This window comes from Talpa europaea, assembly GCF_964194135.1.
Source record: "Talpa europaea genome assembly, chromosome: 2".
Taxonomy (NCBI): Eukaryota; Metazoa; Chordata; class Mammalia; order Eulipotyphla; family Talpidae; genus Talpa; species Talpa europaea.
The window spans coordinates 11,948,016-12,053,484 of NC_140068.1; the positions used below are offsets into that span (position 1 = coordinate 11,948,016).

At 40.2% G+C, this 105,469-nt stretch overlaps 3 protein-coding genes across 3 annotated transcripts; 2 read left to right on the forward strand and 1 right to left on the reverse strand.

The window, feature by feature from the left end:
* Window positions 1-275: 275 nt before the first annotated feature.
* Window positions 276-28,650, forward strand: LATS1 (large tumor suppressor kinase 1; the record flags this gene model as incomplete). The annotated part of the gene is made up of 7 exons (XM_084227889.1): window positions 276-657; window positions 6,090-6,237; window positions 15,471-16,978; window positions 19,236-19,818; window positions 23,268-23,450; window positions 24,207-24,313; window positions 28,141-28,650. Exons 1-7 carry the CDS (start codon window positions 307-309, stop codon window positions 28,648-28,650), a joined length of 3,390 nt encoding a protein of 1,129 aa, XP_084084015.1. The 5' UTR covers window positions 276-306.
* A 21,363-nt stretch (window positions 28,651-50,013) lies between these two features.
* KATNA1 (katanin catalytic subunit A1) lies at window positions 50,014-77,566 on the forward strand (the record flags this gene model as incomplete). The annotated part of the gene is made up of 10 exons (XM_084228844.1): window positions 50,014-50,175; window positions 51,500-51,657; window positions 57,470-57,650; window positions 61,290-61,411; window positions 62,523-62,628; window positions 64,624-64,782; window positions 72,511-72,637; window positions 75,168-75,302; window positions 75,583-75,709; window positions 77,368-77,566. 10 exons carry the CDS (start codon window positions 50,014-50,016, stop codon window positions 77,564-77,566), a joined length of 1,476 nt encoding a protein of 491 aa, XP_084084970.1.
* Window positions 77,567-81,531: 3,965 nt separating this feature from the next.
* On the reverse strand, window positions 81,532-97,751 carry GINM1 (glycosylated integral membrane protein 1; the record flags this gene model as incomplete). Its single annotated transcript, XM_084227883.1, has 8 exons — window positions 81,532-81,643; window positions 85,346-85,509; window positions 86,900-87,030; window positions 87,565-87,721; window positions 88,244-88,386; window positions 92,486-92,582; window positions 92,748-92,807; window positions 97,626-97,751. 8 exons carry the CDS (start codon window positions 97,749-97,751, stop codon window positions 81,532-81,534), a joined length of 990 nt encoding a protein of 329 aa, XP_084084009.1.
* Between the last annotated feature and the right edge of the window lie 7,718 nt (window positions 97,752-105,469).

Here is a 105,469-nt window from a genome sequence, read left to right on the forward strand (position 1 = left end):
GGCACAAAGAGGCTAAGAAACTTGTCCTAATTGTAATCAATAATGGAGCTAGAACTGTAACCTAGATCTTGAACTCCTAAATCAGTGTGGGTGATCTCTTCACCCCACCAGTACATGGTAATGCTTTATCAGCCCAAATCACTTTATAGCTTTTTTTTTTCTTTTATAGGGTTAATTATATTGATTGTTAACATTCCTGGGAACTTCTGTGAAGGATTTTTTCAGTTTTGCTCAAGAAAAAGCCCTGGATCTATCAAGTAACATAAAGAATTCCTTAGTGTGGGTTATATACATATAGATGTTTTCATGAAGAGGAGTGAAAAGCCAGAAGGATATAGACACATGAGGCCTAAGACCTTTCCTGCCAGTAACTACACTGGCAACAGCCGGCAAATGTTGCAGGAAATTCGGGAATCCCTTAGGAATTTATCTAAACCATCCGATGCAGCTAAGGCTGAGCATAATATGAGTAAGATGTCAACTGAAGATCCTCGGCAAGTGAGAAATCCACCCAAATTTGGGACACATCATAAAGCTTTACTAGAAATTCGAAACTCTCTGCTGCCATTTGCAAATGAAACAAGTTCTTCCTCCCGGAATTCTTCAGAAATTAATCCACAGATGTTTCAAGACTTGCAAGCTGCTGGATTTGATGAGGTAAGAACTTTTAAACACAAGGAAAAGCTTTCTTTAATATGCATATGGTGACATACAGTGATCTCATTTCTAAATATTCCCTTTGAGAGAATTTAACTATGTATATAAATTTGTATATTGTTTGAGCAGAGAATGTTATTTACAATTCCATTATTAAAACAAAATAATTATTATCTCTTTAGTTTTCTCTGTGGTTTCTGGGATTTAAAAGGTCACATCATGAAGTAAAAGTGCAATTGAAGAAAGCCACAGGTGAGGGCAGGGTAAGGACATCTGTTCATGTGCATTAGGAGCTCTGGGGAGCTGAGTAACTTACAGAAATGACAGCTCCAAAGATACGTAGTTTACATTTATACTTCAGCGAAAGAAATATAATCAGGGATTTCAGTAAACAAGCATGTTTATATCACTCTTAAACCCAAATCTTAAATTCACAAAACTAAAAATTTACATGCTTTGATCAGTCTCCAAGAATTTCAGTTTAATTCTTTTTTTAAAGATTTATTTATTTATGAACACAAGAGGTGGGGTACAGGCCAGAGATGCAAGAGGGTGAGAGACAGAGTGGGGAACAGAACAGACAGACTGACTGAAGCACAATGCTGAGGGGAGCAGCGGGCGAGTCAGGAGAGGTCTGCTGCGCCATGTGGGTTGCTCTCTGCCTGGCCAGAGATCAAACTTGTGCTGCAGAGGCTGCGGATAGCTTCATAGTGTGGTGGTTAACCCTTTGTGCCACCAGGAAGGCCCGAATTTCAGTTTAATTTTAATGAAATTTCAGTTCATATTAATTTTGCCAAGTCTTTAATATTTATCCTCAATTTATTTTTGAAAGGTTTTCCCAGCACATATAATCATTTTGTTTAAGTTATTAATAAAATTTATTTTCCATGATGGCATACTTTATTAGCTAAGAAATCATATCTATTCCTTGTTAGAAAATTTAAAGTATAAAGGAAAAATTGAAAATTACTTTTAGCTCTGCTACCATTAAAATTTCTTCGTTATTGGGCCTCCCCGGTGGCGCAGTGGTTGAGCGCTGGGTTGCGAAGCTGCCCACAGCCTCTGCAGCGCCGGTTCGATTCCCGGCTGCTCCCCGGCCACCGGAGGAGGGTCCCACATGGCGCGCAGACCTCTCCTGCTGCCCGCTGCTCCCCTCAGCAGTGTACTTTGGTCCTTCTGCCTGCTCTGCTCCCCGCTCTGGCCCTGGTGAATTCTCTCACCCTCCCGCGCTTCTGACTGTACCCAATGCTTGTATAAAATAAAATAAATAAATAAATCTTTAAAAAAAATTTTCTTCATTATTATTAATATTCAGTAGCCACATTTTTAGACAGCTCTACTTTTTTTTTTTTTTTTTTTGCATAAGCAAACTAGAGGCTTTGCTTCTCATATTAAATAGAAGTCTTAGCGCTGCATTCAGGGCTTGCTGTAGTGGCTTCACAATGCCACAAAGGACCCAGTTACTTTCCCTCTGCTATCCTTAGCTTATGGTTTCCATCATTATGGTTGGAACTCTGGAGCATTGAGCTGTCATATTACAGGATCAGGGTCATCAAACTGAGGAAGTTCCAGCTACATTGAGAGCCTGGGCATAGGTGTTCTTGCTAATGAGTCCAATTGATTCCTAGCCAGCAGTTGCCATCAATCACCAGAGATAATTCCTGTCCCCAGCCACTGAGTTGCCTCAGCCACTGAGTTGCTCCAAGACTTCCCAGCTGAGACTCAGTATCTCCTTGGCAGGTAGGAAGCTTTTAGGACAATCTGCCTGGTCAGAAACACCGGTAGGTGCCATGCTGGCAACACCCCCATTACCAGCACTAGGAAGCGGCCATCTCAGAACCATCCCCTTAACCCAATTAATATATTTAATTTTTAAAATGGGAACCTAAGTATGCATTATAGGAAAAGAATTGAAAAGGGCAAGACATGATGAAATTAGGAAGAAAAAAAGATTCTTTCTGGTCCATTTACTCATCCATTTGATTAATATTATTTCCTTTCATTTTTACACTTAATATGTTTTAAAAACATTGAATTTCCACCAGAAAATCAATATCGAAAGAGAAGGGGAGAGGACCTGGGATGTTTTCCTGATTAATAGTTGGAGGATTAAGAAAATGACTTGAATGAAGATTTTCCAGAGCACTTTCTTCTTGATCCCTTAGCCAAAAGGCAAAGTATAAAAAGATGGTAGAATCATTGATCTTGTTCTTTCTTTTAATATATTGTTAGGGAAAGCGAGTCTATAAAATCATATGACTATTAAGGCCTTTCAGTGGCAATGTGCTGCTGTATCAGATATCACAATATCTGATAAGTAAATAAGTATTTATAGAGCTCTTACTATGTGTGAACCCATGACTCAGGATAGTGAGTCGTATCAGATGTGGGCCATGTCTAATGTAAATGGTTTAAAGAAAGCTAAGGCATTGGTCAATGTCCTTTATTTTGCTGGCAATAACAATTATTGTTTTGATTACAAAGATATTTTAGTATATTTAAGATGGCATCTAAAGCCATGTGGGCAATCACTTAATCATGCAAGGTGTCTCCTATGTATAAAGGAGGCTTACATGTTATATTAAACTTCTTTTTTTATGGTTTATTTATGCATACAAGAACTGGGGTACAGGCCAGAGGTGTTGGGGGGGAGTTGAGAGGATTCAACAGAGACAGAGAGGGGAGCAGAACAGGCGGATTGACTGAAATACACTGCTGAGGGGAGCAGCAGGCGAGACAGGAGAGGTCTGCTGCACCATGTGGGTCACCTTCTTGGCTGGGGATCAGCTGCGGATCGCTTTATAGTGCTGACACTTAGCCCTTGTGCCACCAGGGAGGCCCCTATATTAAACTTGTATAAAACTTTTTAAAAGAGAAAAAGATGTTAGTATTGTTGTAATCATGTTTGAAAATTGTCAGCTTCTGATAATGACCCTCCCTGAAGCAAGATTGCTTTACCAAAAGCTTTTAAACATTTATTGACCTAAATTATAAAGGTAAGATATTGTTTATACCCACAGTGATATAAAGAATAGGACTTCTGCATCCTTGAATCATTCGTTTCAGTAGCTTTCCATTATATTGCAGAATTTGTTCAAGATCCTAATTTGGTAATTCAAAATCTTTACTCAGTTTTTACTTCATAGTGTTTTAGCATTTCATAAGCCCTAATCTATTTCTTTAGCTATGCCAAGTTCACGACAGTTGCAGTTTTTTTTAAAAGATTTATTTATTCATACGAGAACTGGGGTACAGGCCGGGGGTGGGGGGTGAGAGGATTCACCAGAGACAGAGTGGGGAGCAGAACAGGCAGATTGAGTGAAATACATTGCTGAGGGGAGCAGCGGGTGAGTCAGGAGAGGTCTGCTGCGCCATGTGGGTTGCTCCCTGGCTGGGGATCGAACTTGTGCTGCAGAGGCTGTGGATAGCTTCATAGGTTGCATCTTAACCCCTTGTGCCACCATGGAGGCCCGACAGTTGCAGTTTTTTGAGAACATATTTTTGGTGCTCTGTAAAATTAGAATCTCAAATATTTCAAGGTTAATTTTCTTATAGGAATAAATGTTAAGTAGGATTGATGTATTTGGAGGAACATAAACTTATAATCATTGGAGTGTGTTTTTGCTACTAAGGCATACTATTGTGGACATAATGTTTCTTATAAGACTTACATTCCAAAGTTACTGATTTGATAGTGTTCTTTTTCACGCTGGCACTGACAACCCCACTTATGGAACAATTGATTAATATTGTTACAAATGTAAAAAATATGCTAAAATATAGCAGTATTCAAAGATAAATGCCAGCATTATAATCACCATTGAAAAAAAATCACAGATTGAAATTCCAGTACATTTAAGAAGATTATGGTCTGCAATACAGAAAAAGAAGAGCCTCCTGGTGAATTTTATTTTGTATTTTTATTTTGTGTGTTAAGTAAGACTATTAAATTCTTTGCATCTCACTATAAATTTGCTGGATCTGATCGGCATTAAATGTGTCCATGCTGTGCCTTTGTGTTAGTTAGGAATTGAGTTTGCTTGCTTTTAACAAAAAATCCAAATAATGCTTTAAACAAAATAGTGACTCAGATTATATAACTAGCATTGATCTAGCCTCTTAGAGATGTTAGAACTGCGGGCTTTCAAAATAAGACTCTTGAATTATCCTTCTTAGTGGCAGCTAGCCACTATAGCATATCTGTTGTCTAGGAAACAGGATGCAAGAAGGATCAGTACCTAAATCAGGATAACAACATTCCTCCAGAATTCCCTGCTTTATCTCACAAGTCAGAATTTTCTTGTGGTCAGTGTAGGTGTAGGAAAACTTGCAACACAATAAGTAACTTTTTCCTAAGAAAAGGAGAATGGATCTTGAATAGGCAACAGGTCTCTGCCACACTCCTTTCCAGTTATTTCACTTAGGTGGATCATAGTCTTTTTAAGTCATTTCTCATTTTAAAATACTGCTGGAAATACTAAATCCTCGAGGACAACTAAGTAGCACAATCCTCCTGAAAAGTGTATGTCAGGATACTTTGTGCATCCTAATATTTATTTATATTTACATGTAACATAAAGGACAAGTAGCAAAGCAGTTAACCCTCATTTGGGCTCCAGGAACTGTTTTCAAGTGATTTTTACTTATTTTCTTTTTTATCCTCACGTCCACTGTGCAAGTGTATTACAGGTGAAGAAATTGAACTCTGAAATTTTAAATAACTTGCCAAACTTTACACAATTCTAAAGCAGGGCACATAAATCTAGTGTATTTTTGCTTCTAAGCATGTCAAGCAAAAACATGGTAATGAACTCTTAGAACTCAAGCTCAGTTCTTTTTGATTCTGAACAGTCTGCTTTTTCTGTCATACCTTCAAACTTCCCACTGTCTTTATTACCTAATCATATATAGTTTAAGTGATCTTTTTTCCTACCTAAATTTTCTTTGTAAGTAAAGTTTCCATTTCTGAAAGTGAAAATTCTAGGAAGATAAGAATTAGAGCAATTTAGCTCTTTTGCTGATATACACAGTGGCAAGGTTGCTTAATAAAGTGCTCTAATGATACAAACAGTAGTTTCTACTATTTCGATTGGTATCCTTTTAACAATCCAATGGTATGTTGTTTACATAAGAATGAAATTAAGAAAATCAGGATCATGTTGCTATGATTTTGCCCAGAAGTTAATCCTAGAAGGAAACAGTAATATGTTACATAAAGGTGAAAATTAGAGACATTTGAAGGATTTTCAGCAGTTGTTTTGTTTTCTTCAGTAATTTGATTGTGTGGATTTCTAGAGTAGTTATAAACAGAACATTACTATTATGGGTTGGGGTCCTGTCCTATATAATTATGAACTTCTTTAACAGAAGTTAGTGTTTTTTCCTCTTATTATACAATTTAAATTTTGTTTCTTTTTTAAAACTTCATTTAGGACATGGTTGCACAAGCTCTTCAAAAAACTAACAACAGAAGTATAGAAGCTGCAATTGAGTTCATTAGTAAAATGAGTTACCAGGATCCTCGTCGGGAACAGATGGCAGCAGCGGCTGCCAGACCTATTAATGCCAGCTTGAAACCAGGTGATTAATCATACATTTTTTTCCAGTCCCTGCTGTTATCTTTTTAAAACATTTAGATCTGTCAGATCTTCAGTCCTTGAAACTGTTTAAAGTATCCCAGTAAGTAAAAGTCTCAGATTAGGATTATAATGTTATGGTGTTATTCCAAAATGAATTTGAGGATGGAGTCCTAATTTCCATAGGTAATTCTGATAAGGAGCAGCCTAGGTTGACAAACTCTTTGACTGGTAAAACTGCAACTTAAATTTTTTAAAAAGATTTATTTTACTTATACATACAAGAACTGGGGCCAGAAGTGCGGGGTGAGAGGATTCACCATAGACAGTGGAGAGCAGAATAGGCAAATTGACTGAAATACACTGCTGAGGGGAGCAGTGGGCAAGACAAGAGAGGTTTGCTGTGCCCTGTGGGTTAGCTCCCTGGCTGAGGGTCAAACTCATGTTGCAGTGGCTGGTGATAGCTTGATAGCACTGAAACTTTAAACCTTGTACCACCAGGGAGGCCCCCTAAAATATTTCTTTTTTTTTAACTTTATTCTTATTTAACTTTTTAATTTTTTTTTTAACTTTATTCTTTTTTTCATTTTTGCATAGAAGAACTGGGGTACAGGCTAGCAGTGAAAGGGGTGAGAGGATTCACCAGGGACAGAGTGGGGAGAACAGTCAGATTTACCGAAATACGCTGCTAAGGGGAAGGGGGGGGGGCGAGACAGGAGAGGTCTGCTGCTGTCACGGTGATAGCCTGAGATTTAACCCCTAGGCCACCAGGGAGACCCTGAAATACTTACTTTTTTTAAATAACAATGTCATTCAGACTTTTTTTTTTCCCTTAATTTTATAAAAGTGGAACATGTTTTTCATAGGATATTTGAAAGTAAATAAGCAAAAAGAAACATTAATTAGTGTGTTTTGTTTTACACTTTCCTTGCAGAAAATCTGAGTGGGTTTATTATTTATGTGCATTTTGATTTTTATTTTAGGAAAAAATGGGGTCATGTTTTGCTACTTTATTCCTCAAAGTTTTGCTATTTTATTCACTTCATGTACTGTGCATAACTTTCCTTATTTAATGTTCCACAAAAAAAAAAAATGACTAAATTAAAATAGACTTTATTACATACTTTATTTAGCCAGTCTCCCATTTTTTGACATTTGCCTTGTTTCCTTTCCTTGTTTTTTCACTTTACTATTATAGACAGCACTGAAGTTAATGTTTTTGGTACATTGCTGATAATTTCATAAATTTTAAAGGACTTTTTTTAATTTAAGATTTTTATTTTTTTTTTAGATATTGCTGTTCAGAAAGGTGACTCTTATGTTCTCCCTATGAGTTTAAAATGAGAATGCCTATTTTTTTTTTTAAAGATTTATTTATTTATACAAGCACTGGATATAGTCAGAAGCACCGGAGGGTGAGAGAATTCACCAGAGCCAGAGCAGGGAGCAGAGCAGGCAGAAGGACCGAAGTACACTGCTGAGGGGAGCAACGGGCGGCAAGAGAGGTCTGCGCGCCATGTGGGACCCTTCTCAGGTGGCCGGGGAGCAGCCGGGGAGCAGCCGGGGATCGAACCGGTGCTGCAGAGGCTGCGGGCAGCTTCGCAACCTAGCGCTCAACCACTGCGCCACCAGGGAGGCCCTAGAATGCCTATTTTTTAAAAAGATTTATTTTATTTATTTATGCATGCAAGAGCTGGGGTGTAGGTCAGAGGTGAGGCAGGTGAGAGGATTCACCAGAGACATAGTGGGGAGCAGAACAGTCAGATCTACTGAAATAAACTGCTTAGGGGAGCAGCGGGTGAGACAGGAGAGGTCTGCTGCCTCATGTGGGTCACCCTCTCTGGCCAGGGATCGAATTGTGCTGCAGTGCTTATAGAGCTCAGACTTAACCCCTTATGCCACCAGGGAGGCCGGAGAATGCCTGTTTTTACATATCCTGGGTATTATCATTTTGTTTATTTAATGACTATGAAAATACTATCTCATTTATATTCACATTTCTTTGATCATTGGCAAACTTGAACATTTATTTATTGGCTATTTTTAATTGACACTTTAATTCTATGTTAAATTTGTGTTTGTCTTTTTCTTACTGCTTTATAAAAGATCTTTTTTACTCATTCTCCCTTTTATTCAACAATTTTTTATTGTTCAATCACTGTTTTAGGCCCTTTGCTCAGCATTAGGTATAGAATGCCTTTTACACATCTGACATTCTAGTAAGAGAGATCAAATAGTCATATACAGGGCCTCCCCTGTGGCATAGCGGTTGAGCGCTGGGTTGCGAAGCTGCCCGCAGCCTCTGCTACACCTGTTCGATCCCCGGCTGCTCCCCGGCCACCGGAGGAGGGTCCTGCATGACGCGCAGACCTCTCCTGCCGCCCGCTGCTCCCTTCAGCAGTGTACTTCGGTCCTTCTGCCTGCTCTGCTCCCTGCTCTGGCTCTGGTGAATTCTCTCACCCTCCCGCGCTTCTGACTCTACCCAGTGCTTGTATAAACAAAACAAACAAACAAACAAATAAATAAAACATGCCTCTATACAATAAAAAAAAAATTAAAAAAAAAAGTCATATACATATAAAATTACAACTGTGTAAGTGTGAAGGAAGAGGGGAGAGTGCAACTGATAATAGAGCTGGTATCTGAAGAAAGACAAGGGTTAATTTCCTGTTGGTAGGTTTTGACGCTACATTTAAAGGAATGAATGTTGTTGGAAAACTGAAAATAGAATGTGAGATCTGACTGGAGAAGTACATAGGGACTTTACTGTACAGGACTGTTTATTGATTTTATCCTAAGAGCAGCAGAAAGTTATGGAAGCATTTCAAGCAGGATAGTGACATGATTAGATTTGTATTTTAAAAAAATCAAATAGAACAAGTCTTGCAGAGTATCTGGATAAGCTTGCTACAAGATGCAGTATTTCTTGAGAAATGAAGATAATTTGGAGTAGGTGGATAGCAGTGGAAAAGTTTTCTGTAAAAGTTTTTAGTTTTTTTCCTCTCACCGCCCATATTTATCTCATATTGGGCCAATACCAGTTTGTAGCCAGTATCAAATAATGCTCTGAGGTAGCAGTCTGTGTGGGATTGCAGGAGAGTCTTATTATTTTTTAATTAGGAAATACTTAGGCATATTTAAAAGATGACTGCAAGGTTCCAGTTAAGAAGATGAAATTAGGGAAAGTCGAATGAGTTTCCTGAGAAGCCAGGAGAAGAAAAGATCCGAAGTATAGGATAAGAGTTGGTTATCTTTATGGAGGAAGAGAAGCAACCATATTGTTCTAACCAAAGCAGGTGGACTTAGGTGTATAGGGAAGGTGAGAGAGTTCCTTTCGGTTTCCTCTGTTTTCTGGGAGGTAGAAAAATCAAGTTGTCTTCAGAGAGTGCTGGTTAAGAAATGGTGCTGATGATTTGAGGGGACTGAGGACTGGCAGGAGTCATAGTAGACACCAAAGGAAAAAGGATTTCTTGACAGTACTGAAGCCATTTGAAGGTGCTGATTATGAATTTATGGTGGAATCAATGTGCTCTTTGTATCAGCTTTTTCTAGCAGGCATGAAAAAAGTAGATAGCTGGACTCACCCTTGAGTAGAGTCTTACTAAGCAAATACAAAATAAGATAGAGATTAAAAAAAAAGTTCAAAATATTGCTGAAAGGGTAATAGCAAGTTCTTAATCAGAGCTTATTCTTTCTCTGCCTTTATTGGCTTCTCATTGCTTCCAAATTACTCTTAAACTTTATCTAGTACCACTCTTTCCCTCATTTACTGTTCTAAAGCCATACTGGGTTTCCTGTTCTTGAAAAATACTAAGCTCCCACCTCAGGACCTTTGCCCAGTCTTGGAACATAAGTCATCTCCTCAGCGGAGCTGTCCTCTTACTCTATGTCATCCAACACCATTTGATTACTTCATATAGTATTTATCATACTCTGATGTTATTTTGTTTGTTTATTCACTTGTGTGATGTCAGTCTCTTTCCTCCAAGAATGTAGGCTGCCTGGGGCCAGGGTTATTTTGTTCACCATTGTCCTTGGATTGTGTAGGGCAGTGTATGGCTTATTGATACTCAGTAGATAGTTAATGAATGAATAGAAATGAGGAGAGAGAAAAGCAACACAGGGTGAAGAAAGAATGATGGACCATGGGTTAAATTGACTAAAATGTGCCATAAAGAGAGAAGAGGACTGGGGCCTCCTTGGTGGCACAAGGGGTTAAGTCGCAGCACTGTGAAGCTGTCCACAGCCACTGCAGCACGAGTTCAATCCCCGGCCAGGGAGCTGCCCACATGGTGCAGCAGACCTTTCCTGACTTGCCTGCTACGCCCCTCAGCAGTGTATTTCAGTCAGTATGCCTGTTCTGTTCCTCACTCTGTCTCTGGTGAATCCTCTCAACCCCCGCCCCCACACCTCTGGCCTGTACCCCAGTTCTTGTATGCATAAATAATTTTTTTTTAAAAAAAGGGAGAACTGACAGAGATGGGTATTAAGACTGGAGGTCTTGATGATGTCTTGGAGAACATTTGCAGTAGGAGTAGTTAAACAGGAGAAGTTGTGGTCCAAGGGTATAAAAGTTAGTGATTTTGAAAAGGGAGGAGATAATAAGTGAAATCAAAATAATAATTGTGATATTGGGGCTGATATTTGAGGTAGAGTACAAGGGAATTACTCAAGAAACTGAGAGGTTAGGGTGATACAGGATTCTTCCACATGTATATTGAACTTACAGAATGTTGGCAGGGTTTAGGGTAAATCAAGTGCTACCCTAGTAGCATTAGGGGTTTATTTGGTGAGAGCAGTGAATATGGGCTCCCAGATAACATGAGCTTTGAAAGACCTGACTTTTTAAAAAGTACAAAGGAGAAATAATGATCTGGAAGCATAAATGAAAGTAGAGACATAGAATCCCACCTTAATACAAATAAACTTAGCCTAGTTTAATTTTAAAGAAAACCCAAATTGGGCTGAAAGGAAAGTAATAAATAGTAGAAGATAACCAGCTTTTAGGAGGTGGTGGGAAAGCTTAGAACAGAGATTAGTGATACAAGAGCATTTGCTGGTCATAGAGCAAAGCATATCTAGAGGGCACTAGTAGAAGGGTTTGGAAAGTAGGAGAACACAGCTTTATAGGCGTTGTAGAACAGAAGAGATGGCTGTATACTCCAGGGTTACGGAGACTTTGATTTTAACTGGTAAAGGCTGACTGACCGACTTGCTAAATATAACCTTAGCTGACTCTGAGGAAGGTAAGACTAAGTCCAGTGGCCAGAGGACTTGTCTGGCTTGCCCAGAGAGATGAGTTTCCTTCAAGTCATAGACCTGAGATGGTTCCCAAACCTGATGAAATGAAGCGTTAAACTACATGCTGAATATTCACCACTTTGCTTATATCTGTTGTTTAATATATTTTCTCCCAGGATGATGATGACTTTTGAAGTTTTTGGATATTTCTTTTTTTTTAAAACAGTATGTTTTATGTATTAAGGTATCAGTATTTTACTGTATATTCTCTACCTTTGTTATACTTGGAATACTCTTGTGCTTCCCAGGAGATTCAGTAAGCTACCTGTATGATAGGTTTAATAATACAATGTTATTGAATGGTCACTTATTTTCCCCTAGTGTTTGTACAGTTTCATTTTTAACACTTAAATGTTTAAGCCTGTTGGAGTGTATATTTGATATATATTGTATTTTATACAAATGTACTTTATATTCATTTTTTTAATATCCAAAAGGACAGATTTATTATTTAAAAAGGGAAATGAGGGCATCCCTGGTGGTGCAGGGGTTAAAGTTTCAGCACTGTCCAGCTATGGCCAGCCGCTGTGGCATGAATTCGATCCCTGGCCAGGGAGCTAACCCACATGGCACAACAGACCTCTCCTCTCTCGCCCGCTGCTCCCCTCAGGAGTGTATTTCAGTAGATCTACCTGTTCTGCTCCCCACCTGTTCTGAACCACCTGTTCTCTCTCTGGTGAATCCTCTCACCCCCCACACCTCTGGCCTATACGCCATTCTTGTATGCATAAAAAAATAAAAATAAATCTTTTTTAAAAAAAAGGAAATGAAGGCCTCCCTGGAGGTGCAAGGAGTTAAGTCTTAGCACTATCAAGCTATTGGCAACCACTGCAGCATGAATTCGAGCCCCGGCCAGGGAGCAACCCACATGGCACAGCAGACCTCTCCTGACTCACCTGCTGCTCCCCTCAGCAGTATATTTCAGTCAATCTGCCTGTTCTGTTCCCCACTCTGTCTCTGGTGGATCCTCTCACCGCCCGCACCTCTGGCTTGTACCCCCATTCTTGTATGCCTAAATAAATAAATCTTTAAAAAAGAGAGAGAGAGACTCTGTATAAAATATATACATTGTATAGTGTTCAGCTCATTACTCCCTGCTGTCTTTTTCCTGTTTTAGAAGTGATACTGATGTATGTGTGGGGAGAGGGCAGCCATATCAAAATGTACAACTGTCTATCAAAATTACAAATGGTCACACTCTTGGGTTCAATGATGTCACTTTTAGTAATTTATATACTTAAGGAAATACTATCTACAAAAATTTTTTATCTCTTTTTTTTTTTTTTTAAAGCAAAAAAACCTTAAGAATCAGAGATGGGACTGTTAAATAAATTAGAGTATAACCATACAATGAAATACCATGACAATATTGTCCTTTTTTAAAATCTATTTATTTATTTATTTATATTTTATAATGTTTGCTTTCTTTTCTCAGGTGTAGTCCCCATAGAATTTCCACCACCAATTCACCTGTGCACCATCTCCATGGTCCCTTGTGCTCTTTCCGCCCTCATTTTGATCCCTCTCCCTCCCCTTCCCTGCAGAATGCCTCTAATTTATAGTTGTCTCTTTAGTTTGTTTTTCTCTTGATCCCCTATATATCTCTTATAAGGGAAACCATCCAGTATTTTTCTTTTTCCTTCTGACTTAATTCACTGAGCAATAAGCTCCATCCTTTAAGCTCTATCCATGTTGTTGCAAATGGCATTAGTTTATGTTTTTTGATTGCTGAATAGTATTCCATTGTATATAGATACCACATCTTCTTGATCCAGTCATCTATTTGTGGGCATATGGGTTGATTCCAAGTCTTACCTATTATAAATACTACTGTAATAAACATAGGGGTGCATGTATTCTTTGGTATTAACGTTTGTGTCCTTTGGGTGGATCCCTAGGAGTGGAATTGCTGGGTATGCAGCTCCATTTTCAGTAGATTGAGGAACCTCCACACAGCTTTCCATAGTGGTTGGACTAATATGCATTCCCACCAGCAATGTAGGAGAATTCCTTTTTCACCACAACCTTGCCAACATTTGTAGTTGCTTGTTTTTTTAATATGTGCCCTTCTTACTGGTGTAGTGTGGTATCTCGTTGTGGTTTTAATTCGCATTTCCCTGATTATGAGGATGTTGAACATTTTTTCATATGCCTGTTGGCTATTTTCACTTCCTATTTGGAGAAATCATGACAACATTTTTTTTTAATATTTTGTTTTATATAATTCTTGCATCATTTTTCATTTTTGCACAATGTTTGCATTTTCATTTTGGTTATATTCCCCATACAATTGCACCCCCCCTTATTTTAACCCTAGTCCTTCCTTTCTCCACCCCTACCTCTACCTGCCCCCCACTCCCGGTAGTGTGTTTCTGGTTTATAATTGCTTGTTGATTTTGATTTTTACTTTGTATTAATTAGTCTTTTTCCTGGTCCCTGATTTAGGTTTTCTAAATTCCTGCTATGAGTGAGACCATCCGGTATTTTTCTTTTTCTTTCTGGCTTATTTCGCTGAGCATGATCCCTTCCAGCTCCATCCATGTTGCTGCAAATTGCATGAGTTTATCTTTTTTGATTGCTGAGTAATATTCCATTGTGTATATGTATCACATCTGCTTGATCCAGTCATCTATTTTTGGGCATTTGGGTTGTTTCCATAGCTTGGCTATTGTAAATAGTGCTGCTATAAACATAGGGGTGCAGGTGTCCTTTGGAATTACTGTTTCTGTGTCCTTTGGGTAAATACCTAGGAGTGGAATTGCTGGATCATATGGAAGCTCTATCTTTAGTAGGTCAAGAAATCTCCACACAGCTCTCCATAGTGGTTGGACCAGTTTGCACTCCCACCAGCAATGCAGGAGAGTTCCTTTTTTTCCACATTCTCGCCAACATTTATTATTGCTAGTTTTTTTAATATGTGCCATTCTCACTGGTGTAAGATGGTATCTCATTGTAATTTTGATTTGCATTTCCCTGATTGCAAGTGATGTCGAACATTTTTTCATATGCCTGTTGGCCATTTGCATTTCCTCTTTTGAGAAGTTTCATTTTAACTCTTCTGCCCATTTTTTGACTGGATTATTTTCTTTGTTTTTGTTGCGTCTTATCAGCTCTTTGTAGATTTTTGTGATCAGTCCTTTATCATTAGTGTTGTGTGCAAAAATGTTCTCCTAGTCGGTGGGGTTTCTCTTTGTTTTGGTGATTGTCTCTTTTGCTGTGCAGAAGCTCTTTAATGTAGTTCCAGCTGTTTATCTTTGCCTTCACTATCACTACTTTGGGTGATGTGCATGACAACATTTTTTTAAGTGAAGAAACAATATACAGAATATTTGATTTTTTTTTTTTTAATGAAAAGAGTCAGGCACAATACTATATCTAAGCGGTATACTATTTTCTTTTTTTTTTTTTTAAGATTTTATTTTATTTATTTATACAAGCACTGGGTACAGTCAGAAGCGTGGGAGGGTGAGAGAATTCACCAGAGCCAGAGCAGGGAACAGAACAGGCAGACCTATGAAATACACTGTTGAGGGGAGCAGCGGACGGCAGGAGAGGTCTGTCGCGCCAAGTGGGACCCTCGCCAGTGGCTGGGATTGAACCGGCGCTGCAGAGGCTGCGGGCAGCTTCACAGCTCAGCGCTCAAACGCTGCGCCACCAGGGGAGGCCTGGTATACTATTTATGTGTTCTTAAAATATCCTACTCATGAAATTAATTACCAGGTGAGGAAACTGCCTAGCTAAGGACCAAGGTAGATAACCTTTTGTACCTCTTGAATTTTGAGTAATGAGAATGTATTACCTAGTCAAAAATAAAAATTTAAAAGTTAAAGCAAAACCACTTACAAAAATTTGATTTTTCTAATTCTTGAAAGAGAAGAATTATTATTTAATGAATGTTGGAATTAACATTTTTTCCCCTTTGTTTTATAATCATAGGGAGTGTGCAACAATCGGTTAACCGCAAACAAAGCTGGAAAGGTTCTAAAGAGTCCTTAGTTCCTCAGAGACACGGCCCACCACTAGGGGAAAGTGTGGCTTATCGTTCTGAAAGTCCCAACTCACAGACAGATGTAGGAAGACCTTTATCAGGATCTGGTATAACAGCATTTGCTCAAGCCCACCCTAGCAATGGACAGAGAGTCAACCCCCCGCCACCTCCTCAAGTAAGGAGTGTCACTCCTCCACCACCTCCAAGAGGCCAGACTCCTCCTCCAAGAGGTACAACGCCACCTCCTCCCTCATGGGAACCAAACTCTCAAACAAAGCGCTATTCTGGGAACGTGGAATATGTCATCTCCCGAATCTCTCCTGTTCCCCCTGGAGCCTGGCAGGAGGGCTATCCTCCACCTCCTCTGAATACTTCCCCAATGAATCCTCCTAATCAGGGACAGAGAGCTATTAGTTCTGTTCCTGTTGGCAGACAACCAATCATCATGCAGAGTTCTAACAAATTTAACTTCCCACCAGGGAGACCTGGAATTCAGAATGGTAGCGGTCAGACTGATTTTATGATACATCAGAATGTTCCTCCTGGTGCTGTGAATCGGCAGCCACCTCCTCCATATCCTCTGACCCCAACTAATGGACAAAGTCCTTCTTTACAAACAGGAGGATCTGGTGCTCCTTCATCATATACAAATGGAAATATTCCTCAATCTATGATGGTGCCAAACAGAAACAGTCATAACATGGAACTTTATAACATTAATGTACCTGGACTTCAAACAACTTGGCCTCAGTCATCTTCTGCTCCAGCCCAGTCATCCCCGAGCAGTGGACATGAAATTCCTACATGGCAGCCTAACATACCAGTGAGGTCAAATTCTTTTAATAACCCATTAGGAAACAGAACAAGTCATTCTACTAATTCTCAGCCTTCAGCTACAACAGTCACTGCTATTACACCAGCTCCTATTCAACAGCCTGTGAAAAGCATACGTGTATTAAAACCAGAGCTACAGACTGCTTTAGCTCCTACCCACCCTTCTTGGATGCCACAGCCAATTCAAACTGTTCAACCTAGTCCTTTTTCTGAGGGTGCCACTTCTAATTTGACTGTTATGCCACCTGTTGCTGAAGCTCCAAACTATCAAGGTCCACCGCCACCTTATCCAAAACATCTGCTACACCAGAATCCATCTGTTCCTCCATATGAGTCAATAAATAAATCGAGCAAAGAGGATCAGCCAAGCTTGCCCAAGGAAGATGAGGGTGAAAAAAGTTACGAAAACGTTGATAATGGGGATAAAGAAAAGAAACAGATTACAACTTCACCTATCACCGTTAGGAAAAACAAAAAAGATGAAGAGCGAAGAGAGTCTCGTATTCAAAGTTACTCTCCTCAGGCATTTAAATTCTTTATGGAGCAACATGTAGAAAATGTACTGAAGTCTCATCAGCAACGTCTGCATCGTAAAAAGCAATTAGAGAATGAAATGATGCGGGTAAAACCTTTTAAAATGTCCATGTTTATACTTGATCATCTGTTTACTTGGTATTTATTTTAAAATATTAAGCTCTGGTATTTTTCTTTTTATATCTAAATACATTTTCAGTTATTTAAAAGTCAATAAACATGAAAGCACTTTTGATTATAATAATTTTTTATATTTTCAGGATTTAGTCAGATAGTCCTCTAACACAGTAATAAATAAAGTATGATTTACAGTGTATAGTTTAGGTGTACATAATACCTGTATGTTGAAATTAGAGCAAGGGTTATTTTCTAGGTTTTATACATTGTCCTGTAGTATCTTAAAATAAGCTAGAAATATCTGGGTCTCATCACTTGAAACACTTATGAAACACTTAGAATATTTTAGGGTGTGGAGTTTATTCATTACTTTGTCTTACTAGAAAGTGTCAGAGACATCTCCCTTTGGTTATATCCCTTTCTAATTTAATTTTTATAATGTACTGGAAAAATTTGCTAAAATTATAAAATCAAGCTACTAAAAAGGAGATCACAATAAGTAAATAGTGTAGTTTATTCTGTGTTATGAGTCCATATATATCTTTTCATTAGATTTTATGATGGTGCTATTATCATTATGATTTTTATCATGTTTAATGAAGGTCAGAGGTTTGACTCATATCTGTCACTCATAAACCAAGAGGCTTAAATTTGTGATAAATTTGTTGAAAAAACCATTCTTTTAAAAGGACTTTTTTCCTTAATCTGATTTCTAAATTATTATTCCTGCTATTAATTGAATTTTTTTAGATGAGAAATACATATGATACTCTATATGACTTATCCATATTTTAGCCCTTAGGATTTCTTACTAAGGTCTGTCTGTATGTATTTTCTTAGTTTATTTTTCCTTTTTCCTCTTTACTTTCACTAATAGCTGATTTAAACTTTTATGGTGTTGGAAGCTTTGCTGACTTCTGTAGTCTCCATTACTGTGTAGGCAAGTAAGATTTTAAGAGAAACGGTTCTATACTCAGTCTGGCATGCCACCCTCTTTATATAAAGATTTTGCATGCAGATGCGCATCCTAACAGAAGCATGAGGTTGCTTTATTTTAATTAGTCTTGCATTTCTATTACTAGAATCTGCTTTTCAAATAAAATTCTTTTTCTGTTAAAATTCTTAAATTATTAGCCAAAATAATTTATTAGCCAAAAATAAACATTTCCTTCCTTTTAAATCTAAGTATTCCATGTTGGTCTTGGTTTTTTCTGTGTTTTGGTATCTTCATAAGTTGTACTTACTAGTCTTTGTAATGTTGCAAAATACCTAAAGGATACCTTGTAATCCGGGGCTGCCCCAGTGACTTAGGGGTTAAGTCACAGCACTACCACAGCTATGACTTGAAGCCGTTCTATTCCCAGTCAGGGAGGTAACACACATAGTGCAGCAGACCTCTCCTTTCTTGCCAGCTGCTCCCCTCAGCAGTGTATTTCAGTAAATCTGCCTGTTCTGCTCCTTACTCTGTCTCTGATGAATCCTCTCATCTCCTTCCTCCAAACGCCCCCTACCCCACAACACACACACATACCTGTGGCCTATATCCCAGTTCTTCTACAGAGAAACAAAAAACTACCTTGTAATCAAACAAGTTGTCCTTTCATGTAAGGTAGGAGAAATCTTTGTGTTTTGCAGTGGTGACTGTGAGTCCTACTTTTACTCTAATGCCCCAAGAAAGAGGAAATGAAAGACTATTAATGAGTGCTCAGGTTAGAGTAGATAATGTCTTGTTCTTAATACTTCAGATTTTTTAGTAAATGAATCTAGAATGGAAGAAATTCTTTCATGAAACTAAAAATGGGCGGAAGAATTTTTGAGGCCTAGGCATTCCACAGAGAGAAGCATATAATGAAGGCAATATAACCATGCAATTTGGGATGAATATGCATGCAGAGATAGATGAGGATGCATGTTAATAGATGTTTGGTTATTGCACATTGGGAATTTTTTGGGATTGCATTAGAGAAGAGTAGGAAATTGACCATTGGTCTCTTCTTGCTCTTCACTGCAGAATCTGCAGATATACTCACCCTATATCCTGTTAACTCTTTTTAAGTGCACTTCTGATATTTAATTTTCTCTAAAATACATTCTAGATTTCTAACATGCTTTATTAAAAATTACTATGCATTTAACCATTAAATATGTGCCTGAATTTTTTCCAAGCTATTTCTTAATATTCAATATAGAAGATAATTCTTCATATAATATTTAGTTTATTTGTCTAGGTTGGATTATCTCAAGATGCCCAGGATCAAATGAGAAAAATGCTTTGCCAAAAAGAGTCTAATTACATCCGTCTTAAGAGGGCTAAAATGGACAAGTCTATGTTTGTGAAGATAAAGACACTAGGAATAGGAGCATTTGGTGAAGTCTGTTTGGCAAGAAAAGTAGATACTAAGGCTTTATATGCAACAAAAACTCTTCGAAAGAAAGATGTTCTGCTTCGAAATCAAGTTGCTCATGTGAAAGCTGAAAGAGATATCCTGGCTGAAGCTGACAACGAATGGGTAGTTCGTCTGTATTATTCATTCCAAGATAAAGACAATTTATACTTTGTAATGGACTATATTCCTGGAGGTGATATGATGAGCCTATTAATTAGAATGGGAATCTTTCCAGAAAATTTGGCACGATTCTACATAGCAGAACTTACCTGTGCAGTCGAAAGTGTCCATAAAATGGGTTTTATTCATAGAGATATTAAACCTGATAACATTTTGATTGATCGTGATGGTCATATTAAACTGACTGACTTTGGCCTCTGCACTGGCTTCAGATGGACACATGATTCTAAGTACTATCAGAGTGGTGAGTAAAATCATAAATTTTACGCTACATACTAATGTGATTCCTTAATGCAATAAAATATAAAATTCAGTTATCACTGGATGGAAGCCAGAAGACCTGGTTCAGGTCTCAAGTACAGGATGAATGTGAGTGAATCCTTTAGACACTTAAAACAATTAGAGTTAGAGTTAATTATTTATTGTTAGAGTCAATTATTTCTCAAAAGCATTAGTATTTTTCTGTTAATTGTTTTTGTTAAATTGAAATGTGTCAGGCAACATTTTAAAAATGATTTTTTTTAAGGATTTATTTATTTATACAAGAACTGGGGTACAGTCAGAGGTGAGGGAGGGTGAGAGAATTCACCAGAGACAGAGTGGGATGCAGAACAGGCAGACGGACTAAAGACACTGCTGAGGGGAGCAGCGGGTGAGGCAGGAGAGATCTGCCACGCCATGTGGGTTTCTCCCTGGCCGGCCGGGAATCGAACCCGCACTGCGGAGGCTGCGGACAGCTTCACAGTGCAGCGCTCAATCTGCTGTGCCACCGGGGAGGCCCCCCAAAATGATTTTTTTTAAGATTTATTTATGCATTCAAGAGCTGGGGTGCAGGCCAGAGGTGTGGGGGGGTGATGAGAGGATTCACCAGAGACAGTGGGGAACAGAACAGGCAGATTGACCAAAGTACACTGCTGAGGGGAGCAGTAGGCAAGTCAGGAGAGATTTGCTGCGCCTTGTGGGTTGCTCTCTGGCTGGCCGGGAATTGAACTTGTGCTGCAGTGGCTGCAGATAGTTTCATAGGTTGCGTCTTAACCCTTGCACCACCAGGGAGGCCCTAAAAATGGTTTTTAAATGAAGCCCCATACCTACCATTCAGTTTAAAAACTAGATTATTAGTATTGCTGAAACTCTTCATTATCACTTCCCCTTCTCCTCCGCACAGGAAACCTTTATTTCACAACTTCATAATCAGTTCTTTACTTTTCTCTATACTTTTACCACAGATGTATATATACTATTTCATTTTGTCTATGCTTAAACCTTTATTTAAATTTAATCATTGTATATGTATCCTATGTTGACCCATTTTATGTGTTTGAGATTCATCAGTGTCATTTCAGATAACATTTGTTTTCACTGCTATTTAGAGTTCCATTGTATGACTGTCCCACACCTTACTTAGCCTTACAATCTTTATATACCTGATTCTGTTTAACCCTTACAATGTCTTTATGAGGAGGGTGAAGAAACTCAGGCTTAGTTGTCCAGGGTCAGACAGAAAATAAGTGTAAGGGCTAGGCTTTGAGCCCAGGTTCATCTGATTACAGGGCTCATGTTACTTCTGCTACACCACACTGTCTAACCAAGATCCCTTCAAGCCCTAATGGAAGTGTAAGTCATTACAGTCTGACTTTTGTGGAATACTTACTATGACCTGGTGCTTTACATATATTCTAAGTTAATGTTTACAACATTCCTCAGAGGTATTGTTAGTTTTCTGTGAACACATGAAGATTGACGTTAAATGGATAGAACTGCGACCTGAATCTACTTTAATGATCAGTGTGAGGTAATTTAATGTTCCCCAGATTCAACTGAATTACTTGGGGTTTTTAAAAATAAGATTCTTAGGCTCTACTCTAGTCTTCTGATTGGAAATATTCACTGGAGGGTAAAAATTGCATTTTAATCAAACATGCCAGGGGTTTATTATAGTTAGGTTAATTACATACTTATTTCATTGGGTAATTTCTTCCAGTCATGGTTTTATTTTATTTTATTATTTATTTATTTTTTTAATTTTTTTTTAATAGAGGCATGCTTTATTTATTTGTTTGCTGGTTTGTTTGTTTGTTTTGTTTATACATGCACTGGGTACAGTCAGAAGTGCGGGAGGGAGGGTGAGAGAATTCACCAGAGCCAGAGCGGGGAGCAGAGCAGGCAGAAGGACCGAAGTACACTGCTGAGGGGAGCAGCGGGCGGCAGGAGAGGTCTGCGCGCCATGTGGGACCCTCCTCCGGTGGCCGGGGAGCAGCCGGGGATCGAACCGGCGCCGCAGAGGCCGCGCGCAGCTTCGCAACCCAGTGCTCAACCGCTGCGCCACCGGGGAGGCCCTTTATTTTATTTTTTTAAAGATTTATTTATTTGTTTATACAAGCACAGGGTTCAGTCCGAAGCACAGGAGGGTTAGAGAATTCACCAGAGTGGGGAACAGAACAGGCAGACTGACGAAATACACTGCTGAGGGGAGCAGCAGGCGCGGCAGGAGAGGTCTGTCGCGCCATGTGGGACCCTCGCCAGCGGCCGGGAATTGAACCGGTGCTACAGAGGCTGCGGGCAGATTCGCAGCCCAGCGCTCAACCGCTGTGCCACCAAGGGAGGCCCCAGTCATAGTTTTACGTACCATCTCTGTATCAGTGACTTCCAAATCTCTACCTTCAGAAATGGCCTGTTTCACACGAATTTCTAAAAGGCTTTTCAAACTTGACATTTCAATAAATAATTCTTATTTCTCCCTTCTATGTTTGCAAATTTCTATAGCTGCTTCCCCTTCTGTCTTCCCCATTTTAGTAATAAATTGTACCACTGTACCCATCAGGTTATCCTTCTTTTACCCCCCATACTCTCCACTCTAATTCTTCAGTAACTCCTGCTTATTCCACCTCAAAATATATCATTTCTCTACATCTCCACTCTACTATGATAGTCCAAATTAACTGTAATAACCTCTTAATTGGTCTCTCACTCTTGTCTTCCTTAGAATATATTCTCTACACAGCAGACTTCCTTATTAAACATAAATCAGATCTTACCATCGTCTTGCTTTGTGCTTTCCAACAGCTTTCTGCTCTACTTGTAATCAAAGGCAGGCCATTCCATCCGCTTACAAAATCCATGTGTACTAACATTCATTTCCCAACATTCTCCCTCTCACTAATCATGCTGGTCTCCTCTGCTGTTGTTTCTATGTAGGATGTCTTGTCCCAATTTTCAAATAATTGTTTTTTACAGATGTCATCTCAGTCTACCCAAGTCACCCTAGTGCATCACCCATGTTGATTGTGTGAGACTCATCGTTTTGTTTCTTGTTTATTTTGTTGTGTGTTTTCCCTTGCTGAAAAGCTGAATGAGAGAATATCTTTTTTATCATTATCATTTGTTGAATAAAAGAAATAATGGAGTTAAATTTGTTTCAGAGTTTGTCCAGAGTAGCAGTATGGAGCAGCCTGAATAACAGATTCTCTGTGCTACCTATTCATGACTTCTACTGAATTTTAAGATAATTTTTCTTAATGTAAAGCTTTTTCTGTTGGTATCTCAGAGTACAGGCTATAATTAATAGTAAATGCCTTCAGAGATTTGGCATTCTTTATATTTTAATTTGTTAACAAAACCATTAATAACAGATAAACAGACTTTAGGTTGACTCTTGATCTTATTGCTTTTTATTTCTTTTTTTTTACTCTGTAGGTGACCATGCACGGCAAGATAGCATGGATTTCAGTAATGAATGGGGTGACCCCTCTAACTGTCGATGTGGAGATAGACTGAAGCCACTAGAGCGGAGAGCTGCACGCCAGCACCAGCGATGTCTAGCACATTCTTTGGTTGGGACTCCCAATTATATTGCCCCTGAAGTACTATTACGAACAGGTAAAAGTTTTGTTTCATAAATAACGTCAGTGAACCTTTAGATCAACTGGAATTTATATTAGTACATGCCTATCTTTAGGTTTATTATTTATTTATTTTTTAGAGCGACTTATTTATGCATACAAGAGCTGGGGTACAGGCCAGAAGTACAGGGGGTGAGAGGATTCACCAGAGACAGAGTGGGGAACAGAACAGGCAGATTGACCGAAGTACACTGCTGAGGGGAGCAGCAGACGAGTCAGGAGAGGTCTACTGCGCCATGTGGGTTGCTCCCTGGTCAGCTGGGGATCGAATTCATGCTGCAGAGGCTGTGGATAGCTTCATAGGTTGCGTCTTAACCCCTTGCGCCACCAGGGAGGCCCTATTTTTTATTTTTATTTCTTTTTGCATAGAAGAACTGGGCTGTAGGCCAGAGGTGCAGGTGGGGATGTGGGGTAAGAAGATTCACCAGACAGAGTGGGGTAGCAGAACAAGCGGATTTACTGAAATACACTTTTATGGGGAGCAGAGGCCGAGACAGGAGAGATCTGCTGAGGGATGTGTGGGTGAGCTCCCTGTCCAGGGGTCGAACTCAGGCCTTAGAGGTGATTGTGCTGAGACTAGGTCACCAGGGAGACCCTGTTTCAGGTTTATAATAAAAGCATTAATTTTGTAGTATATAGTATAAATTGGTGATACATTGATTTTGAGTACAGTAATTCTTGAGTGTTCTTTTAAAAGTGCTTACAAATAACTACCTTTGGTATCTTATTTTAGGCTACACACAATTATGTGATTGGTGGAGTGTTGGTGTAATTCTTTTTGAAATGTTGGTGGGACAACCTCCTTTCTTGGCACAAACACCGTTGGAAACGCAAATGAAGGTAAGGTATAAAATTTATACCAAAAGAATTATCACAGGTTCCTATACTGGACCTTTATCAGCCCTTAGAATATCTTAATCTGGGAGTAAGAAATGAATTTGTAAGGATAGAGGAGCCCACTTAAATTTAAATTTCACAAATGAACTGCAACTCATTTGCACATATATACTATACTCATATTTCATTCTCATATAAGTCTTATACATTTTGCAGATTTATTCTAGTTGATTGTCTTTCACTGCCCTTGGGCTTTGTTTCCTTCCATGCACATTCAAATCTTTAACAAAAATGTCTGTTTTTCCACTTGAAATTACTTCTGGCACTTAGTGAGAAGCTACCCATAATTTTAACACACACTGTCCCATTTAAAAGAGAACTTCATGAGAAAAGGACCAGATGTGTGTACTTACCCATTTGCCCTGCCACATAGATGGGTTTCTTCAAAAGAAAGGTTTTGTCTGGAGATAACCCTAAACTTGGGTAATATCCTCAAATTTTCATTCTCCTAAATCATTAAAGGGCTGAGAAGTTGCTCTTCAGTCTTCAGGGCCTTGATTGACTTTAACTAAAAATAATCTACATGTTAAAGTGATATGTCTTGGGAAGACCTATCCTTCAAAACCATACTGTTTTTTTAAGTATTAAAAAATACTCTGAGTAGAGAAAAACTTAGAATTGACATTTTACTCACTTCAAGATCAATGTGAAACCCCACTACCATGTAGGTCCCTTAATTCTCTACCTTTATGTTATAGTTATATGTTATATACATATATATTTATAACCTTATTTAATAGCATTACAGTTTTTGTTTTTGACCATTTATGTGAAAGGACTCAAGGTTGGAGTAGTCATATTGACCTAGATCTTTAGAATTTTTCTTTCTTTTCTTGGATCCTTGGTGTTTCAAAATGTCTTCTGTATCTTCAAGTTTACTAATTCTGTCCTCTGACATCTCCATTCTGCACTTTCTGTTTTCATTGTAGTAAAGAGGACCCACCAGAGACAGAGTGGGGAACAGACAGATTTGACTGAAATACACTGCTGAGGGGAGCAGCGGGCGAGACAGGAGAGGTCTGCTGCACCATGTGGGTAGCTCCCTGGCCAGCCGGGGATCGAACTCGTGCTGCAGAGGCTGCAGATAGTTTCACAGTGCTGTGCTTAACCCCTTACGCCATCAGGGAGGCCCCCTTTTGTTAAATCTTTTTTTTTTTTAATGATTTTTTTTTTTAAAGATTTTTATTCATGCATACAAGAACCGGGGTACAGGCCAGATGTGCAGAAGGGTGAAAGGATTCACCAGAGACAGAGCGAGGAACAGAACAGGCAGACTGACTGAAATACACTGCTGAGGGGAGCAGTGGGAGGGACAGGAGAGGTCTGCCGCACCATGTGTGTATCTCCCCGGCGGGCTGGGATCAAACTTGCGCTGCAGAAGCTGCGGACAACTTCACAGTGCTGCACTCAACTGTCTGCATCACCAGGGAGGCCCCATTTTGTTAAATCTTATGGAGAATATTGATATTGTTCTGGTGGGGATTAAACCTGATTGGCTTCTGATCACAAATTCTAACCATCCTTTTGTGATTTATGAGTTCAATATGAGTTTCATTTTCAGAATCTTTGCATAAACAAATCTCTCCCTGGGCTGTGGTCTCTTCCTTAGTTCAGTTGTCAAAGTTTTTTATATGTTCTTTAGGGTTAGATCTACATAGGTCACCTTGGGGGTAAGCCTTGCAGTTCATTAATTATCTCATGAATTAAGTTTTCCAAGCTGCTCATTCTCTGCTGGTCTTTTCCAGTTCCTTTCACTCCCCTTTTCAGTTCTTTAATCAGTATAGGAGACTTTATTTACCTCTTCCACATTCAACAAGGTGGTAAGAGGACACATTGAGCAACAGTGATTTGATCCTCCCTCTCGGGGACTGCATGCTATGTGATTTAATATCCAATTGGAGAAGAAGGTTCCCTATCTTAGAATTTGAAGTGTCTCTTATACCTCTGTAGCTGCCATGAAATACCTGTCCCACTCCTTGAGCCTGAACTAGAGGGTTTTTTTCTGGAGTCCCCTCAGGCTATGCTGTATACCTCCTCACTTTGGGCTATTTAGAGTCTAGGCCAGGGAAGAATTGGTAGAATCACCTAGGTTTGGTAGTGTTCAAATCTTACCTTCTTCTATAATCTGCCTATTACTGTTTACTTTTGAGGGCCCTCAAGTCACTGCTCCATGCACTCTATCCAGGTTGTCTGGCTCCCCTCAGCAGAAAAGACAGGGCATACCCACTACATTTTAGATTGGACCCTCTCTTTCTGCCTGCTTTGAGGGTTTTTTCTGTTTCACTTTGGTCTTCTGCCATTTGATCATATAAATCTGTGTAGTTTTCTTAGTTTCTCGATAGAGGTTCACAAAGCTTCTTGGGATTTAGGTTGGTGACTTTCATCAATTTTGGAAAATTCCCTGTCATTTCATCTTCAAAGATTGCTTCTGCTTCCCTCCTTCTGGAACTCCAGTTAGTATACATTTGGTAGAGAAATTTGGTGTTATCCTATATAACCCTTTTTTGTTTATTTTTTCTTTTTGTGCTTCAGTTTGTATTAGTTTCTCTTGTTCCATCTTTGAATTAATTGACTCTTTCTATTTTACTATGCCTAATGTGTTTTGTTTTTTGTTTTTGTATTTTTACCTTAAACAGAAAAAGTCCTAAATGTCACTTAACAATGAAAAGTTAAAAACTGGGGCCTTCCTGGTGGTGCAGGGGTCAGAGTCTCAGTGCTATCAAGCTATCGCCAGCTGCTGTGGCAGCTTGAGTTCAATCCCTGGCCAGTGAGCTAACCCACATGGCTTTGCAGACCTCTCCTGTCTTGCCTGCTGTTCCCCTAAGCAGTATATTTCAGTAGATCTGCCTGTTCTGCTTCCCACTCTGCCTCTGGTGAATCCGCTCACCCCCTGCATCTCTGGCCTATACCCCAGTTCTTGTATGCATAAATAAATAAAGATAAATCTTTTTTTAAAAAAGTGAAAAACTCCTTTAACTGATTGTGTATTTTCATTCTCCTATTTGAAATTGGTAGTAGAATGAGGAATAAGTAACTTAAATTGTGATATTTTTCCCCAAAATTTTGAAAGAAATGTTTTATTATTAGTTGTTGTAACTCCTTTTTCTAATCTAGGAAAAGACTTTAAGATGAACAAGTACTAGAAGAAGGGATTTATTTTTCTTCTGTACAGTAGCTGAAAAGCTCCTATACAAATAAAGAAGAGTAGGGTTCATTTATTCATTTATCGAACAAATATTTATTGACTATTACCTTTCCTCCTTTTTCTCTCCCTTGCTTGTTCCAGTTCATTCAAAACCAGAATAAATATTTATTGAATATCTATTAATTATGTCAGGCAATTTGCCAAACACTGGGAAATAACAAAGACAAATAAAGCATGATCTATAGCCTTAGGGAATTTTATATTATAGCAGGAGGACATAGATATAAAGAGGTACCACAACATATTTAGAGCCATTGTGACAGAAGTAAATATAACGGGAGGGACAGTGGAAATAGCCATTTCTAACATAGAGAGAAGGACTTAACAGGGGAGCTGAATTTTACAGTGAATCCTGTAAGATGAGTAAAAGATGCTTGGAGAGGAAGGGATGGGAGTAAAGGTTATTTCCCATCAGTGATTCATTATTAAAAGTATGGAAGGTGAAAACAGCGTGCACTTTACTTTAAAAATATATAGTCCAGTAAGACTTTTTGGTATATAATTTGGAAGAAATGTTTGTTTTTATGTATCTCATCCCTGCTAATTAAAATAATCTTCTTTAAAGGTTATCAACTGGCAAACATCTCTTCACATTCCACCACAAGCTAAACTGAGTCCTGAAGCCTCTGATCTTATTATCAAACTTTGCCGAGGACCAGAAGATCGCTTAGGCAAAAACGGTGCTGATGAAATAAAAGCTCATCCATTTTTTAAAACAATTGATTTCTCCAGTGACCTTAGACAGCAATCTGCTTCATACATTCCTAAAATCACACACCCAACAGATACATCAAATTTTGATCCTGTTGATCCTGATAAGTTATGGAGTGATGATAATGAAGAAGAAAATATAAATGACACTCTCAATGGATGGTATAAAAATGGAAAGCATCCTGAACATGCTTTCTATGAATTCACTTTTCGGAGGTTTTTTGATGACAACGGCTACCCTTATAATTATCCAAAGCCTATTGAATATGAATATATTAACTCACAAGGCTCAGAGCAACAGTCAGATGAAGACGATCAGCACTCAGGCTCAGAGATCAAAAACATTGATTTAGTTTATGTTTAATACACTAGGAGTAATTGTGATGAGGATTTGAAAAAAGGCCTGAAACCCAGGGTTTTTTGAGGCTCTGAGTGTAAAGTTATGCAAATGTAACAGAGCTATCTCTGTGTGCTCTGTGTACAATATTTTATGTTCCTAAATTATGGGAAGTCCTTTTAAAATGTTAATTTATTCCAGCTTTTTTAATCAGTAATTTAGAAAAAAATTGTTATAAAGAGAGTAAATTATGAACTGAGTATTATAGTCAGTTCTTGGTACTTAAAGTACTTTAAAATAGTGCTTTGTTTAAAAGGAGAAGCCTGGTATCTATTTGTACATATGCTAAATAATTTTAAAAGACTAAAGAGTTTTTGAAATTTTCCTGAAAGACAGTTTTAGTTTTACCTTGCTTTAACCAAATATGAAACATACCCCATATTTACAGAGCTCTTCCTCCTGCCCCCAAACCTTGTTTTTGGTACAGAGTCACCTATAAAAATTAAACCATTATGGTGGTAAAGCATTCCTTGGCTAATGATAATCTTTGTAATTCACACCTTTAAACCAAGAAATCCAGGGTTAAAACTTATGTTCATCAGAAGGAAAAATAATGTTGTAGAATATTTAATCTTCTAGCATGTATTTCTCCAGAATTACTGACTTTAAAAGAAGCACAGCACTCACAGTTTTCTTTTGTTTCCTAAGGGCATATCTGATGTAAGGGCAGATTAATTGGTGAAAAACTATTTAACTATTAATTAAGGTGGCCATTTGTAATTAGGAAAAATTACTTTGTGGTCTTAGAAAATTGAAATCCTTCTAAATAATTTAAGGTTAAATAATGTTTTCCAGCATGCCCATTGATTATTTTTAATGCTGCTTCCAGTTTTAAAAGGGAAGACTCTCCCCTAAATAAAAATTTGATACTAAAAGCTAAGATCTTTAATATTTCTACTTGGAAGTTAAAAACATAAAAACAAAAATCTTCCACCATCCTAAGCAGAGATATTATTTTAGTTTCATATGAAACTTAGAATTATTTGTAGGTAGTCACTAGAAAAGTGTTTTACCTATATAGTGACAGTTTTGTCAGTAATGTTATAGTTCCCTCTCTGAACAGTGCTGCATGTATGGAAAATCTAATGCTTAGGTTTCAAGGGATACTCATGATTTCCTAAGATACATTTAGCTTATTTTTTAGGAAGTGGGGGGACAGGGCTCCGACATCAGTAAAATTTGTATTTTATTTCCTTAAGCTCCACTATAGGGAATTATTTCATCAAAACATTTTTTTTGTGAATAAGAGGATAATTTTAGCGATTTTCAGACTTTTAGCTTTCTTGATTAAAAGTTAACAAAGACCATGGATGTGAGTAAAATTAAAGACAAAACAATTTTTTTCAATTGAAATGGGGGGAGGGAAAGGTTTATATTAGCCCACACTCCCCACTTTCTTGTAAGAGGCCCTCTCAGCTTAGCTTATAAACAACACTGTGTAGCCCCATAGTGTAAGGTGGGTCTTTCGGTCATTAATCCTTTTAGAATCTGATGAAAGATGACAACTCTTCCAAGAAAAATACTATCAACAGATACACGTCAAATAATGCATGCAGTTCTAGGGATCCTGGATGCATTGAAACCTGTCACAAGCTAAGAACTTTGCTTTAAATTTATTGATCAATACTCAGATCAACACATCTTGTATAAACACTGATGATTTGTGATGGAAAGGTTCTGTATAAGACATCCCTGTGAATGCCTTTCTTTTGTTCATGTCTGTTAAAATCACTGAGTTCTTTGCTGCAAGCATTTTCACCATAGCATTTTCACTAATTTTGCTATAAAAAGTAACTGATTGATTGACAGTTTGGGTTCAGGTTTGGTCTATACAGAGAGAGTAGATATGCTGATATTAAAAGTACTGGATGATATCTACTACATATATTGACTTGATAGAAAATACGGCAATAAAACTTACTGAAAATATGACATACAGTGTAAAGTTAGGTTGCATTCTCATAGATACATGTGTATACGTGTGCATATGGGAGTATGCATATTTATAACCATGCTGTGTATTGTTATGAAAGCCTAGGCTGGCTGTTCTTGGCATAACATCCCATGTCATTTGATAGACATTCCAAAGTAGATGTGAAATGTGGTTCAACTCTGGACCTTCAAAGCTCTTCTAAGCCTCTCTCCTCCAATGTAGTGTTTTTCAAACTAAGAAACCAGTTCTCTTGGGGTAAATGATAGTCATCTATCAGTTCAGTAAAGCTATCAATACCACTAACTGGAAAAAAAAACACCATTATTAAGCATTTAATCTTTGTTAAATTCATCTGTTACTAAATTTGTTGAAGATATTGTATCTAAGTTCGCTCAAGTTAACTTAGGTAAGTTAGCTAAAGAACTGATAATGCTCTTTAAGATTGTAAGTTACTACCCATCTCTTTTCTATTTGCCATACTTTGGCAAACTTGGTTTTGATGGGTAGGAGCAATGACTGCTCACCAAATGACTAGCAAAGTGGTATGTTATTTTCCCTGTAAATTTTATTGTATTTTCTGATCTAGTCGATAAATCCTGTTATCTATCATTTTTAGATCATCATGTCTACTCATCACTTACAGGTTATTATGAAGGCTAAGATTTATATGCTGTAAAAATGGGAGTATTTTGCCAGCTGAAACCATTTTATCTGTCTTCATAGCACAGTTGCCTTATGACCAATTAGGTCTGTGGAGAAAATGCTGTGGTAAAGAACTTACAGCAAATCTACCTATAACCCTTGCTGGTACAGTACTAAGATCATTTAAATAAAGCCTTTGGAGAGCACAGAAATACAAGTTTGGCTTTCACAGGCTTGATAGAGAAATATTCTAAACTTCTAATCGGGGAATTTTAAGAAAATGCACTGTAATGAGATGGCAGTCGTATGGAACATCTGATTAATCCTCTAAAATCCTATGCAGAACAAATTCAAGAATTTTTATTTCAAAACACATTTTTAAACTTTCTTGCTCTTCAAACTTTCTCAGAGTTGTTTCCATTTAGTTGTTTTACTTCTGGATATGGTGCAATGCAGTATACAGAACCAACTTGTTACACTTAGCGTCTTAGGAAAACTAAGGTGCTTTCTCTGTTGCCCTAACTCCTCCAATACAACAAACACTACAAATTTTGTTTTCTTTCAAAATTTCCTCTTGACAGTGTAAGCTTTTTGTGTGTTTTTCTGATGCTGTGTACAGCCTTTAATAACTGTGTACAGCAGCTTTAATAGTTTGGATATGCTTTTTCATTTTCTTATTCCCAGACTATATTCAGTTCTTCCATTATAGAATCTGGTTTGTTCTGACCCCAAAAGATGAAGACAACATAAAAAATCTGTATGTTCTCAACTGAAATGGAGTGAAAACATTGGTTATACATGTTTTCTTTTAAAAATAATTTTCCCACTCATTAAAAAACTTGCTGTCTTTCTTATACCCCTTTTATGCATATTAATAGTATTTATAAAATGTGTTCTATAATTATGTAACTGTAGATACTGTTATGTATTGTCCAGTGACATCCTAAGGCAGGCCCTATTGCTGTATCTTTTCTACCTTATTTGTAATAGAAACTATAGAATGTATGACTAAGAAGTCACTTTGAGATTGACTTTTTAAAAAAGTTATCTTCTGCTGTTGTAAAGTGCAAAACTGTGAGTGGAAATATTTTATTCTGACTAAATAATATGTTAGAAATTAGAGACTACAGTGGGAGGATTTTTAGATATTGCTGCTGCTGTTACCTAAGGTACTTTAGAAATTTCTCTTTAATAAACAAAGATAAAGAAAAATCCCTTTGCTATTTAAAGTGAAACATTTAACCTGTTTGTTTTAATCTAAAGCAAAAAGTAATTTGGGTCCACATATTGGTGTATTTGTAAAGCGCCTTAATATTTCCCTTTGTGGAAGGCACTATACCACAGTTTACTTTTATATTGTATTATGTATATAAGTATTTTGTATTAAAGTTGAATCATTGACAACACTACCGTTTTATAAAATAATGCTTTGTTAGGAAAAGGAATTACAGCTTTGCAATATAACTAAATTGTTTTGCATATTTGAATGTAATAGATAAAAATAATCAGCCTGTGTTTTTAATGAATCTATTTGTATTTTCCCAATCATTTTCTCTAGTGTAACATTTGCTGGGATAATTAAAAAAAATTCAACTTTCAATTATGTGTGGAAAGCTGACTTTTAAGTCACTTAAATATGTTGATATTTTTCTTTCAAAATTTTATTTCACCCTTTTTATTTTCAGAGAAAATTTATGCTTAAAAAGTGGATATCTTGAATTAAAATACGTACCTTCTTAGGGTAAGATAAACTGAATATATTAGTGTAACCACAAAATTTCATTTTGTCCAATGTAAGTATAACAAATAGTTCATGTTAAAGTCTTCATTTAGATCAGCAGAGATTTAAAGCTTTTTAATGATTAAATGTCACATTTGGTATTATTTTAGTCCAGTTTATAATTTATTTAAATCTGAAGTTGGTAAATCAATTTCCTTTATTTACCAGCATCTCATGAACTGCCTACCAGATAAAATGATAGATGTTATATCTAAATCAACTTTGTACAAATGAGTAAATACCAAGGGTTCCCCCTCCCCCTGCTTTTTTGCAAGTATTTCCATCATTCTGAGGTTTCCTTTTATCTTCTTGCTTGGACTCCCTTACAGAATTATATTTGTTTTACATTTGACTGCTGTATAGTGGATGAAAATTGCATTATTCCTATGATTCATATTCCTACATTGTGGACCCATGTTTGGCATGCTTAAAATATGTGGCTATACCTTGAGATGTCAAAGCCAAGCACACACACAAAAACGTAACTTCTGTGTGTGAAGGATAGAGGGAGGCTGTCAAAAATTTATGTTTGAAACAGGCAGTTGTTATCTTCCTAATATTAATGCCTTCCTTTCAGTATTGTCACCCAGAGATCCTGAAATCTTGCTAGGCTCAGAATCTGGGTAGAACTTGGGCTTGATTCGCCTGGAGAGGGGTTAGATGGAGTATGTTCTGTGGCAGATCTGGCGTGCTCATGAGTTCCCCGATCCCAGAGGGATTAACTGATGACGGTGGCCACGCTTCCGCAGCATCCACTCTTTCCCTCCTTCTTTCTCCATAACACTATAACATAAGTTTCAAGTGTATAATTTTCATTGTCTCCATCTTCCTTTTCTCAATCTTTGTTTTCCTAATAGAGTATCCATTCCTGTCCAAGTTTTGCAGCCACTAGAACCCATGTAATTATAAGTCCATACCGTGTTATTAGGTGTGGCCACATAAACTGGTTTTGGCCACTGGCATATGAGCAGGTGTGATGTGTGCAAATTATACTTCTTACACTTTGCCTTCTACTTGCTCTTTCCCTTTTACCAAGCACGGAACATGGACAGAGTAGACTTTGTTGACTATGAAAACAGGGAAAATATCCACGTAATGAAGGATCACCAAAATGAATAAAAACCTGATTACCTCAAAGATTGTGTGAAGATGGCTATCTGTCTAACCTCAACTGATGAACTACAGAATGTTAGATTAAATACACATTTCCATTTGTTACTATTGCTAAACTGCATTATAGTCTATAATTTGTATTAGTATATAATATGACTTGGAAAATAATTTAAGGAGGTAATTTTGTATTTTGGTAATCTGTGCAATCAACCATGAAATCCAGTTATTTTACCTCTTCAGTTTTCCTTTAATCTTTATCCCTGTTATTGATTAGGTTGAGGCCCTCATCAGCTTGCCCAAATTATTAGAATAACTTTCTAGCAGGTGTCTTTTACTTCATTCTGGTCCCTCAAATTTATTATCCAGCCTGTTACCCAAAGGGCCTACTTAAATGATATCTCTGCTTCTAGTGTAGCCAAATAAGGTTCTAATGGATTGACTTTATCACATATAACAACCATAAACTTGGAAAACAAAAATACAACTACCCAACGATACTAGAAAACAAGAGCAGGCAGATTCTGGATGGCAGTCAACCCTTGAAAAAGAAGAATGGCACTAAATGAGCATCTTATTTTCATTGTATCGTGGGCAAGAAGTCTCTAGCTGAGTCATTAACCATGTGCTGTGGGGAGAAATCCAAGCATACTATCTTACAGATAAAAACTAAGTGAATTTTGAGATGCTGCTCTGCAGACAGCCAAACCAAGTTAACTGCTTAACTAAAACAAAACAGAAAAAACACCTCCAGAGGCATCTCACTGAATCTAGAGTATCTTCAACATAACATTTTCAATCCAAGATAAAATTCACTGCCATACCAAGATATATAAGGATACGACTTAACAGAAAAAATCAGTATATCTGGAATTGGCAAAGATAATGCAACATCTCTTACAACTTTGAAATGGTAAAATTATTCTCATAAGCAAATATAAGTCTCAGAAAATAGGAACTGTAAGAAAACCAAAAGGTAATTCTAGAAATATACAGTATCTGATGGCTATGACAAAGGGAAAAGTCCATAAAACTCAAAGATGATAAATAGAAATTTTACATTTTGAAGAACAAAGAAAAAAAGATTGGAAATGAACAAAATCTCAAGGATATTTGAGATAAAAACCTAAAGATATAAGATACATGTATTTGTTACGGATAGGGCAGAAAAGTTATTTGAAAAAATATTGGTCCGGAGTTTTCTAAATTTGGTGAAGGACGGAAGTTTACAGGTTCAAGAAACTCAAAACACCCATCAAGGGGAAAGAAGGGAAATCCAAAGACTATATAAGAGACAAAAATTAGAACCAGTAACATCCTGGTTCCTAACCAGATAAATATAAATCTTTACACTAAAGGTCTATTTACTTCTGCTCCCTTTACCCAAATATCTGGTTTTCAACAACAACAAAAAAAATAATTACAAAGCATATAAAAAGGCAAAAACAAAACAAAAAAATCCCCACAACTTGGGAGACAAATTAAGTATGAGAACTAGACTCAGAAAGAACAGAAACTTTAGAATAACCAGACCAGGAATTATAAGTAGCTATGATTAGAACGCTAATGGAAAAAAATGCCCAATATGCAGGAACAGATGGGTAAGGTAAGCAGAAAGATGTGAACTCTTAAGAATCAAAAGGAAATTCTAGAAATATAAAGCACTGTAACAAATGAAGAAAGCCTTGGGGGTTCCATAAGTAGACTGAAGAGGGCTAAGGAAAGAATCAGCTTGAAGGTAAGTGGATAGATACTTCCAAAACTGAGGAGCAAGCAGTTGTCCTTTAAGACTGTCCACCTGGGTCTATGCAGGTGTCTCTCCATCTTCTTTTTTCCTTAATAAACTTGTTATGATGAATGGGACATATGCTAAAAAAAACAACAGCACACACACACCAAAACTGAAGAGCAAAAAGAAAAAAAAAAAAAAGGTAACAGAATATCGAAGAACAGGACAATTACAAAAAGTGTTACATTGGCATAGTGTCGGAAGGAGAAAAAAGAAGAAATATTTGACTTAGTAATGGCTGAGAATTTCCTAAAATTAATGACAGGCATTAAACCAGAGATCCATGAAACCCAGAGAATATTAGACAGGATAATACTTTCAAACTGCAGAAAATCAGGCCTTCCTTGTGGTCAAGGAGTTAAGTCTGAGCACTATCACCACTGGCCTGGGTTCGATTCTGGGCCAGAGAGCTAATCCACATATGGCACAGCAGACCTCTCCTGTTCTTGTTCAGTAGATCTGCCTGTTCTGCTCCCCATTCTCTGTGGTGAATCCTCTCACCCTCCTCCCACACCGCTGGTGTACACACCAATTCTTGTATGCATAAATAAGTCTTTAAAAAATTTAGTGTATAATGATAAAGGACCGATCACAAAAATCAACAAAGAGCTGATGAGACCCAACAAAAACAAAGAAAATAATCCAGTCAAAAATGGGCAGAAGAGCTAAAAAGAAACTTCTCCGAGGAGGAAATGCAAATGGCCAACAGGCATATGAAAAAATGTTCAACATCACTTGTCATCAGGGAAATACAAATCAAAACTACCATGAGATACCATCTTACACCAGCGGGAATGGCACATATTAAAAAAACTAGTAACAACAAATATTGGCGAGGATGTGGAGAAAAAGGAACTCTCCTGCACTGCTGGTGGGAGTGCAAACTGGTCCAACCACTATGGAGAGCTGTGTGGAGATTTCTGGACCTACTAAACATAGAGCTTCCATAGGATCCAGCAATTCCACTCCTAGGTATTTACCCAAAGGACACAGAAACATCAATTCCAAAGGGCACCTGCACCCCTATGTTTATAGCAGCACTGTTTACAATAACTAAGCTTTGCAAACAACCCAAATGCCCAAAAATAGATGACTGGATCAAGAAGATGTGGTCCATATACACCATGGAATATTACTCAGCATTCAAAAAAGATAAACACATGCAATTTGCAGCAACATGGATGGCGCTGGAAGGGATCATGCTCAGCAAAATAAGCCAGAAAGAAAAAGAAAAATACCAGATGGTCTCACTCATAGCAGGAGTTTAGAAAACCCAAATAAGGGACCAGGAAAAATAATAACTATAAGAAAGAAAATATCTAAATCAACAAACAACTATGAACCAGAGACACTCTATGGGGGTTGGGGGCGGGGAAAGGAGGGGTTGGGGTCAAAATAAGGGGGTTGTAATTGTATAGGAAATATAAAAATAAAATTTAAATAAAAAAATTTAAAAAAGGTTAAAAAAATTTAGTGTAAAAATGGAAAAAATTCATTTTTGTTGATGACATGTCAAAATTATGTTTTGGATCAGTTGGTAAAGTAAAATATACTACTGAAATTATTTTTCACCTTTTTTTCAATATGGCTAGTAGATAAATTTATAATGATATACCTGGCATATATTTCTTTTTAAATTTTTATTAATTTATTTCCCGTATCTTTTTTAATTGAGAAAACATTGGTTTACAACACTGCAGGTAGTTTAGAATAGGTCACTCCTCTTCAGATATGTGTTGTCACATCACACCCACCATGAAAGCTGCCATAATCCTCCACCATAGGGATAGTCTCCTGCTCTTTGCTCCTTACCCTTTGCTCTCCACTGCAGTAGTTTCACTTCTGAATCATATTTCTAGAATTTGTTTTGCATACGTCTTTTTTATTATTATTTATTTTAGATTTATTTATTTATTTATACAAGCACTGGGTACAGTCAGAAGCGCGGGAGGGTGAGAGAATTCACCAGAGCCAGAGCAGGGAGCAGAACAGACAGAAGGACAGAAGTACACTGCTGAGGGGAGCAGCGGACGGCAGGGGAGGTCTGCGCACCACGTGGGACCCTCACGAGGCCGGGGATCGAACTAGCGCTGCAGAGGCTGCGGGCAGCATCGCAACCCAGCACTCAACCGCTGCACCACCGCGGAGGCGCTCTAGAATTTGTTTTGATTAGTTTTTATGTGCCTTTGTTTTGTTTCTTTATATTCCATATGAGTGAACTTATCCAGTATTTGTCTTCCTTCTTCTGACTTATTTCACTTGTATGTTTTTTAAAGCCACTGGATAAAATTAAAATAGAATTCTTGGGCCTCCCCTGGTGGCGCAGGCGGTTGAGCACAGTGCTATGAAGCTGTCCACAGCCTCTGCGGCACCAGTTCGATCCCAGCCGACCGGTGAGAGACCTACGTGGCGTGGTAGACCTCTCCTGTCTCGCTGCTGCTCCCCTCAGCAGTGTATTTTGTCAGTCTGCCTGTTCTGTTCCCTACTCTGTCTCTGATGGATCCTCTCACCCTCCCGCAAATGTGGCCTGTACCCTGGTTCTTGTATAAATAAATAAATAAATCTTTTTAAAAAAATGGAATTCTTCTAGAAATACAATAAATTTAAAAGAAACAGATGACCTATATCCACACACAGAATTGTGCAAAAATTTCCCTAGCAGGTTTATTTGCAATAGCCAGAAACTAGAAACAGCTGAGCTATTTATAAATAGGAGAATGGGGGTGGGGGGGGGGCTTTATGGTGTGGAATACTACCCAGCAATGAGAATAAACTATGAACACCCACAACAACATGGATGAATTACAAAATTATGCTAGGTAGATGCAGGTCTGTCTCAAAGATACAGATTACATGATTGAACTAAATCAGAAAAACTAGTGGGAAAAAATTCAAAACTTAGGTGCCTTTTTGCAGCATCCCCTCTTAAACTATCTCTGGCAACCAAAGACCACTATTAGTATAAAAGCTTTGCCCTTCTAGAATTTTATAAAAATAGAATCATACAATATGTATTCATTTTGTGCACTTTCAGAAGTTTTTAAACTGTTGTATTTGTATTTCAGCATACCTTTGCACTCTTAAAAGATGAAAGTGGGGTTCAACGTAATAAGGAAAATTAATCTTAACCTCCTTGAGCTAGGTTTTTTTTTTTTAAAGATTAATTTATTTATGCATACAAGAACCGAGGTACAGGCCAGATGTGGTGGGGGGGGAGGGCGATGAGAGGATTCACCAGAGACAGAGCGGGGAACAGATCAGGCAGACTGACTGAAATATAATACTGCTGAGGGGAACAGGGGCAGAGACAGAAGAGGTCTGCTGTGCCATGTGGGTCACCTCCCTTGCTGGGAATCGAACTGCTGCAGAGGCTGTGGACAGCTTCAAAGCGCTGTGCTTAAACCGTTGTGCCAGCAGGGAGGCTCCCCTAAGCTGGGTTTTTGTTTCAAAAAGACATTATGGTTTCCCGTACTCCATTACAAGAGAGTTCATATCCACCATGCCAAAAACTACTATTTTCTATTTAGTAGAAAAATTTACACTTTAAGCTCTGTAAATAGTTCTATTTTGCTGACCACTATGTGCCCAATGCCTACGACAAACCGGCCTGTAGTAGCAGCTCTATTAAGTATTTGTGGATTGAACGGATATATTCACTTGAATGATCTTTAGGTGTATTAAATTACTGGGATTCTTTAAAATTAGATACCTGGGCCTCCCTGGTGGTGCAAGGGGTTAAGTCTCCGCACTATGAAGCTATTGGCAGCCATGCAGCAGGAGTTAGATCCCAGCCAGGGAGCTAACCCACATGGCTCAGCAGACCTCTCCTGTTTCCCTGGCTGCTCCCCTCAGCAGTGTGTTTCAGTGGATCTGCCTGTTCTACTCCCCACTCTGTCTCTGGCGAATCCACTCACCCTCCTATAGCTCTGGCCTACACCCTAGCTCTTGCATGCATAAATAAATCTTTAAAAAAATAAAATAGGGGCCTCCCTGGTGGCACATCTGGTTAAGATGCAACCTATGAAGCAGTCTGCAGCCTCTGCAGCAGGAGTTTGATCCCCTGCAGCCGGGGAGCAACCCACATGGTGCAGCAGACCTGTCCTGCCTCGACAGCTGCTCCTCTCAGCAGTGTGCTTCGGTAGATCTGCCTGTTCTGTTCCCCATTCTCTCTGGTGAATCCTCTCATACCCCCCAACACCTCTGGTGTGTACCCCGGCTCTTGTATGCATAAAGAAATAAATCTTTAAAAAAAGAAAATACTAAAAAGTTTGATACTTAATTACCATGCATTCCTAAAGGAAAAAATGTCTTAACTATCTCTGTTCCACCTTAGGTGGAGCTAAAGGATAGAGATAGACTGGAAACGCATAAATCGTGGAGCATCATGTTATTTTTGTTGCCTGTATTAGATTGGTGATCAAAAAGATTTAAAATAAGAAAATAAAACGCTCCAGCAGCGTGTCCAAATAGCTCTGCTCACCTCCCTATTTTGTTAACACCTCGGTCGAAGAATTAGCTTCTAAAACAGAATTTGTCATAAACGAATTACTGGAGCCTTTACACTCACCTATAAAATAGACACCCTGACTTCCTAACCTCTGAGCAACGTGATGAAAATCACACGAGAGTAAAAGGAAGCAAGCACCCAGCAGGAAACGCCCAGGTGAGGAAGGTGAAACTCCTCCAGGGCCCCACCGCCCCCGCCCCGCGCTGCGCGGGGAGGCGGTGGCTTGGACTGCGCAGGCGCTTGCCCGTCGCTCCCGCCCCGCCCTCCCCCGGCGCCGGGGCGCGCGCGCCGCCGACGTCCTCGCTCCCGGGGCGTCGCCCCGCGTGCGCCCGCGCCGTCGCGGCCGTCCTCGGCGCCGGAAGTGGCCCGGCGGGTTTGCCTTCAAATTGTCCACCAGCCGGAGCCTCGCCGGGCGCTGTTGGCGGTTGGACCTTCGGTGCTGGGGCCGACAGTGTTGCGGGGGGGCCGGGCCGGGCCCTCCTTCCTCGCCTCCCGAGTCCCGCTCGACCCTGCCCCTCCGCCCGGCGGTGGGCGGACCCCGGGAGCCTCGCCGCCCCAGGTGAGTGGCCCCCGCGGGTGCTCGAGGGACCCCGGCCCCCGGCGGGTCTGGGCGGGCCTCGGGGCCTGCGCTGCGAGCCCCCCGCGGTCCCGCCGGGCGCCCGCCGCTGCCGGCGCCGAGACCCTCGCCCTGGCTCACGCCGCTGACACCTGTGGCGGGGTCGGCCCCTCGCTGGGGACCCGGGACCGGCCGGGGACTTCCCGGGGCTCCCGCCGCCCCCTCCCTAGGCTTGGATCACCAGAGAACTCGAGACCAAGAAATGTTTTATTACTTCACTGTTCTGACAAATCCTCTCCCGAATCCGCCCAACCCCCCCCCAGCACCCCGCCCCCGCCCCAGCTCTCACCCCCTGACAAGCCCGAAAGCTTTCGCGTGGGGATGCAGCTGGCTCTCTGCCGTTGTTTGTCTGTCTTTCTTAGGTAGCTGTGATAATGTTGAAGGTGCTACTTCTTACTTAGTTTATCCCGGAGCCCGGCATCCTCTGGGAGACTGTTATCGCTCATTGTTTAGCGTGCATACCTTTCAGAAAATTTACCCCATGGAACATCTGTTTCTTCCAGCGTATTGTATGGTGACATAGTTGGAGCTAAACGTTGGTCCTTACGTTTACCTTGCTAGGATAGCCTCAAGCCTGCTCTTAAGAATAATTTTCTCCTAACTGCAAAGTGCCACTTTTATATCAGTAACTTCCAGATGTCCAGCGAGGCACCCTTTTCTCGCGAAAGCGCTCATTTATGCCTTCCTCTTTGAAATCAGATCTGTGGTTTCTGCTGAAAACTCCCCTAAATGTTTTAGAATGTGTATGATAGATTTTTGCCACATAGTCACAATACTAGAACACCACCGTGTCAAGAAGAGCCTTGTGATGTTATTCAGACAGGCCTGAATGTCTCAACGTGCAACCTGTTTTCTTTTCCAAAGGAGAGGGTTTTTGTCATCCGTGAGTTCTCACACAAGGAAACAGCGGCAACACGTTTTGTCTTGTATGAATACGAATAACTTGTGGCCTGTATCTTGCCCTCAAAAAAAAGGCGGTGCTTATCAACTTTCCAACACTCCTTAACTGTGAAAGGCTGTATAAAGCTCCTTTATGGCATTAGTTATTCAAAAAGCTTTTACATTATGTCGATTTAATACTAGGCAGCTACAGATTCTGCATCTTACTTTCAAACTTCTCTCCCAGTTCTAACAAATACTGAGGATTAGAATCTTTGAGAATTGACTCTGTTAACAATTTTAAAATTTGTTTTACAATGGTTGTTTTGCTTTGTTTTAAAAGCTACTTGACTGGTTAAAAATATGTCAGTGTTGATAGCTGGCTAAATAGGTCTGTTTGTGGTGTTTGTTGATATGGCTTGAATATGGCTTTCTAATTACATTTTACAAAGCAAAGAAACAGACAAAACCAAACCAAAACAAACCTTTGATTCTGACTGCAGAACTGAAGTTACCAGATGGAAGAAAGAGGTGAGAGCAAAAGGTAGAAGGGGCGCAGTGGAGTCTGGTGGAGGTTATTAGTACTTTTGCAGTGGGTGCGTTGTGATAACATACATTTGAAGGCATGTGAACCTGTACTCCTAAAACATGTACAGTGATATAAACCATTGTTACCCCAATTTGAAAACTTAATTACGGGGCCTCCCCGGTGGCGCAGCGGTTGAGCGCTGGGTTGCGGGGCTGCCCGCAGCCTCTGCAGCGCCGGTTCGATTCCTGGCTGCTCCCCGGCCACCAGAGGAGGGTCCCACATGGCGCGCAGACCTCTCCTGCCGCCCGCTGCTCCCCTCAGCAGTGTACTTCGGTCCTTCTGCCTGCTCTGCTCCCTGCTCTGGCTCTGGTGAATTCTCTCACCCTCCCGCGCTTCTGACTGTACCCAGTGCATGTATAAACAAAACAAACGAACAAACAAATAAATAAATAAATAAAACATGCCTCTATAAAAAAAAAAAAAAAAAAAAAAGAAAACTTAATTACGTTATAATTGTATTCATCGATTTGTTTACTTTTGTTTTGTTCGGGGTAAATTGAAAGAAAGCTTACCAACTATATATGTAGTACACTTTTTTTGTATTTTATCCTGAGTTTCCTTTTTGATGCTCTTTTCATAGCGATAACTTTCTTGTGCTTGAGAATTTAGCATTTGGTAATTACAAAGGTAAGAAAAATGTATGCCATGCTATAATTGGTCATAAGTCATTCATTTATTGTGCTTATTCATAATCATCAGTGACTGTAAATTAGCATTATGGTTGCTTTCATATCCCAGAGATGAACATTCTGAAAATTGCTTAATAGTGTATTATTGCCACCTTTAAAGTGACACACATTTGGTACTTAATAGGCCTTCAAGAAAATACATGATTTTCATTTGTTTTTGTTATAGGACTTCAGTTTTGCAGATAAATATTTGTAACATTGATGCTGATTTTTTATGTCTGTGTTTAATATTTTCTCATAAAGCCAAGGGAAAAACCATCTAGAATAAATAAAATGTTATCCCTTGCACTAAATTCAAGACTTAAGGTCTGTTTTTGTCTTCAGTGTAATTCCTCATAACTCGTAGATCTCCTTAATATTTCTTGAATGAAGGACATATGTGTATTGCAGAATAAGTGGAACCGAGTCTAATAAGATTCCTTAAAATATTCAGTGGGAGTAGTGTCCTTTTTTGGTATGTCTCAGGGAAGGCACTGTACTTGTTATATCGGGGGAGAATAGGAATCTTACAAATGAAGTATTTGGGTCTGTAACCTTTTCTTTCTCAATTTCTTTCCTTCCTTTTCCCTAATCCTAGAGGGTGACAAAACACTTTTAAGTCTCTTTGTAGAGATACTGTATCACATTTTATACTAAGTTTGCAAGAAATTTTGCTGTAATAGTTGTTTAAAAATTGACTGTTACTTGACTTAAAATTTCATGTTGCATCTTTTAATTTAATAAATTAATTTAGTAACTTGCTAAAATAAATACTAAAGCTGTGCAATCAAAAGGATGGTTCTGATAGGATAGTGTAAAGGGAAAGCTTACTGTGAGAGAAAGCGATCATTTTTGGTCATTTTTTTCTTTAATCTCCACAACTAAGAGTCTGAATTTTTAGAAAATATCATTTTTATGTGTTCTCTATATTGAACCAATGGGTAATGTTTACAATAAATGGTGATTAAATTTGGTCTGTAGGCAACTCTTCAAATATTTCCAGATATTGTGGCAGATAAATCCAATTTCTGCCCTCCTCCTGTGTAATTTTAGCAGTGTTGACATTTATTTGAGAAGGATGCCTGAGACTTAAGAAACAAAAGGAATGAATAAAAATTGTTTTTGTCTTAACATTTAGTCAACTAAAAATATTTTGATACTATTTTCAGTAAACATATTGTTTCTTTGACAGCCAAACATTTTTCAGCGCATTTGGTAATGTGGCTTTGGGTTGACTTTATGTTCCTGTTTATTAGAAATTGTTGATTCATTGGCTCCTCAGGAATTTTATCTGATTAGAAAGAGGCCTGAAATGACTTCTGTGAGTGTTGGCACACTGAATTGTAGCCCTCCAAAAAAGAAAAAAATCACCTAATTTAGATTTTTTTGTGTGTGTGTGGCGGGGGAGGAGGGGAGGGAAGAAAGCTCTGGAGAGAGTCTTTTAAGGAAATGCAGAGAGGGAAGACCTGATACACCTGATAACCAAGCTTACCAGGTCAACTATACACTGAGCTGCAGCTGCCCAGCTGTGCTCCTCTAACATTGTTACCCAGACCGTGTCACTGTAGGCATGTGTGGCTTCAGGGCAAAAGTGATCACACAGCCCTGGTAGAGATGAGTTGAGGATCAAGGAATGTGAGGGTGCTTGCGGATCATGCACCAGACAAAGGTAAGAAATCTTAGCAGTTAGGACAAAAACCTGGCAGTATTTATTCAAAGATTTATGGAGTGTCTGCTGTGTGCCATGCATGATTCTCTGTGCAGGGGTAATATCAGTAAATAACAGAGACACTTGGTTCTTGGCCCTGAAGTGTCTGTCAAGATGGAATATTATCAGTGACTCCAGACAATCACTGTTTTGGTCATGGGATATTTTCCTTTTCTTTTGGATCACAGCAACCTAGCTTTGACCTACATAATTACAGACCATAGTTCATAGCTGTATTGCTTCATAACAAATTACCCAAAAACTTAGTATCTTAAACATTATCTCACACTCTCTTTGGGTCAAGATCCGGTCATGTGTTAGCTGGGTGCCTCTGATTCAGGGCCCTTACAGCCTGTAATCAAGGTATCAGGCTGCAGTCTTCTCAAGGGTCCTCATGGTTGTTGGGAGGATTCAGTTCCTCTGGATGGTTGGACTGAGAGGCTCAATTCCTCACTGGTTGTTGCTGGGCCTTCCTCAGTTCTTTGCCATATGAGTCACTGTTCTGGGCAGTTCACAACATGGTAGCTGGCTTTCCTTACCCAGGCCAGCAAGAGAATATGAGCAAGGTAGAAGTCACAGTCTAATCTCAGAAATGACATTCCATTGTTTTTGTATATGCTGTTTGTTACAGTCTCACATTCTAGGGGAGGTGATTTCACAAGGGCATGGATACCAGGAGGCAGAGATCATTGAGAGTCAGCTTACAGGCTCTCTGATTATCCCTGGGTCTAAGGCCCTTCTTTTGTTGTATTTTCTGTTTCTCCCTACTCTTCATACTCTTTCTCTACTCCTATTCCCTATTTTACCTTACACAGACACTGTCATATATTAAGTATATATTCCTGGATGTATTGGTATGTGAATACTGAAAAAGAAAAAGGTGTTTTATAAAACCCATTATTTTTTAAAGATTTATTTATGCATACAAGAACTGGGGTGCAGGCCAGAGGTGTGGGGGATGAGAGGATTTACCAGAGACAGGGGAGCAGAACAGGCAGATCTACTGAAATATATTGCTGAGGAGAGCAGTGGGTGAGACAGGAGAGGTCTGCTGTGCCATGTTTTTTATTTTTTTTTTTAATTTTTTTTATAGAGGCATGTTTTATTTATTTATTTGTTTTGTTTATACATGCACTGGGTACAGTCAGAAGCGCGGGAGGGTGAGAGAATTCACCAGAGCCAGAGCAGGGAGCAGAGCAGGCAGAAGGACCGAAGGACACTGCTGAGGGGAGCAGCGGGCGGCAGGAGAGGTCTGCGCGCCATGTGGGACCCTCCTCTGGTGGCCGGGGATCGAACCAGCGCCGCGGAGGCCGCGGGCAGCTTTGCAACCCAGCGCTCAACCACTGCACCACTGGGGAGGCCCTCTGCTGTGCCATGTTGGTCACCTCCCTTGCTGGGGATCGAACTCCTGCTGCAGTGGCTGCCCATAGCTTCATAGTGCTGTGACTGAACTCCTTGCACCACCAAGGAGGCCCCAAAGCATATTTATTTTTTATTCACAGAATGGTATTGGATTTAGATTGTATTCTGTGTCTAAAATTTTTTTTCACCCAACTCCTCTATATTTGGATTATCCCTGTTGTTATTTATAAGTTTTGTTCATTGCTTCCATCTGCCATATAGTAGTCCTTGGTATTCATCTGTCACATTTTCTTACTCATTTCCCTAGCTAGAAATAGAAGGATTGCCTCTACCTCCTTGATTTCTCAAACAATACTGTCATTAAAATCCCAAAACAAAATCCTTAATGGATCTGTGTGAGACTTTCTCTGGGGTATTTACAGAGTAGTGGGATTGCTGGGTCATACGATAAATGGACGCATAATTTTCCCAGGTATTGTCAGGTTGCTCTTCGAAATGACCATAACCAGTTTATACCCACAAATTGTGTTTCCTTTTCCTCAAATCCTTGCTGATACTTAGTATTATTGGACTTGTTAATTAATTAATTATTAATCTGGTAGAAAGGGGTTTTTCAATGCTTAATTTCCATTCCTAACTAAATAGTGTCTCTGCTTGTTAGCCATTGGGTTTTCCCTTCCATGAATTGCCCTTTATGCTCTCTTTCCGTTTTTGTGGGAAGTCCTTTTTTTTTTTTTTCATTAGTATAAGGAATTATAAGAATGGATTTTCTGATCTTAAGTTACCCTTGCATTCCTGGGATAAACCTTCTTGATGAAGTGTATGTATCTTGTTTAGAATTTCCATGTCTGTGTTCATAGTGCAGTGATACTTATATTGTTCTTACTCAGTTTTGAAATTGATGATTCTAGCCTCATAAAAAGGGTTGGATCAACTTATGTGTGATTGAAATTATCTTCTATTTAGGAGGAAGGTTAAAAACCCACTTATGAAAAATCTGTCTCTGCAACTGGAGCTTTTTAAGGGAAAGAGGTCATTAAAATTTCATATTCTGGAAAATAAGAGGAAAAAATTACAGAGAAAACTTCATTTTCTTTATTCTCAGATCTGTCTAGTTATTTCCTGGTTCTCATTCTATATCTTGTTTATTTGTGTGTCCTTTCATTTTTTCCCCTTAAATCATTCTTGCCAAATACTTGTTTCTTGATTTTTCAAAGACCCAGATTTTGGTTTCATAAGTCTTTTCCAATGTTTTAGATGCTCTTTTGTTTGCTTTGACTTAAATTTTAAGACACACTGCTGAAGAGAGCAGTGGGCGATCAGGAGAGGTCTGCTGCGCCATGTGGGTAGCTCCCTGGCTGGGGATGGAACTCGTGCTGCAGTGGCTGCAGATAGCTTCATAGGTTGCATCTTAACCCCTTGTGCCACCAGGGAGGCCCCTAAATTTAAAGAGCTTTTTGGTCTGCTCTGTTGGTGTCTTTTAGCTTCTTGAGTGGATGGCTTAGCTCAACAATTAGTACATGAATGACTCTTTCTTATGGTAGCAGGGTGTGGTGCGTCTCTACTGTTGTATTCCGCCATCTCTCATCATTTTGATATTTTGTGCCTCTCAATCCTGCCAGTCAGGTATCCTCAGCCTGGGAACTGCTCATTCCTAAGAACTATCTTTCTCATTTGCTGTCATCTACCCTCCCTAAGTGGAAGAACGGCAACAGGAGACACTCTCAGAGCTTCTGTGTTGACCTGTTTTTATCAGCTCTCACTCTATCCAGGCCCTTGTTTGTGCTGATGGAACCTGCTGTCTCCATCAGGCACTGGGCTAGCACTGCTTCTTCTCTGCCCTACAGTGGCAAAGGTGGGTAGAGTAAGGAGTGGTAAGGACAATGGAAGTCAGAAAGGGCACTGCCAGAAAACTCACCTGGCCCTCTTTCCTTCTAGACTGATAACTCACCCTCCCACATTAGAACACAGTCATTATCTGTCATTTGAATGTTTTTGTTTTTTTTTTTTTGTTTGTTTGTTTTTGTTTTTCTTTTCAGAATTTTATGTTCAGTTGGGGGTCCATCAATCTGGAAAGTAACTGTGACTTTTCTAGGGTTGGTTTTCAGAGAAAGGACCAGCTACTATCTTGGTTTCCAGTCTTGTCTTGTACTTAGAAATGAACCTTATATGGGATTAAAGATGCTTAGATTTAAGGATCCTAATACATAACTAATATGTAATACATGGCATGTATTAATCAAGCCTAAGTAGGTAAGGGCCAAGAGTTGTACCTTTCGCTGGTTGGAGAATGAGTGGTAGTGGGTTTGTAGAAGCCGGCTGTTGTTAGTGATTTTTGACATCCCTCCCTCTCCAGTCTCTACCCTAAGAAGCAGTGTGCAGAACAGAAGAGCAGTCGTCATCTCTATCAGAGTTAGACTCTGTTGCCTCACTTAACCTTAAGCATAGATGGGGAATAGGGCAAGGGTGGTAAGAAGCACAGTTTTAGAAAATACCTCTGGCTAGATTCAGTTAACTTAAATAGAGGTCCCCACATATGTTATCTTTGTTCATCTTGAGACACATCTATTTGGATGATTGCCCACTGACTTACAAAGGAAGTAAAAGATGATGATCCTGCTTTTTCACACATAGATCTCTTCTCAGCTTTCCTGTGAATTTTCTTGGTTTCCTGATTCTGTAGTTTCTCAGACCTAAAGCTTCATTCATTTCAGCATCCCAGCAGTTTCCAAGTACTCTGAGCAGTTACTTTACCACCTTGTTTCAAATTTGTATCTTTTTATTTGCAAAGCCACAACCCTAATCTAAATTATGGCCCTAGTCTCTAAAGCAGCGAATCATCCAAATTTGAATTTCTCCTTGCTATATGGTGTTAATAATAGTAATTAGCATTAAAAAAGCTGCCCATTTATAATGGTACATATCAGGTGCCCATTTATAATGGTACATATCCATAATCTAAATACAGTTTCCTATATTTAGGAATACAGGTTCTCATATATACAAAGGTTGGTTCTCATGTATAGAAAGGTCCAGGGAAGATGCATTCAGCTTTTATTGGAAACCTGCTTTTGGCCAAGTAGTATGCTAGGTTTTTTAAGTCATCATTTATCCCTATAGTGCAACTCTTGACATTTACTGTCCCAATTTTAGACATTTAAAAACTGAGGCTTAGAAAAGTTAAGGGACTTGATTATTATGGTGAATTAGAAATTCTAATCAAGATTTTTCCAACTTTGAAACATGCGTTCTGTTATTCCACATTGCCCTCCAAAAAAAATTATCTAACTTTCTACATTTGTTCTACAGATATTCAGAGATTTGTGTGTCAAGCATCAAGAGTACAGTCTCATGCCTTTCAGATACAACACCTGCTCTCAAAGAACTTAAGTCTTGTAGAGATAACACATCACCAGTAAATGCAATATAAAATAGACATGCTTTGAGATGAAAACCCCAGCAAAGTGCCAGGGGACCTTAGAAGAGGGAGAGTTTATTTTGAATGGGGGAATTGCCATCTACTAGGAGAAATGCTGTCTGAACGGGGCATTGACAGTTGATAAGAGTTTGGAAGTGGCAGCTGAAGGAGTAGGAGAAGCACGAGCAAATGTGGAGAGGTAGAAAGTACAGTGTGTGTTTATGATCGTGAGGGAACCTCGCAAAGAGTGCTTTCTAAAAACTGTACTGTAGCACTTGTTTTGAGAAGCATATAACATGAAATGTTTTTGTTTTAGCTTGCAAGAGAGCATGAGTCTTCTTATGATCAGTGAGAATGTAAAATTGGCTCGTGAATATGCGTTGCTGGGAAACTATGACTCTGCGATGGTCTATTATCAGGGTGTGCTTGACCAAATGAACAAATACCTATACTCAGTCAAAGACACGTACCTTCAGCAGAAATGGCAACAGGTGAGAATCATGACTGCTGTGTGTTTTAATGGTGTAAGTACTCAGAAGATTTGAATAGATTGTGAGTGCATTTTGCAGTTACACTGAGAATGTCTGGTTACCAGAATTTGTATATCTTGTTATGTAAAACTTGATTTACTCATATTAGTGGTAGTTTTTATTTACCATCATCAGTATTCTGAGTTCTATTCAATTATTCTAATTGTTGGGTCCTAATAGATTAGGAAAAAAGTAGTGATTTTAAAAATTTGTATTTCAGTTACATTTTCATCTGGTAAAATGAGAGCTGACTTTATTAAGCCATTGTTGCATATGACATCAGAATGTTGCTGGTACTGTATTCCTTATGGGACAGTATAAAGAAGACCATGTTTGACCCCCATTTGAGCAACTTTAGTCCCAGAGGACCAATAGGAATTTACAAGTGAAAACTGTGAATAAGTTCAGTCGAATGTGGCATTTATAATGACTCATCTGTGTCACAGAGGAAACAAATGTTATAGGAATTAATAGTCTTTTTGAATTGCCTTCTTGGTAGAATATTATCCCTCATATGCTACTGAATTGCTGGGGGGTTTGTTTTTAATGGCACATCATTTTACATCCTTGTTTGTGTTTTCATAATACTGGATTTCTGCCCTTAGGTGTGATCACCATCATTTCCCACCACGAAACCACCCTTACTCCTCCACCTATCCATTTGAACTGCTTTTTGATAGTATTTTATATTTGTCCTTAAAAGAGAAAATGATCCTCTTTGAACTTCTTTCCCTAAAACTGCCTTTGCTTATCTTTTATATCCCTTACCAGAGGGGAAAATATTATTTTAAGGACTCTTAAATTTACCCTAAAAGACTTTTAAGACTTTTTGTTCTTAGGCCAGATCCCTTTATTTTAAAAGTCTAATAAGCTTGTTTGCAAAATACTTAAAGCAAAACATTACCAACTTTTATAATTTTTAAAATTCAGTGAATATTGCTTTTTTTAAGGCATAAAAGTGATAAAGCAAAGCTTGGGAAAGTATTATCTTTTGAAACTTTAAAGTTTCAGCCTACTTCAGTTGTTACGCAGGTTGAATACGGATTATAGTCAGTTACATGTATTAACTGGCCAGAATATTTAATTCATTTTATAGAATTAATTTTGCAATTGAAAACAAAGAATTAATGAACCAGTAATAAAATCTTGAATATTTTGGTTTTTTGAGATTTGCTGTCAAAACAGAGGTTTCTAACAATAGAGATGTTTAATAGCCCTAGTTTAATCTTGGCATTGATTTATTACTCAGAGAAGTTTAAAGAGCTCTGTTCTCCTTTGAAACCAGGTTTGGCAGGAAATAAATGTGGAAGCTAAACATGTTAAGGATATCATGAAAACATTAGAGAGCTTTAAACTTGACAGCACACCACTGAAAGCTGCACAACATGAGCTTCCAGCTTCGGAGGGAGAGGTCTGGTCATTGCCTGTGCCTGTTGAACGAAGGTAAGTGGAGCCCTTTGACGAAACAAATTAGCACAGGAAACTGACAGCATTAGTAATATCTAGGAGAACTGGGTGACTGAGAGACAGGATGGGAAGGTTTTTTGTTGTTGTTGAATGCCTTTTATAACTCTAAAATTGTATATCATGTGACTCTATGACTGATTCAGAAACTTAAATTTGGGCCTCCCCGGTGGCACAGCGGTTGAGCTCTGGGCTGCGAAGCTGCCCGCAGCCTCTGCAGCGCCGGTTCCATACCCGGCCACCGGCGAGGGTCCCACATGGCGCGCAGACCTCTCCTGCCGCCCGCTGCTCCCCTCAGCAGTGTACTTAGTCACTCTGCCTGCTCTGCTCTCCCCTCTGGCTCTGGTGAATTCTCTCACCCTCCCGCGCTTCTGACTGTACTCAGTGCTTATAGAAATAAATAAATAAATCTTTAAAAAAAAAAAGGAACTTAAAAAAATACAAAACTTAAATTTATGTGCAAGTGAGTCAAAAATATTCTTTCATGGGCCTCCCCAGTGGTGCAGCAGGTTGAGCGCTGCACTGTGAAGCTGTCCGCAGCTTCTTCAGTGCAGGTTCGATTCCTGCTGGCCAGAGAGAAACCCACATGCTGCAACAGACCTCTCCTGCCTTGCCCGCTGCTCCCTTCAGCAGTGTCTTCGGTCTGTCTGCCTGTTCTGCTCCCCACTCTCTCTGGTGAATTCTCTCACCCTCCCGCGCCTCTGACTTGTACCCCAGTTCTTTTTTTTTTTTTTTTAATAGAGGCATGTTATTTATTTATTTGTTTGTTTGTTTGTTTGTTTTGTTTATACATGCACTGGGTACAGTCAGAAGCGCGGGAGGGTGAGAGAATTCACCAGAGCCAGAGCGGGGAGCAGAGCAGGCAGAAGGACCGAAGTACACAGCTGAGGGGAGCAGCGGGCGGCAGGAGAGGTCTGCGCGCCATGTGGGACCCTCCTCTGGTGGCCGGGGAGCAGCCAGGGATCGAACCAGCGCCGCAGAGGCTGCGGGCAGCTTCGCAACCCAGCGCTCAACCGCTGCGCCACCGGGGAGGCCCTGTACCCCAGTTCTTTTATAAATAAATAAATCTTTATAAACAAAAAAAAATTTTTTTTTTTTTCATAAAAAGGTCTGATTCTTTAAAAAAATATTCTTTCATGAATGAACTTAAAGTAGTGGAGATAATGATATCTTATTGAGCATGGGGCTCGGAATTGAAATAACTAAATTCTGTTTCTATGTTAACCACAGTCTGTAGTTTGGGACAATTGTGTAATCCAAGTCTCAGGTATTTCATACATATATTGAGAGAGTTAGACTGAACCAGTGGTTCTAAAGTGTTTGTCAAGCTAAAACTGCTAAATTTGAAAAATATTCTTTAACAGAAAAAAAGATAAAATGTTCTTAATTTTAGGTTTTTCTGTGGCATTTACCCCTGACTTCCTATTACCTGGTGTAGCAAATGAATAATTAGTGAAAGATTTATTGGCAGAAATGCTCTAAGGAACCAGTAATACTTAGTTTCAATGCATGTTTTCTTAACTCTTAGTATATTTTTATTCACTTTCTCTTTTCTTCTCTCTTGGAGAATCACCACTTGGTCTTGTATTAGTCTGCTTATGCTGCCATAACAAAACAGTATAGGCTGGGAGCTCAGACAACATAAATTTATTTCTTACAGTTCTGGAACTAAAGTCTCAAGGTGCTGGCCAGTCCAGGTCCTGGTAAGGGCCTTTTCTGTTGCCTTCTGTCTGTGTCTCACCTGATGGAGACAGCCAGCAAGCTTGCTGGGACACTATTCCTTCTGGGTTAGGGCCCCATCCTTTGACCTTATAGTTACTTCCTTACTCCAGAGAGTCGTATTAGGGGTTAGGAATTTAATCTAAAGAATTTGAGGGCCTCCCTGGTGGCTCAAGGGGTTAAGACGCAACCTATGAAGCTGTCCACAGCCACTGCAGCATGAGTTTGAGCCCCAGCCAGGGAGCTACCCACATGGTGCAGCAAACCTCTCCTGCCTCGCCCACTGCTCCCCTCAGCAGGGTATTTCAGTCAGTCTGCCTGTTCTGTTCCCCACTCTGTCTCTGGTGAATCCTCTCACTCCCCACACCTCTGGCCTGTACCTCAGTTCGTGTATTCATAAATAAATATTTAAAAAAAAGGAATTTGGGGGCTCACAAACATTCAGTTCATAAGAGCCCTTTAATTCCTCTCTCAGTTGTTGTTAAGAACTCTCCAATGAGGAGATGCCCAGTGAAAATTCAGTTTATTTCAAATTCGATGAATAGTTTGGTTATCTCAATGAAACAAGCAGGGCCAAGAGAATTCTTTCTTTGGGATGATGGGAAATGGAATTAGATGAGTCTTTTCATCTTAAAAATTCTATAGTGATGAGCTCTAAATTCTCTGATAAGTGTCCCTTCTTGCTGCTTCTTGCTTTCTTCTTCTTGCTTCTTACTTGTTCTGTTTCTGATTTTAAATACCCTGGATTACTGTTACCTTAAAAGTTCTACTCTTTGACTTTATCACTGCATCTTTCTGTTTCTTTCTGAAATTTACTTGCTTTCTCATTTGGACATTCCTCCAAACTCTTAAATTTTCTATTAATTTTTATTTGTACTCATGCTTGAGAGAGCTTATTCTTTTTTCCAACTCTGTGATAATTCTAACCTAGTAATCACTTAAATTTTAGCCCCATTTAAAAGAATAGGTTGGGGGCCTCCCTAGTGATGCAGGGGGTTAAGCGTCAGCATTATGAAGCAATCCTCAGCTACTGCAACACCAGTTCAGTCCTATGTAGGAGGTGACCCACATGGCACAGCAGACCTCTCCTGTTCCCATCAGCAGTATATTTCAGTCAGTCTGCGTGTTCTGCTCCCCACTCTGTCTCTGGTGAGTCCTCTCACCACCCCCACCTCTCGCCTATACCCCAGCTCTTGTATGCATAAATAAATAAATCTTAAAAAAAATAAAGAATAGGTTGGACTAGTCCATTATTCTCTTCTAGAGCAGTACATAAAAATGATTGTGTAAGGAGGTTCATTGAAGTCTTTCAGAGGAAAGATTAGAAATTGCTTAAAAGCTAATAGAGGGGGCCTCCCCGGTGGCGCAGCGGTTGAGCACTGGGTTGCAAAGCTGCCTGCAGCCTCTGCAGCGCCGGTTCGATTCCCGGCTGCTACCCGGCCACCAGAGGAGGGTCCCACATGGCGCGCAGACCTCTCCTGCTGCCCACTGCTCCCCTCAGCAGTGTGCTTCGGTCCTTCTGCCTGCTCTGCTCCCCGCTCTGGCTCTGGTGAATTCTCTCACCCTCCCGCGCTTCTGACTGTACCCAGTGCATGTATAAACAAAACAAACGAACAAACAAATAAATAAATAAATAAAACATGCCTCTGTTCAAAAAAAAAAAAAAGCTAATAGAGGGCCACCCTGGTGGTGCAAGGGATTCGGACACAACCAGTGGCTGTTCCCAGCCACTGCAGCATGAGTTCAATCCTGGCCAGGGAGCTACCCACATGGCGCAACAGACCTCTCCTGCCTTGCCCACTGCCACCCTCCTCAGTGTATTTCAATCAGTCTGCCTGTTCTGCTCCCCAGTCTGTCTCTGGTGAATCCTCTCACACACACATATGCGCACACACACCCGCACCTCTGGCCTGTGCCCCAGTTCTTGTATGCATTAATAAATAAAATATTTTTTTAAAAAAGCTATTAGATATGATTCTTTTAAAATGTTTTTTAAATTTGATTGCCCCTCAAATATCTTCTCATCTCACAGCATAAAACCCAAAGCTTTCATCTGCCCTTCAGCACCCTGAGATGTGGCTCCTCACTACCTCTATTAAGTTCTTAAAACTCTCTCCCTCAGCCTACTTAAGTCCACTCACACATGCCCCATTTCATTGCACTTCCCTGCCCTTCACCTCAAATATTTGATGACTTTTTCTGTCATTCATTTAGGTCTTTACTTAATATGTCACCTCAGAAGGACTGTCTGATAACTGTGCCTAAAATACCCCTCCACCATCGTCCTGTTGCCCCTTACTCTTCCTTATTTTTCTAGACAGTGTTTAGTTGTGCTGATGTATTTCCTCACTGAAGGTCCCCCATGCATTTTTTTAAATCTAATGTATAGAGTAGTGTCTGTATAGTATACAGATTTTTTTTTGGATGAATGAATAGCTACTGTTAAGAAGTGATGTAGTGTGGCTCATTTTTATGTGATCAATATCCAGTCATTAAGGTGATAATACAAGAAAAGATACAGGTAATAATCCCTCATGATATAATTTAGAGAAAAATGAGTGTATCTGTATAATGTCCCCATTTTGGTTAAATGAAAGGCAACTGTAAGAAAATCTACTAAGATGTTTAGTTAGCTGGATAGTAGGGTTACAGGTGATATTGAAAAATTCCGTATACTTTATTGTATTTCATGTTTTTTTAAATTTTTCTAATAAGGGAAAATATGTATTTTTTTAAAAAAGATTTATTATTTATGCATAGAAGAACTGGGGTACAGGCCAGAGATGATGGGGTGGGGGGATGAGAGGATTCACCAGAGAGGCAGAGTGGGGAACAGAATAGGCAGACTGACTGAAATACCCTTCTGAGGGGAGCAGCGGGCGAGTCAGGAGAGGTCTGCTGTGCCATGTGGGTAGCTCCCTGACTGGGGAATCAAACCTGTAATGCAGTGGCTGTGGGTAGCTTCATAGGTTGCATCTTAATCCCTAGCACCACCAGGGAGTTCCTGGAAAATCTGTATTTTAAAGGAATATTTCCACTTAGCTAGCCAAGTTTCTAAATCCAAAATTGAACCCCCGCCATCCCTTGCACGTTTACAATGCTTTGACTTTTATTGAGCTCCCAAATCCCACATCTAGGACTGTCCTTTTTTCTTTTAAAGATTTAATTAATTGGGCCTCCCCTGGTGGTGCAGCAGTTGAGCGCTAGGTTGCGAGGCTGCCCACAGCCTCTGCAGCACCAGTTTGATCCCCGGCCACCGGTGAGGGTCCCACAAAAAAAAAAAAAAAAGATTTAATTAATTAATTTTTAACTTTTTTTTTTTTTTTTTTTTGAAGCACTGGGTACAGTCAGAAGCGCGGGAGGGTGAGAGAATTTACCAGAGCCAGAGCGGGAACAGAACAGGCAGGCTGACAAAATACACTGCTGAGGGGAGCAGTGGGTGCGGCAGGAGAGGTCTGTCGGACCATGTGGGACCCTCATCAGTGGTCAGGGATTGAACCTGCGCTGCAGAAGCTGCAAGCAGCTTCTCAGCCCAGCGCTCAACCACTGCGCCACCAGGGGAGGCCCAACACTCAGTTCTTGTAATCACAGCTAGTGCTTATATCAGTATTTTTAATGGGAAGGTGAGAACTATGATACATTCTTAATGGTTCCAGATTGTGCATATGCCAATAGATAAATGTGAATGCTACACCTATGCTATATTTGGATTCTTTTGATAAAATTCTTTTTCTTGCTCCCTTTTCAATTTCTGAGAATCAGATATTCATCCTTGCTGTGCAAGTTATTTCCTTTCAAAGGAGAAAAGATGGTCATTTGCCTTCCATTATTTCTACCATATAACCATACTGCATTCCATTCCCCTCATTAAATCATGACAGATAGCTGTGTCAGATTTAAGTGTTAGATGTTTAATTTCAGTGATCTTAAGTTTATTCAGTCCTATTTGTATGTAATTATTCCCTTGACTTCTGTAGTTCATAGTTATTAACCTTAGACATTGTGTGTGTTCATATATATTTGGATTAATTCAGGAGCTGATTATTATTTTGATGATCTTTTATTTGGTTAGACCCTCACCAGGACCTAGGAAGCGCCAGTCCTCTCAGTACAGTGACCCTAAACCACACGGTAACCGTCCAGGTACGACTGTCAGAGTTCACCGTCCATCTGCACACAACCTGCACAATGACAGAGGGAAAGCTGTTCGTTGTCGGGAAAAGAAAGAACAGAATAAAGGAAGAGAGGAAAAGGTAAATGCTGCTGATGTTCATATCTGAAAAAGTTACTTATTAACCTTAAAAATGAAGCGTGTACAAATTTTAACATGGTCGTTAAAACTGCCAGACTATAGTAAAACCTCAGTCACACTCCACCTAGCCTAGCATTTTCCAACTTTCTATTCAACAAGTATTTTTTTTTTATTTATTTTTTTTAATAGAGGCATGTTTTATTTATTTATTTATTTGTTTGTTGTTTTGTTTATACAAGCACTGGGTACAGTCAGAAGTGCGGGAGGGTGAGAGAATTCACCAGAGCCAGAGTGGGGAGCAGAGCAGGCAGAAGGACCGAAGTACACTGCTAAGGGGAGCAGCGGGCGGCTGGAGAGGTCTGCGCGCCATGTGGGACCCTCCTCCGGTGGCCCGGGAGCAGCCGGGGATCGAACTGGCGCCGCAGAGGCCGTGGGCAGCTTCGCAGCCCAGGGCTCAACCGCTGCGCCACCGGGGAGGCCCTCAACAAGTATTTTTTTTTTTTAACTTTCTATCTATATAATTTCAACAAATTACTGGAATGGTAAAAGGAACCAGATAGTCTTACCCAGGTTTACCAGTTATTAGTATTTTGCCTCTTTTGCTTTATCATTTGTTCTTTGTATACTTTTTCCCCCCTGTAGCATTAAGAGAAGTTGTAGCTGTCATGCCCTTTTACCCTTAATATTTCAGAGTGTTTTTCCTGTCATTCATTTACGTAAACAAAATGTAATTTTTAAAACCATGAATTTTATATTGATACAGTAGTATAACTAAATCAGTAGATCTTCATAAAGTTTAGCAGTTACCCAATAAAATAATTTGTAACTTTTCTCCCATGCTAGGATCCAGTATAGAATCCTAGCATTGCATTTAATCATGCTTCTTTAGTCTCTTTTAATGTGAACATTTCCTTAGCCTTTATCTTTTTTGGCCTGATGTTTTTGAAGAATACTGGCCAGTTATTTTGTAGTATGCCCCTCAACTTGGATTTGTCTGATATACTCTCACGAGTAGATCAAAAATGTTTTTGGGGCAAAAATCCCACTGAAGTAAGGTCTTGTTCTTCCCAGTGCACAGGGTGTTTATTTGTTCCAGTGCTCTTAATAAATTAGATTATTTAGGGTGGTGTCTGCTGGGTCTGTCCAGTGAAAAGATACTCTTTTCCCCTTTATTATAATTTGTGGGAAGATTCTGTAAATATCCTGTTTCTCATCAAAATTTCACCTATTTGTTTTAGCAACCAGTGATTCCTGCCTGAATCAGTTAATTCTATGACAGTTCAAAATTGTTTTCAGTTTTTTCTTTGTCTTTAAAGAGTTTTCAGAAGTTTAACTTAATATGTGTTGGATTGGATTAATTTGGGTCTTCTGTTACTTCGTCAAGTTTTCTGTTTTTTAATTTGTTTTAAGCATGTTCACCACATCCTCGCCAACATTTGTTGTTGCTGTTTTTTTTGATATGTGCCATTCTTACTGGTGTAAGTTGGTATCTCATTGTGGTTTTGATTTGCATTTCCCGGATTATAAGGGAAGTTGAACATTTTTTCATATGCCTGTTGGCCATTTGCATTTCCTCTTTGGAGAAATGTCTTTTAAGTTCTTCTGCCCATTTCTTGACTGGATTGTTTATTTTGTTTTTGTTGAGTTGTGTGATTTTTTGTATATCTTTGTGATCAGTCCCTTATCAGTTGAATGGGGTACAAAGATTTTTTCCCTATCAGTGGGGTATCTCTCTGTTTTGGTTATTGTCTCTTTTGCTGTGCAGAAGCTTTTCAGTTTGATGTAATCCCAGGTGTTTATCTTTTCCTTGACTTTCTTTGCTTTGGGTGATGAGTCTTTAAGATGTTATTGCAATGTATGTCTTGTAGTGTTTTACCTATATTTTCTCATATATATTTTATAGGTTCAGGTCTTATGTCCAGTTCTTTTTTTTTTAAGATTCATTTATTTATTTATACAAGCACTGGGTACAGTCAGAAGCGCAGGAGGGTGAGAGAATTCACCAGAGCCAGAGCGGGGAGCAAAGCAGGCAGAATGACCGAAGTACACTGCTGAGGGGAGCAGCGGGCGGCAGGAGAGGTCTGCGTGCCATGTGGGACCCTCCTCTGGTGGCTGGGGAGCAGCTGGGGATCGAACCAGTGCTACAGAGGCTGCAGACAGCTTCGCAACCCTGTTCTCAACTGTTGCGCCACCGGGGAGGCCCCTTATGTCCAGTTCTTTTATCCATTTTGAGTTGATTTTTGTGCATGGTGAGAGGTATTGGTCTATTCTATGTGTGTCCTAACAATACCTATTGGGCACTGCAGACTATCAAACCTGGGAGTCGTAGTGGACATTCCACTCTCGTCCTTCTTCTGTATTGAGTTTTGTCTTCTAGCACAGCAACTGCCAAAATAAAACCCAAAAATCCAGCTTCAGAAAAACATGGCATTATTGAAAGGAAAACAACAGTCTTAAGTGTAGAGACTGAGCTAACGCAAGCTGGTCTTTCACTGAGCAGCAGATACTGTTGTGTTGCCCTCAAAAATTAACAGCCTGCAGTGCCCTGTGAGTTTGCCCTTGTACCCTGGAACTTTTAGGAACTATAGCCCTAATGATTGTCATCACAGAAGATGGGAAGAAGTCTCCGTAGGAGAGGGCTTGGAATTATGCAAAGGCATGTTTCAGGGGCATTGGTTGAGGAAGATCCAGAAGGAGGTTAAAGATAGAGCTATACTCTTAGTTAAATGAACCATCTGTCTTTAACCTTACCTATAATGCCTCAAGATAAATGTCAGACATATCTGACAATCACTAGTGACCCCAAGTTACTCTCAGTATTTTTTTTATTCTAGCCAATTCTTGTATTTAATCATTTTTAGTTTAGAAACTTTGGTCTTATTTTTATGTAAAAATAAAAACTTGAGTATGAAGGGCCTCCCCTGGTGGCGCAGTAGTTGAGCGCTAGGCTGCAAAGCTGCCCGCAGCATCTGCAGCGCCAGCCACCGGTGAAGGTCCCACATGGCCTGCAGACCTCTCCTGCCGCGCCCACTGCTCCCCTCAGCGGTGTATTTCGTCAGTCTGCCTGTTCTGTTCCCCTCTCTGGCTCTGGTGAATTCTCTCACCCTCCCGCGCTTCTGACTGTACCCAGTGCTTGTATAAATAAATAAATAAATCTTTTTAAAAAAAATTGCGTATGAAAATAATGTTGACATAGAAGGATGATTTAGTCTTTGCTTCTGTCCTTTTACTTGTACTTTTATACTAGCTTCTTTTTTAAGATTTTTTTTTTATTTATGCATACAAGAAGTGGGGTACAGGCCAGAGGTGTGGCAGGGGGTGAGAGGATTCACCAGAGACAGAGTGGGGAACAGAACAGGCAGAATGACTGCAGTGTACTGCTCAGGGGAGCAGCAGGCGAGTCAGGAGAGGTCTGCTGCACTATGTGGGTCACCTCCCTGGCCAAAGATGGAACTTGTGCTGCAGTGTCTGCCGATAGGTTCAGAGGCTGCCTCTTAACCGCTTGTGCCACCAGAGAGACCCCTTATACTAGCTTTTACAAAAATATCATAAGTCTGTCCAGTCTTTGTTTACGACTCAATGGAACAAAATATAATTTTTTAATCAATCAGAAACTTTTGTTTTTTTCCTTCCAATACAGAACAAATCACCTGCTGCAGTTACAGAACCAGAGACAAATAAATTTGATAGTACTGGATATGATAAGGATTTAGTAGAAGCTTTGGAAAGAGATATAATTTCTCAGAATCCCAATGTTCGATGGTAAGTTGCATCACAACAAAATACAATAATTGGGTGCTTGATGGTGCTTTTTGGGAATAGAAAATGGAGCAAATATAGGCACACACTGAAGATTTGTCCACAAGGACATGCATTGTGAGCTTGACACATGATAGCAAAACTTGATTTTTTTCAGGCTGTACCAAGTTTTGGCCTGAACTTATTTCATCTAATAAAATAGTTCATTAAATTTTAAAAAATTATATATACAGGGATAAGAGCACAGAAATTTCATCTTCTTTTGGGGACATCCTCTAATGGTGAAAAGGCAATGATTTTTATGTATATGTGTTGCTTATCTGTAGGTTTATCCAGTGATGTTGCTATTATTTCCTATTACTTAGAGCAGTGGTTCTTAACTTTATTAATATTATCTTTAATAGATTATTAACTTTAATAATAATATCAAAGAACTATAACATACTACATTGAGTTATAAAAACTGACTTTTCCACAAAGTCTGGTAGTTAAGTTACTGGTTTTTGTCAAAACCTTTAATTTTTAAGTGTGGTTTTGGGCATATTTTAAAAATGTTTTCTGGTATTTGCTTTTTAGACGGTGAATATGTATTTTCATTAAAAAATGCCTCCTGTCCCAGTCATAGGAGTTGTGCTTGTGGGACTACGTGGCAGTCTCTGTGATACTCTAACCTTGGATCTACCTCTTCATAGGCTTGTGGGCAAAGCAACAGTTTTGTATTCATCTGTGCTTAGTACCATTTTCTTTCCTAGTGGGTTTTTTTTTTGTTTTGTTTTTTTTAGTGGCCTCATTCTTTCTAAATATGAAATGAACATCTTTTGAGCAGGAATTTAAGATGAGCTGAAATGGTATGATAATACTTAGGAGTGGGCCTGTAACTTGTGTTCTCATTTGCCAGGCTGAAAATCATTAATGCCAAGAACTGAAGATACAGCTGGTACTCTTAATTTAGAAAATGGTGTGGTGGCCTCATTGTAGTGTGCTAGTTCATTAGTGCCTAGGCAAAAGCTAAGCAATATGGAATCAGGTGCTACCACCAGTGGTTCTCAAAAGTGACCGCTTAGAGTTAATTATTTAATGGAAGAGATTGCTGATAAATTATCTTCTCTTTCAGGGATGATATTGCAGATTTAGTAGAAGCTAAAAAGTTGCTTAAAGAAGCCGTGGTATTACCAATGTGGATGCCAGAATTCTTTAAGGGCATTAGGAGACCATGGAAGGTAAGTTTATTATTGTTATGACATTGTAAAAGGGAATGGCAGGTACATTACAGTAGAAAGCCAGTATTTATTTGTATTGGGGAAAGTGAAGGGAAAAAGAAGAGTAGGTAAAGAAAATTTTAAATTAAAAAGTGTTGGTTATATTGTTTAGAATTTTGTTTTGACCAAAAGCTATTGCAAGGTTCCCAGAATGAGAAATAAGTGTGGTGTGGCCCTTGGAAAACTGGACACACAGCCGATTTGGAATGACCTTGCATTTGCAAGTATGAACTAGTCACCGATGCAGAAATACTCCATTTTATATGCTATATTGTAGAAATTGTATCCTGTATTTCTTGGAATTGTTCTTAAAAAATACACAATACAGGGCCTCCCCTGGTGGCACAGCGGTTGAGCGCTGGGCTGCGAAGCTGCCTGCAGTCTCTGCAGCGCCAGTTCGATCCCTGGCCACCGGCGAGGGTCCCACATGCGTGCTGACCTCTCCTGCTGCATCCGCTGCTCCCCTCAGCAGTGTATTTCATCAGTCTGCCTGTTCTGTTCCCCGCTCTGGCTCTGGTGGATTCTCTCACCCTCCCGCGCTTCTGACTGTGCCCAGTGCTTGTATAAATAAATAAATAAATATTAAAAAAATAAAGAAATAAACAGTAGAGGCCTCCCTGGTGGTGCAGGGGTTAAGTCTCAGTGCTATTCAGCTATCACCAGCCACTGCAGCATGAGTTCAATACCCAGCCAGGGAGCTAATACACATAAGGTGCAGCAGACCTCTCCTGTCTCGTGCACTGCTTTGCTCCCCTTAGCTGTGTATTTCAATAGATCTGCCTGTTCTGCTCCCCACTCTGCCTTTGGTGAATCCTCTCACCCACCACACCTCTGGCCTACACCCCAGTTCCTGTATGCATAAATAAAAAAAAATAAATCCTAAAAAAAAAAATGAGACATAATTTGCATCTAATGAGTGCTTTATTTAATGCTGTGGGCTGATCTGAAAAGAGACTTTTTATTTTTTAAAAGATTTATTTATTTATTTATACAAGCACTGGGTACAGTCAGAAGCACGGGAGGGTGAGAGAATTCACCAGAGCCAGAACAGAGAGCAGAACAGGCAGACTGACGAAGTACACTGCTGATGGGAGCAGTGTGCGGTAGGAGAGGTCTTTGTGCCATGTGGGACCCTCGCCCGGTGGCTGGGGATTGAACAGGTGCTGCAGAGGCTGCCAGCAGCTTCGCAACCCAGCGCTCAACCACTGCGCCACCGGGGAGGCCCTGAAAAGAGACTTTAAAAGGCTTCCTTGGAAAATTTTCTAATAGTTAACTCTGCACTACTATTTTTAAAAATTCTTAATATGTTAAGTGGTAGGCAAGACACAAAAATAATGAATTATCTGTGTAAAATATAAATGAATAAATAGCTGATTTGTTTGACCAAAGAGACTAGCAGGAAATACGTTGAGATATTAATGTTAATGTGTTAGGGTATGGTATTATATTATTGATTATATTTGCTTTTTCTCATCTCTGAGTTCTAAATTTTTTTTTAAAAAACTTTATTCTTGCAAGAACTGGGGCTCAGGCCAGAGGTGTGGGGGATGAGCGGATTCACCAGAAACAGAGTGGGGAGAAGAAGAACAGGCAGATTGACTGAAATACACTGCTGAGGGGAGCAGCAGGCGAGTCAGGAGAGGTCTGCTGTGCCATGTGGGCAGCTCCCTGGCTGGGGATTGAACTCGTGCTGCAGTGGCTACGGACAGCTTCCCAGGTTGCGTCTTAACCCCTTTTGCCACCAGGGAGGCCCTGAGTTCTAAATTTTTAATAGTATGATTACCTTACCTTATCATGGAGAAAGTAAATTTGTGATGAAGTATCCTCCTATTTATTTGTCTTTTTATTGCCCTTAAAATTTTATGTTAGTTGAAATTTGATACTTAGGGATGAAATTCTTGTGAATGAGAAAAATGGTGGATCAGTCCTTTGCTCACACTGTTATATTCCCAACAGGGAGTGTTGATGGTTGGCCCACCTGGCACAGGCAAGACCCTCCTTGCTAAAGCAGTAGCTACAGAATGCAAGACAACATTCTTCAATGTCTCTTCATCAACACTGACTTCCAAATACAGGGGAGAGTCTGAGAAGCTTGTTCGTCTTCTGTTCGAAATGGTGAATGTCTGAGACAGCTTTAGTGATTCTTTACCTCTAAAATGGGAGAAAGTGAGTTGTAGCTATCTCCAGTGTGTCACTCAGCAGGAAGCCTTTGTGCCCAGAGTGTGATTGCTATCCCTTAAAGCTGGCATCCTTTACTAACATGAACAACGCGTTTTGTCTCCTTTCCTCTGGAGGAGCCATCTCTGTGCTTATGGGCATGTGCATGTTATGGGATCTGCAACTACTTTGCCGTGGGAATTTGAAATTATGTTTTTATATCCGTGGACTTAGTCATTACATGGGAAATAACAGTAACATAAGGACGACTAAGTGGAACTAGATCACCTCCAGTCCATTTACTATACCAAATACCCCACATTTAATGACCCAGTTTTTGGCTTAAGTTCCTTCTTTCTTTGAGTTTCTTTTTCCTTCTTCCAGCTCCACTAATCTGAGTATCAGTAGGACAAATGATAAGTTCTGGTGGAATGTTTGGATTGAACTCAGCTGCTATTTAGACTTCAGACTTTTCTAAGCTTCACTGTTTCAGCCTTGCCTCCTTTAAGAAAGAGTGTACTTAACATGCATTAGGGCAGGGTTAGTGCTTATTTTATAGATAGTGACATACTTGCTCTTCATCATAGTGAACAAAACCTTAGGTGACTGTGCTAATATACTAGATCTTCGTAGCCACGGAATAAACCAAATGACACAAACAAATAGAATTTGTAATTAAGATTTCAGATTATCCATTTTCTGTAATGGCTTCTTCCTGTTTCAGTTCCCATTTTCTTTCTCATTTAACTTTGATAAGTCGTAAGACAGGACGCAAATTTGGGCAAGTTCTCAACAGTTTATTAATAGTCCATACCACCCCAGAATCTAATGGAGAACCTCTTTGATCATTTTGAAAAATTAGTTTACCCTTTTCATCAGGGGAAAAAATATATTCCTGGTATTCCAGAATAACAGCCTTTTAAAAATGTAAGCTAAATAGGCGCAGTGGCACAAGGAGTTAAGTCTAAGCTTTATAAAGCTGTCGGAAGCCACTGCAGCACGAGTTCGATCCCCAGCCAGGGAGCTAACCCACATGATGCAACAGACCTCTACTATCTTAGCCCCCTTAGCATTGTGTTTCAGTCAGTCCACCTATTCTGTTCCCCACTCTGTCTCTGGTGAATCCTCTCACTGCCCCCCACCCACCTGCACCTCTGGCCTACACTCCAGCTCTTGTTGCATATGCATAAATAAAGTAAATCTTAAAAAAAAAAAAAAAGTAAGCTAAATAGAGTGGCTAGAGTGACCATCAGCGTTGGATGGTCTGGGTTCATATCCCACCTCTGTCTTACCCAGCTGCTGATTGGGAACCAGTACCTCCTTCTCCTGATCCTCAGTTATTTTTTTTTTGAAGATTTATTTACTTTTTGCATAGAACTGGGGCATCGGCCAGAGGTATGGGGAGTAAGAGAATTCACCAGAGACAGAGTGGGGAGCAGCATAGGTGGATTTACTGAAAGACACTGCTAAGGGGAGCAACAGGCAAGACAGAAGAGGTCCGCTGTGCCATATGTGGGTTAGCTCCCAGGCCAGGGATTGAACTCAGACCATTGAGGTGATAGTGCTGAGACTGAACCCTTAGGCCACCAGGAGGCCCCTGATACTCAGCTGCTTTATAAGAGGACGACAATATGGAATCTACCTCTGTGATGCTCAGAGGATGAAACAAGCCAGTACATATAAATTGCTTAATACAGAGCCCGACTCATAGGTATTAGGTGTTAGTATTTAAGAATTACTTGCTATATTTTCTAGTGTATGTAGTATTTTATATTCAAGAAAACTGACCATTTTCTGTGAGGGGAAGCCTCTTAAGTGTTAATTTGCATTATTTAAAAAAAATTTATGTGTACAAGAACTGGGGTACAGGTAAGAAGTATGGGGGGCGGTGAGAGGATTCACCAGAGACAGAGTGGGGAACAGAACAGGCAGACTGAGTGAAATACACTGCTGAGGGAAGCAGTGGGTGAGTCAGGAGAGGTCTGCTGCGCCATGTGGGTTGCTCACTGGTCGGGGGTCGAACTAGTGCTGTAGTAGCTGCGGACAGCTTCATAGGTTGTGACTTAACCCCTGCACCACCAGGGAGGCCCTTGCATTATTTTTTTGAAGTCAGGTTTATGAAAGTGTAAAAACAGCTTATTTTTTACTGCTCCCTGGCATTGTTAGGGACCACTTCCTATCATTCAGTAAGCCCCTCCTCACCTGGAATGGGCTATTCCAGCTGTCCCCCTGAGCAGTGGCTCCCTCACAAACTAGTGCCTACAGTCTGCAGCTACCTTTATGACTTTCAGTTAAGACTCATATTTGAGGGCCTCCCCGGTGGCGCAGCGGTTGAGCGCTGGGTTGCGAAGCTGCCCGCAGCCTCTGCAGCGCTGGTTCGATCCCCGGCTGCTCCCCGGCCACCGGAGGAGGGTCCCACAGGGCTCTCAGACCTCTCCTGCCGCCCGCTGCTCCCCTCAGCAGTGTACTTCGGTCCTTCTGCCTGCTCTGCTCCCCGCTCTGGCTCTGGTGAATACTCTCACCCTCCTGCGCTTCTGACTATCCCCAGTGCTTGTATAAAGAGATAAATAAATCTTTGAGAAAAAAAAAAAAAAGGACAATTAAAAAAAAAAAAAGACTCATATTTGAAATCAGTTTGATTTTTCTTTCTTTTTTTTTCCCCTGGTCATCATGTGGACTTTTTTTTTTTTAATTTTTTTTAAGATTTATTTATTTATGCATACAAGAGCTGAGGTACAGGCCAGAGATGCGGGGGGGTGGGGTGGGTGAGAAGATTCACCAGAGACAGAGTGGGGAGGAGAACAGGCAGACTGACTGAAATACGCTGCTGAGGGGAACAGCAGGCGAGACAGGAGAGGTCTGCTGCGCCATGTGGGTTGCTCCCTGGCTGGCCGGGGATCGAACTCGCGCTGCAGAGGCTGTGAATTGCTTCATAGAGCGGTGCTTAACCCCTTGCACCACCAGGGAGGCCCCATCATGTGGACTTTTCTCAAGAAGTAACATCGTACTGCCTTTCATAGCTTCCTTTTGACTCATCTATAGATTGCATATGATCACCTTTCTCCTGTGCACACCCCTCCCCAGAATCTGTGATAGTGAGCATGCTTCAAGACCTAGATTATAAATAAGACCTCTTAGAAAGATCCATCTGGGATTTTTCATATGACATGGAAACAAACACATATAAAAACTTAACTGTGTGAATGTTGTATTGTCAGAAACTTTCAGAATAGTATACTGGGTCACATATTGGGAATTTTCAGAAGTTAGGTTTTAGTTTATTTTTAACTGAGGTAATGTTGGGGTGCCCCCATCAGGTATTACCATGGTAGTGCACTAACTACCCACTCACCCACAGACCATTGTGCTTCCTTCCCTCTTTGTTCTTATCCCTCCCCTGCCCCCTCTCATTCTTGGTACTTCAGGTGTGTAGTCAGCTGTCAAGGATTAGTTTTCAGCTTGTCTTTATCTGACAGTTTAGTTACTTTATATTCGACGTATTAGTGACACTATCTGATACTTGTTTTTTCTCCTTCTGACTTCTTTCACTTAGCATTATCCTTTCAAGCTCCATCCATGGAATACTACTCATAGTGCACAAATGACATGAGTTTATCTTTTTTTTTTAAAGATTTATTTATTTATGTATACAAGAACTGGGGTACAGGCCAGCGGTGTGTGTGGGAAGAGGATGGGGGTGAGAAGATTCACCAGAGACAGAGGGAGTTGCAGAACAGGCAGATTGACTGAAATACACTGCTGAGGGGAACAGTGAGCAAGTCAGGAGAGGTCTGCTGTGCCATGTGGGTAGCTCCCTGGTCAGCCGGAGATCGACCTCTTGCTGCAGTGGCTGCCGATAGCTTCATAGGTTGTGTCTTAACCCCTTGCACCGCCAGGGAGGCCCAAATTTATCTTTTTTAATTGCTGAGTAGTAGTCCATTGTGCATATGTACCACATCTTTTTTTTTTTTTTTTTAAAGATTTATTTATTTATTTATACAGGTACTGGGTACAGTCAGAAGCGCAGGAGGGTAAGAAAATTCACCAGAGCCAGAGCGGGGAACAGGTCAGGCAGACCGATGAAATACACTGCTGAGGGGAGCAGCAGACGCGGCAGGAGAGATCTGTCACGCCTGTACCACATCTTCTTGATCCACTAATCTGTTCTGGGGCACTTAGGTTGTTTCCATAATTTAGCTATAGTAAATAGTGCTACAAAAAACATGGAAGTACAGCTTTCCTTTCAGATTAGTGTTTTTTAATTTTTTTGGATAGATCCCCAAGAGTGGAATTCTGGGTTGAGTGTCAGATCCATGTTTAATGTTTTTGTTTTTTTGTTTTTTAATTTTTTTTTAAAGAGGCATGTTTATTTATTTATTTATTTATTTGTTTGTTTTGTTTATACATGCAATTGGTACAGTCAGAAGCGCGGGGGGAGGGTGAGAGAATTCACCAGAGCCAGAGCGGGGAGCAGAGCAGGCAGAAGGGCCGAAGTACACTGCTGAGGGGAGCAGCAGGCGGCAGGAGAGGTCCGCGCACCATGCGGGACCCTTCTCCGGTGGCCGGGGAGCAGCCAGGGATCGAACCGGCACCGCAGAGGCCGTGGGCAGCTCCGCAACCCAGCACTCAACCGCTGCGCCGCGGGGGAGGCCCCATGTTTAATGTTTTGACACACCTCCAGACTGCTTCCCATAGGGCTGGACCAGTTTGTATTCCCACCAGCAGTGTAGGAGCTTCCTTTTGCTCCTAACACTTGTGGCTTCTGGTCTTTTCCATATTTCGCCATTCACACAGGTATGAGAGTATCTCCTTGTGGTCTTTTTTTTTTTTTTTTTTTTTTTTATTTATTTATTTGTTTGTTTGTTTGCTTATACATGCACTGGGTACAGTCAGAAGCGCGGGAGGGTGAGAGAATTCACCAGAGCCAGAGCGGGGAGCAGAGCAGGCAGAAGGACCGAAGGACACTGCTGAGGGGAGCAGCGGGTGGCAGGAGAGGTCTGCGTGCCATGTGGGACCCTCCTCTGGTGGCCGGGGAGCAGCTGGGGATCGAACCGGTGCCGCAGAGGCCGCAGGCAGCTTCGCAACCCAGCGCTCAACTGCTGCGCCACCGGGGAGGCCCTCTCCTTGTGGTCTTGAAAGTACATTTTAGATTTTTAGGCCTGGCAGCAGTTCAGCAATTCAGATGTTCTCAGGAATGATTCTGACGTTTAGCTCTCCCTATCTCTGAATTGGCTTTGACTTTAGGCAGGCCCTAAAGTCTATTTGGTGACTAAGATATAGCTATCCCGGGTTTCAGCCTTGTTTTTTTATTTCCTCATGGTAATCCCAAAGAAAGTAGCTCACTTCCAGGGATTAATGTGTGACCCATTTTGAGTTACATGCTGCGTCTTGGACCCATCATTTTGATCAGACATCTGGCGTGCTCTGATTGGCCAGGCCTATATCATACCTCAGGGATCCCAATAATGTTGACTTCTCGCAAAGTAGTAGAATGAGAATAAAAAATGGATGATTTGTGAATGAAAAAGAGGACTTCTCTTCCAGATGAAGGCGGAGATGTTGTGCAGGCAGGCAATTGGTGTCTGCTGCAAAGCCTTTCACACTTGCTGGGTTATCCACGCCAGTTGTGTATGTGCCACCTTCATGGGCTCTGTGGCAGGCTCTCTAAACATCGGCAGGTTTGGGAACAAGCAGTCCTATAGTGTATACCCGTTGTGGCAACAAACAGATTGAAACTTAATTTTTGTTACTGTAGAGTAGGTTCTCTGTTGGTAGTCCATTTCTGGCTAGAATTTTGATTGAGAATTTTTCCTAGATGCTTTTTTTCCCCTCATTCCTTCCCTGTGTCCATTTTTTGCTTTCCCTCTGTCCATTTCTTGAAAACAAAGTGCAAAAGTTTTTATACATAGTACTTAAAATCTAAGTAAGGATCCCTTATTTAAAATGAAATTATCCCTGTGGGAGGGAATACATGTTTAGAATTCAAATTCCCAACTGCAGCAAAAAGTGAGGTGAAAATATTAGGATTTTCTAAGCAAACAGACTAAAACTTAATGTATACCTTGGAGGCCCAGTGCTTTCAACACAGTTTATGGCCTCTTAAGAGAATGATAACTTCATCACCCAAAAGCATGGTAAAATAAACCCAGTTCAACTACATGTTCAAGTCTATGAGGCTCACTTGTCCACACCTTTTGTGGACTTTCACTTTGTAGAAAAAGCTTTTAAAATGCTGTTTGTTCGGGCCTCCCCTGGTGGCTCAGTGGTTGAGCGCTGGGCTGCGAAGCTGCCCGCAGCCTCTGCAGCGCCGGTTCAATCCCCGGCCACCGGCGAGGGTCCCACATGGTGTGCAGACCTCTCCTGCTGTGCCCGCTGCTCTGCTCAGCAGTGTATTTCTTCATCAGTCTGCCTGTTCTGTTCCCCGCTCTGGCTCTGGTGAATTCTCTCACCCTCCTGCGCTTCTGACTGTACCCAGTGCTTGTATAAATAAATTAATTAATTTAAAAAAAAATCACTACTGGGGGGAAAAAAATAAAATAAAATGCTGTTTGTTCATTCAAACTCTGTTTTGAAAAATTTGTCCTCATTTAAGTGCACTTTTTCTGTTCAGTCATTATATAATTTTAGATATTTTTTAATAATTAACAATAAACTTTGTTAGTTACTGTAATAAATTACCACTTTAGTCTCCTTAAGAGAATGGTAATACTGATGAGTCATACACAACTATTAAATGGTCAAGTTAACACTACAGATCCATTATTTTAATGGCTCAGTTTTCCCTATTCTTTGGTTTGAGGAAGGAATGTACTTAAGGTACAAAAATAGGCTTTGGTGATACTAATCAGCTGTAAAAAGGAATGAACTATAATGCCACAACATAGGTGGACTTTGAAAACATCATGGTGAGTGAAGCAGGACATAAAAGGCCACATACTCTACAATGCCATTTATTTGAAATGTCTTAATTAGGCAAATTCATAAAAAGAGAAAATAGATTAGTAGTTGCCAGGAGCTAGAGGGAAAGAAATATGGATTATCTTTTGTGGGGTAATATTTTTGGTAATATTTTTGGGGTGACTTTCTGGAATTTGATAGTGGTGATGGTTATACAACAGTGAGAATATGTATTAAGTCTGGAAGAGTTCTTATATTTTAAAATAGATTAAATGGCAAATTTTATGTTATGTGAATTTTATCTCAAAAAAGAACTTGTATCATATAAATTGACTCTCCTAATTAACTACTTAAGAAAGGGAAGAATAGTCTTTTATTAGTCAAATGAAAAAAGAATGGCAAGTAGAATTTCTTAGAGGGAATTTGTCATTTTATTTAAGGTAATGGTTCTCTTAAGTGAATTTTTTTCTAGAATGTTAGGACACTTATCAATAGTTTTTCCACCAGTTACCTATGTTTATATAGTATACAGAATAATTCTGTATTTATATCACTCAAATGTGGGTGCATATGTATGTATATACTATAGCATTGAAGGGTACGCAGAATTGCCATGTAATATTTAAGTACATGTAAGTCTAGATTAGAAGCTGTTTCAATTCTACCCTCTCCCCAATTTTAGAAAGAGATATACATTGTGGGAGGCTACTCTGCTGTTTTCTAACGGTGAAACTATAGCTTATTTTTAAATGAAATAAAAACCTGGTATTGCATGGTTTCTTCCTTTAGGCTCGATTTTATTCTCCAGCAACCATATTTATTGATGAGATAGATTCCATTTGTAGTCGCAGAGGGACTTCTGAAGAGCATGAAGCAAGCAGAAGGGTGAAAGCTGAGCTGCTGGTTCAAATGGATGGTATGTGTGTACATGTGTGTAATTAACTGAGCTCTACTCATAAACTAACCCACAGATTCCAGATGACTAGAGGGGGCTGGTGAGTAGGTCCTGGAGCTGATGGCAGTGGATAGTGTACACTCACCTTGGTGTCATGCTGGAAATGATGGCTTCCTTGGGGCATATATTATTTTTACATGGATATTGTGTTTTGTCATGAAGTGAAATAAATGCAGATTAAATTTGCCTTAGAGAGGGATATAACTTTTATTTTTTTTTAAAGATTTATTTATTTATTTGTTCATGCACTGGGTACAGTCAGAAGCACGGGAGGGCGAGAGAATTCACCAGAGCCAGAGCAGGGAGCAGAGCAGGCAGAAGGACCGAAGTACACTGCTGAGGGGAGCAGCAGGCGGCAGGAGAGGTCTGCGCGCCATGCGGGACCCTCCTCCGGTGGCCGGGGAGCAGCCGGGAATTGAACCGGCGCTGCAGAGGCCGCGGGCAGCCTTGCAACCCAGCGCTCAACCGCTGCGCCACCGGGAAGGCCCGGGGATATGACTGCTTTTGAACCGGTTATCTTAAACTTTTTTTTTTTTTAAACTCTTTTTTTTAAAATTTTTTATTTATACAAGCACTGGGTACAGTCAGAAGCGCGGGAGGGTGAGAGAATTCACCAGAGCCAGAGCGGGGAGCAGAGCAGGCAGAAGGACCGAAGTACACTGCTGAGGGGAGCAGCGGGCAGCTGGAGAGGTCTGCGCGCCATGTGGGACCCTCCTCCGGTGGCCGGGGAGCAGCCGGGGATCGAACCGGCACTGCAGAGGCTGCAGGCAGCTTTGCAACCCAGCGCTCAACCGCTGCGCCACTGGGGAGGCCCCGAACCATCTTAAACTTTTAAAAATTGTATGTAGTTGAGGTGAGCTGGTCTTTTGATTAACTTTATTGAGTCAAAAAAAATTTTTTTAAAGATTTGTTTGTTTATGCAAGTACTGGGTACAGTCAGAAGCGCGGGAGGGCGAGAGTATTCACCAGAGCCAGAGCGGGGAGCAGAACAGGCAGACTGACGAAATACACTGCTGAGGGGAGCAGTGGGTGGCAGGAGAGGTCTGCGCGCCATGTGGGACCCTCGCCTGGCAGCCGGGGATCGAACTGGCGCTGCAGAGGCTGCGGGTAGCTGCACAACCCAGCGCTCAACGTCTGCGCCAATGGGGAGGCCCTGAGTCAAATTTTTTATATAATACAAGAATTCACTTTCCATGGACAAGTTCACCTGTGTACCAGCTAGCTAGCTTTTTTTTTTTTTTTTTCAAGATTTATTTATGTATACAAGCACTGGGGTACAGGCCAGAGATGCGGGGGGTGAGAGGACTCACCAGAGACAAAGTGGGGAACAGAACAGGCAGACTGACTGAAATACACTGCTGAGGGGAGCAGTGGGCCAGGCAGGAGAGTTTTGCTGCGCCATGTGGGTTTCTCTCTGGCCAGCCGGGGATTGAACTCGTGCTGCAGAGGCTGTGGATTGCTTCATAGTGCAGTGCTTAACCCCTTGCGCCACCAGGGATGCCCTCTTTTTTTTTTTTTAAAGATTTATTTTTATTTATGCATACAAGAACTGGGGTGTAGGCCAGAGGTGCAGGGAGTAAGAGGATTCATCAGAGACAGAGTAGGGAGCAGAACAGACAGATACGGGGCTCCCTGGTGACGCAAGTGGTTAAGTCTCAGCACTTTGAAGCTATCAGCTGCCACTAAAGCTCGAGTTGGATCCCAGCCAGGGAGCTGACCCACATGGCACAGCAGACCTCTCCTGTCTCACCCACTGCTACCCTCAGCATTGTATTTCTGTCAATCTGTCTGTTCTGCTCCCTACTCGGTCTCTGGTGAATCCTCTTACTTCCCGCACCTCTGGCCTACACCCCAGCTCTTGTGTGCATAAATAAATAAATCTTAAAAAAATAACTCAAAACAGGTAGATCTACTAAAATACACTGCTGAGGGGAACAGAAGGCGAGACAAGGAGAGGTCTGCTGTGCTGTGTGGGTTAGGCTGTTGGCCAGGGATCAAACTTGTGCCACAGTGGCTGGCGATAGCTTGATAGTGCTGAGACTTTAAAACCTGTGCCACCACGCAAGGGGTTAAGCACCCCACTATGAAGCAGTCCGCAGCCTCTGCAGCATGAGTTCTATCCCTGGCCTGCCAAGGAGCAACCCACATGGCGCAGCAGACCTCCCCTGTCAAACCTGCTGCTCCCCTCAGCAGTGTATTTCAGTCAGTCTGCCTGTTCTGTTCCCAACTGTTTCTGGTGAATCCTCTCACCCCCCACACCTCTGGCCTGTACCCCAGCTCTTGTATGCATAAATAAATAAATCTTTTTAAAAAAAAACCTGTGCCACCAGGGAGGACCCTCTAGCTAGCTTTCTAAGTCATAAGGAGATGTGACAGTTACGCTACTTTGTCTTATTGTACTGATAAATATTTGATGATCTTTGAGTAGCTGAGCTTTACTTGTTACAGTTCAACTTAATAGCTTTTTACTCTCTCTTTATCCTTCTTTTAGGTGTTGGAGGTGCTTCTGAAAATGATGACCCTTCCAAAATGGTTATGGTTCTGGCAGCTACTAATTTTCCATGGGATATAGATGAGGCTTTAAGACGACGTCTTGAAAAAAGAATCTATATTCCATTACCATCAGGTATCTTCAGTTGACTTTTGTTGAAAAGCTCATGTTAGCTTAGAGATTTTGACTTTTGGTATTAATTTTCATTTAAGAAACAAATATAGGTAATATTTCCTTATACTAATTGGTTTGGCTGTATTTAGAGCCTGAAAGCTGTGATACTAGGTGATTTAGTGAGATGACTCTTAAATTTTTATGTAAATGAGCTCTAAGAATTGGAGAACAATTTCTTATACGAAATAGACTTGAGAAGAAATAATACACTTTATATTTTAAAATTTGTTTCTACCATTAGCAAAAGGCAGAGAGGAGCTATTACGGATAAGTCTTCGTGAGCTGGAATTGGCTGATGATGTTGACCTTGCAAGAATAGCAGAAAATATGGAAGGTTATTCAGGTGCAGATATTACCAATGTGTGCAGGTAAGAACTACTTTGGGAGTATAGAAGTTTTTGAGGGTATATGGTACTATTAAGAAGTTTTACGCTGAATTTAGATGAATAAAGACCTACATTATCATCCATAGTTAGAGACACAAGTTTTGGTATTAAGTTGCTTACAGGTGCTGTAAGATATTTGGGTATCTTTCACGTCAGTGAAGAGTCTGCAGGTGCCTCCCTCGTGGTTTAGGGGTTAAGTCTCAGTGATATCACCACCATGGCATGAGTTCATCCCAGCCAGAGAGCTAGCCCACATGGTGCAGCAGACCTCTCCTGTCTTTCCCACGGTTCCCCTTAGCAGTGAATTATTGTATTTCAGTAAGTCCACCTGTTCTGCTCCCCACTCTGTCCCTGGTGAATCCTCATCCCCCCTTCCCTCTAAACCTCTGGCCTATACCCCAGTTCTTCTGCACAAAAACAAAAAAAAAGGAAGAGTCTACAGTTCATCTGAAACCTGCAAGTCCAGCAAGCTAATACGGGAACAAATGGTGAAAAATAGAAAATTAATTGTCTAAAAAAGCTGTTGATACATTTGTTCAATTTACTGTTATGTTGTAATTGTGAAATGTAAATATAATTGTGAAATGAATTTGTTTGTCAAACCCAAGAATACCACCTCATTTTCAGGGAGGTGTCCTAAATGTGTGGGGAACAGCAGTAACAGGAAAAAGAATATCTTCAGTTTAGTTGATTGAATTCCCTTTTGTCCTAATCTGAGTATTAGCTCAGACGTGCTTAGCATGGTGATGACTGCACTGGCTCCTCGTCACCTCACCTCCTGTGCGGCGATGATGCTAAGGCCCCGTAATACCTGTGTAGGAGGCGCCTTTCTGTCAGTGGTGGCTCTTCAGGATGAAACTTGGTGAAAGGAAATAGGTTCTTGAATCTGCTTTCATCTTTTTTGTTTTTAAATTTATTTTTTTTAAGATTTATTTATTTATGCATACAAGAACTGGGGTACAGGCCAGAGGTGTGGGGGGTGAGAGGATTCACCAGAGACAGAGTGGGGAGCAGAACAGATAGACTGACTGAAATACACTGCTGAGGGGAACAGCAGGCGAGACAGGAGAGGTCTGCTGTGCCATGTGGGCAGCTCCCTGGCCGGGGATCGAACTCACGCTGCAGTGGCTGCAGATTGACCCATAGGTTGTGTCTCAACCCCTTGCACCACCAGGGAGGCCCCTGGTTTCATCTTTTTTTTTAAAAAAGCACTAAATACAAAAATGGGAAAGGAGAGAACTATATTGATCATTTAACTTTTCCTACACATGTAGAAGATACTTAATTTTCTAGCTAACTGGTTTTCTCCTGTCTCTGACACTAGTCTTTATTTTATTGGACACTTATGATGAAGTTCATTTACTGGTTTCTTCATTTTATCCTTTCACTTTTTCTTGGACTTCATGCTCAATATCCATTACTTGAATTGAATAGCATCCTTATTCCATCACAGAATTAACTGCCAAAAAGAAACTCGGAATGTTCTTGATACTGATACAAGATTCTGTGCATTCTTACTTAAATATATGCCATAAGATCATAATTACAGAATGTTACAACATACCCTGAAAAAAAATAATTTTTTCATAGGTTTTCATTCAGAATATCACTGTTTTGTTTTGTTTTAATTTAAAAACTAGGGATGCATCCTTGATGGCAATGAGAAGGCGTATTGAAGGTTTGACCCCAGAAGAAATCCGAAATCTTTCTAGAGAAGAAATGCACATGCCTACAACTATGGAAGATTTTGAAATGGCTTTAAAAAAGGTTTCCAAGTCAGTATCAGCCGCAGACATTGAAAGATATGAGAAATGGATATTTGAGTTTGGATCATGCTAAATTCTCACACATAAGCTGTGAGAAACCTGCCTTAAGTGTTTGGATAATAATTAAATGTAGTATTTCATTGCACCGAGTGCTATATTTTTTTAAACTTTCATAATGGTAAGATTTTTTTAAAACCCTTATGATTCTGAATAAAGGCAATTTTTCAAAGCTGCCAAGCATATTGTATTGCTTCAACATTACCTATTTTTTTTTTCACTGACCACAAATGTCGCAACACAAATGCTGTCACTTAGCCAGGAAAACTGTCTCCATATGCACCTCCGAGCAGAGTGACTTCCCTTCTGGCTCTAGCTGCTGTTCCTGCTAGGGAATGACTGCTTCCAGCGCCGTGGGCGCCAGTGGATGACTGCAAGTCCTTAACATTTTTACCAATTAGGGCAAGAACCATGCCCAGAGTGCCTGCCTTCCTGCCTGGTGTGAGGGTAGTTTTCCTTCTCCAGAGACCTTTAAAGATGCGTTTTATTGTGCATCTGAAGGGGGGAAAAAATACACACACACAACCTTACTTGACTTTATTCTGCCTACACAAGAGGTTGTATTACAGGCAAGTAGACATTTCTGTGCCTGTGCTGCTCACTGTGCTGATGAAACGCATTTAACCCATTTACCATCTCAGCCATAGAAGGGTTAAGACAGTGCCTGGCCTGCCCCCATGTCCCACTAGTGAGAAGGCAGAACTGGAGTCTGCTGATGGCACAGCCTCTCCTCCGTAAGTGGCCATGGAACCTCCTACATTGTTCTCATTAGAACCTGCAAGTTTATACTGAGTGGATGTTGTAAGACCCTGTCAGCCTATGGATAACAAGTGATTTCATGTATACAGAGACCACACAGGAAAAGCACTTGAATTGGAGGGGGGTGGAGCACGCAAAGTGGACCAGCATGTGCTGGCCTGATCGGGCAGCTGGATGAATCCTTTTAGCTACTGCATGGAGACCAGACCTGAAGAGAGCCTGCGCAGAAGCAGAGGACCACACGGGAGACAGTGATCATCTGGTAAAGTACCAGGACCAGTTATCTAGCTGCTTCCCGACACACCCAAGGAATCCCAAAGGCACCTCAACCGTAATCTGGCCAAACCTGACCTGTGTTCCACAAGTTTGCCCCCTTTCTTTATTCTCTGCATCTGTGAATGACACCATCATCTCTCCAAACTTCCTAGCCAAAAATTCCTTAAGGTGTTAGCGTCTCCCTTAATTCTTACAAAGGTATTAGTGTATAAACTCAAGATATCCAGGGAACATTGTTTTTCTGTGATAGAACATCATGTCTGTTTGGAACCAGCCTCTATTCTACTGGCTTGGTAGTAGGCACTGTCAGTTGATAGATTGCCCATTCTTTCTCCAGGGGCTGCCTACATTCTGGGGGAATGTCTCATCTACACTTACAAGGCGCTGGAGGAAGTGGCCCTTGTTCTTCAATAGCCATCCAAGTGCTCTCTGAGATGTCTCCTGTCTGCTTCCTGCTTGCATGTCTTCTTCAGGTCTGCTGTTTTCCTGCCACCTCTAGGTCACTCCTGGACAGGTAAGAATTATTTTGCGTCAAGCCCCGAGGACACAAGACAGCATGACGCTGTCCAAGGTTCCATCTGCTTCCTAAGTGAACTTCATACACTCTGTAGTATTGTACTTTTGGGGGGCCTTGTCCTGCGGTTCCACCCAGGAGGGAACCGTGGTCCTCCACTGCTGTCACATCTGGAAAACCTATATGGAGGGGTTGCTGTCTCTCTATGCTCAGGTCCCTGAAGACAAACCCACCAATGTCTATGCTTTTATCACACAGGGTCTGCTGGTGGTGATGCCAATGGGCAGCTGGCTTTACCCAAGATCTTTAATCCACAATTTTTACTCTGGATGTCAGTTCTTTCTTCTTTATTAAGTGCATACACAATTACAATTCAGAAGCCAGAAGTGGCTTCCTACTCCCCTGCCATACATACACACTGGGGTTTTTACTGTTTTGGGGTTTGTTTTTGCTGTCATGTTCTTTCACTGAGGAAATAAGCACAAACGGGGCCTCCCCGGTGGCACAGCGGTTGAGCGCTGGGTTGCGAAGCTGCCTGCAACCTCTGCAGCGCCAGTTCAATCCCCGGCTGCTCCCTGGCCACTGAAGGAGGGTCCCACATGGCGCGCAGACCTCTCCTGCCGCCCGCTGCTCCCCTCAGCAGTGTATCTCAGTCCTTCTGCCTGCTCTGCTCCCTGCTCTGGCTCTGGTGAATTCTTTCACCCTCCCGTGCTTCTGACTGTACCCAGTACTTACATAAATAAATAAATCTTTAAAAAAAAAAAAAAAAAAGAAGCACAAACGCTTGGCTGCTTAAAGTGGGCTCTGGAAGGAAAGGAAAGCAACAAAATTAATATTTAAAAAATCTCACTGAACTGTGGTAGAGAATTATTGGGGCTTTTGTGGTGGGCATGGTGTGGTACATACATTTGTAAGAGGTGTGAACCTGTACCTCTAAAATACAGTGTTGTAAATCAGTGTTAATAAGCGTAATATAAAAAGAAAAAATGTGATCTCTAAAAACTTAATGAGTAAGGATATGGAAGAGAAAAATGTTACTAGCTGGGTGATTTTAGATCAGACTGTAAATTACATGCTAATATCCGTTCTATAATACAGACAGTACATTTCACAGGGCTGTTATTCCTCCTCACAGACAGGCAAAATGAAACATTACTCCTTCACTCTGTACTACCTGTCATTCTTCTCTCACAGCATCCATAGGCCTAAATACAGGGTAGTTAAAAAAAAAAAGTCATTACTTTCTTGGATAATGTGTTTAAAATGATGAGTTGTGGGCCTCCCCGGTGGCGCAGCAGTTGAGTGCTGGGTTGCGAAGCTGCCCGCAGCCTCTGCGGCACCGGTTTGATCCCCGGCTGCTCCCAGGCCACCGGAGGAGGGCCCCACATGGCGCGCAGACCTCTCCTGCTGCCCGCTGCTCCCCTCAGCAGTGTACTTTGGTCCTTCTGCCTGCTCTGCTCCCCACTCTGGCTCTGGTGAATTCTCTCACCCTCCCGCACTTCTGACTGTACCCAGTGCATGTATAAACAAAACAAACAAACAAACAAACAAATAAATAAAAACATGCCTCTATAAAAAAAATAAAATAAAAAATGTTTAAAAAATAAAAAAATAAAATAAAATGATGAGTTGCAATAAAAAAAGTCTTACAGTAGTTTATCACATGGAGTAAAGATAAGTTTTATATGTAAAATATGTCAATTTTGGTGAGCTTAAAAAAAGTAAGATAAAACACTGCTGCAGGGTAAACAGCTTCATATTCAGAACCACCAGTGCAAAGGCCCATTCTAATTCCATGACACAGATGGCTCCTTGTTAGCTTTGATTTTAAGCAAAGGAGTTACTATAATACCCAGTAATTCTCAATGAGCAAAGTTTTTATACCAAAAGACTACTTTTTCCTCAAAAAAGTTTATTTTAGAGTGAGGACAGCCACTATTTTTTACATCCTGTGCATTCAAAATTAGTGGTCTTGGTACAGGATACAATCAAATCATGATACACATCAGTGATTTATACCGAGTCACATACTTAATATAAAGGCACGTTTTACTGAATAAAAAAATAAGTGTTAATGTTCTTGAGCTTTTAAATTAGAATTCCATAAAGTGCTTTTCATAAAGTCTCATATATTATAGTAATTAAGTGGATATAATTTTCTTAACAAAGGCACCTAGGAAAAGTATTAGCACATGGCATTCCGTCTTGCCTTTTTAATTTCTTTTTGGTAATTTCAAAGTTTCTTCGACATGTCTTTTCTTCCACTTTGTTTAAATTTTCCTTAACAATTCATCATCTGAATAGGCAGCCCAGTTACAGGTAAGATGAATTCTAACTTGCCACTTTAAAGGTCAAGTTTTTGGCAGTTTTAGGAGTTTAGCAATTTCTCTACTGTACAGACCCACTCAGAGTCCATGGTTTGAGATGGTGTTTTAAATACATGTTTTATCTTCAAGGTTTTCTACTGTTTTCTCAGGATCATCTGGATATAAGTTGATTGTTGTCACAGGTATAACATTCACTTTATCCAACTGGAGAATTCCTCTGAAATACAGAAATTAAAATTAAACATTTCCTCTGTCTATAGTTTGGTAGTAAGGGCTACTTCAAGGTTATAATTAAATACATACCTTGGGGTAAGTGCTAGTGCATCATTTTGTTTAGTTTATAATGGCTATGTAAACTCTGAGTCCAAAGTTCACTTTAATCAAACTAAGTGAGGGAATAGAAAGTTGTAGGACGGAGTTCTTGCTATTGTAGGAAAGGAGAGGAAAGTTAAGCAAATCTCCAAAGCAGAGAATGAGGTCCTATTTTTATGCAAGGTGGGTGGAAAAGTCTCTGAAGCAGTATTGGGCACAGGAATGCAGCCTTTGATTTTTAGACAGTATTTCTCCTTTTGTTATTAAAGTACCTACTTGACCAGAATGGAGATCTTTGAATTGGCTCCTAGTTCCTACATTGCAATATAGATTCTATATTGCAAGTTCCAATCAAAATGCCAACGAGGTTTAACTGTTTATAGAAGTGAGAAGGTGATTCTAAAGTTCACAAGGAAAACTGTAAGAATAGCAGTAACATTTTTTTTTTTTTAAAGATTTATTTTTTATTTATTTATACAAGCACTGGGTATAGTCAGAAGCGCCGGAGGGTGAGAGAATTCACCAGAGCAGGGAGCAGAGCAGGCAGAAGGACCGAAGTACACTGCTGAGGGGAGCAGCGGGCAGCAGGAGAGGTCTGCGCACCATGTGGGACCCTCCTCCGGTGGCCAGGGAGCAGCCAGGGATCGAACCTGCACTGCAGAGGCTGCAGGCAGCTTCGGAACCCAGCGCTCAACCGCTGCGCCACCGGGGAGGCCCAATAGCAGTAACATTTTAAAAGAAGCTTTAACTAGCCATCAAAGTTTTTATTAAAATATAGTGATTAAAACTGTGGTACTGACACAGGACAAAAAGATCAGTTGAAGGAATCCAGGAAGACTAAGATATATGGGAATTTATAATGCGTAACATTCCAAGTCAATGGATGAATTACTGGTGGAACAGTGGCCTCTCTGGGAAACAAAATCAGAACTCTAGCTAAAAGTATCACCAAAAGTGATAGTTAAAAAAAAAAAAAGCTTGAAGAAAACACTTATTTAATTTTAAGATGGGAAATATCTACTTGAGAAAAATTTAAAACTCTAGAAGCCATAAGGGTAGCACATAAATTGTTGTGACTGCAAACTTAAAACTTTTATATCTATGGGATACAATGAGCAAGAGCCAGAGAAATCATAGTCTGGGACCATATATATATATATATATATATATATATATATATATATATATATATATATAACGCAGTATATATAATGTATGTGTGTATAACAAAGGAGTGCCCCACATTCATGATTACATGAGGCAATAACACAGAAAAATGAACAAAAGCTATTAATAGGCAGGTCACAAGAGAAATACATCCAGCTAATGTTTAAAAACATGCTAGACTTAGGTAAACCTAGAGTCACAAAGAGGCCATTAAGAAGAAAATGCAAATTAAAATGAATTATGTATTTGTCTACAGTAGCAAAAACAACAACAAAAGATTATCATTAGATTGTAGATATGCTAATTACATATACCCACTGACACAGTAATTTCACTTTTAGGAATCTATTCTACATAAATATACATGTGCATAGAGCTAAGTGTACATTTAAGAATATATACTGAGCATTATTGGAAATAACATGAAGTTGGAAGTTACCTAAATGTCTAATAGAGGAGTGACTATCTTACGACGTATCCATGCTAGCAGCCACAGAGGAGTAAATGAAACCCATATATGTACTGACAGAAAGATATTCCCAAGCTGCACTGAGACCCCTGGGGTGGCACAGCAGACTCACAGAGACACCACAGAATATTTTCAAGTCTTTTTGTGTAATACTAGCTTGAGGGTAGTTCTCAGCTTCAACATCAGATTGCAGAATATACACTATATACTGCAGATTGCTTTCAATGAAGTCACTATGTTCGCAAAAGTGGTTTTTGGGCAAATACTGTGATAAAAGCAAATGCTGTGCAAGAACTAGTGTTGAACAGAAAATGAAGTTGGACATGTCTAATCTGATTCCAAATATGAGTATTTCATAGTGCCCCATTTCATTACACCCCATTGTAAGTTGAGAATTACATACTTCTGTTCTTCTAGTCTGTAAGGGCATCAAGAAGAAATGACTGATACACTAAGAGTGCTATGATCCAAGAAGTTTAGGAACTTCTGTCTTAAGAAATAAAGCAATTTGGGGGAGAGTTAAGCATCTAGGTTGACAGACAATTATAGTTATCCAGTAGACATTTACATCAATACACAAAATTTGGATAAGATGTATGTACAACTGGGAAGGACAATTCCAGGGGCTATGGGTACAAAAATTGTAGATTAGGAAAGTGAAGAGGTAATTTCACTTAAGTGCTCTTACACATCTGTACTGATAGAATCTCTTAGCATCAGAAAATATCCTTGGCGCAATTACCATTGATAAAACATATCACAAATTTGGTTTTTAATTTTACATTGTATCTTTTCCCATGGATGAAACTATGACAAAACACTGGTAAAAGAATAAAAAAAAAAAGTACAACATTGCGCCATGCAGGTTTGACTTCCTGACAAAGGACAAAAGGAAGAAACTATTTAAAGTTATGGAATTTTGATTATCACAAAGAAGTGGGAAATGCAAATTCTTCAGGAGAAACTCAAACTAAAAGGTGGAATGAACATTAATATTTATTCTGCAGGTGTTTTACTTGCATTATGACTGACTATTAACAAGCCTTGAAAAGGTACATTAATTAAATGTTACACAGCAGCTTCAAAGATCTCACAAAAGGCAACTGGAAAAGCAACTGCTCAAACTGAGCCTTTTTCTGTAAATCCTTTGGTTTTGCCAATACAATACAGGATAACTTAGCTAAGCCAAAAACTATGCTCATCTCATTCTATTGAGATTTACTTCTGTTAAGACAACTGAAATGACTAGTTGCTTAACTTGTGAAAACACTAACAATAAATTCATTTTTTAATTTATAAAATAATTTATAGTTAAAAAAAGAGTCAAGTGTGGAAGTCCTCTCTGCACTTATGACTGCTGACTTGCCCAGAAGTTCTCTGTGCATTTATGTAATACACACGTGCTACTTTTGTTTTACCTAAATGGGATCATACTGTGATAAAACTTCTTTCCCCACAGCTAACAGATTTTGGACTTTTTTCCCATCTCCAAATGCCTACTTTTTTTATAAGCTGCCCAGTGTCCCACATAACGTTATGTATCATTATTCAGTTAACCCCACACTGAAAAATAGTTCAGAGGTTTCCTGTTTTGCTTATTCTGTTACAAGCAATATGTTAGTGTTCTAATATTAACGTCATTTTAAATTGATAATAATGAAGTCCTCTTATTTTATTGACTCTTATACACATTTCATTTTCATCATAAATATGTTTTCTTTCTCTAGTTGACTTTAACTTCTCAGACAGTAGAGTCTGTCTTAGTTACCTTTGCATCCCCCAGCAAGTGTCTTTATCATCATAAGTATCCCATAAATGTTTTCAATTTTGCTAAAGTTGGGCAATGGGCTAGGGAAAAAAGGAGACATATTCTTTCTCCTGCCTTACTAATTTTTATGTTTTATATAGTAAATACAACTCATTTTTTAATTATTAAAAATACTAATGTTTTCAAAGACAAGAAACACTTACTTGTATTCACAAATAGGGAAAAGCACCTTTAGGATGGTTATGACCAGAGATGCTCCTATAACTCCAACCACCATGACGTTCAAAAACATGAAGAACACTGGGAACACACCGCTCCAGAATCTACACAGGTCTCTCCTGAGCTGCTCCATCCACTGACACATCACCTAAAGCAGAGTTCTGATCAGATATGCAAGTCTCATTTGCTCTCTAAGGAACTCTAAGCATCTGTCCTAGTTTTGGGGAAATGATACTTAGATCACGGTAGAGGCTATACAGGTGTCCACATGTGCCAAAATGTTTCTTAACTGCATATGTTCAATGTTTGTGCTTGCATGTTTTATTTTAAAATGTACCTTGATAACATTATTTTCAATTTAAAAAATTAGTCTGACAGTAACAGGCACAAAAATGATACCTTTACAGTAATATTTGCTTAATTAAATGTCAAATGAAAATAATTGCTTGTTGACAAGAGGTTAGGCTAATCCACTTTATTTATTATTTTAAAGATTTATTTATTTATTTATACAAGCACTGGGTAGAGTCAGAAGCGCGGGAGGGTGAGAGAATTCACCAGAGCAAGAGCGGGGAACAGAACAGGCAGACCGATGAAATACACTGCTGAGGGGAGCAGTGGGCACGGCAGGAGAAGTCTGCCTGCCATGTGGGACCGTCGCCGATGGCTGGTGATTGAACAGGCACTGTGGAGGCTGTGAGCAGCTTCGCAGCCCAGCGCTCAACCACTGCGCCACCAGGGGAGGCCCATAAACCACTTTATAAAAATGAACCAGAAGCGTTTTCCTCTGGTTGGAGGAAAGGAGGAGGAGACCAGGAGGCTACAGTTCAGGCAGCAGAAAGTGACCTGGCCTTCTAAAATAACCAAAACCAACCTTTGGTGAGAGTGTCTTCAAAGAATAATCTCTTAAATCCTTTAAGGCTAATAATAGACCTTGCTTATTTAAATGGAAATTATCTGAAGGCCTATGAGTGGCCTAGTAGTATATACACAGATATCAGGGTACTCTCTGAACTCTGAATGCCTTCCCAGTCAGCAGTATAATGTTACTAGTGATACATGAGAATCCCCTAGGTACCAACACATATTTATATTTGTACCCAGCTTATTTAATCTTTGCAACACCCTCATGAAATAAGCACTACAGTGTCCCATGGTACAAATAACGAAACTGAGGTTAGAGAGGCTAGGAACTTGCCTAAGATCATACAATAAATATGTGGCAAAAGCAAGGTTTAAATTGAGCTTCTCACTCCAGAAAATGTACTGTTAACCAGAGTGCTGGGTCACGACAAGATCCTGAGGATTCCATGCCCTAAACAAATGAAGATCAGTGCCTTGATAATCACTATCTTATTAGGAAAAGAAACTTTTAAAGGAAAATAGGAATACCTAAAAATATCCCATGACAGCCGTGATAAGTCCATTATTAACAATGTTCCAAATGCTAATCATCATGGTTCTACTTCATTTTAAATGCAGTATTTTTCTTTACAGCTATAAATGCTTATAAAAATAATCCCAGATAGTGGACTTACCTTATATGAAGATGGAGGCTCTGCTCTGAGAGGAGTTTCAGGTAGTTTGCCAGGTAAAGCATCTTCATCTATGGTGGTTTCCACGTTCCTGACAAGATACTGGCTGGTGGTCTGCAGTGAACTGACACTTTCTACAGGGAAGGAAGAGCCAAGTCACCAATATGCGGATGAAGACCCCTACGGTAGGCTTAAATGCTAGATAAGTAAGGTAATGCCAGTTACAGGACTGTAAGAGTATTTGTTTTACCATGAGAGGGAAAAAAATCGATTTTCACTGATTTATGTACCAGAAAGGAACGAAAAGCTTAAGACAGCTCTAGGGGAACTAGAGCAGTTCTGATTTTGTCACATAGAAAATCAAATTTTTAAAAATTCTCTTTCAGTGGAAAAAACAAATATTTGTCCCTCTAAAAGAACCTAAATGAATAATATTATTTACCTGGTAAAGATTACCCATAGTAAAAATAGATAATTATAGCAAAGTGTTGCTACACAGTCAGCACTTACCGCATTCTATTAAGACTCAAGAGATTCCTGAATGGGCATATAAAGTAATACAGCTTATAAATCATTATTGAAAAAGCCCACTTCCAAACATATTAACTGTGATTTAAAAACTATCAACTAAAGAAATTATTTCCTTAATAAATAATCTTTTAAATTACCCTTTTTGGAGAGGTTAGGAAGGGTAAATAAAATGTCATTGTCTCGGGAAATTGAGTACAGCATGCTTTCTTCCAAAGGCAGTGTGTAGTTTGAACGTCTGAGCATTCCCTGGTTCTTAACTAAAATGTCAATTTCAGTAACATCATTTTGTTGAGCCTATGGAAAAAAAAAAAGCAATTACTCTTTAATTTAAATAACAGCATAATCCCGTAAGAATGTAAGACTGATCCCTGTTACTGAAACCTGGCCTATTTACCCAATTACTCTTTATTATCACCACCACCTGCGGCCACTTTTAGGCACTTAACTTGCAAGTTTAATCATATTCCTGTGTACCCTAGCACTCACTATTACAAGCTTGCTCTTAGTTCCATTTCATTTAGAGAGGAAATGGTTACAGAGCTTTGAATCAAATTCAGTCTCTTTGTTTACATGCTCTATTTCATGATATTCATATTTTAAAGTGATATAAACATGTATGAATATGATCAGTTTTTTAAAAATTAGAAATCAAATACTAGACAAGTAAATGCTAAAACAAAAACATTCTAAATGACTGGATATGTAAGCAACATTAGGGTAACCTACCTTTCTTATCAAGTCAGCAGTAAATAATAACACATGGGTATACCTAGTACAAATCTTTACAATTCTCAATTAATAAGAATACTGTCTTACTTGTTTTCCATCAATCTCTACTATCTCTTCTTGAATGACAATTCGTTTCAAACTGGAACCAGGAAACTCATGAACTAAAATTCTTATACTAACAATTCCAAAATATTCTTTTTCCTCCAACTTTTCCAGATTTTCATTCTTCACTATAAAAAAAAAAAGGTAATGACAACTTTGAACAAAAACACCACCCAGTCTGTTACAGAACTTGGTTACTTTGATGACATTTACATGGAATAAGACAATTGTACACCAATTTCTTTAGCTTTCTTCATCTCTAACCTCAATGTTTCAGATTTATGTAAACAAAGACAATCTGACAAATCATTACATGGCTTATATCATCTGAAAATGGGAAAATGCTTGATGAGCTTTAGATTTGTTGAAACCCCAAGTACCAACATCCTTCCTGCTCCTTGGCACAGGCTGTCAATAAGGAGGCAACGCGCCATCACTATTTGCAAAGCAGGCCAGAAGGCACAGTCAATCCCATGATTCAGCAAAGTAAGCATATCCACCCGTGTTTCATTCACTCACAAAATGCTGCCCAAGCAGTAAGGACACTTTTTTTCTCAATCCTTTCGCAAAAAGGTGACTTGTTACTGTCATAGAGGGCAGGAAGGGACTAGTGGAAAGCCTGTAACTACTCTACTAATGGACAATAGAAAGGATTAGCTGTTGGCCATGATCCTCTTTTAGAACCAACACACACACACACACACAGTGGCAGTTGCAGCTGGTTTACAGAACCAATGGCTACTTTGTTAGGGCAGAAAGTGCCACAGAAAAAGATAAATCAACATATATCAGGAGGAGCCATTTTTGTCCCCTCAAATGTTATCTGAGAGTTATTTGCCAAAAGAGAATCCAGCTATGTAAATTGAATCTGTGCCTGTATAGGGCTATCCCTTTTATCTAGAATGCTTTCTACTGTTCTCTCTTCCCAACAAACTCCTCTTGCATAGTTCTAGTTACTATATCCCTACAATGGTGTTTAGATGTCTTTTTTTTTTTTCCCTAACACTAACTTCTTCGCAGTGTAGTTCTTAAGAGTATAAACCTGTCTCTTCCAATAGGCTGACTTCCTTGGCAGTATGTGTTGAGTTTATTATTCTATTATTATTAGGCAATAATTCCATCCAGAATTATAACTTTACCATCACAAATTATCAATAACGTCCAAACACCTGGTTTAGTGGTTCCAAATCCTAACTATACATTGATCAACTGGGGGCATAGTACAGATGCCAGAGCCTCACTCCGTTCTTAATAAATTATAATCATTAACATTTTTAATTTTTGAAACAATGACAGACCTTTTTATTGAGATCCAAGTAACTTAACCTTTTTAGCTCAAACTGAGTCTTCACAAAACTGTTCCCCCTTAACTTCCCTGTTTCTGTTAAGAAGACCACTCTCCTCCATGCTACCAACTGTTTGACTTTGTCATCCTCATCCTCTGTATTCAGTCAGGTACTTCCTTTAGGCCACTCCAGCTCCCAAGTAGCTCTTATATTTGCCTTTCCATCTTCTGTTTCAATCTAGTTCCTTATCCGCTTAGTAATGCAGTAGTTACCTAATACTCTACCTTTCTTTAATCCTCCCCCTCAACCCATTCGCACCACAGCGCCATGCTAGCCTCACTGTAACACAGCCCCGACCACTCTCCTCTTGTGCTCATACCTTCTGCTGCCTCCCCATGACTTCTCTGAAAATTCTCAGAAAGGGCCTTCTCTGCCAGCTGCTGGTGGGGGACTTACTGCTCCTCTCTCTCTAGTCTGTCTCATACCCCCAAGCTCCATGGCTCCTAACTGTGAGCCTTCCCCTCTTGTGGTCCACTTAGTTTTCTTTGTCTGTTACCCAGCAGTCTCGACTCCTCGGGAAGGCTCCTGGGTGACTATCTCTATGTCCAAAGGCCCATGCCCTACAGCATGAGAGAGCCCACAGAACATGCAGCTGTATACATACACGGACGTGGTGACCTCAGTCCCTCCATCTGGTATCCCCACTGCAGAGTAAAATTAAATTACAAACAACAAAAGCCCTTCGTATTGACTTCCCCTGTGGTGAGGCATCCAATGACCCGGGCCTCTTAATCCTCATGCACTTGTAACACCTTCCCTCTGAGTGTCTGCTGGACCTAATGACTTGTTTCTAAGAAAGAAGACAGCATTTGCTTTATTGTGCCTCACTATGCAGCACTGCACAGATAGTACAGTTTTTTATGAACTGGAGGTTTCAGTAACCCTGTCTCAGGCAAATTTATCATCGCCATTTCCCCAACAGCACTTGTTCACTTTGTGTCTGTGTCACATTTAGTTAAAGGTAGTTGCAGTGTTTTTCAGACATAATGCTATGCACATTTAATATACTACAGTACAGAATAAATGTAGCTTTTATACGTACTGGGAAACCAAGAAATGTACGTGACTCACTTTATTGTGGTGGTCTAGAACCAAACCTAAAATACTGCCAAGCTGTGCTTATACAGCAAAAGTGATGGACTATCTCTTCTACAATTATAAAAGTCTGTGACTTCTGTCTTGCTAGTCACTCTCTGTCTTCTGGTAGCCTCTCTTGTTCTCCTGCTCATACAGCCAGCTGCCATGTTGTGAGATGCTCTATGAGGTTCTGGTAGCAAAGACCTCAGCTAGCATCTCATGGGGAACTGAGGCCTCAATGGATTGAGTTCACAAGGAACCAAATCCTGTCAACAACCACAAGAGTGAGCTAGGAATCACATCTTTCACAGTTGAGCCCAAGATAACTGTATCCTTTCAAGAGATCCAGAGCCAAAGGACCCAGCTAAGCTAGTCAGATTCTCAACCTATGGAAATCTATAGAATACTGTCATAGTAAGTTATGGGCTAAACTGTTATAGAGCACCAAGTAACACACCTACCAAAGAAGAAAGTTTCTTAAATGAATTAAGGAAAGAATACTTTTGCTGTTGTTGTATTTAATGTTTTTGAAAGTTCTTGTAACTGATAAGATGGGCATTTACTTCAGTTATCAAACAAACAAACAAACTTAATGCAACAACTGGGATGACTATAAAGATAATTATAATAAATAGAGCAGCCGGAATACTCTCCCAAATTCCTAATGAATACATTATCCAAGGAATTATTACTTAAACCAGTGATAGCACTTCTTTTCCTAGTTATGATGGATTGTTGAGTAGTAGCCCAGCCCTCTCACTGAGAACCATTCACCGAGAACTACTACAAAAGATATATGAAATAAATACATACATATACTCAACCCACATCTGTCGAAAAGGATCAGTGAGCTAAAAAGAACAGCCAGTACCCCGCAAGGCATTTGTCAATTTCCACGTTGAACAGAGAAGCTGGCAAGTTAAATAGAAGACAATGATTAAGAGGCAGGGAAGCTAAACAGAACTTTGAGGAGTCTCATGCAATGGGAATAAAATAAAGTTTAAGGCCACAAAGATATCCAGACCTTTATAACAAGATTCTAGAAAGAAGACAAGCATAGAAATAAGTCAACATGCAGTAATAGGCAAAAAAAGGGAGGAAAAAAAGAACACAGAAATGGTAGGACATAATAGGAAGCAATTAAAATGGAAGATTTAAATCTAAATATAGTAGATATTACATTAAGTTAGTAAGTTATAATTCCAATTAAAAGACAGATTGACAGACTCAAAGAAACAAACAAATATAAGCTGCTTTATAACTGATCCACCTTTATTATAAGGATCCAGAAAGACTGAAAGAAAATGGAAAGTTACACCAACCACCTCTTTCCCCATTCCTTGCCATAAAAGCAGTGATTTTAAGTAATCTAGATATAGCTGATTTTAAAGTAAAGAACAACAGTGAAATAATGGATATATTGTAATGATAAAAGAACCAATCTGCCAAGAAGATGTAACAGTTCTAAATCTGTATGGATTGAGTAATATTGTGTCAAAATATATAAGCAGGAATTAACAAAACTGAAAGAAGAGACAAATCTAAATAATGGAGATTATGCATATTCTTACACTGATATCACCCTACCAGAAATGCAGTTATCTCTGCCAAGCTCACAAAAGAAAAAATGTGAATATGCCAGGAATAATCAATGTAAAGTAGAAATAGATTCTAAACAGTGTTACTGTATACTCAAGTAATGATGTATATCATTATCTGAAATGGAAGTGAATAGCATCAAAGAAGTATGTCTTACTTAGTATTAAAAACAGAACAATTATGGAAATAATTTAGTAGTACTCACCTATCAAAGTCTGACAGCTTATTCGGGTTACACCACTATTTACAGGGAAGTCATTTACATATACCTGTCCACTCTCATAGGTTATGTTAAGAACAACCTTAAAATAAAGCAGCATATACATTAATTCCAGTGGTTTATCAATGATGACAAACTCTTCATGTCAAAACACATTATCTGACTTAGGTGTATAAGCAAAAATAAAATAGGCTGTATAATACTTAGCTAAGTGAAATATTAAAAACATAACCAAAAGGAGACAAACCTGTAATTTTGTTATCTCCCCATCATCTTTCAGGGTAGTTACATTAATTCTAAAGCCATCCTGTAAAATAAATATTATGTAAATTGGATAGGTATGCTTTTCACGAATTGAGAATAACTCAGTTCTTTTTCCCTAATTTAAATTTATTGTAAAGTCACTTATAACAACATTAAAAGAATATTTTTAAAACCATTTTAATTTTTTTATACCCTTATTAAAAATTTCTATTTTTCATACTCTATATGCCTTTTCCACTTAGTTATGAAAATATCATATATATGAGCTATAATATGCAAATGTGGAGTTTAAAATGAAAGATTAACACACATGTATATCTACAACCTAGATGGAAAACTGAAAGTATCACCTGCACCTTAGAAACCTGCTGATACCACCGAAAGAATTCCTATATTGTCTTCTGTGTTCTCACTTTTTGAAATAGTCTTATATTTAACAACAATTTGTGTCTCTGTAAACAATACAGTATTTAATTTTTTGTTTCTGTACTTTATATAAGTGGGGAATAACACTGTGTAGTCTTCTGGAACTTGTTTCCTTAGTTTAAAATTATTGACATAGGCAGCTGTACATATTTATTTACAGTGCTGTGTAATTTCCCATCATGTGATTTTTTTTTTTTTCCCCCCTAGTAACCATGGACATTTTAATTGTTTCTGACTTTCTTATTGTAGTAAGCAAAGTTGCTTTAACTCTTCAGGAGAGTTTGGCTTACACATAACAAATTATATTTCCTGTGCTCAGTGGTGAATATTTAAAACAGTGCTTCTTGGGCGTCCCTGGTGGCACAAAGGGTTAAGATGCAACCTACGAAGCTGACTGAAGCCACTGCAGCATGAGTTTGATCCCCAGCCAGGGAGCAACTCACATGGCTCAGCATGTGACTCGCCTGCTGCTCCTGACTCGCCTGCTGCTCCCCTCAGCAGTGTATTTCACTCAATTTGCCTGTTCTGTTCCCCTCTGTCTCTGCTGAAACCTCTCACCCCCCGCACCTCTGGCCTGTACCTCCGTTCTTATATGCATAAATAAATAAATCTTTAAAAATAAATAAAACCGTGCTTCTTTATAGAAAATAAGGCATTAATAAACCTAAATGCAGTCCCTTAACATTTTGGTCAATGACAGAGAGCATGTGACATTGTGTCCCCTGGTGTCTGGACATGTATGTGCAGTGCACAGTTTAGTGCCTCTAAAAACATGTTTCAAAGCAGTCTACTCCAATACCAGTCATAAGTCTGTATTATGGAATAGTTTTTGAGAAGTGTGGTTTTAGTGTTCTTGCCATTGTGTGAACTTAATAGAGGATAATTACACAAACCTTGAAGGCATAGTGTAACCACACATCTAGGCTAGATGGCAGAGCCTACTACGACCACTGTCACATGCTCTTTGTCATCAACCAAAACGTTATGGGACAGCATTTAAGTTTATTAATGCCAGGTTTTCTATAAAGAAGCATTGTTTCAAATATTCACCACTGAGTACAGGAAATATAATTTGTTATGTGTAAGCCAAACTCTCCTGAATTTATTCACAGACAGATACTGTTATGTTAGATTAAAAAAAAATACTCCTCACCAATAGTTTTTCCTCAGGGTATTAACTTTGAAAATAGGAAAATTAATCACAAACATCAAAATAATATACAGGTGTGTTTCTTGGCACCATGACTATCCCCAATACTTTATTTTTCCAACAAATGAGCAACAATGAGCCACAAAATGATTTTTTGAGGTTGTTGATTGTACTCATGCAACAGGATTCTATGCAAGGCCCATATTATACATTTAGGCCCATTTCCCAACTGCCATAGAAGCCAAGGAAGCTTTCTGACTAGTGATTCCTTAGAAATGGCCTGGCTGTCTTCAAGCCCACTCTAATCTAGTTATGTGAAGGCTAGGGCCAATATACTCATCTCTATAACACACCAACATTCAACAAGCTGTCAAATTGGTAGCTGTAACTCTTTTATGTCCAAATTCCAGTTAGAAGTTCCTCTTTTCCAAGTTTGGGATCTATCAACTGTGGACTATTGTAACTCTGGAATGATAGTGCTCTATGAAATATGAAACATTTGCAGCTTCTGCCTTTCATTGGTGTATATATTCTATATTGCTAGTAAGTAGTTTACTGCACTTACATCTGCCACTCGCCTAGTAGAACGGGTCTGTAAAAGACAAGTAATAGGCACTAGCACACTGTATTTTCCAGAGAACCAAATTCAATTAAATTCTTTTGTTCCTCCTGAATGATTTCATTTCAGAAGAGACTTATTGCTTCCTGACCTGAAGTTCTGAGAGCCAGGTCACATGTTATGAAAACCTCTGGCTGAACTGGAAGTTCAAGCTTTTGAAGTAGGGTAATGTATACTTAGAAAGTGGGTGGTGGAACTGAAGATTCTTCCCACCCATTTTCAATTCTTCCACTAATTCCTTCATTCATACGATACCCTTCTGGGACACCAAGGCTTCCTAAGGAGAAAGGGAATAGATACCTGGCTTAAAAGAAATGAATATCTCTGAGGGAAATACAGGAAATGAGTATTTACATATATAAAAAATAAGTGTCCTCTGAATGCCTCTTTGATGGCTGAGATACTTTAATATTCAAAGAATGTACTATAATTTTTTTTTTTACTATCTGTGTAACCTCAATATTTCACAACTGCCCATGTAAACATAACATGTAATATTATTTCATAACTGCCCATGTGAACATAACATGCAATATTATTTCACAACTGCCCATGTAAACATATAAAATGCTTATAATCCAATAAATCTGATTCCCTGGGGGGCTATGGGGAGAATATTCCTGACTCCAACCAGTTTTCTTATACTTAATGTAAGAAATTAATGGATACAAGATGAAAAGAATAGCAGGTATGTCATAAAGCAAGTTTAGTGGATGTTAACAGTAGTCTGTTTGCACTATGCAATATGGTAGCCACTAACCACCTGTGACTATTTACACTTAATTAAAATTAAATAAGATTTTAGGGCTCCCTGGTGGTACAAGGAATTAAGATGCAGCACTACGAAGCTATCCACTGCCAGAGCAGCACAAGTTCGATCACTGGCCAAGGAGGTGACCCACATGGTGCAACAGACCCCTTCTGTCTCACCCACTGCTCCCCTCAACAGTGTATTTTAGTCAATTCACCTGTTCTGTTCCCCACTCTGTCTCTGATGAATCCTCTCACATACCCCTGCACTTCTGGCCTGTACCCCAGCTCTTGTATGCATAAATAAGTCTTTAAAAAAAAAAAAGATTTTAAAAGCTAGTTCCCCAGCCACACTGGTCACTCAATACTGACAGTTGTCTAGCAGCCATTGTGATGAACTACACCATCACTGCACAAAGCTCCACCGGACAGCACTTATCTAATATGAATGACCACTGTAAAATTCTTTCCAGTGTTTTGCACATTTGGAAATTTTCACAGTAAAACACTGAAAAAAATTTTGATCAAGTAGATTCAGCTTCTCATATACACATTTTCAAAGAGTGAGATTTCTTCTAGCTGCTCACCGTTCATTTTAGAAATTCTGTGAAATTCTGAGTTTAGCTCTGAACTCTCCAAAAGTGAAATGAAGGCTTAAGAAGGGACTGAACTGATGAACTCACTAAGAGCCCACAACGTGGTACATTTTCAGCTTGCAGTAAAAATGCATTTTTTTCAGATTATAGAGACACATTGTCTTCTGGGTTCATAAGTGATTATGATGATTCTTTAAAATTTGGAAAAAGGGGAAAACCATGTCAGCATTTTCAGAATTTTAGAAATTATTTTAGTTGTACTTGGTCTCGTGGTGTTTTCCATCACATTCATGTTTCTGACCAGTGGTAAACCGTGGTCCACATATGTCAGATGTTAAGTGGTTCTTTGGGCTTGCCAGGTTGTGGCTTCTTGGAATGTTCCAGTAGAACTGAAACTGAGATATGCTCACCATTTTTGTGAGTATAGTGTGAGTATACCCAGGGAGTATAGTGTCATAACTCTAAAACATTAAAAGTAGAAGGATTTTCCACTATATCTCAACTTAAAAAAAAAAAAAAGTTAAAAAGTGACATTTATGGTGCCAGGTACCTTGACTTTAGAGTATTTAAGTCCTGATTGGTAAGGAGCTTTTCATTCTGGGAAAAGTCGCATTTTAACATCTCCAAACTTTTCCCTACGTACATTCAGCTAGTGAAAGGCAAATGCTGGTTTTGGTTAGTACGTCCCCGGCAGAGACGGCTAAGAACCAGTCACAGTTAGCAGAAGCCCCCGGAGGACCCGCTGAAACTCCGGGAGGCGTCCCCACCCCGGGGCTTCTGGCGTGCGCATTTCTGCTGCGGTCTCGGCGGACTCTGGCGCGGCAGTTGCCACCGCGCCGAGGCCCCCGTGTTCGAGCCCCGTCCTGGGCCGTCCGGTGGGAGCGGGCCTCGGCCTCTCCTCCCGCCCGACCCAGGGCCGGCGGAGGGCGAGGAGCCGGCAGGTGGCCAGGGAGCGCTGTCGCTCGCTCACTTGTTGAGCAACTTCCACATTTCCCGAGCGCAGAAACCGCGCCGGGCCCGCCGCCCGCTCGGCCCGGGAGGCGCCAAGAGCGGGGCCGCCCCGCGGGGACGCGAGCCCGGCCCGCCGGAGCGCCTGGCCCCGCGGCCGGACCGCGTCACAAGCCCTCGCGCCCCTCGGCCTCTGCACGGCCCCGCCCCGGCCGCCCGCATTCTGGGGTGCTCGCCCCACGCCTCCCCGGAGGACCCCGGCCCGGGCCGGCTCGGAGGGGGGAGGCCCCGCGCAGCGCGGTCCCGGGCTCCGGCCGGGCGCCCCGGGGGTCCCCGCGCAGGGGGGGCCGAGCCGCGCGCGCCCCGCCGTACCTGTAGGGCTCGGGGCGGCAGCGGCCGCGGCTCGGCGGGGCCCGCCACTGCCAGACCCCCGGCGGCCGGCAGCGACGCGAGCAGGAGCAGCCGGAGCGCCAGCGGCGCCCGCGGACGGCCCTCCATCTTGGACAGGCCGGGGCGGCGGGCGGCGCGGAGACCAGGGCCGGCCCGGCCGGGGGGGCGGGGCGGGGCCGGGGGCGGGGCCGGGGGCGGGGACGTCGAGCCCCGCCCCGGAAGTGGCCGACCCTCGGCCGCGGCGGGGAGACCAGGGGAGGCGCCGGGCGCGCTGCTCCCTGCGTGGAGGGGCGGGGCTCGGTCGGAGGCCGAGGGGTTCGCTTTCCCTTGCAGAGGATTTTCCCACCTGAAGGAGTGCAAACGTTTTCGCGGCTGTTGTTTTAATTAGTCTGTCCTGTACATGCACAGAGCTATGTCTGTCTGTATTTCCCTTTGTCTAGAAAGGGAAAGTAATGGTAAAGTATCAGACTACTATTACCTATATTAAAAATGAAATATAACACGTTTAATAACACGTATTAAATCTGCAGTTCTCACTATTGGCCGCACATGGGGATTGCCTGGAAAGTTTTTAAAATTACGGATTCTAGAGTCTCCCGGGGCATCCGAGTTTCCAATTTAATGAGTGTGGGCTGTGGCTCCGGCAGCAGTAGTTTTTAGAAGTTCCCCAAGCGAATCATCATGCCAAAGTTGAGAATCCACTACGCGTTAAATGTTTTAACATTCAGTGGGTCGGGGGAGGTGATTTGGGAACAACACTCTTAACTGGAAGCCAGTCTATCTGTACCCTCAAGTTCATTCTACTCAGTTTCTTTTTTTTTTTCTATTTATTTATTTATGCATACAAGAGCTGGGGTACAGTCTAGAGATGTGGGGGTGAGAGGATTCACCCGAGACAGAGTTGGGCACACAACAGGCAGATTGACAGATATACACTGCTGAGGGGAGCAGCGGGCGAGTCAGGACCATGTGGGTTGCTCCCTGGCTGGCCGGGGATCGAACTCGTGCTGCAGAGGCTGCGGATTGCTTCATAGTGAGGTGCTTAACCCCTTGCGCCACCAGGGAGGCCCTCTACTCAGTTTCTTAATCTACAAAATGGAGATATAATTCTTTCCCCTTTCAGATTTTCTCAAAAAATTTTTTTCCTGCCCCCTTTGTCTTCTCTACACTGGGTGCAGGTCTCTTGCTATGTCTCCTTGTCCACTGGAAGCGGATGCTTGCACCAAGTTCCTCTCACTCTCTCCTTGGTCTGGAGCAACTCTTAGCCGCTGCCTAAGTCGCTGTTTGCCTTGGTGCTGAAACTTTCAGAGGCACTTACACAAGAAGCCTCTGCCACTGTTTTTGCTGTATGCAACCGTGAATGTCACGGAATTTCCTGTTAAAATTTCTCATCATTTGAAAAAGACTATATTTACCACAGCTGTGATGAGTGACAAAAATTTTTTTTTTAAAGATATATTTATTTATTTATACACGCACTGGATACAGTCAGGAGCGCGGGAGGGTGAGAGAATTCACCAGGGCCAGAGCAGGGAACAGAACAGGCAGACTGACAAAATACACTGCTGAGGGGAGCAGTGGGCGTGGCAGGAGAGGTCTGTGCGCCATGTGGGACCCTCACAGGCAGCCAGGGATCGAACCGGTGGTGCAGAGGCTGTGGACAGCTTTGCAGTCCAGTGCTCAACCGTTGCACCACCAGGGGAGGCCCACAACAAAATTTTAAATAAACCTTGGTGCAGGATTCCACTCATCTTTGGAACTCAGCTTGATATACTCAGTCTATAATCTATAAAACAAGAGTTATTTAGCAAATAAACCCATCAGTGTTAAGATGGTGTGAACTTCAATGTTGTTTTGAATACACTCATGTCAACTGCATCTTTTTAAGCATGATCCCAAAGAGTTTAAGTGCATATAGGAACTTAATCTATTTCCAAGCACATTAGATGCATTATGTTCCTTGAAGATATTCTTGTACAAGATATTTGAAAAATTTTCATACCAAAGAGAACAAAATATATAAAATGTATTTAAAAATACATCTCTAGGGGCCTCCCTGGTGGCGCAGCGGTTGAGTGCTGGGTTGCAAAGCTGCCTGCAGCCTCTGCAGTGCCGGTTCGATCCCCGGCTGCCAGGCAAGGGTCCCACATGGCATGACAGACCTCTCCTGCCACGCCCACTGCTCCCCTCAGCGGTGTATTTCCGTCAGTCTGCCTGTTCTGTTTCCCATTCTGGCTCTGGTGAATTCTCTCACCCTCCTGTGCTTCTGACTGTACCCAGTGCTCGTATTAATAAATCAATCTAAAAAAAATCTTTTCATGGGAATAGCAAATGTAATTTGAGTGTTTACTACTTGCCAAGCACTTGACTACATTCTTAATAAAAAAAAAAAATACATCTCTAGTCTCATACCAAAATACTACTCTGACTCCAGATTTAATATATTTTCTTTTTCAGCAACTGATTTCATTTTCAACATTTTAACAATCAAAACTCGAATTCCTCTTTTTATACAATTCAAAAGCTGGCGTGACACAAAAGGGAAATCTGGGACAAAATCTGTATCTGTTTCTAATTGCTAGGAGTGAGTCATTGCATGTCTATCTACTTCATTAATTTCCAGAGTCAACTACATACTTTTTTGGACCCAAAATGTGTTTATTGGGATGGCTTCGAATTCATCTTGATTCAGGGTGCTTTTACTGTTGTTTCTGTCTAAAGGAGTTTCATTTGTAAACCTTGCTTTTCCTCTATAGACTGGCACAGGACAGTGAAGCAGTCAACACACAATGTTACCATTTGTGCTATGGTGATGATTTTATAGCATCCTGGACATTTCACATCCTTCAAATAGGAACTGGGCTCAGCACCAGGTGCTTCTTGTGTTTCCTGTTCTCTCCTCAAGAGGGATGAAGGAGATGCTTTCAGAGAGGCATGTTCTCATGGGGAGGTCATCATTGCTAGAAAAGGTAAACTACATTTTTAAATTTCCTGTGACAAAAGAGCAAGGAAAAAGACATCCCCAAATATTACCTTATTTTTCTTCTAAGTTATTTTAAAAGATTTTACTATAACTTTCTTGTCCGTGCACTAAGAAAAGAATTTCATTCCACCTGTGATGATGAGTCATGTTTCTGGTATGATGGACATCTAGTCATAGAAATATCATTGCTGTACCAGCTAACATTTACTTTGTTAAAGGCTTTTTAACCTTTAATGTGTATTTAACCCTCACAACAACATACCAATTTATGATCCCATTTTTTAAAAGATTATTTATGCATACAAGAGCTGGGGTATAGGCCAGAGGTATGGGGGTGGGGTGAGAGGATTCACCAGAGACAGAATGGGGAGTAGAACAGGCAGGTTGACTGAAATACACTGCTGAGAGGAGCAGCGGGCAAGATAGGAGGGGACTGCTACGCCATATAGTTAGCTCCCTGGCCACGGATTGAACTCATGCTGCAGTGGCTGCTCATAGCTTCATAATGCTGCAACTTAACCCCTTGCGCCGTCAGGGAGTCCTTATGATCCCATTTTTTAAAAACACAAATTAGAGATTTATAGAGTTTAAGCTATTTTCCCGAGTAACAAGAAAGTAAGTTACAGGCCACGTTTTTTACCCTGACATTTTGAATTACTACACTCTACTGGTTTATAGAAAAAGCTTTTAAATTTTTTTCCGATTCTGTTTATTGAGCTAAAGTTGGTTTCCATCATTGTATTTGTTTTAGGAATTGTAGATTCAAACTCCTGCAAATATATTTTCACACCAAGCCCACCACCAAAACTCCAGTAATCCTCTGTCCCCAATTCCCATCCTGTTTCCTCCCCTTCTGGTTGCCTCAGTTTTGCAGTCAGATATTATGGGTTTGTTATTAATTTTATCTGATGCTTTGTTTGTTTCTCTATATTCCACATAAAGTGAAATCATCCAGTATTTGTTTCTCCTTCTGACTTATTTTACTTAGCATAATCCCCTCCAGTTCTATTTTGTCACTAGTGGCAAGAGTTCATCCTTTTTTTTATATACACCACATTTTTCTGATACACTCATCTGTCCTTGGGCACTTAGGTTGTTTCCATAACATTACTATTGTAAATAGTGCTGCAGTGAACATAGGAGCGCACATATCCCTTCAAATTAGTTTTTTGCATTCTTTGAGTAGATATGTAGGAGTGGAGTTACTGGGTCATACGGTAGATCTGTTTTCAGTATTTTTTATTTATTTATTTATTTATTTATTTTCTTTTTAAATTTATTTATTTATGCATACAAGAACAGAGGTAAAGGCCAGAGGTTGGGGTGTGAGAGGACTCACCAGAGACAGAGTGGGGAACAGAACAGGCAGACCGACCGAAACAAACTGCTGAGGGGAGCTGTGAGTGAGACAGGAGAGGTCCGCTGTGTCATGTGGGCAGCTCCCTGGCCGGGCATCGAACTTGTGCTGCAGTGGCTGCAGATTGCTTCATAGGCTGCATCTTATCCCCTTGTGCTACCAGGGAAGCCCCAACTACTTTCTCAAGTTCATCCAACATTTTTTTTTTTTTTTTTGGGCCAGGAACTGTGTACTTAATTGATGGTATAGGGCAAGGTAGAGCTCTTTTTTTTTTTTTTAAAGATTTATTTTTATTTATTTATACAAGCACTGGGTACAGTCAGAAGCGCAGAAGGGTGAGAGAATTCACCAGAGCCAGAGTGGGGAGCAGAGCAGGCAGAAGGACCGAGGTGCACTGCTGAGGGGAGCAGCGGGTGGCAGGAGAGGTCTGCGCGCCATGTGGGACCCTCCTCTGGAGGCCATGGAGTAGCCGGGGATCGAACTGCAGAGGCTGCGGGCCGCTTCGCAACCCAGCGGTCTACCGCTGCGCCACAGGGAGGCCCCAAGGTAGAGCTCTTAAGCCCATCCTTTTCTCTAGGGGATCTGGAATGGAACTAAAACAAAGTTAGAATATATTCAGCATGTCAGATGAGAGGGGAAAGGATTCTTCAGCAATGAACGCCAAGAGAATTCACCAGAGCCAGAGCGGGGAGCAGAGCAGGCAGAAGGACCGAAGTACACTGCTGAGGGGAGCAGCGGGCGGCAGGAGAGGTCTGCATGCCATGTGGGACCCTCCTCTGGTGGCCGGGGAGCAGCCAGGGATCGAACCGCCGCTGCAGAGGCTGCAGGGAGCTTCACAACCCAGCGTTCAACCGCTGCGCCACCGGGGAGGCCCTGTTTTCAGTATTTTGAGAAACCTCCACACTGTCTTTCCATTAGGGACTACAGCAGTCTATATACCCACCAACATTGTACAAGGGTTACTTTTCCCTTTGCCAACATTTGTTGTTTCTTGCATTTTGATATGGGCCATTTTCATAGGTATGAGATGGCATCTCATGGTGGTTTTGATTCGCATTTCCTTAATGATAAAAGATGATGAGCATTTTTTCATCTGCCTATTGGCCATCTGTATGTCTTTGGAGAGTCTACTAAGCTTTTCTGCCCATTTTTTGGTTAGGTTAATAGTTTTCTTTTTGTTGAGTTCTATGAGTTCTTTATATATTTTGGATATTAGTCTTTTGTCAGATGTATGATGTGCATATCTTTTCTTCCATTCAGTAGGGTGTCTTTTTTGTTTACTTTCACTGTGCAGAAGCTTTTTAGTTTGATGTAACCCTATTTGTTTATATTTGCTTTTGTTTCTTTGCCATTGATATCTCTGAAGCCAATGTTATGGAGTGATTTACCTTTTTTTTTTTTTCTTCAAAATATCTTAGAGTTTTAGGTCCTATATCCATCTTTTTTTCTTAAAAAAAGATTTTTAATTTTTATTTATTTATACAAGCACTGGGTACAGTCAGAAGCGCGGGAGGGTGAGAGAATTCACCAGAGCCAGAACGGGGAGCAGAGCAGGCAGACTGAAGTACACTGCTGAGGGGAGCAGCGGGCGGCAGGAGAGTTCTGCGCGCCATGTGGGACCCTCCGGTGGCCAGGATTGAACTGGCGCTGCAGAGGCTGCGAGCAGCTTCGCAACCCAGTGCTCAACTTCTGCGCCACCGGGGAGGCCCCCTATATCCATTTTTAATTCATTTTGAGTTAATTTTTGTATAAGGTGTGAGGTGGTGATCTAATTTTATTCTTTTGCATGTGTCCATAGATATGTGGGTTTATTCTGGACTCTTAATTTTTTTTAAAGATTAATTTATTTATGCATATAAGAGCTGGAGTGTAAGTCAGAAGTGCAAGAGGGTGAGAAGATTCACCAGAGACAGTGGTGAGCAGGAACAGGTGGATCTACCAAAATACACTGCTGAAGGGAGCAGCGAGAAGGACAGGAGAGGTCTGCTGTGCTGTGTAAGTTAGCTCCCTGGCAGGAGATCAAACTTGTCCGGTAGTGGCTGCCAATAGCTTTATAGGGTTGAGGCTTAACACCTTGTGCTACCAGGGAGTCCCTGGACTCTTAATTCTTTTTCACTGGTCTGTGTCTGTTTTTGTTCCAATGTGTACTGGTATTGTTTTGACTATTGTTTGAATACTGTTTTGATTATTACAGCTTTGTAGTTTAAAATCTGCGAGTGTGATACTGCTGACACTCCTTTTTGTTAGGGTTGTTTTAGCTATTTCGGGTCTTTTGTGGCTCCATATGCATTTCAATAGTCTGTTCTGTTTCTCTGAAGAATGCCATTGGAACTTCGATAGGGATTCACTGAATCTGTATGTTGTTTTGGGTAGAGTGGCCATTTTAACAATGTTAACTCTTCAAAGAAATAAGATTATTTGGGACAACTATTGCAAGGAGAAATAAATAGAGATAGAAATCATTTTGAGAACTTATTTAGGGATGATTTCATATTCAGTAACCCAGATGAGTAGGTGTTTTTTTGTAGTAAGGTCCTATTTTCATTTGTCTTTGAGCTCTTAATCCCCTTTTAGAATGGAAGAGGCCTCCATGTGGTAGTAGAAGCAGAATGCAGTATGTCTTTCCTCTGACTTCAGTGGGTTTCCAGCATTTGGGTACAGATTTTCTTCTTCTGAGTTGTTACTTTATTTGATTCACTAGGATATTGGCATATAGCTTGCTCATCTTCTACTTCATTACGTGCAAAAAATAATGGGCATCATATAGATTATATAATGCCGAAAGAATATGTCCATGTGTTAACTTTATTTTCTGCATTCTTGATGCTCTGATGCCTGGATGACCCTGGAGACTGCCCCTTCCAGGGCTAGCTAATTCCTAGAGATAGTAAAATTCATTAGGCAGAGTACCTTTCATATGCAAACCCACCACTCCAGACCCTATACTTCCAATCACCACTTCTGTCAGGTTCTTAAACTCCAAGAAGCAAGTCCTCTTTCTAATGATCCCAAAGCTAGGTACAAAGACAAACAGAGGTAGTACACTGTGATTATTCAGAACAGCTAATTCTATGCCTAACCTACCTTGTGTTGCCTTCTGCACAGAAACAACAATAAAGACTCGTTTCTATGCTTTCCCTTCCCTCCTTCTGCCTCCAGAACCTGGTACTGTCCTGTGTGGTCCTTTTTCACCGTGATGTGACCTCCCCCCCCCAAAAAAAGGTGGGTAACAGATTATCTTTTCAATTACAATTACTCCTAACCTGTTTGCCTACATACACACATATATACATACATAAATAACATTAAGCCTACCATTAAAAACACTATACCATCCTTTCCTTAATAAACTTGCGGTGTGCTGGTGAAAAAAAAACAAAACACCATACCAATATCTACTGAAAAGACTGATGTTAAAAGGATTTCAACAAAGTCCAAGGACAAGGCAGATGAAGACGCGGGTGACATGTCCTGCTTTCCAGCCAG